The following is a 144,179-nucleotide window of genomic DNA, read 5'->3' as shown; positions in this document are numbered from 1 at the left end:
TCAACAGAGATGTAGTTTCATGCCAAAAATGTATCCCTATATATCCATTATCTTTTCAAATCCAGTATTTCAATTGGTTGGTTGTAGTGAGTCATTTAGCCATTAAATTAGTCAAAGAAATAACTATTTTTGCTGATTGCCTGGTGCTGATGATAGCTGATGTCTGAGTTCCCCCCATTTTTAATATGTTTTCAAGGCTTATTGCTTCTTTCTAAACAACCTCTTGGATTCAGCAGTACAGTGTGAGCTCACCTCTCCCTTAACACAATGGTTCACACAATCATCACTTTTTAAATGTAATCACACAGCAGACTCCTGTGTGGTCCACTTCTAGACTGTTTTCCCACCTCCTACTGCCACCCCATTCACATGATTAATATTTTCACAATAATTCTCAGTATAGGAAATTTATGTTCTTTAGATTCAGAAGCTGAAGTTTGACTATGTGCTCTTTTATTGTGTGGCAATAGCCATATATTTTTCCTCACAATTATTTGATATATTTTAAATACCTTAAATAAAAATGCTGTGAAGCAGAAGTAAAAGAGAAAGTAAAGGTAAATAGAAGCACACATAAAAAGATTACAAAAATAAGAAAAAGGCTAATATACTTTCCACTTAACCATGAATTCATATTCTTTTATTACACATAGGTCAAGAATACAGCTCTACCCTATATGAGAGGTAAGCATGTTTTATTTATATAACTCACAGTGTCTACAAATGAGAAGCCAGTCAATTCTTCAGAGAAGCAATATTACTTCTAATATAAAGAACAGAGATATCTTCTGAGAACTTTTAGAGAAAGGGCTCCAAGTAATGAAATCAATCACATTCTTATAAAATATATAGTTCCATGGGAATCTTCAGTCCATTATTACAGTATAGAGCAGTAGAACACCCTAAATTTCCTTTCAATAAAAGCTAAGCATTCTGTGGGAAGTCAATATAATGCTAATCTCCTTAAGTCTGGTTTAGTCAATATTCTAGAGCATTCAGAGTAATGAATGGGCTTGAGGCAATCAGATTTGGGTATATATACACAATGGAATATTATTCATCTATAAGAAAAAAATGAAATACTGCCATTTTTGATAGCAAGGATGAAGGGCTTCAGGATAAGTGAAATAAACCAGACAGAGAAGCACGGATACTGTGTGATGTCACTTATATGTGGAATCTGGGGAAAAACAAGACTAACATAGAAACAGAGAATAGAATGGTTCTTGCCAGGGGCTGGGCTGGGGGTGGGGTCATGAGGAGATGCTAGTTCAAGGATACTAACCTTTAGTTATACAATGAATATGTTTGGAGGTCTAATATACAGCATGATGGCTACAGTTAATAACACAGTATTGTATACTTGAAATTGGCTAAGAGAATAGTTCTTAAATGTTCTTACCACAAAAAAGTAACTGTGTGAGATGATAATTAACTTGATTGTCATATGTGTATCTACATCAAATCATCATGTTGTACACACTAAATATATAGATTTTATTTTTTCCATTATGCCTCAATAAAGCTGAAAAAGAAAAGAAAAGAAGAAAGTCAGAGGAATTAGCACATGTAAATAAACAGAACTTAAAAAAGGCTCACTGGAAACTAACAGAGAGGCATGGACTTTAGGTGGAGGAAATGGCAAAAGGTGAGACTGCAGAAGATAAAAAATCCAAATCATTTTAAGGAGTTTAATATTCTAAGAACAAGGGGAAGCCATAGGAGTTTTAAAAAGGTAGCAACAAAGTCTAAATTTTATTTAAAACAATATTCATACATGTATTGTTTTTGTTATGGAGTTTGTAATAGTTTTGGATGGTGATTGTTGGCGGGGGGTTGTCACTGGATTCAGCAGCCACTCTATATTACCCATTTATGGACACTTTAACCCTCAGCCTCCTTAACCAAAGAAAACCCAACCCCGTCAGCTGTCTGAAGGAAAGGCAAAGTCAACTCCAATTAGAAACAAACCATGGGCAAAGCCAAAGGGGAGAAGGATTGAGGGTGGGAGGTGAGAGGTGGGGAGGGGAAAATGGTGGCGGGAAAATGAAGACAACTCTACATAAACAATAAAAAAAGAAACAAACCAAAGAATACATTTCCATGGGCAAAGAAGTCTCTTGTGAAATAAATCTGATTCCACATTGTGCAAAATATTAATAGTTAAATGGGAATTCAAGTAATTGATAGTGGCCAAAATTAAAATGCATACAATATTAAAATAGGCATAGGGTAATCTCCACTGAATCATTTAAAAAGAGTTACATGATTTCCAGTTGAATGAATTGTTATATACATGGTAGTGGTTGAATTGTGGACTTCCATTTTTTAAATAGTTGATTTGTATCCTGTATGACAGTGCTGGATAGCAGGGACAGCTATCTGTTAAGGTACCACTCCTAGATCATGCTAACAGAAACATAACATGTGAATGTAAAATAGTAATTGGTTTGCTACTGTTATTTAAGTTTGGGAGAGGGCACTGGGTGGGGAGTGTAGCTCAGATTTTTAGGATGTGAATCATAACTATAGAGGCTAGGGCACCAGAGTATGTTCCTGTTTTAGTCTAGCAAAAATCATTAACTACTTCACCAGAAAACTATTTTTACCAGCCTAGGTTAACACAACATTAAACTCTAAGTTCTATAATCTTATGTATGAACACGATGTGTTCATGTAAAAGTCATGCAAGTTACCTATAATGGTTTCTTTTCCCCACAATTGTCAGAGAAAGATGGATGCCTTCCTAAGGGGACCAAGTATACCAAAGGTAAGATTAGGAAATTTCCATAACTCAAACATATCTACCCTTTCTTTAAAAATACTGGTCAAGGGTGACAGTGACTAGAGGGGAGAGGGGAGGGAATTTCAGGGGAAAAGTAGAAGGGTTTGCAGGAACAAGTATAAAGGACACATGGACGAAAACAAGGGGGGATGGAAACAGGAGGGAGGTGGGGAGGGCTGGAGGGGTGGGCTGGGATGAGGGTAAAAGGCAGAAAACTGTACTTGAATAACAATTAAAATAAATAAAAAAAATACTGGTCAAAGAAAACTCAACTTCCAGTACCTCAAACAACCACTGGTATGCATTTGGCTATTGTTTTCAATAGTCTTGCAATGTGGGATGTAAAAACATAGCTCTTGAAAATGGAATTATTTGTTCTCTGGGTCCAACTAGAAGGAAACATACCTACAGATAGGCAAATTTGTTTGCCTTTACATAAAGGCAAACATGTAGACAGTGGGACTGGATTTGCCAAATTCAAGGAATTGACCTACCTGTTAGAACAGTGGTAAAAGAGCCTCTTAGGTCCAGTGTCCAGAATTCTTGATGGTACCCACAGGCAGATCTAGCAGCCTTCCCACAGAAATGAATTTTATTAGTTTAGGTATATTTTTAACCAATAAGAATTATAATAAAGTTTCAATTTGTGTACAGTCCCAAATAATAAAAATGTAACAACCACACACAGATCTGGATGAAGATAAATAAAAGCAGGGGTCAGGGCAAGTGCCAACACTGAGATGAGAACCAAATGAGGTTGTAGCTAAGAAACAACATCATCAGAAGTATGATTACTCTAGAAAAAGCAGTCTGTCGCAGTGTGGGAAATGCACTGAGGGAGACAAAAGTGGAAATAAGATGATTCTTTTAAGGCAATTACAGTAACTTAGGTAAGAGATTATGGTAGCTGGACAATAAAGACAGAGAGGGGAATGGATTCGTTAGATATTTCAGGGAAAGCAGCAACACAATTTCATAAAAACAACAAAACATTCATATACATGGTGAGGTGACTGTTGCTGAGCTTCTACTGTTCTAGGAACACTAGAAGAGCTTCTTTGATGGGGTAGTGATGTTGTTTACGACATAATACTCTTGAAGTTAAAGTGAATATTTAGGTGTCCCTTCACTCCCCGACAAGAACATTCTCATGCACACCTTCAAAGGAACTAATGTGCAGGATTTTGTTCTACTCCTGTCTTCACAGAGACAGGCCCAACTCACTTTCTTGCCTTCCAGTTTTTATACTCATATCCACATATACCTCACAAAAAATCCATTGTAGAGTTTATGAATGCAGATCCTGGGGCCCCACTCTGAAAACTGGTATTAGAATATCTTGAAGTGGACCATTTAATAATTTTAACAGTTGCACTATGAGTCCACCACTGACTTAACCATTTTCACATGCACTATCTTACTTAATTTGTCACTCCTTATAAAGCCTTCAGAGGTAGGAACTATATTATCACCTTTTTATAGAAAACTTGTCCAAAGTCTTTTTATCTGGTAAGTGAGAGCATCAGCTGGAAACCGAGACGACATGATGGGCACACATACACAGGACTATACACTCACAGGCACATCAGCTCACATGCAAAAGCAAAACCAAAAGCGCACCCCGAGGCACTGTTAACTCATAGGTATGGGCAAGGTTAATACAAGCTTCTTTACACTCTTCCCTTGAGGAAAAGAAGAGAGGGCATCAGGGTCCCTCAGGCCCTCACTATCTACCTCTTCACCACATTGGGCAATGACCAGAAAAAAATAAATGAGGAGGGAATCAGCCTGTTCACCAGTCCCTTTCTCTCTTCTCCACTTATTCTTTGGTGTGTCTGCCCCTCTTGCAGATTCTCTGTGTTCGTTAGCACAGTCTTTCTCTATTTGGCTCTATCCCAGGGTTAGGTAAGTTCTGGTTGTTTGAAGGGATGTGGTTGGGACTCAGATTTGGAGAAAAAGGAGAAGGGAATGACAAGCTCTGGGCTCCATTTCCTAGGCAACTTGAACTAAGCACTATAACATTTTTTTCCTGAGCAACTCCTAACTATAAGTCAAGGTCATGGTCTCCAATATTTGCACATACGCTCCATCAAATGGACTTCTAAAGGTTAGAATAAATGGACAGTTATAAAATTGGGTTAAAATCAGCCATTAGAAGTGTTCAGGCAATTTCTGTATTAGTACCTGTACTGATAAGTACCTGTACTGACAAGTACCTGTACTGACAAGTACCTGTAGCCCTCACCTAAAAAATGGAATTAAGTGTGTGGGTTTGTGTGTGCCCAGGGGTGCTCTTATTAGTTTTTTTACACATCTGTTTCTTTTGGTTCTCTTCTTTACTCTGTGATCTGACTACTAGTAAAAATACTGATGCTATAAAATTTAACCTCATAAAAAGAAGTAAAAATTTTTACATGCTTATTTTGGGCCAGGTACTACTCTAAAGAGTGGTTTTGGGAGTGCCTTATTTTATCTTAATAATAACTACAAAAATTAGAGATATTAGGCCCTTTTCATAATTGAGGAGCTGAAGGACAATATAATTCAAGTAAGTTTGCCCAAGTTCACACAGCTAGTAAATTATGAAGCTGGGATTAAAGTGCCTACTTTTCTGGCTCCAGAGAACATAATCTGTGCCAATACTTCATTAAGACACTGTGGGTACCTATATGTGTGTGTAACTAATATAATACTAAACCAAAATAATAAAAGTAATACTAATCATATCATGTAATTACTAATACTTCATTTTGAATTTCTTTAACTACACATTATTTATTTTTATACTTGGGTTTGTTTAATCAGAATGAACTCAAGAATTGCATTTGGCTGCTCATTCTCTTATAATTATTTTGATGTATGAAAGGCCTTTTCCTCATTTAAGCCCCCTCTCTTTTTTTAATGTCACTGATTTTTGCAGAGACCAGAGACCATCTTGTAGACTGCCCCATACTGTAAATTTGTTGTAGAATGACAAGCCTCAGAGTTAACTTTATTTGTGCCCATGTATGTTTGTAAATACTTTTGAATGACTGTATAAACATCTGTTATATCTGAATGAATGAAAATATGAAAGATAAAGAAGACCTCTCCTCATATGTTCATACATATAATAGATGACCTCGGACAAGCTAGAAGGGCTGTGACTCAAAATATATGGTTTTGGGGGCTGATTCCATGAATAGCACAGAAGAGAGGTTTCAACACAATGGCTGAACAGCTCAATCAGATCTCTCTGTTGGCAAGAGATGAACTTTAGGTCTCCAGTGAACAAGGGAAACAAGATGAAGCTGCTTAAATTGGAGAACACTCAGCAGATGGGGGCTGGACTACCTGGCCCACTGCCTGAACTCTGGGCTGTGCTCCTAGAACCTAGACCATATGAATTGTGAAGACACAATTCCTATAAATAGAAAAACTATAAGAAATGTGTTTCTATGTGTAGATAAATGAAGGTCAGAAAGAAAAGAACATCCTGTTTCTCATTTGCCAAAAGCAGAAGAATGGAGGAAACAAGTACTGGTCTGGGAGATAGAAGGTATGGTGAGATGGGCCTAAGATTAAGACAAAAAGTTGGGGTAGTGATAAGGTTGAAAGTGAGTTATATCCTTATCAAGTTTGGAATCTGAGGTGTATGGCCATCACAATCTTCCTCTTAGTTCTGATCTTGGGAGTCCCTGGCCTTGCTGTGGGGTTAGTTATTTGTATATTATATATAGTATTCCATGTGAACACATTGCTGGAGAAGGAAGAAGGTATTGTATAACCTAATTTTTAAAAGAGAAATTCTCTGAGTAAAGGTTTTGGGATGTTACAAACTAAATGGAAGTGCCAAAATCCAAAATCCAATCATAGAATATTTTGTTTGCATTCTCACTGATATGTGTGCAGTGCATGTGGGTGTGTGGTATGTGTGTGTGAGTGTGGGAAGGAGGTGGGGAGTTTATGTTTGTGTAAGATAATGTGAGGGTAAACATATGATGGTAAAATGTACTTGAGAATGTACATATCAAACAAAACATGTTTGAGGTTGTAAGTATTAAATATGTGTGCATATCTGAGAAAGTATGTACGCTAGGGGTCTATTGTCTATCTAATAGAATATGTATTGACAAGGAAACGATTTTTCTTTTGGGCAGAAATCTTAACTAATAGTGTCATTTAGTCCAAAAGATTAGGTTATTATGCAGCTACATAGTTCATACAGTTCTGGAAAACAACTTTTTTTCAGAAACAGAGCCCATGAACCTCCACTGTAGGAAACTTTTCTAATTAGAATTAAATTATTCAATATAGTGTAGAAAGTCAGCTCATAGTGTAGAAACTTAGCTCACGTAAGCTGACTTAAGTTTTTGAATGACAATAAAGGGTTGTTGACTTCACAACTCTAAGAACCAGTCACCAGGTAGGTAGGTATAAGTAATTGCCCTGAGGCAGAGATTTATATTCCACAATGACAGAACACGCAGATCTTAACCAAAAATGTCCAAAAACTCATGTAAACTATAATCTACCAACCCAAGGAAAAGAATATTTAGTAGTTTGTTAACTTGTATTAAGAGTATACTATAAGCCCTGGCTGGCGTAGCTCAGTGGATTGAGCGTGGGCTGCGAACCAAAGTGTCGCAGGTTTCGATTCCCAGACAGGCCACAGCCCCCAGCAACCACACATTAATGTTTCTCTCTCTCTCTCTTTCTCCCTCCCTTCCCTCTCTAAAAATAAATAAATAAAATCTTTTTTTTAAAAAAAAGAGTATACTATATAATGAAAGGAGTGGCTGTAGTCAATCTGGAAGGCTCCCTGAGAAAATTTGTTTAAATCAGTACAAAAAAAAGAAGAAGAAGAAAAGAAGAAGAAGAAGAAAGTATTCTCTATATGTAGAATGACTGTATATTTTAACTTTATCTAAGATAATCCTGATTTATAATGTTACTTGCCATTGTTATAATACCAACTTTCATTCTCTTAAAAAATTCCTATTTTGGATGATAAATTATATGATCACCTTATCCTTAGGAATCAATAATGATAAGTTGTTGGAAGTGAGAGTGCTATCCTTTACCTAACTATCCTTTACCACCCTCTGTCCTCAGGACCCGGGCCATCTTGGTCTGCCATGGTCATTTTCAACCTAAGCAGTTACAACCCAGGATCCTTCATCCTGGTGGGGATTCCAGGACTGGAGCAATACCATGTGTGGATCGGGATTCCCTTCTGTATCATCTATATCGTGGCTGTGGTGGGAAACTGCATTCTTCTCTACCTCATTGCGGTGGAGCGTAGCCTTCACGAACCCATGTTCTTCTTTCTCTCCATGCTGGCCATGACTGACCTCATCTTGTCCATAGCTGGTGTTCCGAAAACACTCAGTATCTTTTGGCTTGGGGCTCGAGAAATTACATTCCCAGGGTGCCTTACACAAATGTTCTTCCTCCACTATAGCTTTGTCTTGGATTCAGCCATCCTGATGACCATGGCATTTGATCGCTATGTGGCCATTTGTTCTCCCTTGAGATACAACACTATCTTGACCCCCAAGACCATCATCAAAATTGCTGTGGGCATCTCTTTTCGAAGCTTCTGCATCATCTTGCCAGATGTATTTTTGCTCACACGCCTGCCTTTCTGTAGGACACGCATCATACCCCACACATACTGTGAACATATAGGTGTTGCTCGGCTCGCCTGTGCTGACATTTCCATCAACATCTGGTATGGTTTTTGTGTTCCCATCATGACAGTCATCTCAGATGTCATTCTCATTGCTATTTCTTACACCCTCATTCTCTGTGCTGTTTTTCGCCTCCCTTCCCGAGATGCCCGCCAGAAGGCACTTGGCACTTGTGGTTCCCATGTGTGTGTCATCCTCATGTTTTATACACCTGCCTTTTTCTCCATCCTTGCCCATCGCTTTGGACATAATGTTTCTCGTACTTTCCATATCATGTTTGCTAACCTCTATATAGTTATTCCACCTGCACTCAACCCCATTGTCTATGGAGTGAAGACCAAGCAGATCAGAGATAAGGTTATCCTTTTGCTTTCTATCAAAGGTAGAAAATGATGTTCCACTGCACAATGGAAAAGCTTGTGTATATTAATGTAGCAATAATTTTTAAAAAGCAAATGCTTGAAAGTAAAAAATGCCTGCAGGTACTTTTGCGTACCAGGAAAATATCTCTATGAAAGAGATGGGTCTGTGTGTAAAAAGTTCCTTGATGATTTCTTTGTCTGTGGCTATTCTACAGTTAATGACCAGGAAAAAGGAGATGAAAATAGAGAGCTGAGTTAGTCTAAATGGGAAAAAAATAACAATAAAAATTTGGAATTTGAGATTTACACTTATGGAGAAAGGAAAATGTGTTGAGACAAAGACATTAAAAAAGAGAGACAAAGTGAAAATATCAATTAGAAATTTATTTTTCTTTTGTCTATAGAACATGGTTTATTTCAAGTCCAAAACACAAAAATTACTCATTTTTATGAACATACTGCATAATTTTTACTGCATGAATATTTAGTGTTTCTGTATTCACAAGTGTATGTTTATTTCTGAACTTTAGGCTCAAATAATTCATATATATATGAATCATTTATCATATATATATATCACATATATATATCAGTTTAATACAGAGGACCTGTACTTTAACAAATTTGTTCAGAAAATATTTTACAGAAAAGCACACAAAGCGTTCACTAACACTCTTGTCTTTACAACCATTCTTCAGCTAAGATTCGGCTGAAATTCATCACTTTCTACAAAACATTCTAAGACTGAATATAAGAGAATGTAGTACAGCAAGTTCTCACTTAATGTCATTGATAGGTTTTGCAACTTTAAATGACATATAATCAAACAAATTTTACCACAGGGTAACTGAAATAAACAAGAATTAATTCCTATGGCATCTTCTCAATCTTATAGTGAAATGATATATATTAAATGAAATTATGTTATTTAAGGATCTGCTGTATTTTACATACTTCAGCTTATAATTACAGTCAAAAGTTCCTGTTTCTTTGATGGCTACTGCATGTATTACACTCAGAAAGCAGGAGACTTCACTTTAATTGATGATTTATAAATAAAATGTCTTTTTTGGTATAACTTGTCTCCAACTAAGAACCAAATAGTCATGTTGAAATCGGATAACTGATGTATAAAGGCTGTTTTCAACCAACAGTGGAAGAATTTAATACCTGTTGGTACAATATCCTTTATTGTTTTGTGTCCTATGATTACCCCTTGGAGTGCTGTTACTTCAGTATAATCAGTTGGCATCAAAATATAAAGTAAAAATATGTACATTTTATATATCAATTTTTACCTGAATAAACTCAGATCTCTTAGTGTGTCCTACAAAATGGAATTTCTTCCTAAAGTTACAGTGAATGTGGTACCATGTGTACAACTTGGTTAACCAGTTCCTGCTTTTTCATTTCTAGGACTCTTCCTTCCTTATCTGGAATCAAGTGCACAATCCTGACTACCATATCATAATGCACTGGCTTACCATTTGTGTATAAAGTTTAACTCGAGCTTATTTTGGTTCATTATACATGCTTTATTAAAATGGCACTGGTGTGTAGAGTATCTGCAGAGTCCCTTCCAAGGTGCTCTTGCACATTCACACGCACTCACACAACATTCACACTATGGCTGTATGTACCCACACTAGTGAGCTGTGAGGGTCAGATTCCTAAAATTAGGAAGCTGTTGGGGGATAAAGCTGTTCATGTGGTTTTCAATTTTTTGAAAAGAGAAAAGCATGGAAAAATGTGTTTGGCCATCACAATGCTAATTAAGTTTGTGTGTATTAACATATGTGGCAGTAACACTGAATATTCCTTTTACATTCTATATACACAGAATGACATCAAGGTTTTGCAGTCAACAGAATATTTCAACTTCAGTCTCAATGCTGCTTGTACTGACTTCTGAATTCATACAGGGGCTTTCCTAAAAATAACTCAAGTCTGTGTAAGTGAAATAAGGCACAATAAATATTGACTTGATCTAGTGGAAGGGACAGGATGAAAACTATTTCAAATGATCTTACTGTTGGGGTTACTTAAATACACTTGAAATCCCATCTCCTAATATCCAAAGATTTCTTAGAAATAAAGGTTCTTTCCCCCTTTTTCCTGACAGAACTGAACAAGAAAAGTTTTGGGATTCACATTTTAATGTTTTGGTAGCCTAAACTATTCAAATTGTCATGCGCCCTGCCTCTCCTTCCCAGATTTCCCCCTTCCCTCAATGCTAAAACAAAAGCACAGCACAGGAAATGGGAATCCCTTGCTGTTTCTGAGATTTGTGCACTTAAGTAGCAAATACATCTCTGATTGTCTTTGATTTTTTTTTTCCTAAAAGAAAAAGTAACCTTGTAACTTCCTTGCTCTTTAAAATTTTTAAAAAAATTCTTGTCTCCTTTTCAGGATGATGAAACCCCAGACACCACAAACAACTGCAACAAATGAGTTTGGCAGCATAAATAATGTCTAGTATTCAAATTTTCTTAGACTCATTTAGCTTGTACACAATCTGTTGAATGTTTTTTTGCAGTCAGTGAACCAAATCCAAAGACGCTGAACATTCTGTGAAAAGAAGTAAGAATTGCAGTCCTGAAGGCCCCTGATTTGGTTATTTACAAAGCTCAGTCCTGTTTATTGTGATCCTTGGTATCTTCTTTCTCTCTCTCTCTGTCATGCTCTGTCTCTCTCTTGGTTCATGCATAGTTTATTTTATTTTATTTTTAAACATTTTTTTACTGTTGTTCTAGTACAGTTTTTTGCCTTTTCCCCCACCCCTCCCCACCATCCCAACCCTTCTCACCTCCCTCCCCTGTTTCCACCCCCCCTTGTTATTGTCCATGTGTCCTTTACAATTGTTTCTACAAACCCTTCACCCTTTTCCCCTATAATCCCTTCTTCATCTGTATATTATGACTGTTCTGGTTTTAGCAGTCTGTTTACATAAACATATTTTTCTTTAAATTGCATTTCACATTCTCAATCATTCTCCATTTGTAAGGCATTCAAATCTGAGAGATCATTGCATTCAGCTTTAAGTGCATTTTTACCTAGGCAAAGCGTCGCCAGTCCTCTGGAGGCATCCCTACCAGCAAATATTCCATATGGACCCAAAGGGCAGTAGAATTTTCTGCCTTTGGTCAAGTCGAAGGCCAATGGGTCTTGATTGCAAGACCCTTGACTGCAAGCAGGATGTGCGGGGTGCAGGACCCGTAGTATTGGTGCAGCTGCTCCAAGCTGAAGTCGCTCTTCACATGTAGCAGAGTGGCGGCAGGGTGCTCCTTGGCCGACTCTGCCCCGGCGCCTGGAACCCGTGCCCCGCCCCCCACCCCCCCTGCGCACCCACAGCTGGTAGGCCCCCAAGTAGCACCAGGGCCACCAGCGCCACATTCAGCAACAGTTCCCCACCCTCTGGTCGGAAGTGCCGACACCCAGCTGCCCCTTTCTGCTGTTGCTCCCTCGCTGTCCCGGCTGCTGCCTTCGCTGCTGCTCACTGCCACTCCCCAGGTGTCTAGCTTCAAGTCCCCATCACCCACCCATCACTGGCTGCCAGCGTCTTCCTCCTAGAAATTTTTTTATTTAGGGTATTAGTGGATGTACTTAGGACATTTATAATAAATAATGTTTGATTCTAATTATTGTCCATGTTATGCTTCACTGTAATTCTCTTTAAATATCCCATTCCCCCCTGCACACAAAACATTTTCAGTTAAAGTCTTCTATAAGCAGTGAATTCTATCAGCAGTGCTGTAATGGAAACTAGAAATGTAGCATATTTATCAGTGCCAAGGGTGTCCCCACTGGTGCTGGGAGGGAAGAGTAGCTCCCAGGTTCTAAACACCTTGAGGAAGTGTGCTCCCCCATAGGACCTGATCCCTGAAAATAGAGATCTAGAAAAATGACTGGATTTCTCATTGAGGGGAGCTAAAAAACCCTTTGATCCCTCCTTCATCATCATACACAGGTGAGACCTCAAACTAGTTCATCTGAACACTAAAGTTAAAAGTGCACACCATTGTCCAGAGGACTAGTGGAGCTCTTATCTACGAATGTACTTTCTTGGTCACTAGAGAGTCAATTAGGTGACACACTTCTGCAGTGAGGAAGGGGATGAGGAGGGCAACATTACATTAAAGGAACAGTCACAGTAAGATGCATCCAAATGTCATAAGCGTTAGAATTGAGCAAATACTATATGCTGTGATTGAAGAAAGATATAGAGTCCTTCCAGTAAATTTAAAAAGAAATGATCTATTCACTTGGGAATTATTTACTGAGTAAGTAATATATGCCATACATTATTCTAAGCATTTAGAATATGAGGTTAATAATAAGGAAAGAGGATCTGCCTTGCTTCTATGGAGCTTATATTCTAGGAGGAGTAACAAATAATAAGCAAAAACACAAATACATTAATTGCTTTCAAACAGTAATATAACCAATAAAAAAATAAAGCTGAGTAAAGTGATGGAGTGATGGGGACCACCCTGCCTGGTCTCAGGAAGCTGTAACTCCCCATGACTTAGGCTGAGTGAGAGACCTCTGGACCAGGAGCCACTAAAGAGACAAAACTTATTTCCCTGGCATGAACGCTGCCTGTTCTGTGCCTAAACCTCCTATGCTTGATCAGTTAGCCAATGACAGGTAAGATTTCCCACGGAGGGAATTGCCTAAGACAGGCATGATCACGAGGAGGCCTCTAGGAAGAGACTCGGGGCTGTGGAGACTCGGGGCTGTGGAAATGAAGGGGTGATGGACATCAACCCCTGCCCCCTCGGCTTTGTCAAAGCCTGAGTCCTTGTTCTTAGAAGTGAGAAATCCAAGTCTTCTGGTTGCCTTTGTCTCCTCTGTTGACTCAGGCCTGTAGAAATAGCAGGGGTGGTGCAGCCCAGACCAGAAATGGCGGATCCCTGGGGTACTCAGGCCTGGGACATAGAATATGCAAGATCCTGTGAGATCTGTTTGCTGGAGGATGTTATTAGAATTTGAAGGCCCAGACAGGAAACCAAAACTAGCCTTTTGAGTCATGTAGTCTTTTCATATGTTAAAACTCCAAGCTCTGCCCAGAATCACAATGGGGGTTCTTTCTGCACCTTTCTAAATTACCTACTTCTTTTGATCTTTTCTGCCAGACTGTGAATCCACAAACTAAGTCTGTATTCTCAATAAAAATCTGCTTGGGAATGGAGACAGGAAGCTCTCCACTAGAGAGAGTGGCCGTTCTGTCCCTATTTCCCCACAGGACCTGGTTGTCTTTGTGTACGTTTTTCTCCTGTTTCGATGAGCATCCACAGCAGGGATGGATACTGTTGGCCAGTACTCACCACAGAGTACAACTGGCTGGGGAAGAAAACAGTAGAGAAGACAAGGAATGCAAAGATCCTGGGCTGGAAATGGCATGGTATGGATTAAGGACAGAAAAAATGTTGGTGAGTCTGAAGCAGAGTGAGGTGGGGATATGAAGTGGAGCAGGGCTAGATTCTACGGGACTGGAATCATCCAAATCTCATTCCTAGAAGAGGAAACTGAAGCCCACAGAGTAAAACAGACTTTTCGTAGACATTCTATAAGGAAGTCATAAATGTGGAGTTAGAATAGAATCTCTAACCCTTGCAGTTCAGTGATATTCCTTTCCATTGAATGTAGCCTCACTCTTGTGAAAACAGATTCCACAGGAAGGAAAAAATATCAGAGCCTGTTTTTATTGTTTTTGTGAACTCTAGTTACCTTAAATTAAGCCACAATGACTGAGGCTTCTGCTTTCTGTGCCAACTTGCTAAAAATACAAATATCAGAAGAGATTATCTCTTATTCCCTTCTGGTTATTTCCATCTTGCTGAGAATGTGAGTTGGCCAACAGCTGATATTTTTAAAGTTTGCTGAAAGAATAATAAATAAATAGAGTCTGAGCCGAGATAATTGAAAAGTACATACATCTTTCACCCTGCTAGGAACCCAAACCCATGATTATTCCCCTACATGCACCAATGGCTCCCATGAAAGCTTAACGACCTGGGAAAGGAACAAAGGAAGGGATTGTTTCAGGCACTGTCTTCATTTCCTCCTCCTATGTTTTGTCTTTGGCCCAGTTATCTGTGATTATTTTTATACCCCTTCCACTAGAGTTAATTTATTTTTATGGCTTTATGGACACTTTGCTGGTAACTCTAGCTCTCTATTTTTATATGTGAGCTTCCTTATAAATTTCAGTGTCTGCTTTCCTACTCAGGGGATTGGAACTAGGATTAAACAAATTGTAGATGAATATGCTTTGAAGATTTTAAAACACTAGTCCAATGTTAGCTATGATGTTAGTATTTTTACTAATTACTACTGCCATTCTCATCTAGGATCCATCATGCTTAAACCTGAGCTCACTACTATTATTTAGAATTCACCCAACCCACAGCATAGGAAATACAGTCAATATTGTAATAACTATGTATGGTACCCAGTAGACTTATAGAGATGGCCACTGTAAGTTATATAAATCTAATCACTATGTTGTACACTGAAATTAATATAATACTGTAAGTGAAATCTAACTAAAAAAACTAATAAAATAAAATACTCCCTTTCCTTTACAGTTCATGGGAAAACAGATTAGGTCCAGCTTTGCTCTTCCTTCAAGTTCAAATTTACTGCCCCACCTGCCAATGACTCTGATGAGACTGGTTGCAAATATTCTGTCCTATTGTCAGACCATGAGTAAAATGACATGTTTTGGCTTGGATTAAAAAAGAATAATTATACAAAATCAGCAAGTTATTTTCTCACACATAAATTGTCTCTTCCTGTATCTTCTTCTTTTTGTGAATTCCATATCTATTATATCAGATATGAGCTATTAAGATCCTACCAATAAGGGACTTATCTTTTCATCCTGAGAATTTAGAATTCTAGTCTATAAAAGTAGGAATCAACAAATATGCCCCTCATACTCTCTCTTCCAGACTTTCTATATCTTACCATCCTCTAGGTATTTGTGATTTGATTTCTGTTGCCTCTTAGATTTTAGCCATACTCACTCAGCCATCTCATTTGCCCCCATCTTGGCCAGGTACTTGATCTTTGTGCCTGGGCCAGATATTGCATATATGCTTGATGTCATATGCCAGTCTCAATTAGGTATTGTTACTGTGTTCAGGAAGATAATGTAGGGGTTATTTAAAATGAGTAGTGAAACAGATTTACAATGTCTGCCTTAGAAGAAAAGAGACAGCTGGAGGTTTTTAATGCCTGTATCTGCTATTTTTGAACCTATTTATGTCATAATTTTAGTCCAAGAACATTCACAAAGCATCTGCTATATGAAAGAAAATGCAAAGAAACTGGGAATAGAGAAGCAAAGCAAGTGCACATTCTGCATACAATCAAGAGACTTATAGTTTAGCCCAGGGCGGATATCACATGTGTAGATACTTTATTCAGATTATCTTACATTTTGTAATGATGACGGTAGGGTGTTAGGAAAGCACAATGGAAGCCTCCTGCTCAACCCTTTCTTGGAGTCAAGGAAAGCTTCCTGGAGAATTCATTTCTATGATTGTAGAGTAACACAGAAACATTGAGCCCCAGGAATAAGAGGAACAGAACCTGCCACCAGAGAGGATTGCTTGAGACTAGGTGTGAAACCATATGGTTCAAAGATCTGCAAGTCTAGGTTGATGGGGAAATCTTCTCTATTGATGATAACATTGCTCAGGGGGTTGCAGGCAATGCGTAGAGAGAAATGTGGGAGCTCATAAACCAATATTCAGTGGATGTAGGGAACTGAAGGGAATATCAATAGATGAGGCTTATAAACTATCTCATAGCTTGATGCTATTGTTGGCATTTGAAAACTAATAATTAATCTCACATTCTGTACTTCTTCTGGCAAACTAGTTGTGAGGTAGGCATAAGAGTCAGACAGATAGATATAAAAACATAAGCTTTGTTTCTAATAGTGTTTAATTCAAGAATGTGAAATGACTATATATGCAGATTGGCTTCCTACTATTTTATTTCCAAGTCTAAACTTTGGAAGACACACTGAAGAATGAGTGGAGATCCATAGAACCATCACATTAGCTTATTTGTCTATAGAAGGCAACTATCAGATTACAAATGTGGATACACACATATATGAAAATATGTAGACAAAAATTCGAGATAAGCTCTTCTTAAACTGTTAATGAGGAAAGACCACTGTTTTTTTAAAAGATTTTATTTATTTATTTTTAGAGAGGGAACGGAGGGAGATAGAGAGAGAGAGAAACATCAATGTGCGGTTGCTGGGGGTTATGGCCTGCAACCCAGGCATGTACCCTGGCTGGGAATCGAACCTGCAACACTTTGGTTTGCAGCCTGCAACCACTGTTTTTTTAACTTCTAAAACCTACAGATTAATGCTTTCATAAAATAAATAATTAGAAAAATAAAATTAAAAAATAACTGTAGAATATACCACTCGTATTTCTATTATTATATTCAAAAGACACAAAATATATTATAATAAATATAACCAGAATAAACAGAAAAAATAAAGACAGAAATTGTACATAGTGTTTATTGAAAGTATACATGTTGGTGATTAATGTGGAGAACTTACATCATAACATTTTGTTTTTCTGTAATTATAAACAAAACTTATAAGTGGATAGTAAAAACCTTATATGTAAATGTATATACATTTCCTTTTTGAAGCAATACTACATATATCAATTTTTAACATTTTAATGTACCAAATGAATTTGCATCTATTTTTAAATATATTTTATTGATTATGCTATTACAGTTGTCCTATTTTCCTCCCTTTATTCTCCTCCACTCTGCATACCCCCTCCCACCTGTATCCCCTTCCACCACTCAGTTCATGTCTATGGGTCACACATATAAGTTCTCCAGTTTCTACATTTCTTATACTATTTTTAACCTCCCCCTGTCTATTTTATGCCAACCATTTATGCTTCTTATTCCCTGTACCTTTTCTCCCATACCTCCTACCCCTTCCCTGCTGATATCCCTTCATGTGATCTCTATTTCTGTGATTCTGTTTTTGTTTTTGTTTTTCTTAGGTTCAGTTGTTGATACTTGTGAGTGTGTTGCCATTTTATTGTTCATAGTTTTGATCTTCTTTTTCTTAGATAAGTCCCTTTAACATTTCCTATAATAAGGGCTTGGTGATGATGAACTCCTTTAACTTGGCCTTATCTAGGAAGCACTTTATCTGCCCTTCCATTCTAAATGATAACTTGGCTGGATAGAGTCATCCTGGATGTAGGTCACCTTTCATGACTTGGAGTACTTCTTTCCAGCCCTTTCTTTCCTGTAAGATTTCTTTTGAGAAATCAGCTGACAGTCTTATGGGAACTCCTTTGTAGGTGACTGTCTCTTTTTCTCTCGCTGCTTTTAAGATTCTCTCCTTATCTTTAATCTTGGCTAATGTAATTATGATGTGCCTTCGTGTGTTCCTCCTTGAGTCCAGCTTCTTTGGGACTCTCTGAGCTTCCTGGACTTACATGTGTAGTTCCTGTGCCAGACTGTGAAAGTTTTCCTTCATTATTTTTTCAAATAAGTTTTCAATTTCTTGCTCTTCCTCTTCTCCTTCTGGCACCCCTATGATTCAGATATTGGAAAGTTTTAAGTTGTCCTGGAAGTTCCTAAGCCTCTCCTCATTTTTTTTTGAATTCTTGATTCTTCATTCTGTTCTGGCTGAATGTTTATTTCTTCCTTTTGTTTCAAATCATTGATTTTAGTCTTCATTTCCTTCCCATCAATGTTAGTTCTGTGTACATTTTCCTTTATATCACTTTTCACAGCCTTCACTTTTTCCTCTATTTTGTAACCATACTCAACCATTTCTGTGAGCATCCTGATTACCAGTGGTTTGAACTCTGCATCTGAGAGGCTGACTATCTCTTCATTGCTCAGTTATATTTTTTCTGGAGCTTTGATCTGTTATACATATATAACAGATAAGTCCCCTATATATATATATATATATATATATATATATATATATATATATATATATATATATATATAAATATATGGGTCTGGGCACACCTGTTATGTAGTAAGGGGAGGTATTTGCCAGGGCAGGGCCACCCACATCACTGTGTTGTGGGAGAGGGAACAATGACACTTGTTCAGCTCTCTGCTGGCTTTCAGTCACTTCTAACACTACCTACAAACTGGGCCCTTTGGTGCTGATTCCTGGGTGGGTTATTTTTTGTACATTCTAAGACCTTGTATGTCTCTCCAACAAACTCCTGCGAGGCTGGGAATTTCTTCTGCTGCCTCAACTCCTACAAGTTTTTCCAGTCAAAGGTTTTGAGGCTTTATTTCCCCTCACTGGAGCCCTGGTGGTTTGTCTGCCTCCCCAGTTGTTTCTCCTGGTTTATCCACATGCCAATGTGGGACCACCTGGTCCACCAGTCACTGCCTTGCTTGGTCCTCCAGCCACCACCTTGCTGCAAGCCATCTCCACCCAGCTGACCATCTCCACCCCTGCTACCAGTCTGGAGGAATGTTTCTTTTTTAATCCGTGGTTGTTGGACTTCCATACAGTTAGATTTTCTGGCAGTTCTGGTTGTTTTTTGTTTATAAATTTGTTGTGCTTCTTTTGGTTGTGCAAGGAGGCACAGTGTATCTACCTATGCTTCCATCTTGGCTGGAAGTCTAACTTGCATCTTTCTTATTAATTTATCTAATAGGTTGAATCAATGAGAATGCTACTTGTACTCAATAATTTATAATTAAATTATCTTTGTACATTTTGTTTGGTTAGGTTTTGCTTTTTCAGTGTGAGTAGTAAAGAAATCTACTCACTAAAAGCTCTATTAATAGAAAAGTAAGAAATCATTTTAAAGTAATTTCATTATTTTAAGAACATTTATTTTATTTTTAATTTAAAATTAGATAAACAGTGCTATATTTTATCATTTATGTTCAGTGATTCACTAGTAGACAGTTCCAACAATTTTTAATAGATGAAATTATCTTTCTAAAAAAGAAATAGAGTCTAAATCTTTGAATTTCTATTTGTGAATTTTGTTTTGATGGAAAATAAAATTCAAAACATTCTATTAAATTTGTAAGGTGTTCAGTGATAACTTTTTGTAGATGCATAATATATAGCTCATCACTTATTTCACTAAAATTTATGTTATTTATGAAATGTAATATTCTGTAGAAAGCCTGATCTTCCAAACTTATAACTTCTATATTTGCCTCTAAAACTTTTCTGATTAAAAACTATTGCATGGAGGTATTAAGAATAAAAATAATACCAAATATAGTCAAATAAGAAAGTCTCACTGTCCAATTTACACCTTAAGAAGTGGAATCAAAAACGTTATTTTCCAGAAGCACTGAAAGTTCATCCCATAGTTTAAACATCTCAACAAATCGTTTCCCCACAATAATCATCATTCTTCATTAGGCAGTTGCTTGTTTTTGATCAGCTCTCATTCTATCACATAATAAAGAGAATAATCTCGAATTTAACTCGTAAATTGTTATAACTCCCCATTCATACTGTAGCACTAAACACGTTATTTAATTTAGCTGACTTGTGTTTTTCACTGCAAATCTTTTGCTTAACATTTTGATGTAAGCTCCTTCATCTTGGTAGCTACTGCGGTGTTTAGCTGTACCTATCACAATTTCATCAGAACACACTTTTATACCAAACTTAAATCCTGAACTACATTTGTTGATATTGCATGCTTCTTGGTTTTATATACAGTTCAGAGATAATTGGGTTTGTCTGCAAATGTGTTGAAAGAATAATTCTTCCTTCACATCATTGTCATGCTGAAATTGCACATACAATAATATAATTATCATGCTAGGAATATCTGTGCATTCATCAAGTTGCAATGAAAAATATTTAGAAACAGTCTTATTTAGAAACAGTCTTGTACTCAACCTACTTTTCTTGGGTCTATTGGCAAAGGAAGTTCTTTTCCAGCTTTATTTATTTATTTGTTCTGTGAATTGGACTTCCATATCATTAACATGTTTCTAAATGTGCGTAGTTATATGTGCATAGTTATATTATTGCAAAATGGGCAGCTTGTTTAGGGCAGGTACCCCACAGAAAGTAGGGCAGGTTGACTTCCTTACTCAAAACCATTAGGAATAAAGCATCACATTTGCACAGTGAACTTGTTGCTTGTGGTCTCTGGGCCATATCTCAATAACTGCTTTTGCCCTCTTTAGGTTATACTGTATACAAATACACACATGCACACACACACACACACACTCCATAAGGAAAAGACCCAATGTGAGAGGGGTTATTGGACTATTCTAGAATATTAAATACACATGATTACAGTAGCATAATAACTTTTCTGTAAATTGTTAATTCACTTTGTGATAGTGTAACCCCCCAATTTTATTAAAATTAGGTCTCAAAACAAATATGAACTGTGGGCAACATTCTGTGAAACATGCCATTATCACATTCTATTATGTACCTCTAAGTGCAAAAGAGCACCTTTTTTTTGAGAAAAGGATGATGTTGTGAAACTTATATCTACCACTGGAGCCCAATATCTACCCTACATGGGTCCAGCAAGTATCTCAGATAGCCAGGGTTTGTCTTGAAGCTGACTCTTTCCAAGCTGTACTACCTAAAATAAGGTTGCGTTAATTCTCCTGGGCTCAAGGCACCTGCTAGGTGCTTTATGTATGTTACTGTGATCTTCACAACCTTTTCGGGAAGATACAGTAATCCTCATCATATAAAAAAAAAGTTAGAAGAGTTAAGATACTTGCTCAAGGATATGTAGTAGAAGAGCCTTATTCAAACCCAGTTCTACCTAACTCAAAAACCTAGGCTCTTTCCATCGAGTTAGTTGCTTTGTTTCTTTGTAAAGCTAAGAGGGAAGAAGCAATACTAAGTAATGATGACTGTCCATTTCTAGATGGCAACTAGCTTTACCCTTACAGTGAAGCACATCTCCATCTGAATGTGCTGTTGTCACATCAGTGGTTCTGCAGAGACCTCTCCATTTCAGTCTCTACCTTTCCCCAGGTCCTGAGTGTGCCAGGCATATAAACCTGGGGATCAGGAGAATCATCAGGGGTGACCACAGAATCTGCTAATTCCTCATTAACAGTTCACACCTGCCACTAGCAGGTCCTCAATTCCTCCAGGGACTTAGGGTCATGCCCTCCTGAGAGACTCAGTGAAGAGAGACCTATAAATCTTTATCACCCATACCCAATCTCTCCAGCTTAACACAGGAGCACCTTTGAATCCCTTAGGTCTCAAGTGCAGTGACTGCTGAATGGACAAGTAGGAGTGGCAGAGACTGAAGCAGCAGAGGGTAGATAGATAGACCCTCTACCTACTTAGCAAGGATAGGTAGAAACTGGATGCCCATTCCTCATCTTTAATCCCATCTCCACAGTAGCGAGGTGAGAGACTCCTGTCCCATCAGCAGGAATTCATCAGCCAAGATCAGTCACACTCTAGACAAACTTTGGAACTCCTGAAAATGTCTCTTCCCCATTTCATACATGAATTTATTTCATATTGAGCCAAACACTGAAAGTCTTTCTAAAAATGCCCATTCTCAAGGATATGCTCTAGGAAGCCTTTGGTCCTGATGGAAATGAGTTGTTTGGACTTATTGTTAGAAAACAACTTTGGGGTGCTAAAAAGACCAGTGTGGTTGTTAACTTTGAGAACTGGGGCTAAGATGTCTCCACTTCCTTTCCATCTCCATCGTTCCATCAAAACAATATGGAATTTTGTGTATTGGGAACGGGGAAGAGAAGACAGTGCTACAAAATTCCTCATCTTATTTAGAAACAGTCTTGTACTCAACCTACTTTTCTTGGGTCTATTGGCAAAGGAAGTTCTTTCTTTGATTTTATCAGGTCAAATCTGAACCTTTCAGCCTGCCTTTTAGCCATTATTTTTTGAAACCCAAGACCATTCTGCTTTCAAATTACTTTAGCACAGTCCCCAACTCATCTTAATTTTTAAGATATAATAAAGGTTTTTTTAATCAGATTATAAAATTGAGAACTAAGAATTTAGTGGCAAATGATGGCGTTCCAGGAGTAATAAAAGTGCTAAGGATAGTAATAACAATACTGTTTAATGTGTTAGGCATTTACTGTGTTTCAGGTACTGTTGTACCCTACCTAATTGCTTTACATCATTTATTTATTTATCTTTTCAATATTCCTGTGAAGTAGGCATGTTTATTATTATCCTGATTTCAGTGATGAGGAAATTGAGGCATAGAGAAACTGAGTAGCTTGTCCAAAATCACACAGTTTGTATGTAGCAGAAGTAGGATTCAACCTTGATAATCTGGCTTCGGAGCCCACTCTGGATCTTACCCACTGTGCTTAAGTGGGAGTAAACAGCAGCAAGAAAAATGTAACCTGAACCACATTTCCCTCTCAGGCCTACCTCCAAAATCAATGTGGGGATCACATGTTCTGTTTGAAGCAAGGTTCAAAGTCACCCCAAGTAATATAACAAACCAAGACAGCTGTCTGAGTTCAATTAGTGATCTCTTTTCACTATACCTTCTTTTTCCCATAATGCATCCAGATGCATTTAATATGTTCTTTGATGTTCTACTTCATAGAGGACAAGAAATACCTTGTCCCTTAGCTTCCGTAGGCGGGACACAGTATGTGAGCCACTCAGAGTAGAATAGCTCTGAGGAGGCAGAAGCCCTCTGAGAAAGATCAACAGAAAAAGAAGGGGGAGGGGATGAGCTTTGACTTGGAATCCTGTGGAGAGGAGGTAGAAGATGGTGGGAGACAAGTCACAGTCTGGCTGGTTCATGCAGGTCTGTGTACCACCAGCAGCCCCACAGTCTCATTCCAGAAGGAAGAGTTGTGAATGGAGTCAGAATGAGGACTCTTTCAGAGTGGGAGTGGAAACCCAGAGCTGCCAAATCTGTGTGAATGGTAAAGGCGGCTTCTGCCAAGGAGAAAATTATTGTCAATTGAGGAACAAGGCAAAAATTCCAGGAGAGGAAACAGTCCTGGAATGGGATCCAGGAGATCCTGTTCCTGGTCCCAGCTCTGTGTGACCCAGTCTGTTTTATACATCAGGTTCCTGATCATAGCTAGGGGCACATGAGAGTGTCACAACTTTCAAGTGCATCACCACCAAGGGGAAGCCCCAGGACTCCAAGAAACAGGTCAGAGACAGTCCTGTGCCTGGGACCTCAGAGACAGTAGAGAACCTATTTCACTCCTCCCTCAAATTATCCTTTGCAAAACTTCTGACCTACAGAGGAAGCTGAGTGGTGTTGGGCCTGGAGATGAGGTGAAGAACGAGACAGGCAAAGAGCAGAACAGTCAGGTGGACAATGAGAAGGGTGCAGCTGCACCTACAGACAACCAAACACAGAACAGGCTGAGGCTGGGCAGTGAGTCCCGGCTTCTTTCCCCTCCCTGTCATTTAGCCTAGGGGAAGAAATGAAGGAGCAGAAGTGTGGGCTATGTACACAGGGGAAACAGAGAAGTTGTCTCTGGAATTTTGTCAAGAGGAAGTATGCTAGTAAGCCCCACACCCTGAGTGCAGGACTTTCTTACTGGGCCCCTGCCTGGGTACAGTTGTTCTTACTCTGTGGTTTGGGGAGAGATGTTCTCAGGACTTGATGGATTTGATATATCCTCTTTCTTTTGTAAAGGCTAGGTCTTCCTTGTTGGTCCTGGCAAAATGTTCCCAGGGTTTAGAGGAGCCCACAGTGTTCCCATTGTGAGAGCGGTCCCATGACTCAGTGAAACCTCATACATCAGAAGGAGGCTCTGGTTTCTAAACCAACAAGACTTCCATGTAGAAAAGTTTAGCCTGGTTTATTACCTGACCCTACTTGCAAGAGTCAAGGTGTGGGGGTGTGAGAGAAGTCCCAGGAGGCAATGCTGACAGGGCCCTAGAGCACACACACAAGTTTGAGAGCTTTACCCAGGGCCAGAGACCCTTTTCTCTGCTCACCTTCCCCAGGTTCCTCAGTCCCCAGAACTAGGTTAAATGTCAGATGCTATACTTTATAAAGTTCAAGGACATAACTGTGGTATTTAGGTGGAACCTGGAAAGCTTTCTTCTAGGTTGTTTTTAAATTACTTAAACACAGGTAAGTAAAGTCCTCCACCATTTTAACCTGACCACCAACTGCACTATTACTGTGGCATCTGACCCCAGTCGCTTCTACTGCAGCCTGACCTGGAGGCTCTGCTGTACCCTCAGTGGGATCAGAACTTTCCCTAGCTGAGTTCTGTATAACCCAAGGGCTTCCCCATGAACAAAGGACAGAAGAAAAAGTACCACAAAACTGAGTCAGGACATGAATGTCTATACTGGTCAATGGAGGAATTAAGGTTTGTGACCCAGGTACATAGAGCTACAGTGTATTAAAGCTGAAGGAAAGGATGTCAGAGGACATGGGCAGCTGAGAAAAAATAGTGGACAGTCTGGGAGGACTGTAATGTTTCCAAGAGTGGATCTGAGTTAATAAAGTGACTTTTGGAAAAGGATCTTAGGAGAGGAGATTTGTCTGAACAGTTGTTCTGTTAGTAAGTGGAGTAAAAAATAGCCATTTCACACTTCCTTCTTCTGCCTTACCTCTCCCCTAGTATGGTGGGAGCACAAAGGCTATATGGCAGTTGGAGGGATTAGGCTTAGATAACACAACGGGTGTCATCTGGGACAGGGCATCAGGAAAAGCACACTTCAATTTCCCATGAGCCTGAGCTGAGGAGGAGACATCCAGAGAAGACTGTCAGAAGAGCATGGTCTTTATCCAAATAGTGTTGATACAAGTCCTTGTTCTATTTCTCAGATGTGTGATCTGGAGTATGTCTGTTAATCTCTCAGAAATGAAATTCCTTGATCTACCCTATGAGAATATTAGCAAACCCACAGACTGTTAGGAAATCTGTGGGCCAGGCCCTGACCAGGTAGCTCATTTGGTTGGTGTGTTGTCCTGATATACCAAGGTTGTGGATTCATTCTCTAGTCAGGACACTTACAAGAATCAACCAACAAATGCATAAGTAAGTGGAACAACAAATTAATGTTTCTCTCTTTCTCTGTTTTCCTTCTCTCCCTTTCTCTCTTCCTCTCTCTCTTAGTCTCTCTCTCCTTCTCTTTCTCTTTGTCTTAAAAGAAGAGAGAAAATCTATAGGTCAGCATATGCCAAATTCTTAAAACAGTGTGTAGCACAAGGATGGCTCTTGGTAAATGCTGTAGTGTCCTAAGCCCTGATCCCCATCTCCATCTACCTAAAATCTTTGTAGAACTGTCTATTGCCTCTCACAGGTTCCATGTACACCCTGCAAGGACAGAGCCAGGTGGAACCAGGAGATGGAGCTGGATCCCACATTTCCAGCTTTCAACTAGACTATGCTCATCTCTGGGCCTGGGCCCTTTGTCTTGCGGAGAATACCAGGACAGCAGGCCTTGAATGCCTGGCTTTCTGTGCCTGTGTGCCTGCTATACATGGCAGCTATGGCAGGGAATTCCCTTCTATGGGGGCTGGTGGCAGTTGATAAGACACTCCAGGTACCCATGCACTAGCTGCTGGGGCTTCTGGCAGCCACGGACTAGGTTCTGGCCACATCCATAGTGCCCAAAACCCTGGCTGTGCTCTGGAGCCTGTCAGATGAAATCTCCTTTGGGATCTGTCTAGCTCAGCTCTTTGTTGTCCAAGTGAGTACTCATTGCTCTTCACTGTGGCTATGGACTGCTATGTGGCCTCAGTGCTGCTCACCATGGCTGTGGACTGCCATGTGGCTATCTGCCAGCTTTTATGCTATGTTTATTGCTGACCCAGTGTGTGGTAAGCTTAGTGGCTATAGCTGCTGTGACCTGTGGTGCCTGCAAGATAGTACCCCTTATAGTCCTGCTCCAGAGACTGCCCCATTTTGGACAGCAGGCACTACTCCACACCTATTGTGAGCACATGGGTGTGGGTTGGCTGGTCTGTGGTGACATCTCAACACCTGGTATAGACTCATCACATGTTGCTCTCTCCAGCACTGGACCTAGGGTTCATAGATGCTTGCTCATTCTCCGTGTTGTTTGTTGCCTGCCATCCCATGGTGTCCCCCCAAAGGCCCTGGGTACCAGCAGGGCCCATGCCAGTGTCAGCACTCTTTTTATACACCTGCCCTCTGCCCCTTCCTGGCTTACCATTTTGGCTGCCACACCGTGCCCTGCCACGTCCACATCTACTGGCTAACCTCTATGTGGTGGTGCCACCTGCCTTTAATGTCTGAATTTGGGGGTACAGTGAGAAGTAATAAAGGATACATACAAAGGAGCTACAAATTCCTCATTGAAAAAATGGGGGGGTGGAGAAACTCATGCTTCACAGAAAATCTGATATCCACCTTGGCACTTGGGTGAGTGTGAGACTCACCGCTGCCTGAGAAGTACTCAAGCGGTGTAGCAGCACCAGGGACACAAAACTATGATTCTTTGTCCAGGACTCAGGACCCAATCTCTTCCTTTTATGTAAGGAGTCCAGTTGAGAGCCCAGAGGACTGGAGGCTCAATAGACTCCTGTGACTGGTTAGAAGATATTGGGAGGGAACTTTCCTGAAGGACAGACAATGGAGGCTGTTGATATCAGGAGCTTGAACTGAGGGTTACATTTGAATAGTGGGGAGGGATAGAAATGTTTAGAAAGCCTATAACAGTGGAGGAGACTAATTTCTAGGGGTAAGGCAGAGCACATAACAGAGTAGACCAGTACGGTGTTGCTGAAGCAAACCCCCTAGATATACATCTTGGCCCTCATCCAAAGGCACATGGTTAAGTTAATGGCTCTGTCCTTGGGAAGAAGCAGGTAAAGTTGCATTTCCTTCTAGAATATTTCTGGCCTCAAAGCTGAGGGATACACCATAATCCCTCCTGAAAAGGACCCATCTAAAGGCCCCCACAAAATGTATCAGGTTTGCCTTAATCTGTTTGGACAGGGGGGCCCAGCAGAATGAGGGCAGATCTCAGCTTGGGGATGAGAAAGACCCTGTTTGTAGTGAGAAACTCATTTCCACCCCATATCTGCAGGCACCAGAGTGTCGCAACCCTTCCCTCCCACCTCTTTTCCCCATACCTTCTTCACAGCCTCTCTCACTCTCAGTTCATTCAGATGTCGAAATCTGTGCCCCTCCTGGTGAGACTATTCACTTGGACCAGAGATAAAAGCCTGGGGGAACTCAGAGGTCTTAGTTCATCCTGCAGCTGATGCGAGATGCAACCCATCCCTGCCCTTTTGACTATTCTGCTGCTGCTGTCCCTGGTGCTTCCAGGACAGCCTCAGGTACAGGTGGGGGGATCACAAGCAGGGAGGGAGATGATTCTATGCTTTGTATTGGCTTCCCCCACTGCTTAGATCCTTCAAGAACCCCCAGGTTCTGGGAGAGTGAAGGTGGAGATAGATGGATGGAGGAGGAGAGAGTACCCTGCCTGCTCTGATGATCCCTGGGCTTAGGTGGGTACAAGGTGAGGGAGGAAAACAAGGATAAATGTGAGTGGGAAGAATTCTGGACTGTCCACCTGCTCCTGATGAACCTTCATTTTAAGCAGAAGTTCACTACCCTTTACCTGTGCTAAGGGTGTAGGAACTGATGGAGGTCAGCCCGAGCTGTTGTATGTGTGTAACCTCTGCTCCATTATCCCCCAAAGCTATACACTATTGAGCTGGAGTTGCAGCAGGCTTAAGACAAAGCCATATTAACTACTAGGGCCATAGAAGCTATGTGTGGGACTATTCAGAGAAGGATCGAGGACATATCTTAATTCTTGAAGATTCTGTAGAGAAACCTCAGCTGGTGCCACAAGCCTAGTCAACAACTTGGGAAGAAGTCTCCAATCTAAGGCTGGTTTTTCCAGCTTCAAAATGGGAGTGGACAGATGGACATAGAGGATAATAACTAACAGGCTAATAAGAGTCTTAATAACTAAAAGTCTATAATAACTAATAATAACCATAGATTATTAAGAGCCTTTGTAAATTAATCTCTACATGTAGTTTTGCTTCTTAAAGTAAAACATAAGTATCCTCACTTACACAAAAGGACACTGGAACACAGAGAGAGTAATTCACCCATCATTGCAGAGCCAGAAGTAGAACTGAGGCAGTCTGGCTCTGGAATCAGTAGGTTATAAGTTAAGATTATAGGTAAAGGGAATAAGACCTCCAAGTTATGCATCTCTCTTTTCTAGAAACTTTCCTCCTCACTCTATTTAGCTGAGGTAAAGCAGCTGCCTGCCACCCTCACCCTGCTGGCCTGCATCACACCCTAACACAGCTGGAGCTCTGCAACTCCCTTAGGAGCACAGGCACAGGATTTAGAACAAAGCTGGCAGCCTGGTCACTTATTAATCATGTGACTCCACAAAATATTACTTTTAAATAGTCAGAACCTCTAGTTTTTTAAATTATAAAATGTAGATTACAAATCCTACCTTGTCATGTTCTTGTGAATGCTGAATACCAGTCCAGACTCTGGTGCCTGATGGTGCTGTTAATATTAATTTTCTTTCTTTGAAAATTTGGAACTCTCCATGCCTACTGTCTTCAAGACAACAAAATGTTCTGGGGATCCACTGAATCTCTACAGTGGGGGTACTGCAAGGAACTGCAGCCCCCAAACCAGTCCCCTGACAAGTCTCTTTGGAGCATCCAGGAAAATCTGCTTCTAGTTATAGGAATTGCAGTCAGATCCAGCCAGTATACAAGGTAGGATGAAGGTGGCCCTATGAACAGGAGCTAGGAGGGGACCATGGCTTCAGTTCTGAGAAGTTAAGGAAAGGGTCCCTCACATTCATGGCTGAAGGGTGCCCATAGTCAAGAACAGCCTCCTGTGCAGAGAGAGAAGGGTCAACCTCTTCTTTTGCTTCATTGCCAAAAAGCACACTGTGCCCCAACATATAAGCTTAATGTGCCTGTGACTTTGCAGTTGGTAAGAGATGTGCCAGGTTCTGTCGATAAGAATGGCATATGCCATTGTGTGGTTTACCTGCCCAGCAACCTCGTCCCCCTGAAGCAGTTGGAACAGCTACTGAGTACAGCCCAGGAGCTCGTGGGCAAGTATGAACAGGAGCTCTCCAGGGTGAGTGCTGGGGCTGGGGCTGGAGTTGGGGCTAGGTCTGGGACAGGAAGTAGCATAAGGATGAGCTCTAGTGGTAAAGAAGGAGCTGATGGAAGCACAACCCTCATCTTTGAGGTGAATCCTTAGTATGAAGAGAAAACTAGGTATTGCTTTGGGGATCCTCAGGGGTACTAGCAGAGAGGCTTATGTAATGGGTATTTCCTACATTAATGGGTGAATTAGTGAGTTTGGATTCACTGGGAGCTAGGAAGAGCAAAAAAACAAGAAAAGGCTTGGAAATGAGATGACTAGTGCACAGGAGGCAGAAGAGGATTTGAATAGAAGAGTTAAAATAGGGACAATCGGTGGAGAGATATGTGGGCCAGGCTGGTGAACTTAGAATTGGTGCTGTAAGTAAGGATGGGTAAATAGAAATGTTGCATTAATAGATGCATCAATAGAAGTGTGATGTGGGCAAGTTGTTTTATGTAATGGTCACTAGTGGAGCTCCTTGGGAAGGTCAGTGGGATAGAACCAGACTGGAAGCTGGAAATCAGTTCATTTATTCCCTTACTAAAACACTCCTGAGAGTGTGTGGCCCTGAAAAGGAAAAAGAGAGTCTGGGCAGTTTAAGGGAAAGACTTATCATATTTTGCCATGAATATACACTCTCTTTTTTTGCCCAAATTTTTGAGGGAAAATAAGGATGAGCATTCATTATACATGGGTAGTACTAATTCTGTATCTATATACTGTAAAATGAAAGATTTTTCTCCTGACAGTTTGGTCCAAAAATGTGAGTGCACATTATGCATGGGAGCACATTATATTTCTCCTGCAGGGGAAAGGATGCTAGTATTCTCAGCTGTGAAATAGGGATAATGTTAATGGTCACCTCAAGAGCTTTTAATAGAAGCAAATAAGGTGACAGATATGAGAGAGTTGTGTAGGCTATGTGGCACTGGTGGGGGACCTATAAATCGATGGGAAAAACCATGGCTACTGAGGTTTGGGGGAACTGATTATCCATCCTCCCATTCCCAGGTCAGTGAGTATGCACATGCCACTGAAGATCAGGATAACCAGGTCCTAGAAATGAACCATGCCCTGAAGTTCAGGAATCCTACTGCCCTTGCTGCCTCCTATGAGTCCCCAGCCTTCAACCTGCTGCGCCTGGAACTGGAGGGAGCACAGGAGTTAGCAGCCCAGCTTAAGGCTAAGGGAAGAGTTAGTGCAGCTGGGGACCTTCTCTACCAACTCCAGAGCCAGGTATGTGGATGGATTTAAGAATCTCTCTCCCTTGCCCTGGCTGGTGTGGCTCAGTGGATTGAGTGACAACCTGTGAACCAAAGGGTTGCTGGTTCAATTCCCAGTCAGGAGATATGCCTGGGTTGTGGGCCAGCTTCCCAGTTGGGGGTACAACCACACATTGATGTTTCTCCCCCTCTCTTTCTCCTTCCATTCCCCTCTCTCTAAAAATAAAATAAATAAGATGTTAAAAAAAGAACCTCTCCCTCTTTCTAGCCCCTGTCCCATCTAATTGAAAATTTGAATTTCCAAAATTACTTCTTTCTGGAGAATAAGACCCTGAGCTAAGAAATGTGGGATCCTGAGTTCAACTCTTTAAGAACACTCAGTGACCCACATTCCTGGCATCTCATTTCCATAGGTGGCTAATGCTAGCCTCACACTCAAGCTTCTGGCTGACTCTGACCAGCGCAGCTTCCGTGCTCTCCGCCAGGAGGTGGACGTCCTTGAGAGCCGGCTAAGCGAGTGTGAGAGGGAGAAGGAGAAAGAAGAGGCCTCCAGAAACTCCAGCCCATTCCTACCCCCAGGTGAGGTCTTATATTAAATTTTCCAAGATATCATCTCCCCAAGGACAAGGTTGGGCATGTAGGGTTGGCTATGGTGTACTGAGGGGTGGGCAGTAAAGATCTTGATGTAGAGTAAGTCTTTTATTCCCTTGTTTGGTGTATCACTAAGGGATGCAGACCTAAAATAGTACACTCTCACACATTGGCATGCCCACATACATAGACAAGTAAATACACCCACAATCAGACATATGCACTAGTTGCTATTCATACACAATCACACATGCTTATACATACATTTTTATAGGCACTCAGGTGCATGGACATACACTCAAATGCACATATACTTTCATACTCTGCTCTCTGTGAGTCATATGCATCACATCAGGCTCATACCTGCCTGCTCTCTTCTCTAGGCTCTTGTGCCCATGGAGGCCTCCAGAAAGTCAGCAGACCCCTTGTGGTACAGCTCAATTGGAGAGGCTTCTCTTACAAGGCAGGGGCCTGGGGTCGAGACTCAGCCACCAACTCATCCTCTTCCCTCTACTGGGTGGCCCCTCTGCGTATAGATGGAAGGTGAGTCCAGAATGTTTTTTCTTCTGCAGTCAGGTTCATTCCAAATATTCCCTAACCTACCCTGACAGGTTTCCTGTTAGCCCCATCTCAACTTCCTCTATTTCTATGCCCTTGGGAAAACTTAGTCTAGGCCTGACAGGTTACCTCTTAGTGCTCCTCTCATGGGTTAAGGATGGTTCAGATGGCCCTAAGCTTCCTTTACAAATCCACTGTCTGAAATTTCCAATTCCATCTAATCTAGAGCTGGCTCTATTCAAGCCTGATCTCATCTCCAAAACAAACTCTTCTATACCTGGGCCTCAGAATCTTACCTTCTGCTCAGAAAAAATTCAGAGGATAAACTTGGCCATGCTTGGAGACTTGGAGTCAAACAAATCTGAGATTGATTCTCAATGCTGCCACTTAAGCTAAGTGACCTTGTGAATTAACATCTCAGACCCATCTTAGCCAGCTGTAAAATGAGAATATCATATAAGATTATACAGAAAAGTGTAAATGATACAGCAGGTACAGAAAAGAGTATTTTTTAAAGAATGGCTAAAGGAATCAATGAGTAGACAAATGCACTCTTCAATAAGTCTGGCTAGGAAGGCAGATGCAACTCCCAGACCAGGCATTTGAAGTGAGAACAGACACAATGTGATATAGACTCAGTTGAGTAGGAGGTCATGGGAGGAGGGGATGAATGTGAGTTGAACTAGTCATTGAAGAACCCCAGTTGAAACTTACCTAAGAACGATGAGCTCTCTGCTAATAATAATGCTCCCAAATTTCTACAGATATTTTGTAGCATGCAAAACACATTTGCAAGCTTTTTGTTTTTAAGCCCTCTCAGAATCTCTGTGGGCAAGGCAAGACTTACTGCCCAATATTAAGAGATGGCAATACTTACAAGTTAGGAATAATTTAAGAGACTTTTCAAAGTTACCTTCTGAATCCAGCTTCAAAACTCTGTCCTACTATAGGGTATCTGTGCCTCAGTGACAGATGGATGGCAATGAAGTCTAAGAAAAGATTATCCATAAATAAGAAAAAAATAATAGCTATCACTTGTTCATTACTTACTTTGAAATGAATGCTCTAGTAATTATTTTATTTGCATATCTTAGTCCTGACAAGCACTCCCTCTGACAAGGAGGTAATTTTTTTTTTACAAATTTTACTTATGAGCTGAGTAACCTGGAGCCAATTATTTATTCTTTATTCGAGCCATTCTCCCAGCCTGTGGGGAGAAAACCTATCTAAAAGTTATTTTATTATAATTAAATGAGATAATGTAGAAAAAATGAAATATATGTATATAAAAGAACAAATGAAAATAAAAAAGATAAAAAAAGAAAAACAAAAAAGAGATAATGCACATATAGTGCTTATTAGGTATCATTGTTGTTGATGTTATTAGTATTACTGATACTGTTTTTTTTACAATTATTTATTCTCTTGTGGTATATTGTAAGTAAAAAAGAAAGATTAAAAATCAATTCTGTTTGATTCCAAAGGCCCCACTATTACTGAGAACGTTAGCCTGCTCATTTTTTAATAGCACTCTGTTTCCTTGCTTTCTGCTGTCACCTGCTGATTCTTGTGTGGGGTTTGGCTTAGGTACTTTGACTACTACCGACTGCACAAGTCCTATGATGACCTGGTACTGCTGAAGAACTATGAGCAGTGGAAGATGGGCTATGGTGATGGCAGTGGTAATACAGTGTACAAGAACTTCATGTACTTTAACTACTATGGCACAGGTGAAATGGCCAAGGTGGACCTTTCTTCCAACAGCCTGGTTCTGCAGCGCCCATTGCCAGGTGCCACCTACAACAACCGCTTCTCCTATGCTGGTGTGTCCTGGAAAGATTTAGATTTTGCTGGTGATGAGAAGGGGCTATGGGTGCTCTATGCTACAGAGGAGAGCAAGGGCAACCTGGTTGTGAGTCTCCTCAATCCCAACACCCTAGAAGTGGAGGAAACCTGGCACACCAGCCAGTACAAGCCAGCTCTGTCAGGGGCTTTCATGGCCTGCGGGGTGCTCTATGCTTTACGTTCTCTGAGCACCCGCCAAGAGGAGATCTTCTATGCTTTTGATACCACCACTGGGCAAGAGCACCATCTCAGCATCCTGCTGGATAAGATGCTAGAAACACTGCAGAGCATCAACTACTGCCCCTCAGATCACAAGCTGTATGTCTACAATGATGGCTACCTGGTCAATTATGACCTCAGCTTCCAGACACTGAAGAGCAGGCTACCAAAGCCACTAGTCAAAAGGTCATCTGGAGCTAAGGCTCCACCCAATGCTGTCAAACTCAACAAGTCCCGCAGGCCTTGAGACCCAATAGTAATAGCATTGGTAGAAATATGTCCTCTTCTTCACTCCCCAAAATAGCCATTACCTTTAATGACTGGTCACATTGATTATATCTAGTAAATTCTTTACATTTAATATCTCAATCAGTACATTAAAGTTCTCTTTAATAATGGTCTAGGTGGATTTTATTGAGGTTTGATTGGGAAATAAAATATGGGCTGGAAAACATTACTGTCTCTTTACCAGAATCCTAGAATTACAGGAACTGGAATTTTAAAAAATTCATATTTTGTATTTTGAAAACTGTGAATCCAGTTCCTATAATTGTAGGATTATGTGAGCTAGGTTTAGAATCATCTCAGGTCTAGAACCTCTGGTTCCAGCGCCACAGATCCAGGGGAGCTGATCATTAGATTGAGATGTGTGAATTCCCTTCTTATCTGCAACCACCTGTGGAGTACCTGGGAGAATAAAGGGCAGTGTCTTGGTGTGAAAATCAATGTTTCACTGTCCTGAATATATCTCACTTTCAAGTATAATTGGGAGAGGGCTTGGATTTGAGTCATGCTCTAAGAAGTAAACAACTGATAGCTGAGCATGAAGCAAGCCTGACATGGATTGAGGTGGAGGTCCAGACATTCTAATAAAGAATCCTTTAGTGTGATAGCAGGAAGTCTCCTAGACAACTATCTGTAGTTTCTTTGTTCAGCTTCAACGCACTGAGAACATATGGGCCTGGACTCTCCTTGACACCTATCTTCATGATGAACTTATCCTCTAGGCAGGAAAATAAAATGTTCAAGGTTTCAGACCTTGAAGTCTTCACAGTCATACAGATACCAGAATAACCAACACACTGCTTCATTCTTATACTTTCACACATATTCATGCACAAATATATATCCAATTAGACATGTGCATTCTCATTGTTGCATATATAGTATTTCCATCCACACCCAAACATCAACATAGACATAAATATGCATTTTAACCTATTTACTAACAAAAAACTCATCTGCTGCCAAAATAAAAATTAACCACCATCCTCCAAATTTATATGGAACTGAGAACTTGGCTTTTTAGTTGCCTAAACCTGCCATTAGGAATTTCACTGTTAACAGCCTTTACTTTCACCTCTTGGTTTACAGACATTTCTTCCTCTTAATGCTTCAACAAAAAGGCATTTAAGATGAGACTTCAAAGGGCCAAAATAATTTTAGGACTGTATAAATGTAACTACTGCTTAACTGTTAAGGAGCTGAAATTACATTCAGCCCTTTGAAGGCAACCACGAGGATGATGTGGCCCCTGGTGAAAATGAGTTTGACACCCCTGCCCTAGAGGAAGCTTCCATGGTTAGTTAGTCCTGTTCCTGCTTCTAGCACACAGCGAATTCCACCCACCGCACCCCACCAGTCCCCTGGGAACACTCTCAGTTAAGTCTAGAATCCCAAAATTTAGACACAAAGGAAAACATGACCTCTTCTTTCACTTAAGAACTTTGTTCTTGCTCTATTTCCCTTTCTAATTCCCAACTCTTTCCAGATCACTAAAAAAAAACTATGAGCTTTTTCCTATAAGAGATTCTGTTCTTATCCACATTTATGTACTTTTATCTATGGCTTCAGTAGACCCTGCTTTTCTTACTACATGCCTAATATTCGTACAAGAAACTCATACATAGCACCACATATCCCACATAACCAATCTGGTTTTTAATTTATTTTTTAATAGTTCCATCCTGAGAACTTTGTGCCCAATTTCCTGCATAATTGTCTTATTTTATTTCATTATATAGACCTGGACTCACTAAATATGTCCTCTTTTCCAAGTTAGTCCTGGCAGAGACTGTGAGGCCAGAGTTAACATCACAATATCTATTTCCTGAAGAGGTTATGATCCTGGTGGGTGGGGCAAGGGAGGAGCAGCCCTGGGAGGAGTCATCTCTACTTAGCCCACCTTGCACCAAGTATGAATCAATAGCCAAGACAGATCTCAGTTGGGCCACCTTTGGAGAACTGGAGTGAGGGTAGAACTTCACAAAATACCTGGGTCAAGCCTGGTCATTCATCCTTTTTGGGGCAACAAGCCTGTGACCTGAAAACACAACACCTGAGACACAGGCCAGTGGTCTCCCCTCACTCCATCTACCCCAGCTTCCACCTGTTCTCCATTTGCCTTTCTTTCAAGGTCCATGCTGCATGTCATCTCTCGAACATCCAGGATGGCCCAAATTGGGCATCTTTCAGGTCAGCCTGCCAATAAGAACATTTCTTCAAGTATCATTCGAGTGACATTAAAGACACCAGGCAAGCAGGAAGACTTTATAATAGCTGCTGATACCTCAGTCAGGCAGTTCAAGGAGAAGCTATCAGCTCATTTTAAATGCCAAATGGACCAGCTAGTGCTGGTCTTCATGGGCTGCCTTCTCAAAGACCATGACACACTGAGCCAGAGGGGCATCCTGGATGGTCACACCATCCATTTGGTCATCAAGTCTAAACAAGGCTCCAGATCCCTGACCCATTCCTCCCAGAACATGCCAACCAACAAGTTCTGCTACCGGGACAGAAACCTCAAAAGAAACATTAGTGAGGTATTCCAACCTGCTGTTATGAATCACACGTCAGTGGAATCAGCCCTCTTTGTGGAGCCTGATGCACCCCAGGGGCTTACCCAGGACCTGGAAGTAGGTAGACATGAGTGCATAACACAGATGCTAGAAAATTCAAGTGCCCAGTTGCTTCTGTCTACCACCGACCTCATGAGACAGTTCATCTCAGAACACCCAGAAATGCAACAATTGATGCAGCAGAATTCAGAAGTCTCACACATCCTTGACAATTCTGAGATCCTATGGCAGACCCTGGAACTGGCTACAAACCTTGCCTTGATTCAAGAGATCATGCAGATCCATCAACCTGCACAGACTCTTGAGCGTCCTCTGAGCTCACCTTCACAACTGGGTCTAGAGACAACCCCAGGTGGGAACAAGGCCTTGGACCAAAGCTATGCTGATTCCAAAGATCAAATACTGAACAGCTCACAAGATCCCTTTAGGGGTAACCCTTTCACAGTTCCTATAGAAGGACAAGTGCAAGAACAAGTCCACTTCTCACCCTCATATCCACCATCATCCCAGGAAAGGCTGGACCAGCTCCCTGTAACCCAAGTCATCTATACTAGTTCTTGTGATTTATCTTCAATCACCTCACCCAGTGCTACCCCCAACAAGGTGAGCCATACTTCTAGGGGTAATACTGCTACTAATTCCACCAAGGGCCAGAATCATATCTGTGACATTCAGCAGCCAGCTGGGGTACAAGCCTTACCTAACAGAGAGCTCACACAGCAACTCCAGGCAGAAGACAAAGATGACACCATCTCTCTAGATAGCTCTGGTCAGAGGCTGGAGGATGACCTCCAACTTTCAGAAGAACAGACTGCTTCCTCCCAGATCATAGGAAGCATGATAAAATTGCTTTTGAACAACTCCTACCTGGCCGTTCAGATGATGATGTTCATGAGCATGTCCCAGTTGAATGAACAGTGGAGGCAGCAGCTTCTCACCTTCCTGCAGCAGACACAGCTTTCTGACATTCTTATAGCCCTAGCCAACCCTAAGGCATCTCAAGCAATGTTGCAGATTGAGCATGGTCTACAGCTGCTGACTACTGAGGCTCCTGTTCTTCTGCCCTGGATTGCACCTTATCTCTGGGGCTTGGGTTGTCTTCCTGCCCCCAGTTGCAGCTACCCTGACACAGTGCCCAGGGCCTGGGATGTGCCAAATATGGCTGAGTCTGAAGGGCCTGAGTGCTGCCATAAATCTGGAGCAAGCCTGTAGAGGCTACAGTCCATAGCTAAAGATCCTTCCCCTCTTCTACAAGCCCCTGAGATTCGTTTCAGCAAGCAAATGGAATCACTTCAGGCCATGGGATTTGAGAACTACCACACCATCTGCAGGTGCTCTTTGTTACTGAGGGGAACACCAATGCTGCTATTTGCAAGCTCAGGAGATTCCAAGGATTCTAACTCCCATGTCTGTTTCCTTGTTACCTGCCTACTGACCCATTTGATCACCTCAATTACCAGCCAGAGAAACCCTGGAGTAGGAGAAAGCAACCAATACTTTCTCCACCAAGTAATTGACCATTGGCCATTACTGGAAGATCTGTCAATAAAATGGCTACACTCCACTCACCCCCATCTGAGGTTTGGCTTTCTTTCTTTCACAAAAAAGGCAACTATCTGTGTGCGATATCCTAGTCTCACCTACTTACATCCATGAACACACATATACACATCACATGTCTATATTAATATGGAGAATCACAGGTACACATATAGAACCACATGCACAGATATAATACCATGATTACATACCCAAGAACATGCATATATAGTGTCAGACAGATGTGAACACATGCACAGGTTCACATATCTCAGGTCCATATATATAGACACAAATTCAACACACAGGTATGAACAGCCATATGCTCACATAGATACACACTTCCTAGAGACACATAACAGATCCACATGAAAGGAAGGCAAAACATACACAAGGGGAAAATATTCCAGATGGATTTAGATATTTGGTCATAAAGACTTGATATCTCAAATCCAAATTGTTCAAATCTGAAAGTGGAAAAAGAAAGGCCTGGTCAGCATGGGAAAAAGTCCATTTTAGCCAGGTCTTAATGACTATTCACCCTCTTAGAAGTCTCTTACTAATTGCCATTTTTACAACCATAGGGCTTTTCTGGCTGTTCCTATTCTCTATCACAGACAGTTGCTGGCAGCCTCACTCACATTCCATCTACAAAATGTGCAGGCATCTGTGGGGCATGATACTTTTCAGTAATATTATTCTTCAGCATATCTAGTGTTTGTAGCTCTTATTATCTATAGTTAGCCAAAATCTCATCACCTTTTTTCCTTTCTCTCCAAGAGTATCTCAGCCAATTGGTATGAAAACAATTATAGTTCAACTACTCAGTTATTAAATCATTTAAGAAGCTCTTGCCATAACTTAATAAGTATTGTTTCAGACATTGAAGAAATAGCAGTGATAAAGACTCATTATTTATGGAATTTACTTTCTTTTGTGGTGCTACAGTATTCACCTTATGGACATGTTAGGTGGTGATACATGATATGAAAGAAAATGAAGCAGATTAAGCTGTTCTAAATAAGGAATAATCAGGACAGACCTCTCTGAAAAGGTGACAGCTGAGCAGAAACCAAAAGGAATTTGAGATTTAAACATGCCTCCCAGGACATTTCCTGGGAGAAGTATGTTCCAGGCAGAGAAGGCTGCATAATAAAAGTAAAGCCATCAGGTAGGAGTATTATTTCTTTGAAGAATAACAAAGAGATGATGTAGCTGGAGTGAACGAGAAATGGGAATAAAAAGAGATCAGAGAAATCATGAAGAGATTTGTAGGTCTGATGAGGAATTTGTATTTTACTATGAAAATCCCTGTTGACTTTGAGAAAAAGATTAAAGTTTTTAAAAATTTATCACCTGGCTGTTGAGTATGGAATAGACTGTGGTAAAGGAAAAGTTGGGAGCAGTAAAACTAGTAGATGCTTTTGTAACATAACAGGTAGAAGACGGTAGTGTCTGTGACTAGGGCGGGATCAGTGGAGGGAGTGAGGAGTATTCTGATTCTGGACTGCAAAGGAGATCCACAGAGATGTCGGTGCTCCTTGTAGACCTCCAGTTCTCCAGGCTTGACGTCTTCATCAGCAAGAGTGAAGGACAGGTCCACAAAGATCCAGGTGTGTCTAGCAAACCTGCTGCCAAAGACACCCAATCTACCATTGCCACTTACCAAAAAGGTATGTCTCAAGAAAGGAATTATAGCTAAAAATGATGCTATATCTCCCCAATAAAACATTGCTACTAATCTAATTAACCCTTTACCTTAGTTTCCTCAGTTTACAAAAAAAAAAAAGCCTAAGCTCTCCAGGTCATCTTTCTAATTATCATCCCAATATGCTTGAGCATCTCTCAACTGATTCAATATTCCACTCATCAGTTCTCCAAATCTTTCCATCCTACCAGTTACAACCCTTATGCCTACAACTTTCCAAATGTTCCCTCAGCCTTCTTTGTTGTAAGTTAATTCTGGTTGTCCACTCAGGACATTGCTTCTCCAGCAGTGCCTGTTGCTTATTGCATTCCCTGTGGTCTTAGAAGAAGGGGTTGGTGTCCTCCCTGTACCTTCTTTTGCAATTTGACCACAATTATATTCCTCCAATGTTACTCCATATCTATCAATATAATCATTCTAGCATAGTGCTCACCTAGCAAACTCATAATGGTCTATCTAACTCTGCCTGCTCTCTCTGTAGACAGAAAAAAGCAGACAATGTTGCTGACTAATCTCATCTAAATTTATTACCAAAAAGCATTATTGGTATGTTAATGATTTTCCTACATTTTCCTATTCCAATATTTCTCAACAGAATCTGCATTAAAATAACCTGAAGAGTGTGTGAAACATGAATTTCTGAGCTCCATTCCAAGAGGGTCTGATTCAGTAGGTTTAGAGTAGAGCCCCAGGTGTTGCTGATGCTGCTGGTCTGGGGAACCACATTTGGAGATCCAATGCCTGAGTCAATTCACTATCTTATTTTTTTTTAGATAATCATGTTATATATTTTTAGCTCTTCTTAAACTTTCACCATCCTCATTTCTATTTTTAATTACAGCTGATGTTTTGATTATTCCAACAAGAAGACAAAAGTGATCACAAGTGACTCATCCCTGTGTCCACTACTAAATCAGCATCTGTACTCATACACTCTGCCCTCCAATGTGTTGTATTGAATAACCTGTCCAGGCTCCTAAAACAAACTCTCTACTAATATATCTTCACAAACATTTATTTCACAAACATTGACATTGTTTTTTCTTTCTTCTGCATCATTTTTTCTCATTGGATTGTTCCCATCAGAATAAAACTATGATGTAATATTCTCATCTTAAGAAAAAACAAAAACAAAAGAAGCCTTTATCCTTTGAAAAAGCATTCCCATACAGTCACCATCCTTTCTTCTCATTTAAAGTACTCTTATTAGATCCACTATTTTTCCAATCCATTTGCTTTTAAATTCACTCCATCAGGTTTTCTGCTCCCACAACTTTCCTAAAACTTGTTTCATCATGGTTCTAATTCTCTCTTGTCAACTCCAGTATCAATTCTCAGTTCTCATCCTACTGACCTACCAGCATTATCTGACACATTTGGTTACTTTCTCCTCTTGAAAACTCTTCATCTTCTCTCTTTCTGTTTGCTTTTTTGACTTAATGTTTTATTTTTTCTAAATATTCTTTGCTGAATTAATCTAATCTTCCAGACTTCTAAATATTGTAGGGCCCTATAACTCAGTCTTTTTAACTCTATTCTTTTCCTATATTCACTAGGCTCATGATATTGAATTACCTTCCTACATTTCCATTTTGACATAAAATAGACATTTCAAGTATAAGTGCAACTGACCTGGTTGGTTTTTTTTTTTGGTATAACCACATTCCCTCTTTTACTCTAATGTCAATAAATAACCAATCCATTCTTTGAGTTCTTCTGAATAATAATAATAACAATAATAATAATTTATCTTTATTTAGAGAGAGGAGAAGGGAGGGAGAAAGAGAAACATCACGTGAGATAAAAACATCAATTGGTTGCCTTTGGTACTTTCCCTGACCAGGGACTCAACCTGCAACTCACGCATATGTTTTTACTGGGAATTGACCTGATGACCTTTTGGTTTGTGGGACAATGACCAACCAAGTGAGCCACACCAGCCAGGACAGTAATATATATATTTAAGTTAAAAAATTATGTCATCCTCTACCTCTCTCTCATAGTCTAGCTTCTTCCCATCAGAAAGTCAACAGTTTGAAAATATGTAAAGGATTTATGACTAATGCTGAATCAGAGAAAAGACAAGAACATAAGATACCAAGAAGAAGAGGGTTCACTGAGGAGTACCTGAATTTGATTCTTAATGGGGACACAAAACATTAAGGGTCTTTCTTAGTTCTTAAATCTAAGTGATTCTCCACATACCCCATAACAGGGCTCATGGAAGCAGGACTCTTGGACTCAGAAGGAGGGTCAGCTAAGGCCCCTTACTATGAAAAAGGCAAATGAGATAAAGAAAGTGGAAAAGTTAAAGGTTGTTGGAGATGGAGTTCCCAGGGATCCAGAGTACCTTAGAGAAACCTCAAGAATCCATTGTATGAGGCTGTGATGTCATTGGTGAGGTCACAGAGGTGACCTGACAGAGTGGGTTCCAGCCCAGAAAGCTTCAGGGGTGTCTGTTCAGCAAGATGAGGGTGATTTGGAGCCCTGTATAAGAGAAAGGACAGGGTCACAGCTGTTTGGTATGTATTCCCCAAACTGTGTCATTCTTCTTTCTATAACATCTTTACTCATCAACTGTAGACCTCTTCCCCAGGGCCTCAGGTGTTCCTTCCCTGACCACAACATCTGTCAGACCCATAATCCTCTCATAGCATCCTATCCCAGGGACCTCATTGCCCCTTTTTGGGATCCATCTGTTTCCCCACCTTGAGATCCCAGGTCCTCTTTCTGCTCACCTTTCCTACTTTCACCATTGCCCAAAAGGATGATCTTTGTCTCCCATTCACATCCCTCAGCTGTGTCCCCACATATCTGGGCCTCCTACTGCCTACCATGGCTAAAAGCGGAGAGGCCCTGCCGCGGGGCAGCCCAGCACCAGTCCAGGATCCTCACCTCATCAAGGTGACAGTGAAGACACCCAAGGACAAAGAGGATTTCTCAGTTACAGACACTTGCACCATCCAGCAGCTAAAGAAAGAGATATCTCAGCGCTTTAAGGCTCACCCTGATCAACTGGTCCTAATCTTTGCTGGCAAAATCCTCAAGGACCCTGACTCACTGGCACAGTGTGGAGTTCGAGATGGACTCACTGTCCACCTGGTCATCAAGATGCAACACCGTACCCTGGGCACCAAGTCCTCAGCTGCCTCAGTCCCTACCCCAACCCCTGGAGCATTCCCTCAGCCAAGCTCCATTTACCCAGCAGGTGGGCCATCCACTTTTAGCTTAGGTGTCCTCACAGGCTTCAGTGGGCTGGGCCTGACTTCTGGAAGTTTCCCTGACCAGCCAAGCTCACTGATGTGGCAGCATGTATCTGTGCCTGAGTTTGTGGCTCAGATCATTGATGAGCCTTTCGTCCAGAGTCTGCTGTCCAACACAAGTCTGGTGCGCCAGCTGGTTCTTGACAACCCCCATATGCAGCAGCTGATCCAGCACAATCCTGAAATTGGGCATATTCTCAACAACCCTGAAATCATGCGGCAGACACTGGAGTTTCTACGCAACCCTGCCATGATGCAAGAGATGATGCGTAGCCAGGACCGGGCACTCAGTAACCTGGAAAGCATTCCTGGTGGCTACAATGTGCTTCGGGCCATGTACACAGATATTATGGACCCGATGCTCAATGCAGTACAGGAGCAGTTTGGTGGCAACCCTTTTGCTGCTACCACTACTGCTAATGCTACTACTAACAGCAGCCAACCTTCCAGGATGGAGAACTGTGACCCTCTTCCCAATCCCTGGGTTTCCACACATGTTGGCTCAAGTGGCAGGCAAAGCAGGTGGCCTGGGGACCAGGATATATCTGAAAGTAGAAATAGGGTTCCCAACATTCTGGGTAGTATTGGGTTCTATGACTATCTCCAGCAATTACACGAGACTACCCAGTCCCTAGGAACCTACCTGCTAGGGACAGCCTCCACCCTCAGCCCAAGCCAAGAAGCAGCACCACCAGGAAGCCAAGTTCCCCCAACTATGCCTGCAACCCAGAAACCTGAGTCAGACCAGTCACTCCCCAAGGAGTCAGTGGCAATCAAAGGCAATCCCTCTTGCCCAGCGTTCCTGAGATACTCCTTAGAAAGTAATCCTAGACAAAATAGAAGCCAAGATCGTACAGGGAACGGCTCCACTGGTCACAGCAGCAGCATGCCTGATCTTATCTCAGGGCTAGGAGGTGCTGCCAATAGGGCCCCATTTGTTCCTTCAACACCTTTTTCCATATTGGCTACCCCTGGAATCCCTGAACATGCCTGGCCACCACCATCAACATATCCTAGATCTATGTGGCCAGCCAGCATGAATCAGGTCCCACAGTTGCAGGATGAGATGCGTCGGCAGCTGCCCCTTTTACTGCACCTTCAGGCATCCATGGCAAATCCTCGTGCCATGCATGCCCTGCTGCAGATTGAGCAAGGTTTGCAGGTCCTGGCAATTGAAGCACCTCACCTCCTACTCTGGTTCATGCCTTGCCTAGCAGGACTGGGAAACATGGCAGGAGGGGCAGAGCCTAGAGAGGGGACCCTTATGCCTGAGGCTCCCCCTGCAGCCCCAGCTCCTGAGGTTCCTCCAGCACAGGACTCTGTGGAACTAGGCCTCCATTCCACTCCTTTCCTCCAGATACTGCAAGCCCTAGCTAGTGCCAATTCCCAGCAGCTGCAGCCTGAGAATCATTTCCGCGTGCAGCTAGAACAACTGAGAGCCATGGGGTTTCTGAATCCCGAAGCCAACCTCCAGGCCCTCATTGCCACAGGGGGTGATGTGGATGCTGCAGTGGAGAAGCTGAAGCAGTCGTAAGAGCCTAAGTTATTCAGACTGTATCTTTCCCTCTGTGCCCTTTCCCCCATATCCCACTGCACAGCTCTACCATTCTTGGATGCAGCTGTACTATGAACCAAATTTACTATGATGCCCTTCACTGTGGAGACAATGTCATTCCAGAGTCAGTGAGAAAGAATGAAGGCCAGAAACAGGGTGGGGTGCTATGAGTTACCCAACCACCCCTGCCATTGTACCATCGTGGAGCCCTAGTCTGAGCTCTGCATGTGTTTGTCTTGAGATGCAATTACATCCAATCTCTAGTGTCACCTGCTGCCTGAGTCTGATTCTTTGTGGGCTCTGAGGGAAGAGGAACACATGGGAGAAGAGGTGGTATGAAAGGAACTATATGTGCTTGGATGGGAGGGCTTGAGGGAAAACTGGAAGATTTAAGGGTAGAAGATTCAGAGGCATGGAGACCAGAGTGGGGCAAGCTGAGGCAGTTTTCTTGGTGTCTTTTCAAATGTCCCCCAGATTGTGTGTCCTTTAGGAGTTGCGTCTATCTACTCCACTCTTTCGTACTCCTACCACCAGCCTTACTGAAGAGTGAAAGTGGGCAGTTTCTCATTTTTATTGTCCCTGAAGACTATCCCACAAGTGGCTCTCTTTTTCTGGTTTCGATGCTGATCCCTGAGTGGATAGAGATAGAACAGGATTCTAAGATTTTCTCATCTAACCAGGTTTACAAAGTTTCTCTAACCGTCAGATTCAGAGAGTTGTTATTGACACAGACTCTCTGTGCCCTGTATTTCTTGCAACTGTTAGGTCTGAAATTGTCTGCCCTGGGCTCAGCATTCACCATTAGGAATTCAATGTGAGTTAAAGAGATGTGACCCTAGCCTCATCTGGTAGCAAGAACTGTTTGTATTGTATTTGAAGAGTCTCATTTGTAATTACAAACTATGAAAAATGATGTGAAGACAAAAGAGAGGAGTGTGAAATAGCTTAACAGGTTTGATGTAGTCTGAGGAGACAAGGAAGAGTGCTGTGAGTATGTACTTTAAGATAATATCTGCAAAGTAAGAATGAGGTAGGTAAAGACTTGAGAGGGGCGGGAAGAATATTCCAGCAGAAGGGCCATTACATACAAAGGCACTGAGGTGAGGCATGTGTCACAAATGGGTAGTGCCCTCGGAATATTGGACTAAATTTTACTTTGCATTCAGGAATGCTTCCTGTTGCCTGTGTACTTCTAGAGTGAATGTGTTACAATCCACAAACCAAGGGAGTGAACTATGCCTTCCAGTCCCCCCCTACATGAAAATGTGCCCATTGGCTCACACTGGTAAGCATACTATAGAAAAATGTACCAACATAGTGGATATTCACAGGTAAATACTTCCACATCTGCACGATTTATGTCCACATGTATAAGCACAAACACACAACACAAGCTGTTAGAGTTTTACCACAGAAGTGGATTATAAACATTTTTTAAAAGTATGCTACATTCCTGTGAAAGAAAGAAAAGTACCTGGTAGAGGAAACCACTATGGTACAAGTGGCCATGGAGTATGTTTAAATGTCACTCACTCAGTGTTGGAGTTCCTTTCAGGGACTGGAAGAAACAGACCCTCTTCCTGGAAGCCAGAATACTTGGACCAAAATATATATTTTAACTGCTCGTAGGTAGTTTATAGATACAAAGAGCTTTTGGGGACAACTTTTGCCTACTGTTCTAGGGTTCAATCTCTAGGCCGAGCACCAGATTGGAAAGCCTGCTTTACCTTCCATTTCACTCCCCATATCAGTGGGGGACTTCTTGTTCAGATCAAGGGAACTGTAATTATTGATGCTGTTAGGGAAAATAAAGATAAAAGTCTCACCTCTCTGTTTTCTGAAACTAACAAAGCAAGTGCTTTGGGCTGTCTCTGACTGGAAGACGTATGTATACAATCTCTAATTTCTATCCTGGGAAGACTAGGTAGGTATAAGAAAAAAAACAAACAAGAAAAAAAAAAAAACAAGGAAAGCAATGTCACTGCTTTCCTTTGTCATATATGGGAAAGGGAAGCGTGAAGGCTCATGTGAAGGACAGCCAGCTTACCAGGGCAGACAGCAGGTGGGAGTCTGCATCTGAAAGTCCTGGGTAAGGAGAAGAGTCTTCAGTTAATGGACTCATTTCTGGCTATATCCTTTTGAGAACACTCTACAGCTGATGGGGTATCTACAATCCTTGCTATAGGCTCATCTGTGTCTAAACTCATCAGCTACATGCCCTGCTCCATAGTAAGGAGGTGAACTTCCAGGAGAAGGAAGTCCTGGGGCAGGCTCAGTCATGGTTCTCCATGATCAGCTAACATTGGGCCTGGTGCATGGAAAGCACTTAGTAAATGATTGATTGAGCCAACATTGTATGAGGAATGAGGAAATGAGAATTTGGTTGAGGAGACTAAGTAGATATGAATCAAATAGAGGATATTGCAGGACTGGGGATTATGCTTGGGGAAATAAGGACTCCTGGGGTTTGGGAAAGAGAGATTCTTGTGGGCTGATGTTACTAAAAGGGCAAGTCTCCAGAGATGTCCCATGTGCAATCCCAGCTCTGATTCTCACACTATCAGTAGTGCTCCAAGTCAAATATCTGGGCCTTGGAAGGACCCCCCACTATGGGATGCTGTGGGTAGAGAATAGAAGTAGGGTCAGAGTTCTGGTTATACTATTACCCCTATGAGTATTCCCTAAGAATATGGGCCTTGAGGACACATTGGGCAGTTAAGGCTTATATGCTATTCTGAACTAAGGAGAAGGAGACAGGGGTCTGGGATTCAAAGGGAAAGAGGCAACTCACAGATAAGAAAGAGCAAACAGTCAACAAAGTCTTGCTCGGCCACCCAAATATAGGGAGGCAGAGGGAGCCCAACTGACTGTGCAGTTTTGTCTCCCCACATAGTTCATGTTAGGTTAAGGTGATAAATTCCTTCCCTCAAGCATATTTTTCTATCTGTAATCCTTCAGACAGTTAAAGGTTCTTTTGGAGTCTTGTGTTTCTTAAAATTAAGCAGCTTAAAATAATTTATATACTAAAAACAAATTTTGGGGTGAAAAACTCTGTTTCCCCTCAATGTCCAGAGTGCAGAGAATAGGAGGAATAGTGTGTCAAGCTGAGGTGGGAAAGACAGGTGAGTGCAAGATAGCACAGGGCTTTGTTGCCCATGTAGGAAGTGTTGATTTCATTCACAATTTATGTGGAGCATGAATGAGAGAGTGGTAAGGGTGGAAGCCAGGTCCTGTCGAGAGACCTCTGTAGTCATTCTAGCCAGAGATGGTGTTGTCCTTAGAGTGGGGTTTTCCATGAGAGCGTATAGCAAGAAGTGGACAATTGAAAATATATTTTGGAGATAGAATTTATAAAACTTTCTGATAAGTTTGGATGTGCAAAGTTAAGAAAATTGAGGATTTATTTATTTATTTATTCAGGTAATATTAATTGAACACCCTTTCTACACCAGGGCCTGTGCTAGGTGCTGGAGAAAGGAAGTGTTCCAGACACAAAGCCCTGTCTTCACAGAACCAGCAGAGAGGGAACGGGCACCAAACAATCAATACAATTTGAAATGAAGTGAGAAGCTAAGAAGAAAGTAAGGAGGGTAAGGAGATACAGATCCACAGGTGAACTCTTTTTGGGTGATAATCAAAAAGAACATCATTTCAGCAGAGATGTGATTAATAAAGAGATTTACCCAAGTGAAGGCAGGTCAGGAGCAAGTGTTCCCAGGCAAAGGGACATCAGTTTAAAAAGCAGTCACTAGCTTGGTGTGTTCTGGGTACACAAGCAATTTGTTATGACCGGAGCAGACACTTGGGAGATGGGGTCAGGGAGGCTGGCATGGGCCAAATTATTAGGGCATTTTAGTCTTGGTAAGGCATTTAGATTTAATTAAAGCACAATACAAAAACTTTTGATGGTTTGGGGTACAGAGGTGAGATTAATTGAGCTATATGTTTAAAAGATCATTTTTACTTTTTATAGAGTTAAGACCTGACAGTGCTTTTTCTTTATTTGTAATGCAAGTGCCCGACTTCAGCTTTGGTATCCCAGACATCCACTTCAAAGACTGCTATCTCCAAAAAACACAGCCAGCCACAGACCTAGATAAGGAGAAAGGGCCTCTCACCCCTCTGATAGTTCCCGTGTTTTTTTTTTCTCTTGCTGTGGTTTAAATTCTTGCTCCTGAGTTTTAAATCCACCAATAAAGAATAAATCTACACACTAAGCCCCTACTTTTGACCTCAATAAAAGCAGAACCCAAGGTCTGTACTCTCTTCCTTGTTTGCCTCTCTCTCTCTCCTCCCCCACCTCAAATCCTGTTACGTGGTCCCAAATGTGCCATGTGCCATGTTGTGGGGGGCTCCACCCGCAGAGCCCCCCCAATCCATCTGCCACAGATGAAAATAAATCTACCAAGATGTGATCTGTTTGGGGAAGAAAGTTGGCCTTTCTCTCAAAGGAGAAGGACCAGGAGCTGGTTCCTCAATGGGCTTTTATTGGGTTTAATTTGCCTAAGAATATAGGGCCTATACCTAAAGCTCATCAATCGTTGTCAGTTAGTAATGATTAAAGAATAAATACCATTCAAAGAACTATGAGGGCTTATTCTGAATCAGGGTCAGATAGCTAAAGGGGCATAAAACTTTGGGGAAACAAACTCATTCTATGCCTGGACCCTTATCATTTAAATTGAGGGTATTCTTAGCAAAGCAGATTTCACAGGATTTTACGCATTCTTTCTTAGGCGTGATTGCCCCAGGGAACCGCCTTTTCCAGCACAGGACTGCACCTACCTCTGGCATTGTTTTAGGCTTAAATCAGGCAACGGAAGTAAGGCAGATGAGAGATTAGGACTCAAACTATACCAAAGCCCAGGGGCAAGGGTCCATCACCCCATTTTTCTGTAGCCCCCCAAGTCCCTTCCCTGAGGGGCCCTGTCGTAGAGCATTGGTCCCCTTGAGGAATTTGACCCATCATTGATAAGCAGTCATTCGCTTGGGGCCAAGCAGGGTGAAGTAAAAGGGGGCAGAGGTGGCACCCCTGCCAGGAAGATAAGCTTTGTCTCCTTAATGGCTTATGGTCTCAAGATCTTTTTACTGAACCTTAGCCAGGAGCTGGTACAGTTTCTGAAACCACGCAGGGTGGCTCCTAACACCATGTAACTTCCAGGACATGTAAATATTGGGTTGGCCAAAAAGTCTGTTTAGTAAAATAAAAGACACGTTTTTCATTTTCAGTAAAATAAAATACATGTTTTTCATTTTCACTGATAACTTTACTGATTTGGATATTTTGAGAATGTCAGCTATCTCCCACATGGTATAACATTGATTGTTCTCAATTAATGTCTTGGTTTGATTGCTGTCAACCTCAGTTGGTCTACCTGACCATGAAGCATCATGCAGCCATGAAGTTTTGCAAATGCTTTTGACATGCTTGATCAGTCACAGCACCTTCTCATACACTGCACAGATCTTTTTTTATTTTTTTTTGCATTTCATTTGCATTTTTTTATTCTTGAAATAATAAAGCATAGTATGCAAAAATGTATATTTTCTTCCATCTTCAATATTAAAATAGCTACACAAAAATTTATCAGTTTTGATAAGTTTGTTTTATTTATTTTTTGAAATTTTTAAAAGATTTTATTTATTTATTTTTAGAGAGGGAAGGGAGGGAGAAAGAGAGAGAGAGAGAGAGGAACATCAATGTGTGGTTGCTGGGGGCTAGGGCCTACAACCCAGGCATGTGCCCTGACTGGGAATCGAATCTGCGATGCTTTGGTTCGCAGCCTGAGCTCAATCCACTGAGCTACACCAGCCAGGGCTGCATTTTTAAGGAAGCATTTATTTGTATCTACTGAGAATATAAGTTGTGATCTTTCTATTTTAATCTTTTTTCATTTTTTATTGTTGTACAATTACAGTTGTCTCCATTTTCTCCCCATTACTCTCCCCTGCCCTACCCACCCCCACCTCCCACATTCAATGTTCCCCCCACCCTGTTGTCTTTGTGCATGGATCCTTTATACATGTTCCTTGATAAGTTTTTTCTTTTAAATTTACACCCATAGGACAGCTGTCACAATACAATCTAACAAAATTGTTTAGAATGAAGTTAAAGACAACTAAGCACTGCTAGAGCCATCTTACAGAAAAACAAACAAACTTTTTTGCCCAACCTAGTAATAAGTCTGTCTCTTCCAAGGTTTCCTGATGGCTATTGCTGAGGGCATCTTGCAATAATAATAACCACAAGGCCAGTCCATCCACAATAATGGTTATTGATAGGTTGAGACCAGCACAAAACTGTGAGAAGTAGAGACTCTGATGAGCCAATAAAGGAAGCAGGGGCACCACCTAACAGGCTACTGAAGTATTGAAAGTATTGAGGTGATCAGATTGAGGATATATTTCAAAGAAAAAGCTCATAATGCTTGCCAATAAATTGGATTTGTAAAGAAAGGAATCAAGGATAATTTCTGTGTTTCGGGCTTGAACAACTGGTCAATAATCTTATTAGAAGAGGGAAGGAGACTGGAGGGAAAGGCAAATTTGAGATCCTGTTCTGATATTAGCTGTCTTGGCTGTAAACTTAGCTGAGATACAGAAGTCTATGGGAGAAACAGGTTTGTGAAGAGAGAGTCAAGAGTTCATTCATGGTTATATATTATTGTACTTATCATGGCAGCAGAGAGGAAGGGGAATAAATATATAAGTAGAAGGAAGAAATTTCTATTGGTGTTAATAAGCCAAGGAAGGAATTTCTATAGGTGCTACTCAGCTGTTATTCTTTAGCTATAGCCAGTGGTGCTAATTTCAAAGAATGCCTTTCATTTTTAGTACTGTCTTTAGGGTGTCTGCTTTCCTGTTAGCTTTGCACAGTTGTTTGGAACTCACTGGGGTTTTTTTGGTCTAGTCTGAAGGTTATTGAGCCTCGTTCAAACATTTCCAAGGTTTGAGAAGTAAGGTATACCAGTTAATTCTTCTGGGATGGTAGCTCTGACTTTTTTTTTTTTAATGGCAAAAACTTAAAACAGCCTGATGTACTCATTTTTACAGTAAAAAATTATAATTGCTATAGGGATTATAGACTTTACTCTCGGGCCCCACTGAAGCCGGAAAAGACACCAGCGTCCTTGTTGCCTGTCACATACTGAACCCAATATGCAGAGACAGGGACTGAATCTTTATGGGCACTTTATTCAGATGGCCGGTGATCTGAAAAGATGGTGGGTTCACACCCTAACAGACCATCTTACATTTTCTTTCCAGGCCAGCCTTTTTATAACAGAGAACAAAGTGCAGTGAAGGGTTTTGAAATTCAGGGAAAATTAGATTAAAAAAACAACAACTGTAGTATTACGCCCTGGGCAATTAGCTGTTCCCAGTGGTGGGCTGTCTTCTGTCTCTCCCTGGAACACAATGGCTTGGATGTCTCTACTTGTTCCCTAGGCCATAGTCTTTAGCAGTGCCCCAGGAGGTCTGCTGTTTCTCCCAGGAGCCAGGATGGGCCTTATCTGTAGTTTCTGAAACAATACCTTTCACATATGCATTATCTACTAGCTTACAACTATTTACCTTAAACTAAAATTTTCCAACTCTTAAGTCCCCTAACACTACCTGCCTGGAGTTGTCAAAACAGTGCCTGAGAGAATTTCTGTTTTTTTGTCTTCACAGTCAAAAATATGACTCCTCCCAAGGGACAAATCTGCTTTTCAAATATACCTAAAATCTAATTGTTTAGTTCTAAAAACCTAAAATCAAACTGTTACTTTCTCACAATTTCTTTTGTTCAGCTCTGTTTCTGTGAGAATTGAAGTCATAGTTTATCTCTTTGGGAACAACTTTGTTTACAAGTTCTTGGGGAACATGATACGATGCTGTCTTAGAACCAGGTAGACGGGTTGTTCAGCCTGTGGTTTTCACATGTAAGCTGCCTATAAGACCCCAAGTGAAGCTGGATAGTCTAATTACAAATTTCTTCATTCTGTTCATATAGAAAGGGGAACCTGTGGTCTTAATTAGGCCATGGCCATTACATAGTAACTTAGCAAATGGTAGGTGACTAGAGCCAGTATTTTGTAAACTGGTTCTATGGCTGTCTTTTCAACTCAGCTATATTCATCAATTGAACTCATTTGGGGTGGTTTTCAACAGCAACATAGGCTGGTGCAGAACACGTTCTAAAAAGAAACTTTTTTTTCAATTACTATTTAACTCAAATAACAAAGAGAGCCAACCTAAGGCAGATGGTAGAGACCTCTGCCCTTCCCCCATTCAGGTCTCAACTGTGACCTCATCGCTGACATCACATCTGCTAAGGCAGCCCCTGGAGAAGGGCAGCTGCCGTGCCTGTGGGAGGTAGGTGGCTGCAGGAGTAAGTTGGGAGGTGGTATCTGTAGAACGTGGGTGAGAGGACATCACTGGACACCCACCGGCCCCTGCCCCAGGTGTGCTCAGTGTTACAGCTAGTTTTCTACTGGTCCTTAGGTGGCCCTGTACCTGCTCTCAAGAAAATATGGCACGGGCTAGGGAAGAAGCAGGGGACAGCTGCCTGGTGTCTGGTCGAGAGCCATCACATATCATCAGAGTGTCTGTCAAGACCCCACACGACTGCCAGGAGTTTATGCTGGCAGAAAATAGCAGTGTCTGCCACTTTAAGAAACAGATCTCCAAACGCTTTCACTGTGACATTGACCGACTGGTGCTCATCTTCACTGGAAAGATCCTCCGGGATCAAGATATTCTGAGCCAGCGTGGCATTCTTAATGGAACTACGGTCCACTTGGTGGTCAGAAACCGTCTGTCCAGTCCTCGACCTCTGCCACATCCCACAGGCCACTCCACCCATCGTTCTGAAGCCTCCACCTCAGACCGTGCTGGGATGGTAGCCAGGCTGGGCTGGCTAGCCCGAAGCTCACCTGACCTGGCTGACTTCTTCAGCCAGCTGGCTCAACTACTAATGGCTGCGCCTGAGCCTGTGGTGCAGTTCTTGGAAGATCCCCTAGTTCAAGGCCTAGCAAGTGAGAAACCAGCCAATACCAGCCATGTTCCTGAAACCTCAAGGCCAGTACAGAAACCTGAGTCAGCTTTTAGGACTCTGGAAACCTTGCAGAAAGCAGCTCAGCAGCAAGAGGTCCAACAGGCAGACAAGCGGGGGCTGGAGGCATTGAAGGCAGTGCCAGGTGGTGATAATGCTATGCGTCCGGTTTCCTCTGATATCCAGAAACTCATGCTCTTCACTCTTGCCCCACTGGTTGCTTCCAGAGGCCAGAACCCAGGTTCAGAGCTTTGCAGAGGGGAGGCCAATGCTCACAGCAGTACTGACACCACCACTGCCATCCCCACTGCTTCTGTTCCCTCCAGGTCAATGGCACAGGAGGTCAGTGCAGGAGTAGTTGCTCAGGCCAGAGGCATGGCCTCAATCCAGGCCAATTCAGGGTGCAGGACCAGTATGCCAGACTCATACTCAAGCCAAGATCTTTCCTCTCAGGATGGCCAGCAGCTCATAGGGAAAGCTACTCTAACTAGTCAGCTGAGACCCTCACCCTCTGCCTTGCGTAGAGCCTTGCATGTCCTCCAGCAAAATCCAGCTCTGCTACACCAGCTGGCCACTGACAGCCCCCTGAGACATCATATACCACTGCTTCCCATCCTCACCAACCCACGAGCACTGCAGGCATTAGTACAGATAGAAAAGGGCCTGCAGATACTGTCCAGGGAGGTACCTGATTTGGGACCATTTTTATGGAACCCAGGTAAACCGCATGGGGCTACAGGAGCCCCTGAAACTAGGGATGCAGGACGGGGTCACAGAACAACCCCTGTGCAACCTGCTGTGGCCGTTTTCCAGCTACTCCATGAATTGGCCAATGCCTGTTCTCAGTCTAACCAATCCTCACTATCCTCATCCCTCCTCGCTGAAAGCAGGTACCAGCAAGGACTGGAGCATCTGAAGGCCATGGGCTTTGCTAATCGTGATGCCAACCTGCAGGCTTTGATGGCCACAAGCGGAGACATCTGTGCTGCCATTGGGAAGCTGCTGGGGGAACCAGAGGCCTAGGGCCTCCCAGCTGATGCTCACAATGCACCACCTCATGGAGAGGGAGGAAAAAAAAGGGAAAGGGGATGGGAGGGGAAGTAGCTTATTTTGAGAATTCCTCCTATTCAGATCATGTGCACACTGGTACAGCCCAAGCCTGTTCTACATTAAAAAGATTGCTTGCATCTCATGTGTGATGTTGATTTGGGGATAGATAGGCAAAGAGAATGTTGTTTGGGGGAGGACAGGATCATGTTAAATGGTCTTGGGTTTGCACTTCACCCTCTCATAGCCATAATCTCAGGGTATTTTCCAAATTTGAACATGAAGTGGGGAAATCCTAATTTTTTCAATATTTTTTCTCCTGTTCAGTTGGCAACACAGTTCCTCACCAACATTACCATCATCACCATGAGCCACCTCTAATCCTACTCAAGTGACTGAAGGCATCCTGAAGGCATATCCCTCAGTCCCTCCCCTGCCCCCAGAGCCATGGCTTTCTTTGTGGCCTCTGGAAGCCATCTACTCTTTGACCATTTTTTTTTTTCTCTTCAGATCCAGTCTCTGGGTATTGCAGAAAAGATGTTTAACTTCTCCCTCAGCTAGGGCTCTTCCTTTGCTATTTTCTTCCTGTGCCAGGATCCTGCTTTTATGGGATCAACCCCCACTATTTCAGAAGTTCCATCTTCTCCTCCTACGAAGACTTTCTCCTTTTACACTGCAAAATGCTTGACTCTGCTGCCTTATGAGTTACTGAACTTTATCTCTCCCTCTATCTTTGAATTTCTTAAAAGTGTCTGCCCTTCCAGGGATCATGTTTTACTACCTTCTGCAGTCTCTGACTTATCCTCAGTATGGGGCAGAAACTTTCTCAAAACTGTCTCATTCTTGATCTTCCCACATTTTTCTATGGAACTTTATATACTGACCTTTCTTTCTTCAAGCTTCTTCATTTGATCTATTTTTTTTTATCCATTGTCTTATAGAATGGTACTTCATGGGAGTATGTTACACCAATTATTTTATTCATCCTTCAGAGGGTTTGGCCATTTCCTTGGTTTTTGCACATATTTCTAACAACGTGGTTCCCACAGCTGAATTTATTTGTACTTTCCACAGCTTACTAGCCTTTTCTTTGAGTGTCCCAGAGGAATCTCTCGCTCAACATGTCCAAATATAGCTCAGCTGCTTTTCCCTGACTCCCATTCCTACTTTAAATTCTGTAGTTCCAATGCCTTAGTGAAAGTCATCAATACTTTTCCAATCCACCCATTATTTTCTGTACAACTCTGCTCTATCAGTGAGGTGGCTCATGGCAGATAGAGCATGTGCCTTATTTAGTTTGTAATTCTCCTCAGACCACACAGTTGGTGATTGACAGAGATAAGTAGACCCAGGGTCTTTGGTTCCAGAGTTTGTCCTGTTAGCTTTACACTGCATCCCACCTCCCCAGCCAGGATCAATTTGTTCTCATGGAGTCAGTGAGCAAAAAGTGTGTCCCATGTGGCCCAGGCACAGAGGAAGGTACAACTTAGGTTTCTCTCATTTAGAAAAGAAAAGTTCAGAGAATAATCCAAATCATGATAAAGAAATTCCTGTGCCTACCTATAACAGGCACAAATAAAATCAAAATAAAATAATGCAGCAGTCAAGTAGAGGCAGAAGGAGGTAGTAGGGAGAGTTTCCCCAGGGCTCAGAGAAAAGGATTTTTCTTTTTTAATTGTACATTATGAGAATGTGAATGAATGTGTGTGTATGTGTGTGTGCGTGTGTGTTTTCTAAGAGAGGCATATGGGTTGATTTGAAAGTGGTGGGTGAATTCTAGTCCTGAGGATCAGCTATGGCATTGGGGAGAACTCAGCAGGGTGGCTGTTCAGAGCTGAATCACTCAAAGTCCAGTTCAAAGTATCTCCTTCACATTGAAAGAACTAGACTCAGGGCTAAAAGAAACAAGAATATCCAATACAGCAGGGCTCTATAGTTATGCTTTTTTGTAAACTCTTCTCTGCAATTTGGTAATTACACTGATTCCTATGTAAGTGTATGACTTGCAAAGTGATCTAGCAGAAAGGTTGCTTAGGTCTCTAGCAGGGCCATGTTCACAGAGCAGGCTGACTAATTTGCACATTGCTGATGATTGGTGACTTGTCTATCTTCAGAAGTCAAATTCCCTTCATGTGTGTTCTTAAGAATGGATGATACTGAACGCTGGGCTGTGGTAATCAGGAAAATGTCATGTGGGAAAACATTGCTTTCTTCTATTAACCACTAACCTCACTTTACTTCAGCCTTGAATTAAAACTGATTGAAGATTCTTAACACCCACAGACACAGACACAAGGAAACTTTCAGAGGTGAGGGATAGTTTAATACATTGACTATGGTGACAGCATGATAGGAGTATGCATGTATCCAAACACATCAGGTATATACTATACATGTACAGTGTTTGTATATCAATTTTACCTCAATAAAGGCATTAAAAAACTTATTGAGATTGATCCATCACTGCTTCAATAAATTTATAAAACTTGTAAGGGCTGCACATTTTTTTCTGGTCTTGGCCTGGCTTTGCAGGCCCCTAGGCATCTAATCTCATCCTGCTTCCTTGGGCTCTTCCAGCAATGCTCTTTGTTGGCTGTTCCTGCACAGTTGTCCTGTCCCTCTTTCTCTTCCAATTCCTGCTCTACCCCTTTGTTCTTTCTCCCTGAGTTCCTCTGAGGCCACAGACATGACAGGTCCCTCAAGGTGAACTTGCCTCTACAGCTAGACTTGAACTTTTCTATGGCCAGAACTGACATTTCTCCTTTTGTCTCAGCAAATTGCAATTCTGAGTAAAAAACTTTTCCCTCTCTCCTGATCCTCGTGAATGTGACTTCATCTGATCATCCCAGTATAATATAAAATAAACAAAATCTAATTGTTTGAACATCTCCTGTGTGTCTGCCATGCTTGACATACATTGTCATTACTCATCACAATAGTGGGATGAAGACATCATGCTCTAATACATCAAAAAATAGGTTGTATACTAGTATGGTCCATAATATTTTTCCATAACATTTATTGAGAGAATATTAGCATTATGTTAGAAATAGATAAGATGCCTACTTTGATGAAGTTTTAGAATGCTAATATATGAATCAAGAAGTAAATAGATGAACAATATAGATTATTTTACGTCATGCAAATATAATAAAACATGGCATACATCTATACATTTAAAAATCTTTATACATTTAAAGATTTTTTAACCAAATACCATCAACTATCACCAACTTTTATGGAGTGCTTGATTTATGTCAGGTTCTAAGGCTGGAGTTGTTAAAATAGCATAGACTAGATTATGCAGCTGATAGCAGATAAGGAAGTCAAGCTTTTTGCTTAAGTATATCTGGATCTACATATTACATTCCTTTCCATTATAAAACACTGGATAACATATGAGATATTGTCCTTACAAATGCATAACCTTAATACTATTAGCCTCTCTGAATCACAGGCTCTTAACTTAAAATGCAGATAATGACAACCATATTTTTGAGACACTGGAAGGAGTATCTGTGGACCTGTTTGTGTATTTTGGAACTGAGGTTATTAATGCAATAAAGAATTATTTAAAAAGGCATTTGGACTCTGAGGCATCTCCCTTGAATCCTTAAGAAATTACTTTATGACTAAGAAGAAAGGGATCTCAAAATGGAAGACCAGATAGGTGGAGAAAATGCAGTTTTAATGAGCACTATTCATAATATAAACACTGTCTAAATATTTTGAGTTGTTATATAGTTATCACAATAACCCTGTGAAGTGATATAATATAAAACAGCCCTAAATAAATTATAACTTGGTTAAAAATATTTAGGGAGGTTACATAAGTTTCTCATCTTATTTTATTGAGCATGTTACATGTTAGGCAATGTCTTAAGCTTTTTATATCTGTTAATTTATCTATTCTTCACCACAACATTCAGAGTTAGATACTGTCATTACCCACTATTTGACAGTTTGTCAAGCTGAAGCATAAAAAGATTTAACAAGATGCTCAAAGTCACAAAACTTGGAAGTAAGGGAACCAAGGTTCAAATCCAGGCACTCTCTGACTTTAGATCTTGTGTGCTTAAGCACTCAAAATATTGAAATTCAAATTCAATTTACTTCAAATGTTATTTTTTTTTCTATTTGAACTTACAGTAGAACATCCCCACTATGAAACACAGAATCCTTTCAGAACAGCAACTGCCTTACTCTTTACAAAATTGTAGATACTTCTGAGACAATATTAAAAATGTTATCACCTTTCTGACTATGCAGGGCTGCTTAAAGAGCCTTAGAAAAAAGATATTTCAATGTGATTATTGATATCTCCAATTGATTAGGCCTTTTTGCTCTTTCCAGAATTTACTTGCACATAATGCATTCCTCTCATACCATAGGTCTCCACCCATGTAAATGCATCTAAATTGCTATTATGCAAATTTAATATTCTGATTTCTAACCTCTGCTCAGAATTCATGTTGAAATCTTTATGCGAAGTAGTCTTAGAAGTCGACTCTGAATCTCCTTGGTCCGAGCCCCATAGATGACTGGGTTGAGCACAGGAGGTACCAGCACATAAAGATTAGCCAGAAAGATGTGCACATGCTTGGGGACTCGGTGTTGGCCAAAACGGTGGGTGAGGAAGGAGAAAAAGGCAGGAATGTAGAAGACCAGAATGACCCCAAGGTGGGAGCCACAGGTACTCAGAGCCTTGTGCTGGGCATCACGTGAAGGAAGACGAAAGACAGCACGAAGGATAAAACCGTAGGAGATAGTAATGAGAATAGAATCCAGACCCATGGCCAGCAGCGCCACAGTCAGCCCATAGATGATATTGACAGTGATGTTGGCACAGGCCAGTCGAGCAATGCCCATGTGCTCACAGTATGTGTGTGCCATGACATGGTGCTGACAGTAGGGCAGTCTCCTCAATAAAAAGATGAAGGGGGAAACAATGGCCACACTACGGAATATCCCAACAAGGCCAATTTTGCCTATGACTGTATGGTTGAGGATGACTGTGTATCTCAGTGGGTTGCAGATGGCCACATATCGATCAAAGGCCATGGCAAGAAGGATTGATGACTCCAAAGCATAGATAGAGTGGACACAAAACATCTGCGCCAGGCAGCCACCAAAGGAAATTTCACCAGCCTGGAGCCACAGGATGGCCAGCATTTTGGGCACAGTGGTGGAGCTGAGAGCCAGATCAGAGAGTGAGAGAAGGCAAAGGAAAAGGTACATGGGTGCATGAAGTACATTGTCCATGGCAATAACCAAGATGAGGACAGCATTCCCAGCCAGTGCTACCAAATACATGACACAAAAGGGGATGGCAATCCAGATGTGGGCCCACTCCAGCCCTGGGATCCCAGTCAAGAAGAGAGTGGTTGGGAGACTGTCATCACTAATGTTGGAAGTTGACATTCTGCCTGGCACATAAAAGACTATCCAATAGGTGCTAGTACACTTGTCCTGTAACATTAGGTGTTTGATTCACTCACGTAAAATGATGATCTTTTCTGTGAATAATGTATTTTAGATTGAGAAAAATGTTTTTTATTAAAATGTTCCAGAGTCTTAAAAGATACTATTTCATATAATCCATTTTTGTCATCTGCCATGTTCTAAGCACCAAGCTAAGAATTTAAGCATTTTCCCTGTGTAATTCTTCCAGACTTATCTCCTACTACATCCTGCACATTTTTCACTTTATTTTGCACAGATACATCTAGAAAAATCTATTGCTTCTTCTTTCAGTTTATGCTATTCCAGTTGCCCAAAAAGTACTTTTTCTTTTCTTTTTTGTTACCCTCTCTAATTTGTAAATATCAGGTAGCACCTCTGTCTCCCAGAAGCCTTCCTTCTCTAATTGAGTCCTTAGTCATCTTCACTTTCTTTTATTCATCCATTACTTTTCAAAAGTCTGTTGAGCTGGGAACTATGTCTTTACACAGTTGCAAAATCCATACAACTTAGCTGTACCTAGAAATTTTGTTCCTTATTCATGAAAAGACTCAGTTCTGATAACTCTTAGTAACATACCTTTGACGTCTTGCCTTAATGTCAAAATGTTTTACTGACTTAATCTCTTTTTGTATCATAGCTGCCCAGATAAACACAAAATGGCTTATTTCTATATCTTACCTACAGTCTCTAGCAAGAGGCTAGGCAACCTGAGTACACTCAAATACATGCTTAAATAACTACAGTGTTTTGAACATCCATGAGGGTGACATGTGACAAAGTAAGACATGCATCAGACATGCTAGCTGGGAAAACATTACTGCTAATTATGGTAAAGCCAGTTCAATGTACTTTATTCCCAGCAGTGGAATGGTTGGATTAATGGCTTGACCAGAATGTCAACTGATAATAAAGGCAGATTGAAGGACTGAGTGGAGTGTCCTAGAGTTCACCAATAGTAGATATCCTGAAAGAGTGAATTACTTTTTGCTGTAGAAAGCTACTATTATGTATATTCTGCCCCTCCCCAGTAACATTTTATGAGGCAGACACCGTCCTGCAGTGTCTGCGTCATTATGGATGAAATGAGACATTCACATGGACTACCAAGTCCAGTGGAGGAAAAGGGACAGTATGGCTTTTCTCTCAAGGGGAGCAAAAGCCTCAGCCTCTACCATGACAGGCATTTATTGTGTTTCTCTGCCCATTATAAGATGGTCCTCATTTACTTTGCACAGATTTACTTTAGGCTCCTTTTACAGAAAACAAAGGAGTTAATGCTGCTAATCACATCACAGAAGAGGGATATTTGCAAATGAAAAGACAAAATTAGTTGGACTGGTTACACTCATCCTTGGAAGGTTTAGCATGGTTTTTAGGAAGTCGCTTTGTAGTAAATGTCCTCAATTCAGTGAGGGAGCAAAAAGCAAGACTCATAGTGGCCTAGGTATATTGCAAGCCTGATTCCCCACAAGAGAATCTATCCATGGGTGTGGGTCCTGTGCATCTCCAAGTGGGAGCTGGTCCCATGCTACACAGGATGGTCTACTACAATTACATACGGAAAGAATCCTTTGTACGGTGCCTGGAATGCTGAACATTAGCCCTGATTCTATTACAAGAGTGTTATATAACCTGGGACAATTCTTCCCCGTTTTCAGAAGTTTCAATTTATAAAAAGGAACAGATTGGTAACTATAGCATAATCACAGAGATGTAAAGTCCAACACAGGGAATATAGTCAATAATATCATAATAACTATGTTTAGGGCCAGGAAGATACTTGAAATATGAGGAACCACTCTAGAATTTATGATTGTCTAAACACTAGCTGTACCTCTGAAATTAATGTAGAACAATATTGAATGTAAACTATAATGTAAAAAGAAAGAAAATTAAAGACAAACAATTCTGGCATTCTAGTCTTGCTTTTTTATCATTCACTATTTAACATTGGTAAGTATCATTACCTTTTTGAGACTCAATTTTCTCATTTCCACATTGGGGATGACAACACCTGGCTTATTTATCTCACACAGTTTTTGTGGTTGAGTAAGAGCAAAGAATATGGCATTAAAAAGTTTGGACACCGAACACAATGTCCTTCTCATTTTTACAAGCTCTTTGCCTCATAGCTACTTAGAAGAGTAACACAGAATATAATAATCATACTCACCTCTTTCTTGTCAAGATGAAGTCCATATTCAGATAAGTAAGCTGATATAATCCAGATCACAAAGTCTGTTGCTGTCAGAGCTAAAATTATGGTTCAATTCCTCTGATTTAACAATTGTTTTCATCACACTATTTACATGGTCAAACACTTAATTACTACTTTTTTAGGCAAAGGCAGTCTAATATCAGCATCTAATGATACACTCGTGTTATTCCTCTGGATTCCAAAGAGAAGGATAAAAGTGGGGAACCCCTCTGATTTGCCTGGAGACTTTCACTAATGGCTCCAACCACTAGAAGAAAGAAGCTTGGGTAGTGGAGAGAGGAGGGTGGAAGTCACTATCATCTGTTCTTATTCTTTTTTCCTAGCTTAATCTTACCTGCAACAGAAGATTCCAAATCATTATTATAGGGAAGTTGTAACTTTGTGAGCATCTGTAGTTGTGAGAACCAGAAAGATTAGGTACAAGCAAGGTGTTTTTGAGGGAAATGAATGAGGAAAAGACTGAGCTGAAGTATCACTCTGGGTGGAATAGAGCATCCTCCCAAATTTGTCTCACTCAGCCATGTCTCTGGGTCACTATAGTTTCTCACTGCTCCTTCTGAGACCTAGACTTCAGTAAATTAACTCTAAGTTCTTTCTTTCAACACAGATTTTTGAGCAATCTGATTTCAAGTGAGTGATGTGTGTTTATAAGCTGAGGTTGGAGCTCTGTGACCCCTGTCATATGTGAGTGTGAGGCTATGTGGGAAAGTATGTAATGTAGTAAGAGCTCGTACTGGTGGTGCGGTATAACTGAATATAATGGCTTGTTTAAGGATGTGAAAGCTGTGGTTTTGTGTAAGTTGTGTGGGTGTGATTCAGAAGATAATGGTATCTGAGTGTTGATATGTCTGAATTTAAACGGAGTGTGGGTTGAAATATATAATTTGTCCTTAGTTTTGTGAGCCCAGCGAGTACCTTCAGTTTAGCCCTGGGTTCCAGTCTCCTCTGGTCAGGAGCTTAGTAAGTGAGGTTATTTATTGACTCCTTGTGACATTCAGGTGTGAAAACCCAGAGGGCCTGCTCTAGGAGTTTGAGCCATGGTGCTCATTTGTGGGGAGAGAATAAGGAGAGGCTGAACAGGGGAAAAAGAAATGAGGAAGGGAAGCTTCCCCTAGAGAATTTTCAAGAAACATGGGAATATAATCTAGTAATTTCTTCCCCTGCTCTTCTCTTCTCTTTTCTTCTCTTTTCTCCTTAATACTGTACATTTCACTGGAATTTTGTACAACATTAGTTCATGGTATTCTGTGTGCATAGGGTATTCTCTGTGCATAATGCTATATGCAAAGAGGGTGGGAAGAAATGACAGTGGACATTTTTATGCTCCGTTGTTTTAGTAGATGTCATTTCACAAAACTTAAGTTCAAAATTAATTATTAAAAATTCCAAAAGTATGGAAGCAGAACATTGAAGGAAACACAGGACCATTCCAGGCATGGGCCTTATGCTACTGCATAGGTTTCATGCCCACAAAGCTAGTTCTGGGGGTGAACAACATTAGCCTTCTGGTGAGATCTCTTTGTATTTTATATTAGACATACATCAAGCATTTGTATCAAGGATTTCTTCCATCAAAGACTTCAAAGTACTATATTCTTTTTCCTTGTGCATACAGTAGTCCCCTCCTAGAAATTTATTCATGGGAGATATGTTCCAAGACCCTCTGTAGATGCCTGAAACCATGGATAGTACCAAACCCTATGCGTAGTATATCTTCCCCTACAGATGCATACCTGTACTAAAGCTTAAACTACTCTTGAGCTTTGGAGCCATTGTGAAGTAACATAAGGGTTACTTGAACACAAACAATGTGATAAGTTTCTGAGTGACCAATGGGCAGGTAGTGTACACAGTGGGGATATGCTGGACAAAGGGATAATTCAGGTTCCCAATGGTGTGAGGCAATGTTTTGTCACACTACTCACAATGGTGTGCAATTTTAAACTTATAAATTATTTATGATGGAATTTTCTATTTAACAATTTCAGGCTGCAGTTGAGCAGAGGTAACCGAAACCATGGAAAGCAAAACCACAGATAAAGGGGGATAAATGTCCCTATCTTCTCTCATATTAATTCAAACCCATGGTCTTCAAAATTTTTGCCTAGGTACTTTGTAATTTTGAAGTAGTACATGTTCCTTCAAATCAATGACATTTAAATATTTGTCATTTAGCACTGGCTCAGTTGTTTAGAGCATCTTCCCACTACACAGAGGTCCTGTGTTTGATTCCCAGTGTCAGGACACATACAAAAATCAACCAATGAATGCATAAATAAATGGAACATACTGTTGCAGTATACTGCAGTGCTCTCAACATCTTCTTAACCAGGGCAAATATGTTCTGTAATTTGACTTACAATTATACTATGTGTGTGGTCAGCCAGTGTACCAGTGCTTCTTATCATGCCTGGGGTCAATTTTGTGGATTTTTGAGGTGTGAATTTCACATGTTTTAATAAATTCAGATGTTGACATTAATTTATATATGGCTTAAGCACTCTTTATAGATTCTTTTGGATACTTATTATAGTTGTATAGTAAAAAAAAAAGCCACAGGCTAAGTTAGAAGACCTAGGTTTAAATATTCTGCCATTGATAAGCTGTATAAATTTTTGACATGTCCCTTTTTCTTTCTAGGCTCTAATGATCTGTTCTCTAAAGTGAAGGACTACATAGAATATTCTTGGGAGGCCTGTTCCAATCTATTCTACCCCTGTATATGAATGTTGAAATGCTGACTCAGAGATGTGTGGAGCACTGTGGATTCTCCATATTCCCGGTAGTCCATTAGCTCCTGAGCTGCTATAAACTCAAGGGATTTCCTGGAGGCAGACTTATATTGCTCAGGCCAGGCAGTTGGCAGAGCTAACTGGTGGCTATGAGCAGGGCATGCAGGATCCCCACTACTGCTCTCCCTTTTTCTGCACTTCCCATGCATAGAGCTGTCACAAAAAGGTAAATTGGGGTGTCAGGTGCTCTAGACTCAGGGCTAAGACAGTTTGCTTTACTTTAAAAATCCTGATTATTAGAACATACCAGTATGAAGGAGGAAGTGCTGTTCCTAATCAGAGTCAGGTTTTTTCTTTTTAATGCTTGCTTTCCTTTTTATCACCTTCCTAGTTTTGTATTTTCTGTCTGTTGTTTCTTTGCTGAAATCCTGCTGTGCTTTTTGCTTCAAGTCAACACTTTGACTGCAGAGACACGGTTTTAGGCTACACTTTGGATATAGATGCCTTAGTGTAAATAAGTACCTCCTCACTTTTCTCAGAATAATCTGGTATAAGAGGGTGTATAAAACATCACTGGATGCTTTGTAAGCCACATGGTAGGATCTTACATAGTGCTACAAGACTTCGTATAGAAGGTGTCAGCATATTTCACACAGAAGCAAACAAAAATTTTTAGGAAGTGTTTTCAGGTGGGAAAAGCAAAGGGGCCCTACAAATGTGGAATGAACAAAAAAGTTGCATAGAAAAAGGGCAAAGATGAAGGAACAAAGAAAGGTATGGTGCAGGCTTTAGAACTCAGAGTTGCACAGTCTTTGTATGTAAGAGTTTCCATACCTGTCCACCGTTGGATCTACACAACACCTATAACTAAGTTTCTTAGCATCTCCAATTCACAACAAAGACAGCCAAAAGGGATCTGTGACGTACTTAGTACACCTCCTGTTGGAGACACTGCACTAACCACGGCTGGGACTTAAACAAAAAGCAGAGTCAGGGTTGAGTTCTTGCACCTGGTGAGTTTGTAGAAAAGTTAGGACTCACACAGCTATAATGCAGGGCAGGGAAAGAAACACGTACAGAAGGAGATGCAGACCTATAGTTGTCTATAGGTCTATAGACCTATAGAATTTCCTTCCCTAATGATGGGAGGGAAGTTACCTCTGCTGGCAATGACAAACCAAGTGTTCGTGAAAGAGGACATCATTGATTCTGGACCTGGGAGATGGTTTGAAATGGTATGCACATTCTGGGAAACTTCTGCACTTAGAATCTGGGTGAGATGAGGGACTGTGGTTCATGTTTGGATAACAGCACATACAGCTACCTGGGTACCTTGAGTTTCAAGAAAAAGTTTTTAGACTTCAGGCCAGAAATATTGATTTAGTACTGACCACAGAAGGCCTTGAATTCTAGGCTTATGAGTTTGGATTTGATCCCTTGGCAATGAGGGGAGACATGCAAGGTTTCTAATCAGAACAATGCCTATTTTAGATTTGTCTTTAAAAAATACTAGTTTTATTCTGGAATAGAGAATGAAATAGAGAGAGGCATGAGATTTATTAGGATACTGTTATTGTGGTATAAAATGTAATTTCTTGGATCTGAAGTATGTGGTGTGGGTCAAAGCAAATAAAGAAAAGTTCTGACAGAGGCACTTTGGGGTCAGTGTTTGTATGCATTATTATCGAGTTTAATGTAGAATGTAAAGGGAAGAAAGAGTCAATGATGATTGGATTATGAATCTCAACCTCAGATACAATGGTGTTGTTATTTAAAGACATGAAGAACACAGAAGTTCTCGGGAAAAGAATTTTAATTAGTTATTAAGTCATTATTAATTACAAAATACTATATTATTCCATATTATTAATTATTTTTTCAGTTGTAAAATAAATTATTTAAAGTGATTTTCAACAAATTAAGTTATTCAGGGAGGAAAGTAATGCCATAAGATAAATAGATAGAGGAATGAAAAGATGAGTGGAAATACAGGAGCCAAATGCATCTGAGGAACATCTGGAAGATTATCTCTATGTATGGATAGCTTTCTCTCCATCCATCTTCTGTCTGGACAAATAGCTGGAACAACTGAGAGACTGCAAAGCAATAGAAAAGCTAGAGATTCATAATAAGGTAGTAAATATTTGGTAGCATATAGGAGAGTGGAAAGAAGAAAGCTTTATGGTTCAATGAATAAGTGGAATGCCCAGGGAGAGGGCAGAATGGTTTTGGCACAGATCTTGAACAAAGTGATGCCTCTAGATTGATAAAGAGTTCATAGCTTTAATTGTGAGAAAGAGCAAAGTGGCAATAGGTGCAGGTGTAAAGAAAGGCAACATAATCTCTTTAGCCAGATGGATAAACTGAGAAAACTTGGACAATTTCAGAAATGTTAGTGACAATGAGAAACAAGAATGAGTGATTTGGTGAACAAAATTGACAAATGCCATAAAGTGAGAGGCTGGCTGGTATTTATGGGTCTTAAAATATTAGTCCTAGGCCACAGATAAAACTGTGTGTTTGTTTTCTTTACAGGATAGTGGTCAGAGAATCTAAGAAATAGTTCCAGCATGGGAGGTAACCCCGGCAACAGTTCAGAGTTGCCTCCTTTCACCCTGACTGGTCTCCCAGGACTGGAGACCTCCCAACACTGGATATTTCTGCTCCTTGGAACTCTCTACATTGTCTCCATTGTGGGCAATGCCTTTATCCTTTTTATTATCAAGGAGAAGCAGAGCTTGCATCAGCCTATGTACTACTTCCTGTCCCTGTTATCAATTAATGACTTAGGTGTGTCATTTTCCACACTGCCCACTGTGCTGGCCACATTTTGCTTTCATTTAAGGAAGATCACCTTTGATTCTTGCATGGCTCAGATGTTCTTTATCCACTTCTTCTCCTTCACAGAGTCTGGAATCCTGCTGGTTATGAGTTTTGACCGCTATGTGGCCATCTGTAATCCACTACGCTATGCCACAGTGCTCACTGATGCTCGTGTGGCACGCATGGGCATGTCTGTTATCATTCGCAGTTTCTGCATGGTTTTCCCACTGCCTTTCCTTCTGAAGAGGTTGCCTTTCTGCAAGGACAATGTACTCTCCCATGCCTACTGTCTGCATCCAGATCTGATCCGCCTGCCCTGTGGTGACATCACCATCAATAATATTTTTGGTCTATTCATTGTCATCTCTACCTTTGGTGTGGACTCTGCACTCATTCTTCTCTCCTATGTGCTCATACTACGCTCAGTACTTGCCATTGCTTCTTGGGAGGAGCGGTTAAAGACACTCAACACATGTGTGTCACATATGTGTGCTGTGCTTATCTTCTATGTGCCCATGGTTGGTGTGTCCATGGCAGCTCGCTACGGAAGACATGCTCCACAGTATGTGCACACACTCATGTCCCTCATTTATCTGTTTGTTCCTCCAATGCTCAACCCTGTTATCTACTCCATCAAAACTAAAGAGATTCGTCAAAGGCTTTTCAAAATACTACTGGGGACCAAGTTTTAAGTGGGAATCATGGTGAAAGGTCAAGTTGCACAGAATATTTACAGTTATTTAACAAATTTGAGTTTTCCAAACCTATTTTGATAAGCGTTTTAAAATTCCCTTTGGGCACTAACCTACTTTTAGGACTTCTGCCACCTGATGTCTAGTGATGTCTTGGCATTTGTTAACATTCTAGTCAACATGCTTTGGCAAGGTAAACTGGGTCATAATTCAGCAAAAAACATTTGCTCAACTCTTCTGTTTATTTTAATTCAAAATATACATTCTCATGATCAGCCGCCAAGTTGTCAATATGTGTTTTTATTATCATTGTTTAAGGTGAATCATCACAAAGAAAACTACTTATTACATGGAAATAGTGCCATAATGGGTGAAGGATTCTTTCCCCTTGTATTTGGCAGAGGCACTGTTTCACATTCCCACCAGCAGTGTGTAGTGTCCAGATCCCTCCACATCCCTGCCAACATGTATTGCCTTTTGTTTTCTGGAGAAATAATCATCTTGACCAGTGTGAACAAGTATTTTCTGTGGTTTCAATATGCATTTTTTGATAATTAGAAACATTCAATATTTTTCATATGTTGTTGGTCATTTGTGCGTCTTCTTTGGTAAAATGGCTATTCAACTCCTTAACCCATTTTAAAATCAGGTTATTTGTTCTTTTTCTATTGAATTGTAAACAGCTTCTTATATATTTCCCAAATTACCCCCTTATCAGATGTATGGTTTACAAATATTTTCTTCCATTTCATAGGTTGCCTTTATTCTATGTTGATTGTTTTCTTTGTTGTGCATAAACATTTCAGGTTGATAAGTCCCACTTGTTAAATTTTATTTTTGTTTCCTCTGCTTTTGGTGTCATAACCATATAATGCATTAATATCACTTTTGGGTATATATTGAAAATAAATGAAATAAGATCTCAAAAAACCACCACCACTTCCATAGTCATTACAGCACTCACTGCAAAATTCAAAATGTGGAAAAACCTAATTGATTATCAACCAGTAAACAAGCCAATAAAATATGGTATACACATACAGTGGAATACTAGTCTAGTCTAGAAGAAAATTCTGGAATATGCAACACCATGGATGACCTTGACAATATCATGCTAAGTGAAATAAGCCAGACACAGAAAGATAATCCTATATGATTTCACTTATATGAACTAGAAACATAAGCAAATTAGTGGAATTAAAGAGTGAAATGATGATTATCAGTGTCTGGGGAAAGGGGAAATGAGGGCTTACTCACCAATGGGCATGAAGTTTTAGTGAAGCAAAGTGGATAAGTGGTACGTAGAGATTTGCTATGGAACATTGTACCTATACCCAATGATAAAGTATTGTGCACTTAAAATTTTGTTAAGAGGGTAACTCTCATGTTAAGTGTTCTTATCAGAATAATATAAAATAAATATGTCAAAAGAATATTGGTTAAAATAAAATATCTATGGCACAGTAGCTCTAGCTGTGCATGTCAGTATTTATTTCAATTACACACACTGTCCACCCAATTTTTAGGATGAGGTAAATGTAATTGCATGTGAATTGAATGAAATATTCTAACTTTCAGTAAAAATAACATTTGGTAAATTTGGGTAGTAGTTTTATGAAAAACAAAAGAGTGGAAGTTAAGAAATTAAGCATTCAATTTATAATATTATAAAAGAATACAAAACTGTAATATAATTGTAAAAGTTAAAATGCAGTGAATGAATGTGAATGGGAAAGAGTAGAAGTAATAGAATAATTGGCTTTTTAATAAGCTAACAGAATGAACCAACCTGTAGAAAATAAAATCAAAAGGAAAATAAAACAATTATTATATATAATACCAGATTAGATTTATGTTTTAAATGGCAGTAGAACATTCTATAAGGAATTTGAGGTCTTTTTTTTAAATTATATTTTATTGATTATGCTATTACAGTTGTCCCAATTTTCCCTCTTACACTCAGCATCCCCAGCTCCCTCAGGCAACTTGCACACTTTTGTTTATGTTCATGGGTCATACATGTAAGTTCTTTGGCTACTCCATTTCTTACACTGTACTTTACATCCCCATGGCTATTCTGTAACTACCTATTTGTACTTCTTAATCCCCTCATCTCTTCATGCATTCTCCCACACCTCCCTCTCATCTGACAACAATCAAAATGCTCTTCTTATCCTTGACTCAGTCTCTGTTCTTCTTGTTTGCTTTGTTGTCTTTTTTAGATTCAATTGTTGGTAGATATGCATTTTTTCCACTTTATTGTTCATAGTTTTGATCTTCACTTTCTTAAAAAAGAAGTCCATTTAACATTTAATATAACAATGGTTTGGTAATAATGATCTCCTTCAGTATTTTTCTTGTTTGGGAAGTTCTTTATCTGCCCTTCAATTCTAAATGATAACTTTGGTGGGTGGAGCAATCTTGGCTGAGGGTCCCTGCTTCTTATGACTTTGAATATTTCTTGCCAATCCTTTCTTGTCTGCAAACTTTGTCTGGAGAAATCAGCTGAGGGTCTTATAGGCACACCCCTGTAGGTAACTAACTGCTTTTCTCTTGCTGCTTTTAAGATTCTCTCGTTATAGTTAACTTTTGACATTTTAATTATGAGGTGTCTTGCAGCTGGCCTCATTGTATCTACCTTATTTGGGACTCTCTGTGATTCCTGGACTTGTGTGTCTATTTCCTTCACCAAATAAGGGAGTTTTCTGTCACTATTTTTTTTCAAATAGATTTCTAATTTCTTGTTCTTTCTGTTCTCCTTCTGGCACCCCTATGATGTGAATGTTGCAATACTTGAAGCTGTCCCAGACGTTGCTTACATCATCCTCATTTTTTTGAATTTTTTTCTTATTCTGATTGTTTTTTGCTTCCTAATGTTTCATATCATTGATTTGATTCTCAGCTTCATGCATTCTACTGCTTTTTCTCTGTAAGTTGTTCTTTATTTCAATCAGTGTATCCTTCATTTCTGATTATATCTTTTCTATGCTGTTTAGGTCCTCATTAAGTTTCTTGTGCATCCCTATAACCAGTGTTTTGAACTCTGCATCTGATAGATTGCTTATATCCATTTTGTTTAGTTCTTTTTCTGGAGCTTTGATCTGTTCTTTCATTTGGGCCATGGTTCTTTGTCTCCTTGTTTTGGTAGCCTCCCTGTGTTTCATTTTATGTATTAGGTAGACTCCTATGTATGGTTTCCTGTCTTGGGACTGTGGCCTAATATAGGAGGTACCCTATAGGGTCCAGTGGCACAGCCTCCACTATCACTCAGTCTGGGTACTTGAGGCACACCCTTCATGTGGGCTGAGTAGACCCTCCTCTTCTACTTGAACCTTGATTGTGTTGGCAGGTCAATGGGATGGATCACCCAGGCCATTCTGTTGCAAGGACTGGCTGTGACCACTCATACCATCCTCCATGCTCTGTGGAGAATCAGTTGTTCAAGGGCAGGGTGCTGCTACTCTGATGTGATCTATTATCTGTACAATGGGTCCACAGTCTCTGGGGTTTCCTGGGTGGTGTAGGCCAAGGACACCTCCCCCAAATGTATTCTACCTGGTGCCAGCTTGCATAAGCTATAAAGCAATCTGAGATGACTGCTACTTGTGTTGGCTTGGAGATTCCCAGGCATAGCCAAGATGTGAACCTAGACAGGCTGCTGCTTGTGCCAGGCCTGGAATTACTTAGCAAGAATTACTGAGCCAACGGTTCACTGAGGCTGTCTGTTGCTTGTTTGAGAGGACTGATGAAGTTGTGATGCAAGAACCTAAGTCAGCCCTTCATATGAAAAAGTTATTGCTAACAATTTGGGGGGACCCATGGGTTGGGTGTATGGAGTTTCAGGGGATCTCCAGGGCAGGGAAAATAGTGTTAGCCAGGTTGATGAAGTCTCAGATATGGCCTGCTGGCTCTTTGTGGGGAGGTTTCAGAAAGGGAACAATAACCACTGCCTTCCTTCCTTTCTGGGAGAAAGCTGTCTCCAAGAGCATACATTTCATTTCCTCCTTGTATGCCACTGGTGCCTTTCAAGCTGCTACCCCAGTGCTGGGGCTCAGAGGGAGTAACCCTAAGTAAGTGCATTGGTTCTTTAAGAGGAACTCCTTGGGACCCCAGAAGTTCCTTCTAGCAACTCAATCTCCACTGGTTTTTGCAGCCAGAAGTTATGGGGACTTACCTTTCTGGCACTGGATTCCTGGGCTTGGGGGCCTGGTTGGGGGCTGGGACTGCTCATTCCTGTGATATCCCTTCTGAATTTTTATCTACCACATGTGGTGGAATATTAAACAAATATTAAATGTATCATTTTTTCCAACTTATGTTTACTTTATTGTGAATACTTTTTCATAAAAAAACATAATTTTAAAGTAATGTAGTATTATTGCACAGTTGAGATTACCCTCTGTCAAATGTTCTAAAAAGTTAAGAAATTGTAAAAGAATATAAGTGATCCCCCAAATGCTAAAACATAAAAAATAATTTAAAAATTATACTAATTGAAATAGAAGATATGACTACCACAACAGATTTCTAGTATATCATAGCTTAAAAGAATATATAAACCTTTGTAAAGTAGTATTTCAAATAAAATAATTTTCAGATAGCATTTCTAGCATGCTTACAATTTTCTTTGGTAAAAACACAAACATAAATATTAGTTTTAAATATTCATATATTTGCATATAAGAGTATTTGGAAACATTGACAGGAATTTCATTAGTAGTCTGTTTAGTGAGAAAAGATTTATTTTTTTATTTATCTGTACTGACTTATTTTTTACAAAACATATACATTATGGTTTAAATAAAATGTGTGTATGTGATACAGAGAGGGAGATGTGTAGAGAGAGAAACAAAGAGATTGAGAAATAAAAGCAATTGAGAATATTCTGAGCAGTCCTAGGAGTGAGCTTCATGGGGGAGAGGTCTGAATGCTCTAGCTGGCTCCACTTGGAGGTGTTTTCCAACTCAAGTAATAAATAGTTCCTTTTCATAGGGAAGACATATTTCCTCCAGGTGTGGCTATGGCCTGTAGAGGACAAATATTTCTATCTATGAGGGCCCGGTTGTGGGTACCAGAAGACTCATCCTACCTGGTGCATATCAGGAACACATTGAATATTTACTTGCCACATCCCACTTCATCAGAAGCCTGCGCCAGCCAGAATGTTTATGCTATGGTCAAAAAATAATATCAGATAAATTAGTTTAAAACAAAATGACAGAATATGTATGGCAGGCTTGATGTCAAGACTAGTCTCATTTAATCTCTTAGTTCAACTGAGCTAATTAGATTAGTCATTTAAAATCTCTAATGTTCATTTTACTAGCTGTGAAGTAATGCTAAAGATAGCATTTCTTGGTGGCTTAATATGTGCTAGTCGCAGTTCAAAGTTTATTATTAAAAGTTATTAGCTCCTATCAGCAGGCTATGATGCAGGCAAAATTATTATATTTGTTTCATAGTTAAAGATACAGAAGCACAGATAGTAAATAAAGGTGCAGGAGCTGAACCCAGGCAGCTTTTTCCCCAAGTCCAAGACTAGTGTGACTTTTAGTGGTGACACAGCTTTCAAAACTTTTACAGTTCTTGGCCTTTCTCTTATTACCTTCTAAAGCTAACATTGTATTTAACAATGATGGTCTTAGTTTGGGCTGGAGAAATGCAAGATACCAGACACAAAGAAGGCTCATTGATTTTAAATAAATTAGTGGAGCAACCCAACACACAAAATGCTCAGTAAGTATATACGAACAGAAAGAGTTACAATCCAGTGAGATAAGATGCCATGAGTACTGTCTGTGGTAGCCCAGAGAAGGGGCCTCTAACACAGCTTGTAGGGTCAAAGATTTTTCTAGTACACATTGGCTTGGATTAATTAAGGTGGAAAAGTGAATCATATATCTTATAAAGATTCTATCTAGAAATGAAAAAATGTTTTAGATTTAGATTGGACAAAAATATGTAAAATTTTTTTAAGTAAGTACCAAACTGTGGGTCATTTTACCCTGTGGGGCTGATAGGTATCCAGACACACTGACCAGAAAAACCATAGGTTGAATAGGTGTGTTCATGTTGTATGTTCCTTAATATGTGATTCCCCAAGAACAGGGCAACCCATTTTGAAGACTTATGGAAAGAAGGCTGATGCTGTTTTTCTGATGGTGTTAATTATGGCAGAAGTATTAGTTGCATGCCTACTATTTGCTGAACATCATGCTGAGTGCCTTGAGTATATTGAAGAATAAGAAAGACATAGAGTCACTTTTCATGGAATTTACATATTAATATAGGAGAGAGGCATGCAATAAATAACACTGTTTACATTAAATCACATAATCCCAGTGCTGCAAGTTTCTAGAAAAGAGCAATAGAGAATGTTATCTAAACATTTATTAGGCTAAGAGGTTAGGGGACTCTTCCGTTTAGCGTAAATCTTCCAGTTTAAGCTAAGAGCTGACGGATAAGAAGCTATCAAGAAGGAAAGATGAATGGGGAAAAGCTTCCCAGACATGGGAAGCAGCATTTGTGAAGACCACGAAGATGAAGTAAGCCTTACATAGTCAGGGAACTGAAAGATAATTATGGTTGTAATAGAAATGACAAAGGGGAAATGGCTCAAGATAAAGTTTGATAAGAGGGCAATGACATAGCACAGGCCCATATGAAAATTTGGACTTTACTGGTAATGGAAATAATATGATGTAATTGTACTTAAAAATATTTTTGTAATATGGGAAGTAAATTGGAAGGGCTGTGATATGACAACTGCCTTTCTTTCAAACTTGCTTGAGAGTCAAGGGGTCTGGGATTTAGGCCAGCTCTGTTTTTCACTTACTAAATGAATTATTTCTGGGCATCAGATCCTCCTCTAAAAAATAAATGAAAATTGAGTTCTAACTCTTAGTTTCTTTGAAATCTCACAGCTTCAAAGAAATGCCATATCACAGAGGAGCCATCCACACAATATTTTTTGCATTTCCTGCTGCCCCAGCCACCTCTGCACGGTGGGACATACTGGGCCCAAGGGACTCTTAATAGGCAGTTTTACAGCTCAGGGCTCAGAGAGGGTGGAAGCTGGCAGGGAGGTTGTGTGCAGAGTGAGCAGAGTTCTCAGTGTTTCTTCCCTCGTAAACAGTTCATCTACCTCTTTCCTCCCATCTACTGGAGTTGCTGCAGAGGTAAGTTGGGATTTCAGCTCTTCCCATAACAAGACCTATAGAAATCTCATTCATAGCTCCGAAATCTTGAGGTCACTAGGGTACAAATATTTGAAGAAGTTCATAAAACCTTTTTCTTAAGATAGTTTACTTAATCAATATTTATTGATTAGACATAGAACTGGCAATCCCTGAGTCCTAATCCAAGTCTCTATGCCCAGTGACCAGTAAGCATTAAGGATAGAAAGAGAACAAACACAGATAATTATGGGAATTTCCAAGTTATCAGGGGAGAAAGATACTAATTAAATAACCAAATGTAACAATTCATTATAATTCTAAAGTGTGATAAAAGTCAAAGAAAAATATATATGAAGATATACAAGAGGGACATATACCCATGAGCAGAGAAGTAATGAATGCTTAGAATAGCTGGAAGACAAGTTCCCAGGTAGTACTAATATTGCTGTATACCATGGAAAGGATGCTTGAATTCTATTTAAATTTTATTTTGAAAAAGGAAGGAAGCCATTGAAAGTTATTTAGTAGGAGTGCAACATTATTTTGTTTATCTTCTAAACAAATAATTTGGCTGCTTAGTGGAGAATGGATTAGAGTGGGGCATGACACTAAGCTGGTCAATCAGCAAGGAAGGTCTTGCAGAAGCCAGGAGATTAAGGATGTGGAGGGATGATTGCAGTTGGAAGTGACATAGAGAAGGCAGCCAGTGTTAAGTATATTTAGGAAAGGTGGTAATAGATTAATTAGACTTGGGAATGAGAGAAAGTGAAAGGTGCCTCTGACCTGGTAAAGAGAGAATGATAAATTTTTACAAAATGTTACATATTTGAGAAGATCAAATATGATGATTGCTAAAAAGTTCAGTTTAGCATTGGTTATGTTTGAGATGCTGATGAGCTATTTCAATTTATAGGTAGTCGAATGCTTGAGTCCAGAGCTAGAAGAATTCTGAGCTAGAGACATACATTTGTGATCATTGCCATACAGAAGAGAGATTATAAGGACATTATGTGTGGAAAGTAATTCTGAAAATATTAGTTATAAAGAGAGCAGAGAAATAAGTGATTATTAGAAAAATATGTGAAGGGAATAAAGAGAGTTTTTGTTGTTCTTTGTTTCCTATGACAGTAAATCCCGAAAGAAGTTTTTGTGAGGTAGGACATATATGAAGCTCATAGAAATGACCAAAACCTCTAATTTTCAAACTTGCCTGCTTATTGGAATCCCTTGGGAAATTTTAAAAAATACTGATTCTTGAGTTTCACTACTAGAACTTTTGATTTAACTAATATGAGCAAGGCTCAAGCAAAAAAGAGAAAGTCTTAAAATTCCCCAAATGATTCCAATGTGCAGCACAGTTTAAGAATCTTTCATCTAAACAGAGAAAATACATGTACACATGCCAGAGAGAAAAACCAGGAGCAATCAGTAGTGAAGAAGCATGAGCTTCTATACCCTTGGTGAATAAGTGAGGAGCTCAAGCAATGAAGAGAGGATGAGGAGCTGGGGTGATGCTTCAATGCAGGCAAGAAAAAAGACACAACTCAGAATACAGACAAAAAAAGTCATCACTTGTACAATGGGGAATGCATTAGTAAGTGGAGAGCATTAAGGGAGAACTTCATTAAGGACATACTGTATCTCTCTTCTTAAAGAAGGTGGTGGATAGCATTTAGTAGAGAAAAAGGGCAAAACTATTTTCCTCTACTGAAGAAAAATTTGAATCTTTCTGTAAAAAGAGCAGAAACAGAAAGAACAGGACACAATGTCAAAAAAAAAGTCGAAGGATTTTTGTGTGGAAGGACTTGAAGCCCATTGACCCATTTGTGGGTATAGTCAGACTGCAGAAGGCCTGAGATATAGACAGTGACCCTGAACTACTCCTTCCTTACTCTTTCATGATATTTGGATGAAATATAAATGTTATTGTCACTTCTATCTTGAAGACAGTGACCACTCTTTGTCTTTATATTTTCCACTATCTGACCTCACTTCACTCTGGTTGTATTTCCCTAAAAGCCACTCAGAGACCCTCATGAAAAGTTTTGGGACCAACATCTCAAGCACTACCAGCTTCACACTAACAGCTTTCCCAGAGATGGAGGGCCTGGAGCACTGGTTAACTGCCCTCCTTTTGCTTCTTTATTTTATCTCCATCCTGGGCAACATTCTAATTCTCTTCATCATAAAGGAGGAGCACAGCTTGCACCAGCCAATGTATTACTTCCTGTCTTTGTTGTCTGTCAATGACCTGGGTGTGTCTTTTTCTACATTGCCCTCTGTACTGGCCACCTTGTGCTTTCAGGCCCCAGAGATTGCCTTTGGTGCCTGCCTGACCCAGATGTTCTTCATCCACTTTTTCTCCTGGACAGAGTCTGGAATCCTGTTGGTTATGAGTTTCGACCGCTATGTGGCCATCTGCAATCCCTTGCATTATTCTACTGTGCTCACTGATATCCGTGTGGTTCACATGGGCATATCCATCATCATCCGCAGCTTCTTCATGGTATTCCCACTGCCTTTCCTTTTGAAGAGGCTGCCCTTTTGTAAGACCAACGTGCTGACCCATTCCTACTGCTTGCACCCAGACCTCATCCGCTTGCCCTGTGGAGATACCACCATTAACAGCATGTATGGCCTGTTCATCGTCATCTCTGCCTTTGGTGTAGACTCAGTGCTCATCCTCCTTTCCTATGTTCTCATACTGCGCTCTGTGTTGGCCATTGCCTCCAAGGAGGAAAGGCTTAAGACCCTCAACACATGTGTGTCACACATCTGTGCTGTGCTCATTTTTTATGTGCCCATGGTTAGTGTATCCATGGTCCACCGATTTGGAAAACATGCTCCTGAGTATGTGCACAAGTTCATATCTTTGATTTATCTCTTTGTGCCTCCAATGCTCAACCCAATTATTTATTCTATTAAGACTAAGGAGATTCGTAAAAGGCTACACAAGATGTTATTAGGATCTAGGCTGTGACCAGGGAGAAAGCTTCTTGAAAGCCAGGTAACCTATGAGTTTTTTTTGTTATTGCTGATTTTTGTGTGTACTAACTTAGTCCTTTGGGAGATTTCAATTTCCTTCTATACATGGACCTTCAACTTGATATCTGCAATCAGTTGTATGGTATAGTCTGGCTATAACCCATAACTCAAAATATCAGGCTGTCTTACATTGCAATTAAATGTGTCAACAGTTTGCCAAAAATAACTTTTCTCAGACCTAAAAAGTAAGTGGATCTTTAATTACACCCTTTTATTAGTCCCAATATACTAATAACATCTATGTTTTCAAATAAATTTCAAAAACTATTGCATATATATGATATAGTGTGGTTAGGTATTATGTTACTTGAGGTCATAGGTATCACCCAATACTAAAGGTATACAATAGCTGTAACTTTACCTTTTGAAATAAGTAAGAACATTCCTAACTCCTATAAAAAGAAACATATATGCTTGCCATATTTACTATGAACTATAAACCATGTAACACCTGAAATTTATAAATTTAAAATCAGAAAAAAGTTTTGTGAAAAATAATATGTTGCCATCCCTCATGCATGATGGGGGAGAGAAGTAACTTTCTTCTAGGGAGCTACAGACACTCTAAATGGAAAGCTAATAGATACTATTATTGATGGTGATGCATGTATGCTCTAGAGGCTCTGGGAGTCTGACCCACAATTTGCTGAAATATGGACTTACATGGCCTGTAGTGAGCACGCAAGCCCAGCATCTTCAGTGTATGCTAGAGAAGACAGGTGGATAAAGGGTATTAGAAAATTCACAAAGCATAATCCTCAGACAGTAATAGCCATGAAGAAAGAAGAATCCTTTGTAAATATATACAAATCACACACAACACAGACCATGCAGGCTTGAAGGCACTTGGCAGAGATAAGTACAAGGTGTGGGGACTTTCATGGTGGGTAATTCAATTTTATTGGATGGTTGGGGAAGGAAGATACTGGGCAAAAAGTTGAGACGGATACTGGCCAGCAGTATCCATCACTGCAGATGCTTGTCAAAACATGAGAAAAACGTACACATGAACAACCAAGTCCTGTGGGGAAATAGGGACGAAATGGCTACTCTCTCTAGTGGAGAGCACCCTGTTTTCCCACCCAAGCAGGCTTTTATTAAGCATACAGATACAGTTTGTGGATTACAGTCTGGCAGGGAAGATAAAACAAGTAGGTAGTTTTCAAAGGTGCTGGCAGATCTCCTGTTGGGATTTTGGGCTGAGATTTTGGGGTTTTATCACTTAAAAAGACTACAGGGTCTAAAAAGCTAGTTTCATTTCCTGCCCGTGCCTTCATCCTCCAGCAAGCAGATCTCACAGGATCTTGCATATTCTATGTCCCAGGACTGATTACCTTGGGGGTCTGCCAAATCTAGTCTGGACTACACCACCCCTGTTATTTCCGCAGGCCTGAGTTGGGCAGAGGAGACAAAGGTAGCCCGGAGACTTGAATTTCTCACAACTAAGAACAAGGACTCAGGCTTTGATGAAGCCGAGGGGGCAGGGTCGATGTTGATCACCCCTTCATTTCCACAGCCCCCTAAGTCCTTCCCTGAGGCCTCTACATGATCATGCCTGTCTTAGATGATTCCCCCCTTGGGAAATCTTACCCGTTATTGGCTAACTGATTGAGCACTGGGGGCTGGCACAGAACAGGCAGCATTCATGCTAAGGAAATAAGTTTTGTCTCCTTAGTGTCTCCTGGTTCGGAGGCCTCTTACTCAGCCTTAGCCATGGGTGGTTACAGTTTCCTGAGACCAGGCAGGGCGGTCCCCAACACAAAGTTATCATTTTTAAAGTAAACATTCGTTCCCATGCTTTTCTTTCAGAGGATCATAACGTAACTTTTCTAAAATAAAGCCAAAGGGACACGTACTGCCCTAAACATAGCAGAAATATAGATATGAATCTCCTCTAAACACTCTGAGTGCCAAATTAGCCAGGCCCCCCCAAAAGAATAGAATCCTAGAGATAACATCTTCAACAATAGTAAATGATAGGGAAACCTCCAGTATTCTAACACAAGGTAGGTGTAGCCAAGATTAGAAATTATATGTTAGGAAGCAGTGTAGAAGAGGTAATAACAAAAAAATTTAGAATAAAACAATGAACCACGACAGTGACCCCTGATAGGAGAGGAGTATTGCCTGAACAAACACCTGGCAGGTGGCTTTGAGATGGACTGGTAAAACTGAGAGCAATCTTGACCAGTTCCAAGTCCTCTTGCACTTGAGAAAATCAAGCAATGTAGCTCTGGTCCCAAGCACCTGATATTCTCAGAAATGTTCAGCACAGAAACCTTTCTGAAGGAAAATAACCTCAGCCTGAAGGAAACAACATGAAACCTAAAGATCACTCAAATAAGAGAGAAGGAAAGCATTTCTGACAGCTGAAAAGACTATAAGGGAAGCAGATGCAAGAAAATGCTGCTGCAGGCACAGAAAATTCTCAAGCTACTTGTATTGCTTGGGAGAAAGGCAGGCAGAGCTCTAGGGCTGGAACAGAAGGAGGGCACCAGACATCTAGAAACAGACTTAGTTCTGAGATACAGAAGTGGCCTCTAAGAGGGGGGCTACTTTGAATATTCCTACAATAGCAGGGGGAGCCCTAAAGCCATGAACCTGGAAAAGCTACTCTGCCATCCCCTCCCAGTCCAGAGGATCCTTTTCCCAGTCACTGTGGAAAACCTTCCTTCCCTTATATATTGGGATGAAAATGGATATATTGTAAACTAACTCTATACACAGTTATGAGCAAACATAAAAGGGAAAAAAATCAAGGACCAATATTCACCCACAGTCCTTAGAGTCATGCTTAAAATGGGAATCTTAGTTTAAAAAATTTTTTTAATACCTTCATGCTTCAATATTTTTTTAGGCTTATTTTTTAAAAAATACAACTCTTAATCTCAATTACAGAATTGAGAAGTCACAGAACAAGGGATGAGGATGGAAAGAGTGCGTGCCACTGTGACATAGAAAGTACTTCTATCAGTGCTTTGTGCAGTGATCCCTTATTGGTTCACTTAGCAAGCATACCTGGGATGACTGGCATGGGTTGAGCTCTGTGTTGAGCCCTGAGAATGTGGAGATGGGTGGAGCCTGGCTCTTGCTAACGAAGGGCATGTGACATTGGAAGATGTTTCCCTGTGTGTCTTATCAGTTGAATACATGTGTGCTGAGCTCAGCTCTGAATAAATAAGAAATAACTTCACTAAACGGTGATAGAAATTTTTTTCAGTGTTGCAGAAGGACTCACCCTCCAGTTGGTAGTTGGATAAAGACTACTGGGGTTCACATGCAAGTCTGCTCATACACACAGTACATATAACCTGTTTATGCTATATATACATTATAGAGAAACATGTTGAAGAGACAGAAAATTAAAAGCTCTTATTTTCTAATATGAAAAAATAATACATTATATATATATAATGCATTATATATATATTATATATAATATTGCTGCCTAATATATATTGACCAGTTCCCTAATTACCTGACTTGGAAAAAGCTTTTTCTCTCTGAGGTAAGTTATATTTGTTCAAAGTGGTCACATAGTATTCAAGCTGTGTACTGATATCTAAGGAAATGAAAAATTATAACCTTGTGTATAATATATGTGAACTGAAGACACAGGGGTTTCTTTAAGACATGACATTGAATATAAAAAAGGATTGATTTTAAAATAATGCCCAATTGTTTAATTTATACCTTAGTTGTATAAGTGCTTTTTTCTTAATCAACCTAAACTTGTTTTTCTACTTTATTTGTAAAATGTTCTTATAGATATTTGGATTCTAAGTGTGGCATGATAGTTCCTGTTGAAAGAAACCATCAATCTCCATAACTAAGCTGAGTAATTGACATGGGAAATATTTCAAATCTAGTGTCTTTAACACAGTTACATAAGGTTTTAAATTTGTTTAGCAGGAATTTCTTTTGTTTGGATTTCAGATTTATTTTACTTGCTTCTTCGAAACTTATTTGAGAATTTGGTTATTAAATTGCTGACTGTCAGATTTTTTGTATTAATATTACACAAAACAATTTTTTTTCATAATATCATGTCAAATATAGAAAATGCCACTTAGCACTCTTTCAGTTCTAAACTGTTTAAGATTTACAGAAGAATTCGACTCTCACTGGTGAGACTAAAAATTAAAGTTGATTCTGATCCACCGTCGTTTATAGTCTGTCTTTTATTTCAACAATGAGGATTGCCATGCAGGAGGCTTATTTCCCCCAGCCCGTTGATATGGGATGTTTACCTTAAACACAAAAGCTTTGCACAGTTCGAATGAACAGTGACTACATTCCAACCAGTTACACTTCTCCACATCCCCCATCACAGTGTACCCACTCGAAACACGGTGTAGTTTTGCAGGGGATCCTGAAAGGAAGCATGTATTTATTAAACACATCTCAGGAGACTTGGGCATACTCCTTCCACCTCTTTTCAGGTAGGGTTCTCTCACAAAACCCAGTGATTAAATTCCATAATCACTGAGCTCTCGGGCCTAATACTGTGCTGGCTGCATTTTAGATTTCAATAAATATTGTTGAATAAATAAATAAGTCAGCTGTTGTGTATCTTATAAGCAAACAAAATAAAAAAAAGCTTGTGAAAAAAATAGTTTTCCACCAGAATTATATAGTTTCCCTCCAGAATTCTCCACAGTTTTTAGATCTGGGGTTGAGTAGAAGACAGTATCTACAATACATGCCAGAGGGCAGGAGGAATGAAGGCTGAAAAACAGTTTGGGGAGAAATTTTCTGAGGAAACATGACTGGCAGTAAATGATACAAGATCAAGATTATTCAATAACTAATTCTGCTTTACGCATTTCTATTAGTTGAGGTCTCTGTCATCTAAACTTTTAATATAGCCTGTCACATACCAGTGTTTTAGGTAAGTGGAGTCATAACTCCACAAATTTAAAGAAAGTTTTGGCAGGGGATTATATTTTCTCTTGAAGAGTATTGGAGGTTTACATAAATTTCAGTAAAATATGAAATGCTTAGGTGGTATCAGCTGACCTCTGAGTTACACATGTACAAAACAAACTAATAAAATGATTGCTTAATGGATAATTTGTCTCCTGTATTTATTTTATGTAGCTGATAAATAAGTTTTCCATGGATAATAGAAGAAAAGAAAAATAAAAAGAAATTTATAAATATGAACACAAACTACACCCACCTACTCCTAGTTGGACACATCTATGATAACCTTAACTCCAAAGGTAGTTGAAGGTCGGGGGTGGGTAGGGCAGGGGAGAGTAATGGGGGAAAACTGTAATTGAACAATAATAAAAAAAATTATCTATTAAAAAAAAAGAAGATAGACTCTTTGTGCCCTGTTCCTATTAATTCTTTTAAAAATAGTTTCTGGGTAAAGTGCACTTCTTGTCCACCTGAATTGTAACTGCAGGAGTGTAGTAGTCTTGCCCCAGCAGAGCTGATCAGGTCTGGAGATGGTTTTGTGAAGTGAGGCTGGACCTCTCTGTGGTACTCAGACAGCAAGACTGATGGTCTGCCATGCCCAGGGCCCGGTGTGTTACCCTCTTCTACCATGTTCCAGTTTCTGAAGGTTTTTCCACTTCCTGAGCTGACATAAATTAATTTCATACAAGTCCACATAATATGGATTTGTGTGTTTGTTTCAATTCTTTATCAGACTTTGTTTATATTAACTTTTCTATGAGTCTTAACTATGAGGCACAGAGATCAAGAATTCTTTCTTAATCTCCTGTTGTAGGTTCTTTTCTCTCGCTCTTTCTTCATCAACCCACCCAGCATGGGCCCTGAGCATGAGATAAGCTCCCATGACAAGGCAAGACAAAATAATGACCTTTTTTATTCAGAATTTTTTTCTCATTAACTTCAAAATAGTCCTCTCACTAGCTTAGCCTGTGTGTTCAGTGTCATTTTCTTATGTTAGAGGTAGGCCTACTGGGCTCAAAATAAAAGTATAGCCTTGGCTGGTGTGGCTCAGTGGACTGAGTACCGGCCTGCAAACTGAAAATTCACCAGTTCAATTCCCACCCAAGGCACGTGCCTGGGTTTGCAGGCTAGGTTCCCCAGTAGGGGGCTCATGAGAGGCAACCACACATTGATATTTCCCTCCCTCCCTACACTCTCTCTAAAATAAATAAATAAAATCTTTAAAATAAAGAAGTATGAAATTTCTTTTCTTCTTTTTACTGGACCAAAGTCTAAGTATTTTATCACCAAGAGGGAAAAAATGTGAGTTGTAAAAACAATCCTGTTAAACAAAGAGTTAACAAAGAATTTCTACTTAAGGCCCAAAATAGGACTGTATGTGAGTCCTTCTTAAAACATAAATTGCAAGAGTGGCCTTAAAATTTTCTTATGGCTCCTGTCTCAAAAGAAAAGACAAAACCTAAAAATGTTTTTCCCTTATCCTCTGTAAATAAGCAGCATTTCTAATTTATGATGGAGCAAAAAGAAAGGAAATAAAGTGGAGAGTAGCCAGAAGATCTTTTAACAGGCTCATACTCCCTTGCCCTTCATCTTTTCTCCTGTTATACCATTGGGTTTCAAAGTTCAGCCTGTGGTCAAAAGGATGTCTTCCCATCTCTCCCTGGGTTGGGACTCAGTGTTTCCCTCATTTTCATACAGTAGCTTTCCCAAGCCTTGCCTTTGCCTCTATATATTCATTTAAACTAAACTCTCAAGGCATTATAAATTATTATTATTATTTGATGTTGCAATAGTTCCTTGTATGAATTAGAAAGCTCATTATTTAAATTGACTAAGACAATATTCTGAGTCTAGATCTCTAATACCTCAATTATTTTTCATATAAAATTATGCTGAGGTATATTCAATCATTTCCTCAAAATGGTTTATTTAGTGGACAATGACACATACATTGTGAATCTCTTATTAAACTTAGCAATGTGTTTCTGGAAACACTGGATCCCAAATATTTACATGATCTACATTCAGAAATAGTTTCCTCCATCTGGCACTTGGTACTTCTCCTTGATATTTTCTCAGTAGAACATAGTACAAAGATAAAAACTCTAGATAACTATGTGCTCTGTTGGTATGAGGTCTCTGACCCAGTTTCACTGGTGAGTTAGGTTAGACTCTGTAGGGCATCACCTTAATTTTAGTCTAGAAGTAAGCATGAGTTTAGTCTGAGACCACTAAAATTAGGCCAAAAGACTTCTTATTGAATTCTATTTCTCTGATATCAAGGAAAGAGTATGCAACATCAATCTAAGAGAAGGTCTGAAAAAATTATTTTCTGATGTCCAAATCATAAATGCTCTACTTTGACTATCCCAGCCCTTTTTGTAACTGGAAATTCTAGTAGGACACAATTTCTAATGTCTCTTATTATGTTATTGTGTGGAAGCAAATTAAAAACCCAAAAGGGAAAAGAAGGAGGTCATGTGTCTAGTATAATGTCAAAAATTTTATGGTTCAGCTATTGAACATTGCTTTTCTTGGGGGAGGATTAAGTGGTGGGCAGATAAAGGAAACAGAGGAATCTAGAAGTTTGTTTTTGTTTTTTTTTTTTTTAAATAGATGTCTACTCTATCTCCTGGGTCATGTTTGTTCATATATCTTATAGCAAGTTCTGACAGTGCATCTAGTTTCTCATTGTGAGGTCAAAACAGCTCATGAATTTTGGGGAGTGAAAGTGGTATGAAAGCAAGGAAGGAATGGTGGTATTAATAGTGATGCCATTAGACAGAGAGGCTGGTACAAATTATGGAGCCAGACTAGTACTGAATCTCATCTAAATGACATATTATCTGCGTTACCCTGAACAATTTACTTAATTCTCTGCACCTCTTAGGGCTGTTATGAAGAATAAGTGAATTAATGCACATAAATAATTTAGAACAGAACAGAACCTGCCACTTTAAAGAGTCAATGTTTAGTTATCATTACATTAGTCATATTATTGTATTGTAGAAAATGATTCCTAGCTTGGGCTAACTTTCCTCTGTAAAGTTTTGTCTAATAACTCAATTTCCTCTGATATTTATCTTTCTAATAATGCCACTGATGTTTGCTGAAGCTACTACTGTTTGTTTTGTTACAAGTTTTATCATTCTATTTTCCCCAGTACACATATCTATCTTATTCTTGATGATGAAATGATGATGATGACAATAATCATGATAATACCAATGGGTGGCAGCCTATGGCTACAATAAACATCAGATTTTAAAGCCAAAAGCAAAGGTCACATTTTGATGTGGCGAAACATGCGGACAATGGCTTGGCGGATCTCCTTTGTCTTGGCGCTATAAATGAGAGGGTTGAGCACAGGGGGCACAAAAAGGTAGATGTTGGACATGAGGACATGTATGTAACGTGGGACATGCTTCCCAAAGCGGTGCACTATGGAGACCCCAATCATTGGCACGTAAAATGCAAGTACAGCCAGGATATGTGACACACATGTGTTGAGAGCTTTGAGGCGTTCCTCATGGGAAGCAATGGCCATGACTGAACGCAGAATGAGCACATAGGAGAGGAAGATAAAAAACAGATCCATGCCAAAGGTGGATATAAGAACAAAGAGTCCATAGATGCTGTTGATAGTGATATCAGCACAGGCCAGTTTCATCATGTCTGGATGTAGGCAGTAGGAGTGGGAAAGAATATTGGATCTGCAGATAGGCAGCCTCATGATAAGGAATGGAAGAGGAAAGAGGGTAATGAAGCTCCGAGCAGTCACAGCTATACCCATTCCAGCAATGACTCCATCGGTGAGCACAGTGGCATAGTGCAAGGGATTGCAAATGGCCACATAGCGGTCTAAGCTCATGGACAGGAGAATACCTGATTCCATCATGGAGAAGGAATGAATGAGAAACATCTGAATTAGGCAGGCATCAAAAGCAATGTTGCGGGCATTGAGGCAGAAGGTTCTGAGTACAGTAGGCAGTGTAGCCATGGACATGGCCACATCACTGAAGGACAGCAAAGACAGGAGGTAGTACATGGGCTGGTGGAGGCTGGGCTCCATTCGCACAGCCTGCAAAATCACTGCATTGCCCCCAAAGGCCACAGCATACATTACACAGAGGGGCCCTGCTAGCCAAGAGTGAGAGCTCACCAGACCAGGGATACCAGTCAGGAGGAAGGAAGCAGGATGAGTGACATTGAACAATGCCATAGCAGGAGGAAGCCAGGACACTCTTCAGGGTGAGACCTTCGGACTTGGAGATTTCTGAGAGGTGCACTTACTGGAGGAGAAGAAACCAAGGAGTGAGAGGCACAACAGATGATGTCTACACAGATGATATCCTTTCTTTATATTTTATGATCATCTGGCCACACAGGCTGGGTTACTATTTTCCTCTGTTTAATGGAAGAAGAAAGACATTGACAAATCCTTCAAAAATATAAATTACTTACAAGGAAAAGATTTAAATTATATTTTCACAATTTTAATGTGTTTTAGAAGGGTAATTGAATGGAAATGTATAAAAGGACACTAGGAATCTGAATTATCAATAGCACTCGGAAGTATTCATTTAAATATACCTTTGAATATGTTTAATTTAGATCTGTCACTGACTAATGAGACATTCCCCAGAGCTAGTCTAAGTTATGAGTATTTGGTCAGGGAGAGGGAGGGGCTGCAGGATGTGGAGGAAATGACTGCCTCCAGACCTCAGCTTTCCATTGTCAGAGTTGCTGCAAAAAAGCAACAAAGAAACCATGTTTCTGCAACAGCACAAAGCTATGTTAAAAACTTATGAATTCTTCCCTTAATGTTCAATAGGTGCACTATCATGCAGCCTGAGGGGGGGCCTTATTCCAAAGGCAGACTTTCACAGTCATATGTACCCTCAAAATGTCTGTTACATAAACACATTCATGACCCTTCACACCAGCCTTATGTTAGATCCCACTCATATTCTATGAAACCACTCACCCACAGCTCTGTCTCTCACCATTTATTCTTAGTGTATAAATGTATTTGCATACTACCTCTTGACTTGTATACTCTTGAACATGCACATGCCTTATTGTGCTCAGTCCACATTGACATGTATGTAGCATTTATATATGCATGACATGCAGGTTATGCAGAGGTTTATATACTCTCACAACTCTTCCACCTATATATTTGTAGAGTTCTACTTTTCCCCCACTTCCCCATTATTAACTCACCCACATTTAGGCACTGCTTTCCCCATCATGCATTGAATTTACTATTTTTCTTACACATATTACATCCTCAATTCCTAGAGCCTAACTCACAACTGTTTCTCTGTGAGAGTGAGTATATAGTTTGGTTTGCTATCATTCTAATGTTTTGAAACCATTTCATATTCATTTTCTCATTGTGAATAAAGATAGGTTAGGCTTTTCATCTGAAAGACAAGTTTCAGGCTTAGAAGGTACCCTCTTTTGGAAGAGGAATTTCAGAAATATACACTACTATTTCCCCCTTCTCCTTCCTCTCCAATATCTAGCAAAGCAAGACCACAGCATAATCAGATTCCTCTTGATGGAAATGGAGGTGGAGGGGGACCTGGGAGCCACAGAGATGCTATGTGATGCAACATCACCAGCCCAGGACACCTCCTGGATTTTCTCTGGCAGTATAAAACTCAGATCTTGGTGTGGTTTCCACAGAGTCAGTGGCTACTTCTCTGTGTGATCAGTTGCATCTCTTCTGGTCCAGGAGCTCAGTCTGTGCATGCCTGTCTCTTGTCTGGGACTGTGATTCTTCAGGATCCAGGACTGATTGACCTTGTTTGCTTCTTGTCTCTCCCACTTGACTACAGTTCCCATTTTTTATACAGAGTCTCATAGAGGTGATCAGAGAAAACAAGAGAACTGAGCTAATGTAAAGGAAACAGAAAGAGAAAGGAGAGGAAAATAGGCTTTAATAAAAGCAGGAATCTGTGAAGCCAGGGCCAGAACCAATTTGGGCATAAAAACCTAAGTTTTAGTATTTATGGCAAAAAGTCTACCTGAACAGTCCCAGGTTCACATTCTTTGTCATATCCAATGTCCACAGACCTTCTGGGTTGTCTGGATGAGTATGAAGGAAAGAATATAGTAAGGAAAAACTACTCTTGTTGAGTACGTGCATTTCCTAGGTACTCTGCAAGGGTTTTTGTAGCCCATTACTCATTCTATTCTTCACAGATGTGGACACTGAAGCCCATGAGGTGAGCTTGCCTTGTTGTACATGCAAGTAGGGGATAAAATCTCCATTAAAAAATCTGTTAACACTCTCTAATATCTTATTTAGATCTTTAAGTCATCATTAAAGTATTGGAGAATTTGAAAAGGAAAATACAGGTACACATTTCTGAACGGAGATATCTCAGGTGCCTTTGAACAAAGGGAATGCTAAAGTCAAATTTATGTGGAGAAAATGATGTGGAAAGTAATTGTCTCCCATGCTGGCTGTATTTTATTTGGAATCCAGAACCTTTTCTTTAACTGAAATCATGCAGGAGCCAGGGTGGTTTAGAGAGAAAGGACCTGGGCTGGGGGTCAGGAGGCCTGGGATTTAACCCTGGCTCTGACATGCCCCGGCTGTATGAGCTTGGGAAAAATGATTCTTTTTTCAGTGAACTCTTCTTTATCATTTTAAAAGAACATATTCTAAGATACTTTATGATTCTGTTGTTCTTTTAGTTTACTTTGTAATTTTTGGTCACACAAAGAATGCCCAAGAAGATTTGCTAAGGAGGCTGGAAAAAAAGGCAAAATATGGTAGACATGGGGTTGGAGGGATGTATAGAAAGGCTCCTTTAAAGACCATCAGTTTCAATCTACATCATGCATAGTGAAAGAAATGCTGAGGTGTTCATAGTTCATCTCAAGTTTACAGCTGATTTCTCCTACTCTATGAATCTGCTGGGGAACTTTTACATATTTTATTGCAGAATCCATAATACAAGAGCAGTTTGACCCCATTTCCTGGCTCAGCTTTTGGTTTGAGTCATGGAATGATAGTTTGTGACCACTGTGCTCCCGGATTTCTTTATCTTTCCTATACGCTGAGTCTTGCTTTCCTCCCTGACCTTTCAACAATGTTAATAAGACAGACAATCCTTCGTCCCAAGGAGTTGACTCTGGAAAGTGAGCTGGCCAGATAAATACAGTTAAAAAATCATTTAGTGGAAATTCCAAAACAAGACCCCCAAGTCAAGGGAACTTTCCAGCTTCTCTGATCACTCTAAGATGCTGTTATCAGATAACCTCCACCCAAGTCTCTGCCTCTCCCTACCCCTGTCCCATTGTAACCCTTTCTTGGAGCAGGCTTCAGGAGCATCATCTAGCATACCCTTTCAGAGTTTCAGAACTCACCAGAAGAGTCAGGTGAGAGATTCCACAGAACAACAGCACATGCTTCTCTCTGTCCTTTAAAGTGAATCTGTGCCTGCTGCTTTATCTCATTCAAAGCCCCTGGAGAGAGGAGTGGTGCTGACTGTGTCTGAAATTCATTAGGAAGGTTTTAGTCTCTTGAGGCTCTTAATGACTTATGAGAATAAAGCATGTGCTCTTTTAGTTGAAAAAGAACTCAGCAATTTGCAACACAATTTCCACACCCAATGGAAGACACCATCTGGCAATGAATGGCACTATAATGAGAAGAGCTCATAGCCTTCTAAGAGAGATCTCAGAGTTATGTAATATTTTGATCGAGCCCACAAATAAAGTATAATAAAAATAACTACTTTTATGTTTCTTTTCCCTTTTATTTTTAAAGATTTTATTTATTTATTTTTAGAGAGAGGGGAAGGGAAGGAGAAAGAGAGGGAGAGAAACATCAGTGTGTGGTTGCTCTCACACCTGTCTGTTGCCTGCAATCCATGCATGTGCCTTCCTGACTGGAAATCAAACCAGCAACCCTTTGGTTCACAGGCCCACACTCAATATACTGAGCTACACCAGCCAGGGCTCTTTTCACTTTAGATGTATTGAATAGGGCTAATTATTGTGTTTTTTTTTGTTTGTTTTTACCACTGAGACTTCTATTCATATTCAGATAATAAAACATCCTCGGGTAAATAATTAGAATATCCAGCCTCAGGTTATAAATGAAGCTTCCCCGTGTCTAGAGTATAGCCTTTTCCCTCCTCCCATTCCTCGCTTGTTATCTGTAATTTCTGACTTCTCCAAGGAGAGAGAAGGAGAAGTGGAAGCTTCATAATTCTTTACTGCTTCAGTTAGCTGCTATGGTGTTTACTTAGGTTTGTTAAATGTTTAAAGCTGATTTCTTTCTTTGGGTGCTTTCAGAAATCATTCCAAGAAACTTTTCCCCTTCTCTCTATCTTTTACTTTATCGCCACTTAATGTAAATTTTTAAAAAATATATTGTATTGATTATGCTATTACAGTTGTCCCATATTTTCCCTTTACTCCCCTCCACCCTGCACACCCTCTCCCACCCACATTCCCCCTTTAGTTCATGTCTATGTGTCATAGTTATAAGTTCTTTAGCTTCTACATTTCCCATACTATTCTTACCCTCCCCCCGTCTATTTTCTACCTACATTCTATGCTACTTATTTTCTGTACCTTTTCAAACCCTTCTCTCCTCCTCCCACTCCCCTGTTGCTAACCCTCCATGTGATCTCCATTTCTGTGGTTCTGTTCATATTCTAGTGGTTTGCTTAGTTTGTTTTTGGTTTTGTTTTAGGTATGGTTATTAATTATTGTGACTTTGCTGTCATTTTAATGTACATGTTTTTATCTTCTTTTTCTTAGATAAGTCCTTTTAACATTTCCTATAATAAGGGCTTGGTGATGATGAACCCCTTTAACTTGACCTTATCTGAGAAGCACTTTCTCTGCCCTTCCACTCTAAATGAAAGCTTTGCTGGATAGAGCAATCTTACATGTCCTTGCCTTTCATGACTTGGAATACTTCTTTCCAGCTTCTTGCCTGCAAGGTCTCTTTTGAGAAATCAGCTGACAGTCTGATGGGAACTCCTTTGTAGGTAACTGCCTCCTTATCTCTTGCTGCTTTTAGGATTCTGTCCTTCATTTTAATCTTGGCTAATGTAATGATGATGTGCCTTGGTGTGTTCCTCCTTGGGTCCAACTTCTTTGGGACTCTCTGAGCTTCCTGGACTTCCTGGAAGTCTATTTCCTTTGCCAGATTAGGGAAGTTCTCCTTCATTATTTGTTCAAATAACTTTTCCACTTGTTGCTCTTACTCTTTTCCTCCTGGTACCCCTATAATTTGGATGTTGGAACATTTAAAGATGTGCTGGAGGTTCCTAAACCTCTCCTCATTTTTTTTTGAATTCATATTTCTTGATTCTTTTCTGATTGGATTTCTTTCTTCCTTGTGGTCCACACCATTGATCTGAGTCCCAGTTTCCTTCCCATCACTATTGGTTCCTTGTATATTTTCCTTTATTTCACTTAGTGTAGTCTTCATTTTTTCATCTAATTTGTGACCAAATTCAACCAATTCTGTGAGCATCCTGATTATCAGTGTTTTGAACTGTGCATCTGATAGGTTGGCTATCTCTTCATTGCTTAGTTATATTATTTCTGGACCTTTGATCAGTTCTTTCATTTGGGCCATTTTTTTTTATCTTGACATGCCTGTTACATAGTGAGGGGCAGAGCCTTAGGTGTTCACCAGGGTGGGGCAACCCAGTGGCTGGGTTGTGATGCTGTTTGTGGGGCAGGGGTCTGAGAGAGAACAATGGTGCTTGCTCTGCTGTCTGCCATATTTCAGCCACTTCCCTTGCTTCCCACAAGCATATTGGGCCCTTCTGGTGCTGATTCCCATTTGTATATGTTCTAGGATCTTGTGGGTCTCTCCAACGAATTCTCCTGCAAGGTTGGGATTTTCTCCCAGCACCTCAACCCCCACAGGTGTTTTCTATTGGTGTTTTGAGACTTTATTTCACTGCACTGGGACCCTGGGTTGCATGGCCTGTCTCATTCCCCAGTTTTGCCTGGTTTATCGGCACATGAATATGGGACCACCGGGTCCGCCAGCTGACTTGTGCGCTGAGCCCCTCCAAAATCTGCCACCTCACTGGGCCACCGCTTTGCCATGACCCTTCTCCTCCTGGCCACTGGATTCTGCCCCTCTTACCAGTCTGGATGAATGTGTCTACTTTAACTGCTTGGTTGTCAGACTTCTATACAGTTCAATTTTTTTTCAGTATTAATTGTTTTTTGTTTCTATATTGTTGTTGTCCTTATTCTGGTTGTGTGAGGAGGCACAGTGTATCTACCTATGCCTCCATCTTTGCTGGAAATCCCTCTGATGTAAACTTTTAAAAAATATTCTCTGTATGATTGCTTATGACTCTATCCACCACTCAGAACCCCCTTATAGAGCCATACATTTTTTAGGACAGGTTCTAAGACAATACCATGCCATCTCTTTTTAGCATGTAACCCATCAAGAAAATGGTCAGCCTTCTGCTATTACAAAAAATACCCTACCCAGAACAGTGATGTATTTCCCATCCAATCCTGCTATCAGAACAACAAGGCAACTTTTATCTCTCCATTTAGATTCCCAGGCTTGAGTAAGGAAAGTCTGTTGTGTCTCTCTCTCCCCACATTTCAGGGACATGTATTGCCTGAGTAGAATCCTTGAGGTTTCCCTTTTTTGACTCAAGGTAAAGTGAAGTGTGCCACCCATCCCCTTCTCTTGAATGTGTGGAGTGGGTTGGGAGACTCAGCTCTTTCCAAAAGATCTCCTTAGAAATCTTTATTTAAATTCTTTAATTCACAACTCAGTTGTATATTAATGAAGACAGACTTTGTCCATCCCAACACTATAAACATTATGGGCTAATTTTTTGTCATAATGTGATGTCACGTGCATCGTAGGATATTTAACAACAACCCTGGTCCTTACCCAGTAGATGCTCCACCCCAGTTATGACAACCAGAAAGGCCCATGGACTTTGCTGAATGTCCCCTGAGGGACAAAAGCACTCCTGGTTGAGAACCACTAAATTTGGAGAAGGAGTTTAAAAGTCAGGTAACCAATTCTCTGAAAACTGATTCAAAATTTCCTAATGTTGTCCATTAAGGTTATAGTATCCATTATCTTCATGTATTACCCATATCGAGACATGAAAAGTCCAATTTTAAATTGTGTTCCATGTAGAAGTACACCTCAAACTCCTAGCTCATTGGAATTTCTTCTCTCAAAAGCCCATCCCGCTTTTTCCCCTGAACTGCAGCTGTGCAATTTGGGATTTGTCTGTTCTCTGTTCTCAGAAAGATCATTCCCTCTGAAAGATTTGCAGCAGCTGAACATGTATGAGACCCTTTCTGACTTTTTCCCCAGTGACCTCTCTTTAGTCACAATATGTGTTTGTGTCTTCCTCAACTTCTTGCAGGCTCTCAAACAAATACTCTACTTTATGACTTTGTGCTTCTGGGACTTCCTTCACATCATTTCCCCTGTGGGAATTCTCCCATTTGAAACTCTTTGTTGTGATTTCACTTGTATGTAGACTCTAGTAAATGGAAATCAACAAAGAAACAAAACAGAAACAGTCTCATAGAGACAGAGAACAGAGTGATGGTTGCCAGAGGGGAAAGTGTTTGGCAGATGGGGTGAAAAAGATGAAGGGATTAAGAAGTTCAAAAGGAAAGTTACAAAATAGTTATTAGGAAGGGAAAGGATGTGAGATACAGCATAGGGAATATAATCATTAGTATTGTAATAATTACATATGGTGCCAGATGTGTGCTTCAAATAATAAGAACATTTTATAAAGTATGATTGTCTAGCCCTGGCTGGCGTAGCTCAGTGGATTGAGCATGGGCTGCGAACCAAAGTGTCGCAGGTTCGATTCCCAGTCAGGGCACATGCCTGGGTTGCAGGCCATGGTCCCCAGCAACCGCACACTAATGTTTCTCTCTCTCTCTTTCTCCTTCCCTTTCCTCTCTAAAAATAAATAATAAAAAAAATATTTTTTAAAAGTATGATTGTCTAACCACTAAGTTGTAGATCTGAAAGTAATACAAAAATAATATTGCATGTAAACTATAATTGAAAAAATAAATTAAGAAAAGTAGTCTTCTTGGTAAATCCTACAGCTATAAGATTCACTATGAACTTTTCTTGCTATGTGATTCTTTCCTAAACTCTTGAGATTTTTAATGACACCCTGAGTTTTTGATATTTCCCCATTACAGAGTTTATACAATACAAGAGACCCTGAATGCCTGAGACTTACACCTGACCTCTGAAATGGGAGAAGTTGAGGACTTCTCTGATTTGTCCTAAGGTCTTTAGGAGGTCATGGTAAGACTGTTTTCAGAAGTGTTAAAAAGTTGCACTATGAAACCCATTAATGCCACTGGATTAACCCCTGGTGCTTAGGTAAAGAAATTGTACTGGGGAAACATTCACAGCAACATAAAGCAAGTCTTCCCATGTCAGCTTCCTAGAGATTCATTCCCACATCTCACCTCCATCTGCAGATCTTGGGAGCTCCTTAGCAAAAGAGAAATACAGTTTGCAGAGGTGTAGTCCCAGCCTCACAAATAATAATATAAAAGATGGGATTGAGACTGTGAAAATAATATAATAACCAATACAATCAGTGGACTTAATCTTTGGAATTGTTTACACAGGTTTCAAAAGAGCTGATAAACTGACCAGCAGATGCTAATGTAACCTAGACATTTGCAACAACAGAAAGCCATGACCATCTCTTAGCTGGAGAGTTAATGGTGGTATTGTTGGAGTTGGAGCCAAGGGGATCCCAACCAGCACAAGCTGGAGTCTTGGATGAGACACAAACCATGCCAGGGACTGCTTTAGGTGAGAGTGTGGACAGAGGGACATACTCCTGTTAGCTAATTCTTCCCAGCAGCTGAACGTATTTGGAAGTCCACTAGAGTGGAGCTTGGGGTATTCATCAAGTAATATTTTGACTCCTGTAATATGCTGAAGAGCTGCAGAAGAGTATGAATGGATCTTAATCAAACCTATCCTTGGTATAGAAGTGTAATTCATTCACTCACCTCAGTCTTCATGTATCACTAGCATAGTAAGATATGTAACTTCCCATGGACTTTGACTGTGATAGTCAGCACCATGTAAAGTGTATCTCACTATGGTTTGTGAAAGATGAGAGTGATTGAACTTGAGTTGTGAGAAGTAGAAATCTTGTTGTATGAAATTGTCTTTCTCACAACCAAATAGGCACATTTTTCTGGAAACTACTTCAAGACTGGCACACAATCAAAACTTACTTTTATTCTAATACTTTACCCACTCAGGTAGAATCGATGACATCCTTTAAACAACACTGTTCATTTCTGCCATGAAAACATTGAACACTCTCTATTATAGCTGGCTCTGCCTGATTCTGTAGACTCCAGTGGATAGAGAACAGCCTGGAGGAAGAACCAGATGGCCCTATGATGGGACACCGGTATAGAAATGAGTGTCTTTCTTAATCATAAGCAGTTAACTTTGGGATAAAACAAGATACAGCTGAGAAATTTGATTCTTGTTTTAACCATATGAAGAGTTATCAATTATGAAAAACATGTAAAATTCATCCTATAACATGTATTAATACAGAGTTTACAGAAAAGGTGCTCAGGGTTGGTTTAAACTTGGTCTTGAGATCATTTGCATTTGGTAGAATTTCACTGCAGTTTTGAACATGGTTTTTGCTTTCAGAAGAATGGTCTATGTCTTGCTCCATCTGTTTTTGTTTTCTTTTTAATTCATGAAATTTAACTAGACTTACTGTGGCAATCACAATATAAAGTATATAAATGCTGAATTATTATGTTGTATACCTGAAACTAATGTAACATTGCATGCTAGCTAAACTTTAATAATAAATTAAAAAATCATCCCAATATTTTATTATGAAAAAAATTAAATACACAGAAAACTTGAGAGAATTTTACAGTAAACACCAGTATACCCACTACTTACATATAAATTTTTATTTTGCCATCTTTAGCATATAATTATCCATGTGTCTATCCTTCTAGTCATCCATCATTCCATTTATCTTATTATTGTACTTCAGAGTTAAGTTGCCCTTTCTTCACATTCTTTGATGGAAATGCAAACTGGTGCAGACACTGTAAAAATCAGTATGGATTTACCTCAAAAAATTAAAAATGTAACTGCCTTATGACCCAGTGATTCCAATTCAAGGAAATCATCCAAAGAAACCCAAAACACTAATTCAAAATAATATAAGAACCTCTATGTTCATTATAGCATTATTTACAATAGCCAAGATTTGGAAGCAGCCCAAGTGTCCATCAGTAGATGAGTGGGTAAAACAACTATGGGACCTTTACACAATGGAATACTACTTGGTTGTGAAAAAGAAGGAAATTTTACCCTTTGGAACAGCATGGATGGACCTGAAGAAGATTATGCTAGGTGAAATAAGCCATTTGGAGAAAGACTAATACCATATGATTTTACTCATATGTGGAATATAATGAACAAACTAAACAAGCAAATAGAGACAGACTCATAGATAGAGAGCAGGCTGACAGCTTGGTCTGGGGATTAAGGGGTGGAAGGATCAAGCAAAAAAGAAAAAGAATTCATGCACATGGACAACAGTGTGGTGATTGCAGGGGGAGGCAAGTAAGTGGAGGTAAAAGAGGGTATAAGGGAAATAAGTGGTAATAAAATACAATAAAATACGTTTAAAAACTAAAGTTGCAACATCAAAACATTTCCCTTTAAATATTTCAGTATTCATATAATTAATTAAGGTTTAATCATTTATATAGTTATTTCATTTCTTTCAAACATATAATGCACAGGCCTTACATGCACATTATTAGATAGGTTCTGACAAAAGCATTGGTTTTGTTGTGAGATAAGTTTATGCCATATTTCTAGGTAGCATCTGGAGTCGTATTTGCCTCTAGAGGACATCTGGATTGTTGAGTGGATCATGTTTTAAAATATTTATCTTCTTTGCAAGAATAGGTGCTGGGTTTTTATTCCTGTCTGTACCATCAGTGCTGAGAGGAATGCCTGAAGCAAAATCATGCTCAAAAATGTGTTTTTCTTCTATTTTTTGTCTGGTCTTTGTGGAATTGAACTAAGTTTGTAATTTTTAGGTCCTGTTCAGTGGTGGAGCAGAAGGAATGCTTGCAGAAAAAGCATGTTATATGGGTGGTAATACGCATTTTTACAAAAAAAGCCATAATTTTAAATTCTATATATGAATCTGTGAGGAGATGGGGGGGTATTAATTGTGGGCATTTTGTAGATCTGTCAATGAGAATATGGGCATGTGTTTGAAAATGTATACTTTTGGATATGTGAGCATGGAGTATGTTTGGAACATATCTAATTGTTTCTTCAAGTATGTGGATAAATCTCCACTTAACTATCTATTTCTAAAACTATGTCTGCAACCTACACTGGTCTCTGTCATCAGTGTAAGTATACAGGGATTATAGTGTGTGTTTGACCTGTCAAAATATGTGATTAGTGACAAGGCGACTGGGCAGTTGTATGAGCATATTTATATTTATCTGTTTGTATGTGTATGGATCTGAAAGAGTCGATGTGAATGTTAGCTTATTTGCTAACTTATTTGCAGCTGAATATGTTGAAAGGTGTATCTGTGGGGTTGTCAGAATGTTGATGACTAGGTATGTTTGTATTCATGCAACTGTTTACACTTCCTGATCAAGGGAAGCTTAACTTAGTAATGGATACAAACGATGACATTAGGGGTTAATGAGGCCAGGAAAGGGATTCTCCTAGGAACAATTCTCCGATGGCCCAGCACTACGCATTGATTCCACCCTCCCCATTTCCTTTCCACTCTCCTCCTGCAACCACAAATAAACATTGCCTAGGGACTCTGGGGTGTTCATAAATTTATTAGACGTAGGTGAGTGAGCTGATGCCACTCTGCCAGCTGGATCCACAGACCAGTACGTCCAGCTACAGAGAAAAGAACTTCTGCCACTTAGTGAGTGCCCTTCCCTCAAACTGCCCACCTGGGCCTCTTACCTAAAACTTTCATGAACTTTAAAACTCTTATTGCAATCCTAGACTGCCTCTGACCCTCCTATTTCCCCTCCAAGCATGAGCAAACCTGTTCCCTTCCAAGCCCATGAGCACAGACCTAGATGCTAGATACCCATCTGGATCAAAATTCTAATACCAAATCACAATCACATAACCTTAGGTGAAGGGGCTGATTCATTAAGTCTAGATTTTATATTTAAGGTGTTTCATACTTTTTCTCCCTGAAATTTGAATTATTGTCTCCTATATTTAAATCTTGGGTGTGCAGCTGGAGAAAAAATCACAGAAGCAAATGAACTGAAGTCATTCAACAACGTGATCTTCAATCTTAGCTGGATTTTCAGTGCAGAGTAGATCATGGGAATGTATTTGGTGGACTATTACTGTTGGTCTGTTAATGCAGGTGTATTTTTGGCTGTGTGTTTATAAGTATGTGTCCAACTGGTATAAACATGGGAGGGTATCTGAAACATAGTGCATAACCACAATGAGTAAGTATGAGTCTTCTTAAATTCTGTGGCTGTGCTAGTGGTACGTGTGACTAAGGGAGTGTGCAATAGTTTCTGTCTGCTTGATGTGAGAGTACCTATGAGTAGCTGAGTGTGTATAAAAGTGTGAAATATATGTTTGCTAGTACCTTTGTGTGACTGTGTATGTGCATGCTCATGTGCATGGTGTGCAAAAGAAAGGCACTGTTTGTACCTATCTCCATTGTCTTAACATTTCTTCCTTGATTAGTCATATCTAAGAAGCCTTAACTGACACTTCCACAGTCAAAACAAAGGAAAAATGGCTGTTTGGGGGTGGCAAAATATGTTCTATTTGGGAGAGAAATCTTCAAAGTTCCTTTCCACGCTGAGGAAAATCTGGAGCATGAAATATGACCTTCTGGGATACCTAATTTTGCACATCAGGAGTTAAGGATTGTGGGGTCAATTTATCTTGTAGAAGAGTCAGTAGTATCTGTTGACACTTCAACTGTCTTTCCATTTCTTCAGAATTTAAAGATAATTTTAGAATGAAGAAGATAAAAAAAGTAGATGCAGATAGGCTGGATGTAAGATTTCTTGGAACATTGACTTAAAACCTGCATCGGGGGCAGGGAAAGAAACTTAGAGGAAGGATATGGAAAAGAAATTGATTAACAAGTGTTGTTAATTCTCAGTTGGAACTTTTGTTAATTCTCAGTTAAAACTTGTTACTTTACTGATTAACAACTTTTTTTTAATTCTCAGTTGCAAAGGAAAGAACCCAAAAAGAATAGACAAATTCCTTCTAATTCTCCATATACTTTCAGGGTTATGATAGCTATCTGGGCATTTTCTAAGCTCTTTTAACCATCTACTTTCACTGTATTTACTAAGATAGCTAAGAAGAGAATGAAAACTCCAGAAAAAGTCAAAGGAATAAGAGAACTACCATGCCTAAATTCTAAAGCAGAGGTCTGGTATGAGATACCTAGTATCATGGGAATACAATGAGAGAATTTTAGGTAAGGCTGAGAAAATGTCCTTTATGATATGGTTTCTCAATTTGCACTGTTCTGATTGCTTACTTTTTCTGAGGTTAATCTGATGCTGTTTAAGAACAATGACAGAGAAATTGGATTCAGTAAAGAAGGTAGAGAAGACGTCAAAGTAGGAGCAAAACATGGAGAAATGGTGCTTCTGAAGGAAGGAGGTGGTTCTAAAAAAATGAGTTATCAACAGAATTAACGCAGGTAGAGAGACCAAATGGATGAGTATTGAAAATGTTTATAACTAGATTTAGCAACAAAGAGATCAGTGGTAACCTTAGAGAAATTATTTTCAGTTGGCAAGGTGGGATGTGGAAGCCACACTAGACTAAATTGAGCAGTGGTAGGAGGTAAGGCAAAGAAGGTTGAATTCTTGACTTTAAGGATCTCAGAATAGAATTGGAGAAATGGAAACATAAACAAGGTTCCCTTCTTTTGCATCTGGAGAGACAATGTTTCAAGAAGCTTGGCTAATAATTGGGGGAAGGTAATAGAGTGGCAGCTAAAGAGGGAAGGTTATGTTTTTCTAATAAGATGGTTTGCACATGCTTATTACTCAGAGGGAAAGAGATAGAAAGGGAGAGGCTGAAGATGCAGTACAACTAACTGATGGAAAAGGGTAAGGTAAGAAATGGAATCCTGAAGGTGGAGGGCCTGGCCTTAGAGAAGGAGAGACATCTCTTTCTTAGGGACCAGGAAATAAGAATGCATAAAGATGTATTGGGTTGGCCAAAAAGTTTGCTTTTTTTTCTTTCTTTTTTATTTTTTGGTAAGATGGTTCCAGTAGTGCTTAGTTGTTTTTAACTTCATTTGAAATAATTTTGTTAGACTGCATTGTGACAGCAGTCATATCAACATGCACTTTAAAAACACATCAAAATTGGTGGATTTTTGTGTAGCTATTTTAATACTGAAGATGGAAGAAAATAAGTGACTTTTCAGCAATAATAACTATGCATTATTATTTCAATAAAGGTCAAAATGCAATTGAAATGCAAAAAAGATTTGTTTAATAGGTGGAGAAGGTGTTGTGACTGATCAAGCATGTCAATAGTAGTTTAAGTTTTGTGCTGAAGATTTTTCCCTGGATAATGTGCCACAGTCAGGTAGAGCAGTTGAAGTTGATAGCAACTAAATTGTGACATTAATTGGGAACAGTCAATGTTATACCACATGAGAGATAGCCAGTTTACTCAAAATATCCAAATCAATAAATTTATTGGTGAAAATGAAAAATGTATCTTTTATTTTATGGAAACAGATCACATGAACTTTTTGGCCAACCCAATAAATAAATTTAAAATTTAGGCAGTGGTAAATAATCAATATTTTCCCCCCCAAAACATTTGCTTCTTTGGTTTTATCCAGGCACACACCCAGTTTGGTTATAGAATTTGTCAAAGTTGGGGTTTGCTGTGTGAATGTGAGAATCAAGGAGGAGATGAAGATACCAGCTGTAGTGGGGAAGTAGGTCAGGACACAAGTTGGGGAGAAAATGCTACAGGACAAATAGACCAGAAAAAATGGAAGAATTATTGAGACTCTGAGAGCAAGTGCCTGAGCACTAGAAGGTAAGAAAGCTGGAAATTAGAAGGGTGTGGTCAGAATGTTAGCAAAAATAGAATTTAAGATTTTACAGAGGTGGAACAGTTTTTGGCTGAGGTAAAATCTGAGTAAAGGTTGTTAAAACTGTAATTCTACAGTTGTAGAAGTTTTATTTACCAGGAGTGTCTAATCTTTTGGTGTCTCTGGGATGCAATGGAAGAAGAGTTGTCTTGGGCCACACATTAAATACACAAACACTAACAGAAACTGATGAGAAAAAAAAGATTTTAAATAAATTTATAATTCTGTGTTGGGCTGCATTCATACCCATCCTGGGCCACAAGTGACCCGTGGGCTGTGGGTTGGACACCCCTGATTCTTCCAAAGGGTCTCCAAAGGTTTGAGCAGCATTTCCTTTTCCCTGTCTATGTTAACCTTTATTTCTCCCCAAACTCCCCAAATGTGGCTTCTGGGGTGAGATGGAGAAGTGAATGGGTACTACCATTTAAGGTGAGAATTAGGGGACTTGTTGCTTTGCTGTGAGTTGGGCATTTACTTGATCATTTCACCTTGACAGAGTTTCTATGATGATCTAGACAGGGTACTGGGGACTGGTGGTACAGACATGAGTAGAAACCAGTTGCTGTCCTTAAAGAGCTCAGTCTAATAGAGGAAGCAGGAACACAGACAAATACTTTTAATCTCTGACCTTTTTGTGCTGGAGACAGGATGTCTGAAAGAAAGTGAAGAATTCACCCAAACATCCTCTTGGGCTCATTCCTCATCTGTATTTTCCCACCTGCCTGCCATGTTGAGCCTCAATGGCACTCCCTTCCAGCCAGACACACTCCAGCTGACAGACATCCCTGGGATGCAGACAGGCCAAGCCTGGGTTGCCCTAGTTTTCTGCATCCTTTACCTGATCTCCATCATAGGCAACCTCAGCATCCTTGTTCTGGTGGTTCAGGAAACTGCTCTGCACCAGCCCATGTACTACTTCCTCTCTATGCTTTCCCTAAATGACCTGGGAGTGTCCTTCTCAACACTCCCAACTGTGATTGCTACCTTCTGCTTCAACTACCACCATGTTGGCTTTGATGCTTGTTTGGTTCAGATGTTCCTCATCCATACTTTCTCTTTCATGGAATCAGGCATACTCCTGGCCATGAGCTTTGATCGTTTTGTGGCTATTTGTGACCCACTGCATTATGCCACTGTGCTCACCAATAGCTGCATTTTGGCTATTGGTCTGGGCATCCTTGCCAAGAGCTTCACTACTCTCTTACCTTTCCCCTTTCTGGTGAAACGACTTCCCTTCTGCAAGGGCAATGTTTTGCATCACTCATACTGCCTCCATCCAGATCTCATGAAGGTGGCATGTGGAGACACCCATATTAACAACATCTATGGGCTCTTTGTGGTCATTTTCACCTATGGCATAGACTCCACTTTCATCCTGCTGTCCTATGCATTGATTCTGAGAACCGTGCTGGCCATTGCATCCTGGGAACAGCGGCTCAAGGCACTCAACACTTGCATATCACACATTTGTGCAGTGCTGGCTTTCTATGTGCCCATAATTGCTGTCTCCATGATCCACCGCTTCTGGAAAAGTGCCCCACCTGTTGTTCATGTCATGATGTCCAACGTCTACCTGTTTGTACCTCCCATGCTAAACCCCATCATCTACAGTGTGAAGACAAAGGAGATACGCAGAGGGATCCTCAAAGCCTTTTATAAATCCCAGAGCTGAAGAAGGCTGCAGACCCTGAGAAAAGTCCTTTGTAGAAAGAACTGGGACTTGTTTGTCAACTTAAGAAATGCTTAAAGCAAGGAGGAGAAGAATCTTGATAGTTGTGAGTCTTGATAGTTGTGAATATTATATCAATAAAGGAATATTTAATTCAGTAAAATGACATAAATATATATTAAACACTTACTGTGTGAAAAACCTTGTGCTAGTTGCTAAGAATTTTACAATGGTAAGCAGGACATATTGTTAAGTAAGATATAGACATATTAAGGGAAAAACACTAAAAAGGAGTAAAGATGCCCTGAAAAATGTTTGACATATGAAAATAATAAAAGTTCCACAGGTCAAATAAGTTTGAACACAAATAATCCTACTTTCACCCAGATGAGGGAAGTGGTAAACATTGGAGACAGACAAAATTCTGTGGAGGCCTGATGCTTCATGTGACAGGGCCCATTTAGTTTGTAGAGAGCAGGATAAAATTTTTTATCACCTGAAGCAGCTTGTAAAGGATGAGAGAGGTTAGAGTACTTGGTGCAGAGTGCCAAGAAGAAAGTAAGGTAATAATTTTGACATAAGTATGAGGAAATATATTTAGGCAAGAAAGTTTAGAACTTTGCTATTCCAACTGTAATCCAATAAACAATAGTATTAGTATCTCCAGTAGCCTGTTAGAGAAACAGAATCTTAGACCCTACACAAGACCTATTGAATTTGAATTGCATTGAATAAGACCATTGGTGATTAAAAGTTGAGAAGCACAGTGCTTCTCTTTTCTAACACTGCTAAGGTCATGCTGATCTGATATGTTACAGCAATAAAAAGATTCATGAGTAACAAAAGTCTGGAAAACTGGTTCTCAAAATGTGATTCCCAGGCTGGCATTATATGTACCACTTGGGAAACTGTTAGGCATGCAAATTCTCAGGCTCCTCCTCAGATACCCTAAACTAGAAATTCTAGGGAGCAAAGCCCAGCAATCTGTGTCTTAATAAATTCTCCAAGTAATTTTGATATATGTTAAAGATTGAGAACCTTTAACCTACAATGTTGATCTAGAATATTTAGGACAATTACAAGTGGCTTCATGTAGACAGAGGGGAGGTTTCACATGGAAAATCTTGGGACATGAGATCTTGAGAGATTCTCTAAGTCAGACTGTGAGTGGTTTTTAAAGTGGGGAGAAACTGACAACTAGGTATATGGTGTTGGTGGTGAAGAAAAATGCAAACTCATAGCTTATCTCTATGAGTTGGTGCAGCTATAGCACAGAAATAGCTAACATGCAAGATTTGAGAAGCAATCTCCAGCCACTCCATAGTCACTCTACAATAATGGAAAGTAGAAAGGGTTTGTAACCGGAAAAGACACTGGGCTGCCTGTCACTACCAAATCCAATAAGCAATGACAGCAATTGAATCTTTCATGGGTGCTTTATTCAGATGGCCGGCGATCTGAGAAGATGGCAGGTTCATACCCGAACAAATCATCTTGTCTTCCTTTCCTGGCCAGATCTTTTATAAGGGGGTTAAGGGAGGGCAAACAAGGGTCGGCGAGAGCTTTGAAATTTAGCAGCTGCAGCATTTCTATCCTGGGCAATTAGCTGTCTCCAAGGGGGAGGGGTAGTCACCTGCTTCTTCCCAATACAGATGTCTCCAGGTGGTAATCTCTAGCCAACACCTCAGGAGGTCAGCTGCTTTTTCTCAGGTGCCAGGATGGGCCTTATCTGTAGTTTCTGAAACAAAAGCTTAACATACACATTACTTGCTAGATTTATGGCTATTTGCCTTAAGCTAAAATTTTCCAAGTCTTAAGTCCCCTATCAGGTTCTCAAAGTACCACTTTGAAATACTTCAAAGTCCCATAAAAGGAAGGTAAAATTTTCTTCATGCCCATCTTCTGTTTGTTTCTCTGGATACATCCCACCACTTGATATGAAAGTGGGAGAGCTCTCCTGCCATTCCGTCCCTGAACACACCTGCACTGTATTTGAAGCTGAAGTAAGGAAGAAGTAAAATGAAATACTTAATGGGAAGACTAGGTACTTGAGAAAGAAGTTATTTGGGTGATCTGAAATTGGAGCCTCCAGGAGAACTTATGTATGGTAAAATCACATTAAAAATATAGCTTCCTTCTTTTTTCATTTGAATCTCTACCGTTTGTAGGTAAGTACTAGCCTCTTAATATGTCAGCTTTCAAGTTGAAGAAATGCTGATCTCCTAGAATCATAAAACTGGTAGATGGCAAACCTGGAACTCAAATCTACATCTGTATGACTTTGAACCCCATGGGATGTCTCTCCTGGAGGACAACTCAGTCTTGTGCCATTTGGTGGAGGGTTGATTGGGAATTGAGTAGGAAACAGCATTGATAAGTGGGTAAAGGCAGCCATGGCTATTTCCTCCATTGGCTAAATCCTGGGCCTGGCTCTGGGATTTAAGCACTGTCCTAAAATCTGCCCATCAAGTCCTAAGCTTGTGGTTCTTCCTGGGATATGTCTTTTAAGAAAAGAATTCAGAAAACAAAACTCTGGAGTCTGTGCTCAGAGTTCCAATTTTGAGACTAATTACTTGGATTTGGGGTGGGGATATTGCTATGAAACTTGGAGGAATTTGTCTCCATCTTACTTTTCATCACATGGAAGAAGTTGAAATTTTATTTTCTCTGTGGAGAGAAGGCAGTATCTCCAGGGGACATGCTTTTAGTTTTCTTTCTGTTCCCAAGGTGAGATCTAGTTCTCCTTCTTTTCCTGTTACCAGCACAGGATCACACTCAGGCAAAACAGGACCCCAGAGACCCTAGCCTCTGGGAGCTCTCATTCAGAAACATAAAGTTCGCCTCCACTCTTGGCTAGTGCCTGCCTGAGGCCCATTCTGAAGCCATTGTGAGCTCATGCCTTCTATCTTTCAATACAACTGTCATTTCTCAAAGCTTTCTCAGGTGAATTTGAATGTGTTTGTGTCTTCTAGGTATATACACAAATAGTCTGTTTCTGTCTACAATTCTTTTTGTGCCTCTGTGTGTTTTTTGTCACTCTCATGTCTCTATCTTTAAGTGAGTCTCCTTAAGTGTATATGTGTGTTTGTGTATTAGCCATAATTTGTTTTCTTTATGACGGAGAGGTTTAAGACAGAAAAATCCCCAAATTTTATTTTCATGCAGATTTTCCACCAAAAGATACTATCATTTCAATGCCCATGTATCCTTCTAAGACATTTTTAGATAGGGCTGCCAGGGATTGCTTTAGCAGTGAAAGACACATGGTGATCTCATGACAGGGACTGAAAATTTGTTTTTGTTTTGGCCACACAAATCTACTGCCATGATATTCTCAGTGTCACACAATAGGAGAAAATTTGACAACCTGGAATACCAGGCCAGAGGGCAGAACTGTTGAAAGGGTTTTTAATCCCCTTTAAACAAATGCTGGAATTTTTCCTCAGCATTGTCATCAAGGATTTTTCTTTTCTTTTCTTTTTTGATTTAATCTTTATTCTATTTTTTCCACTTCCATTTAGTCCCCTTATAACCCTCTTCCCCCAGCAATCACCTCCTGTTGTCCATGTCCATCAAGAGTTTCAGCCTTTGAACATCTCTACTGATCAGAAGCATATTATCTCCATGTGCAGATTAGACTCTTAGAAAAACCTTCCTTACCTGAGCCCCATATTGTCTCCCTGTGATCACTTATCACTCACTACCTCTTGTACCCATCCTGTCCCCATCTCTTCTACAGTCTCCTTTTCTCAAAACAAAACATCATTGGTTCCTTAGGTGCTGCTTATTTTAATCCCATAGGAAGCTGTAAATTTATTGATAGGAACTGTATAATTTCAAACTAAGCTGCAGTTACTCCTTTGAAACACCAAAAAGGTCCTCAATTTTAGATGGTCACACCATCAATTCCATAATAGTATTTACAATATTATTACTATTCTTGGTGCTCAGACTGATTTTACTCTCAACACATTTTCTTGTGACATGATCAGTTTTACATTCTTAACTTCCACGCTTGTTTCATCAACCTCTTCCTCTTCACTCTCTTCTTGTACAGTTGGAGTCTGTGTGTTTTCTTGAATGTTTTAGACAGTTAGCTTTACTTTGAACTTTGAATTTCTTAGCAGCTACTAGTTGTGCTTGCTGAGATAAGTACTCAGTCTTGGCTTTACCAAAAACTATGTAGATATCTGAAGCTGGGCTCTTGTAGACATCTGGTTTTGTGACCACAAAGAAAATATTATTAGATTCTTGGATAGTGACTCTAGTGACCCCTATAACCTGTTGAAGATACAGTTTGGATATAACCATTTGTGCCTTTATTCCACTCCAGCTCTGTTTTACTTTACTGACTGGTTTTTCATCCAGTTCAGCTGCTGCCGCCTGCTGGGCTCATTGTGTGGTTGCCTATGTGGAATGTTGTTCCTCGAGCTCTGGCACTGATTCATCACTGTCAGATTCTGCTCCAGACCTTGTCTCAGCCTGGGCTGTGGCTACTCCTGCTCTGTAGCAGGATGGTTTCTGTGGCTTCATGGGCAATTATTGCGGTAACACAGAACCAAGATGGCATGGCAGCAGAAAGAGCCTTAAGTGCCTTTTAACTGATTCAATCCCCTTTGCCTTCGAGTATCTCTCAGTTGATTTAACTCTGAACTGGAATATGGAACCCAGTAGTGAATGTTCTGTTATGGTTCTGAACAGTATGTTCATGCTTTTTTAAATTCTTCATCTCTTCAGCATGTCTTTGTGTTAGAATCATGAAATGCTATGAAGACAAGGATGAACTAGGCACAGTCTAACTCTAATCAAGCCCAAACTATGACAGGGAGAGCAAAAGTATAAATGTAATTCTAACAAAATAGGAAGTCTGTATAAAATAGTATGGAGGCAGAGATGAGAAGCTTATTATTTCTGTTTAAATGCTGGAGGTAAAATAATAATTTGAGTATGAATAACAGTAAGAGTTTTAAAAAAACTAAGAAGAAAGTGAAAGACAATGTTAGCAGAGAAAAAGAAAGCTTACATTCTGACAGAAGGACTTGTGGTGAGAAAACTAATAATCAGAGACTTTGAGTAACTGAAGGAATTTAGGATAGATAATCTGAAGAAGGGAAGATTTCAGGGTATTGTGATTGGAATTTTCAGATACTATTTATCTATTCAGTTATTTGTTAATCCAATTAAATGTTTACTAAACATCTGCTATATGCTTGGCCCTGTGCTAGCATTGAATATTTAGTGATCAAAACATTTTTAAAAAGCAGTCAGTATCAACCTTACTTTGATGGAGCTTACAGTCTGCTAGGGAATACAGGCATTAAACAAATAACTACAAAAGTACATTCATGTTTACAAATTAAGATGTGTTTTACAAGAAAATGCAGATGCTGTGAAGAAAAATATTTACGTGAAACCTAAAAAAAATGATCACGTCTCTGTGTCTACAGCATTATGCATGATGTGGAAGAAGTAGGTTCAAGCTCAATATAAGAAAGAACTTCATAAAGCAGTGTGATCTCACCAGGATAATGGCTTTAGGAGCAATGAGCTACCCAGCACTGGGAGTGTTTATGCTGAGTGTGGGTGACAATTGATATGGATGTGGCAGAGATGGTTCTCTCAATGGGTGTAAGATTGGACTCTGGTTTGAGGTCCTAGAAAGCCTGTCAAGTTGACAGCTGGATAAGTGGACTTCTGAAAGGAGGCCACTTTAGAAGATCACTTAACTCCCAGTCTCTTCTATCTGATACCCAGGTGGCATACAAAGCAGGAAAAAATTCTGTCTGCCATTTTGTCCTCTTCTCTATGAAAAGAAAAATGATCAACTTCTCCAGTATCTGCTCATTCTTCCTACTTAGGTAGCATTAGCTTCAGACAGCTGGCTGCTGGACTTCATAGAAAAGACCACTGGACCTACAGTTGGAAGAACTAGATTCTAGTCCCAGCTTAGCCACTTACTGGTTTGAAGCAAGTCACGTAACATGGTTGTTATGGGATTGATATGAGGGAACTTGGTAGTGAGGCAGTTGCCTCTCTGATTATCATTTTTACCACCCAAAGAGTAGATCAATTTCCTGTAGCTATGCTCTCTTACCCTTCCCATTCCCCATCTTGCATGTTTCTCACCGTGACATGGGTCATGGCTAGTGTTTCCAAGCCTTTACTGTTCCTTCTTGCCCAAGATGAGGTTTTACCAGTGGCAGGAAATCTCAGATGAGGTAGTCCTATACTGCACTTTGGTGAGATAATTAGGTAAAACCTCAAAATCCTCCTACAAAACCCTTTTCTGACTTTTGGTGGACCTCCAAGGAAGTGACATGCAAGGCTAGGCCCCAAACCTGTTACCTTTGTGGGGACCACCTTAGGGTATTGTGAGCAAACCAGTTTATTTAAAAGAGCTCCAGGATGCTGAGAAATCTAGCACTTGGTAAAATACAGAGGAATGTTTAAGCCACAGGTCAGGAGTAAAGTAGGTAGGTTATCTGAAAAACAAGAAAAAAAGGAAGACTTGGGAGTACTTACAATTTACTTTTTTATTTAAAACACTGTCACTATAAAGTCACTGAAATGTCACCAAATAAGTCTGGAGTGGTTCTCAGCTTTGGATTCACCTTGGGAGCTTTAAAAAATATTGATAATTAGATACCACATCCAGAGAGCCTACTTATTTATGTGGAGTGTTACCTGGGCAGTGGGATTTTAACTCAGCAGGTGGTTACTGTGTGTAGCCAAGGTTGAGAACCACTGATTTACAAGGCAGAAGCAAGGGGTATTAATGGACAAAAGGCACAAGCAAGTGTATTTCACCTTTCAGGAGGTTGTTAATCTTGAGGGAAGCAGAGATAGAATGTGTGGAGTTTCTGTAGGGAAGTTGAAGAAAGGTGCATGAAGAAAGGGCTTGAAAGTGAAGAGTAAAAGAGAATCCAGGTCCTGGGGCCATCGTCACTATTATGTTGTACATGTGTGTCTCCATAGTCATAGATCTTTGTATTTCTGTAGCTGTTTGTTTTCCTGTTTATCCATTCTAGGAGAGCATTTCCATTAAACTCTTTAGTTTTATGGACCATTTCGCATCAACACTGGATAACTGCAGGATAAAGAACTGGTAATGAATCTGTGAATTCTACATCCAAGTAAGTTAAGTGAGTGAATAAACTGATGATTTGAGGTAATTCAGCTTCTGTAGCAATTGCAACTTCACATCCTACTTCATATTTTTAAAATTTATTTTACAAATTTGACTTATTATATTTCATTATATAATGTTATGTTATATTATATTACTTTTTACTGTATTGTATTATATTATATATGATTTTCACATTCTAGTTGGGGTTTAACTAGTTTATTCTAATTTCTTAGCCACTAATGAAGTCTCTTATCCTTATGTCTTTGACCTGAACTCTCTTTTTAAACTTAGAGGTCCCTTGTGTATTAGTATAATTGTCATGGAACATCCATATTCTTTACCACCCTTATTCATAGTTTTCTATTTTTCAATTTTCTAAAACCAGTGTTTCACATTTATTTTAAACATCCCCCCATTGGAGTGAAGTAGGACACACAGAGATTATCACTTTTCCAGGGGTTCCTGTTTTCTAAGCCCCACATTGGCAGAGCTACAACTCAATTCTTTCTTATGATTCCTCTAGATAAGCTTTGGTTTTACTCCCATCTCCACTGTGAAGTAGAAACATCATTATAGGAAGTGTCAGGGGGTCTAAACTATAATCTAGGCTCTGCAGAAACTGAGTTTTACGTTTTTGGTCCATTACTCACTCTTCCTCTCTTGGTCTTAGTATCTCCCTAAGAATTAAATAGTTTATATTCAGTATTTCATATGCCATGCAATATCTTGTTTACATTTACAACAACCATAAGGCAGATGTATTTTTATCCTTAGTTTACAAATGGACACACAGAGGCTTGGGAAAATTAACTGTTCAAGGTCCCACAGCAAGTAAACTCCAAATTGGGATTCAAACTAATGTCCACCACAATCCATCGTGGAGTTCTAAAACATTGAATATAGGATGTTAATTTTTTCATTTGATTCTTATGTCTAAATAAGAGAATAATGTTATTTTGATCTCCACTTTACTAATTTAACAAACAAACAAACTTTGGATCAGAGTATTAGTTAGTCCAGATGGCATATTTAATAACTGGCTGAATATTGATTTTGATCTAGTTCCTATTTATTCCTGAGTTTCTGCTCTTAATTTTTAAGTTATGCCTTAAAGATTATAGAGTCTCCAATATCTTCATTACATGTACAATTTTCAGATTCTTGCTACTCTTTCAGAAAAAAAGAGTAGAACCTAATCAACAAAACAAACAAGGAAGCAAAATATAACCAGAAACTTTGAAATTAAGAACAATCTGACAGTAACCAGAGGAGAGGTGGGAGGGGGTAATGGGGGTAAAAGAGGGAAGGGTTTTCAGGAACAACTATAAAGACTCATGAACAAAACCAAGGTGGGGGTGGGATCAGGGGAGGGAGGTGGGGATGGCTGGGGTAGGGAGGAGAATGGTGAAGGGTAAATGCAGACAACTGTACTTGAACAACAATAAAAAAAAGAAAAGAGGTGATAAGAAAGTATCTGTTATATTTTTACTCAGAATAATCTAGATGACTAACTTTCCCTTCCTCCTTGTCTCTCCCTCCTTCAGTCTTTGAGGTGGGCTGCTGAGGCAGAAGACCCTATAGATGGGAACTAACTTTGTTTTGGTTTTCAAATGGCAGGTGAAGACTGACCTCTACTGTTGGTGATATGGGAGCCAAGAACAATGAAAGTCTTGATTTCCTATCTGTCTTTCTGACTGGACTCCCAGGATTAGAAGCCCAACATGGCTGGTTTTCCATTCTCTTCTTCACTATGTATATTGTGGCAATTGTGGGCAACAGCCTAATCATGGCAGCAGTGCAGACAAACCCTGCCCTACAGGAGCCCATGTACCTGTTTCTGTCTATGTTGGCTGTGACTGAGGTGGGTGTCTCTGTGTCTACTCTGCCCACTGTCATGGGCATTCTTTGGTTTAATGCCTTCCAGGTTGACTTTGATGGCTGCCTGTCTCAGATGTTTTTCATTCACACTTTCTCTTGCATGGAATCAGGGGTCCTCTTGGCCATGAGTTATGATCGCTTTGTAGCTATCTACAACCCACTGCGCTATACAGCCATATTAACTCTGCCCCGCATCATCTGCATGGGTCTGGGCATTACACTGAAGAGTGTGACGCTCATGGCCTCCCTTCCAGTCCTTTTGAGGCGACTGCCCTACTGCCACACTAATATCCTCTCTCACTCCTACTGCCTCCACTCAGACCTGATCCAGCTGCCATGTGCTGACACTAAGCTCAATAGCATCCTGGGCTTGGCTATTGTCCTGGCCACTTTTGGGCTAGACTCACTGCTTATTGTGATCTCTTATATACTGATTCTTTACACAGTATTGGGCATTGCTTCTGGGGAGGGACGGCGGAAGGCTCTCAACACATGTGTGTCACACATCTGTGCAGTGCTTGTGTATTATGTGCCTATGATTGGTGTGTCTGTGATGCACCGTGCTGCCAAGCATGCCTCACCCCTGATCCACACCCTCATGTCCAACATCTACCTCTTTGTGCCTCCTGTGCTCAACCCCATCATCTACAGTGTCAAGACCAAGCCAATTCGACAGGGAATTGCTGGCTTATTTTCCTGCAAGAGAGAATTGTTCTGAGTACTCCAAGGGGGCAGGGACTTTGAATCAGTCCATAAACTCTGATGGTGTTTCTGCTGTAGACAAAGCTCTACACCAGCATTGTGAGGAAGAATAGAAACAAGATATTCAAACTGTTAACACAGGCTTAAATCTGAATCACAAAAGGTATCCCCAGCTGTTCCTATCTCACATTTTATCAATGTCAATGCACACGTGGACACCTTCTCTAATAGATTTGATTAGCCTGAAAGAAGAGATCATAAATTTCTTTTCTTTTCTTCTTAAAACTCTTAGAATAAGAGCCTAGCAAATAGCTGACAGTAAAGATAGGAGGCTTAATGATATTTGAAATGAAATAAAACAAATTTCTGTTTTGGTGGGTTAGGCTGGGACTAAGCATCTTCCCCAATAAAAGAGGATCATCCTAAAGACCTACCTTTGATTAAGATGAGCACACTTTTTGGTTTTCCCCAGATAGTCATGATTTACACTTATTTTCCTCAACATCATTATTAATAGCACTCCCCCTCTCGAATTTCTCTTGTTTAAATGATAAATTATATGGGAAACTTACTTATAAGGCAACCTCCCTTCTTTTATGAAAGGAGCCAACTGTCCTTATGACTCACCATAAAATGGTCTCTACCCCGAGAATTTTTGTATCAGGAGACTCTGAGAATGAGGAACGTGTGACTAAATGGCCTCAACTTAGGCACAAAGCAAAATATAGACAACCTCACAGGCCCAGGTTTCAGATCCTAAGAATCTCAGCTAAAGCACCAAATTGTTACTGTGTCTCATTATTCCTGTTCCCCTTCCCCCTGTCCCTTCAGACTTCAATAATCTTTCCGTTTTTATCTTTTCCTTCAATCCACTCCTCCTCAAGCTTGTCCACAAAGGTGTAGTTGACACTGCTTGTTTCTGCTTTCAGCTGTCTATGATTTTCTTTATTTCTTCCTTTTTTTCTTGTTGTTCAAGCACAGTTGTCTCCGCTCTCTGTGGTTTTCTGAAGACCTTTTGTTAAATGGAAAAGATTTTCACATCTAAGCAACATAGGTTTATGTAGAGTGGATTGATAAGACTGTGCTGGTTGGTCAGAAACTGGACTCATATTTTCAGCCTCTGTCACCTCAGGCCCTCCAATGACAATGTAAATATTTTTCTCACTATATTATATTTTCCCAACTTCATCAGACTCATTAAGGTCCCATTTACACAGTGGCTCTTTTTTGAACTCAGTGTGTGTAGAACAGTGATTGCCACATTTGTATGTAATCTCAAAAATAACTAATGGAAAAATAACTGTATCTTCTCATGCATTTTCAGGCTGACATCTAACATTTTCACTGTAAATTTACATAGTGGTTGAGCATGCATTTTGGGACATACTGTAAAATAGTCCATTTAAAATAAATCAATATATCATATTTTAAAATATCTGATGAAATATGAATACATTGTTTTGATATCTGACAAAATTTTTAAATGCACAAGCACATTCTTTTTTAACATATATAATCTTTATTATATTTTTCCATTACCATTTAGTGCCCCCAGCAAGCACCATACTGTTGTCCATATCCATGAGTCCTTTTGCTTTTTTACTCAATCCCTCCAAGTAACTCACTGCTCCAAGTAACTCTCATATGTTCTCCATCTCCATCTCTGAATCATTTCTGTTTCACAAGCACATTCTTTAACATTCACATATTTTATAGTTGTTCCTTTTTTCTTGAACTTAAATTTTTATTTTACTTCCATCAAAGAGTTTTGACCATATAATGTATTTTTATGTTGAAACTATTTTAATCATCTCTTTATCATAATTTTTGCAACAAAATATGTATATATACTTAAATTTGATGTTTAAAAATTGGTGGTTCATAAAGCATTATTTAAAATATATAGTCTGTATTGAGTTAATTTCTCAATATTGATTAGTATATAACAAATATAGTATAAGTGTAATATAATTTTTGATATAATAAAAGTAACATTTAATTGGAAACCCATCTCTTAATGAGATGCATGGGCTTTTTTTAATCCAAACGTGAATATTGTTTATTAAACAAATGAGAAACAGTTCAGCAACAATTCAATTCCTATTTCTTTTCTTTCTTTTATGTAAATTTTAATGCTGATAGGTTTATCATGTTTATGTTATTTATAACATAAAATGTTATAGAAATCATTTTATCATTGTTCAGTGCCATTTTAAAATACTTTTGGAAGACAAGAACCAGGTAATGTACTCTCATCAAATATTATTTGAAAAACCTAATAAATGATAATTCCATTGGATCCTTTTCACTTTTGTTGAAAGCAATGGAATTGATACCATTCATCCTAACCAGAGTACATTACCCAGTCATAGCTGTCATTCACCTTATCAAAATCTATGCCAATATTTTCAGAAGTTTCTTTGGTTTCTCAGAAAGTTTTACACATTGTGGTATATCATGAAATGATTCCAATTACATTAAAAGCTATGCATAGTCTTTTCCCCCCTTTTCTAAATTTTAAGTTTTATTTTTTGGTAAAGTGAGTGAATAAGATTGTTTAAAAGATGAAAAAATGGTATAACAGAGACACAGTTAAACAAGGTGCACACTTGAAAAAGCTATTTAAGCAACCAAAATTTGTGGTCACTTTATATCTTAAAAATTTATTCTCCTGACTGGTGTGGCTTAGTGGGCTGGGGGATATCTCCCAAACTGAAAGGTCAATGGTTTGATTCCCAGTCAGGGCATATGCCTGGGTTGCAGGCCAGGTCCCCATTTGGGGGCATGTGAGAGGCTGCTGATCAACGTTTCTCTTCCTCTCTTTCTCCTTCCCTTCCCCGTGCTCTAAAAATAAACAAAGTATTAAAAAAACCTATTTGTGCTCAAGTGCTTCAAGGAATGTTCTCATTGCTCTAAGGGAACATATAATAAGTTTGAAAACCACTAGATTAGATGCCCACTAGTGACAGCCTCTATAAAACCAAGATGACTGTTTTGGAAAAATTTTGACCAAATCTCATCTTCAAATATCAGAAAAAAACAATTTCTTCTGGAGTGGAATCTAAATATGGATGTCATTTACTAAAGAGTGGATAATTACTTTCTTCATTTATTCAAGTAGTATTTTTGAGCACCTATTACAACTAAAGTGTAGGTATATAATAACATTTTATTTTTAAATGCAACATAGAAAATAAATCTAAAAACTTAAGAATTGTTATTACTGTAATTTCTTGAGCCTGATCTAATATTCCCTTCTTGGTTTTAAATTTCATCAGCAGATGGATATGCCATGTAATCCACAAGTCAAAAGCATGAACATGAATAAATAAACTTTGAATGTATAATAAAATCTCATTTTAAATAAGATTACTTTTACAGTCACTTATTCTGGGGACATGTTTGCCTAGTAGCAATACTCTAGAGCCCAGATAACTTTTAATAGATTTATTTCACAGTTGTTCAAGAATTCAAGACTTGGAAAAATAAAAAAAATGATGGTTGCATGATTATAACAAGTGTTAGAACATTATCCAGTAAATCATTTTAGCTGTCTTTTGACATTCTCAAAGACTGTGACTTTGAGTAAAAATTTCAAAATGACAAAAGTATAGATGTTTGCAGCTCTTTAAGCTTAAGTATAAAACTACACTGTCTATGTGTATACATGGTCTATATGGTGGCCACCAGCTACACATGGCTATTGAGCCCTCAAAATGTGGTTAGTTTGAATTGACATGTATTGTAATGATATGTGACCAGGTTTTGAATCCTTAACATAAAAAATTAATGCATAATATCTTATTTTTTCTAATAGGTCATATGTCGAAATAATAACACTTTAGATATATTGGGTTAAACAACATATACTTTGAAAATTATTTTCACCTATTTCTTTTTACATTTTATTTTATTTTTAAAGATTTTATTTATTTATTTTTAGAGAGGGAAGGGAGAGAGAAAGAGAGAGAGAGAAACATCAATGTGCGGTTACTGAGGGCCATGGCCTGCAATCCAGGCATGTGCCCTGACTGGGAATTGAACCTGCAACACTTTGGTTCACAGCCTGCGCTCAATCCAGTCAGCTACGCCAGCCAGGTCTTTCTACATTTTAATGTTACTACTAGAAAATTGTAGCTAATGTTAACTAACTATCAAAAGTTTGATCTCCAAAATATATAAAGCACTCACATGAATCCACTCCAGGAAGACAAACAACCCAATTAAAAAATGGGCAAAGGACCTGAACAGATACCTCTCCAAGGAGGACATACAGAAGGCCCAGAGATATATGAAAGAATGCTCACCATGGCTAGCTATCAGAGAGATGCAATTTAAAGCCACAATGAGATACCACTTCACACTGGTCAGAATGGCCATCATAACCAAATCAACAAACAACAAGTGCTGGCAACGTTGTGGAGGAAAGGGAACTCTAGTACACTGTTGGTGGCAATGCAGACTAGTGCAGTCACTGTGGAAAACAGTATGAAATTTCCTCAGAAAACTATGGAACTGCCTTTTGACCCAGCAATGGAATTGCTGGTACTATATCCTAAGAATCCTGAAACACAAATTCAAAAGAACTTGCACACCCCAATGTTCATAGCAGCACAAATTACAACAGCCAAGTGCTGGAAGCAACATAAGTGCCCATCAATATGAGTGGATCAAAAAACGGTGGTACATTTACACAATGGAATACTACACAGCACAAGGGAAAAGGAGCTCCTATCCTCCAAGACAGCATGGATGGATCTGGAGAGCATTATGCTAAGTGAAATAATCCAGGTGATGAAATAGAAATACCATATGATCTCACTTATATGGAATCTAATCAGCAAAACAAACAAGTGAGCAAAATACAACCAGAGACATTGAAATAAAGGAAAAAAAAACTGACAGTAACCAGAGGGGCAGGGGGAGGGAACAAAAGGGGAAGAATTATCAAGGAACATGTATAAAGGACACATGGACAGAGCTAAAGTGGGGTAGGATCAGGAGTGGAAAGTGGGGATGGGTGGGGCAAGGGGAAGTGGTAGGGGGAAAATGGAGGTGATTTTACTTGAACAGCAATTGAAAAAAGAAAATGAAAATATATATCTTTTATTTTAAGGAAGAAAAACTAAATGGGCTTTTGGCCAACCCAATATTGGCATCTTCATTAAGTTAAACATGACTTCATACTGATGTTTCCAACCTTAGCTCATAAATAATTCAAACCTTCTACCCTTACTTTTCTGTAACTTCTCACTATAACAGTGAGACATCTGGTTCCCACTATCTGTCATCAATTTACTTAATTGTTTAATTCTAGTACACATGTATAATATTTAGAGAACTTTTAACCTGTACCCCCATGAAGAATTACTTTATCAACTAGAGTACAGCACTTATACTTCCTTTACCTAACAGACTCCACCCATTTCCAAAGTTACTTAGGTCAGCAACATTTCTTTTCATCTCTTTCAGTGTGGTTTTTATATGCTTGTAATAGAATTACATTCTTTTGTCACATTCTGCCTTCCATTCTGGGATCTGCTAATGCCCTGAATGATTTTGTAAACACATACGTTTTTCAGTTTGTGCTGTTGTGATGTTCCAAGGGTTTTGACACGTATAGTGTCATTATGCACTATTACAGTATTACTGAATGATTTCACCACCCTAAAAAATTCTCTGTGCTTCACCAATTCAACATTCCATTCTCCTAAATCCTTGGTTACCACTCCTTGTAGAATTTTGCCATTTCCAGAATATCATAAGAGTGAAGTCATACATTGTTTAGACTTTTAAAGTTGGCTTCTTTCTCTTATTACTCAACAAATATATATTTAGGATTCACTCATATATTTATGTATCTTGATAACTCATCTCTTTTTAATTTATGAATAGTGTTTCATTGTATGAGTACACCACTCTTTGTTTATCCATTTGCATACTGAAAGATATCTTGGTTGCTTCAAATTTTCTTTCTCTTTTCTTTTTATGGTTATTATTTGCCAAAAGGTTAAGAAAGTACCTCAGTGGAACTGGGTTCCTTTTCCTGTTGCAGCAGCCTGGACTATCTTACACTTGAACTAGTGTAGTACACTTAGCATCTCTAAAAAAATTTATATTCAATTCTATGTTCTCCTATATACCTTATTTGAAGTAATTTACAAAGGGTCAGTAAGACAATCCTCTAAAGTTTATGAAATAGAAAGTATTTCTGTAATCAAATGTGATTAGTATAGTTATGTACATTCTAGATACAAAATAACTTATGCAGAAACGTTTACCAATAAAAATGTTTCCAAAAATAAAATATATTTTGAAATCTACACATAACATGACACTTCTTAAACTATGGAGCCTATACAAACACACACATATACATGTGAACAAACACATACACACAAAGAAAATAAACAGTTTTGTCTAGGAATAGAAAACCATAAAAGATAGAGAAACAAAGAATAGGGCACATTTCTGAATTCAATCTTTATTTAATTTCCATTTAAATTTTGGCCATTGTAGTTCATGATCTGTAAAAATAAAATTCAATTGATAGATAGCTTTCACCAAGAGGTTATTAATGATACCATGTGTTCCTCCTTAACAACACACATAATCCCAATATTTTCTCCCCCTGAGGATGTTTTGGAAGATTCTTAAGCCTGTACCATCCACTGAAAGAAAAGTCTTCTTTGATATACATGCCTATTTCCTTGACTTTTTAAACATTAGATTTTTTGGTCCTAATTTCCCATGCTCTTGACATTGCATATCTTCTGATTCTACAACTTATATTTCTATACCTGCTAATCCATGGTTTTCTAGAGAAATATGCTAACTTCGGGGCTCTGGTAAAGACATGGGAAAAAAAGGGAAGAAAGAGATATTGGAGGAGAAAGACATTGTTTCTTCACTTGCCCTCTGCCTTTCAACTTTTAATCCTCCCTCACACTATGCTTCCACAGAAGCCTTGCCTATTTTGATTCAAATCTAAGATGGTCCTAGTATTAGCCACCAGCACCATAAATTCAGTATTGAGGAGCTATGACCAATACTATGGCTGCCTTTCAAACTGATATTTCTTAGAGAGCCTGCTTGGTTTCCACAGAACAATCTTTATAGTCATTAAGGCCAAATCCCTTTACCAGAGATGTTTCTAGTACAAAATGCATGATGCTAAAGGGAAAATGTACTTAGGAGTTGAAGTCAAGTTAAGGACATGGGAATTTAAAAAAAACAACAACAGTCTGTTCTGGTTAAAAAATAAGGTTTCTCTCCTAACAGATATAATCTATAGACTTACTTAAAATTTTAATTCTAAATGTTAAAGGCTTCTAGCAAGGCAAGAACCTTGCTCTAGCACTAGAGGATCTAAACACCCTATTCCAGTAGTTAGACTCTGCATGTGTTCATTAGATCTGTTGAAATCATGCTGGGTGTTGATTGGGCAAAACTGAACAGCTGAAAAAATTCTTGTATCATCTTCCCTCAGAGATTTGCCATTCTTTTGCAGGAAAAGTCAGAGTACACTTTTTGAGTAGGGGAAGTGAGTTAGAGCTAGAGTTAACCTGACAGATCACCTAAGTGGAAGTAAGAGAACAGGTGGTGGGAGCCATATCTGTTTTCCTCTAACTCATTTAACCATCCCTATGGGAAAGAAGAATATCCAGAAAGAAATAAAGAACTTAAGTAGACCTTACTTATCTAATGAAGCTCATCCCACTGCCATGGTTGGTAAAATGTGCTAGAATTTAACCAACCTCACATCTGCATCTCTTTTGGATAGAATACTTGCTGCTAGCTTCTCTAAGCCAAAAATCTGCTAAAAGCCAAGATTATATCGTGCTGCCTTGAAAATATGATGGGCTTTTGCATCGTCTCTATTTCCCAATTTAGTATTGTCTCCCTATAAGCCTATGGCTCTAACTTCTGAGTAATTTAACAAAACATTCTTTTATCTTTAATGAGTGTTTCTTTGAGAAAGAAGGCAAGCAATTCCCTATCTATCTATCTATCTATCCAGAGAGAGAGAGAGAGAGAGAGAGAGAGAGAGAGAGAGAGACTGTGTGTGTGTGTGTGTGTGTGTGTGTGTGTGTGTGTAAGTACTTCTGCAAAATTTAAATTCTAATAGTGTACTTTCTTCTGGAAGAGTAAATGGAAGATCCCTTGGCGGATCTGCTTAGTCTTGACACTGTAAATGATGGGGTTCATCACAGGAGGTGCCAACAGGTAGATATTGGCCATGGTAACATGTACTAGTGGAGAGGCATTCTTGGCAAAGCGATGGGTCATAGATAAGCCAACCATGGGAACATAGAGAACCAGAACAGCCAGAATGTGAGAGAGACAGTTGTTGAGGGCCCGGAGCCGCTCAGTCCAGGAGGCTGTGCTCAGGATACTTTTCAGGATGAGTGAGTAGGACAGCACAATGAGCAGAGGGTCCAGCACAATGATAAGCAAAACCAGAACAAATCCATACCAGCTGTTGAACCGGATGTCACCACAGACCAGGCGAATCATATCCTGGTGGAGGCAGTAGGAGTGAGAGAGAAGGTGGGAGTAGCAGAAGGGCAGGCGCTTGAGCAGGAAAAGGGAGGGGAGAACAGCCAGAACAGAGCGGCAAATGATAGCTATCCCAATCCTGCCAATGACTTCATTGGTGAGGATGGTGGCATAATGGAGGGGGCGGCATATGGCGACATAGCGATCAAAGGACATGGCCAACAACACAGAAGATTCCATAAAAGAGAATCCATGGAGAAAGAAAAACTGGGCAAAACAGGCCTCAAAGCTGATCCTACGAACATTGAGCCAGAGGAGTGGCATCAGGGTGGGCAGGGTGGTAAAGGTTAGACCCAGGTCAGTCAGGGCCAGCATAGAGAGAAATAGGTACATGGGCTGGTGGAGAGATGGCTGTTTGCTGATGACAGTGAGAATGGTGGTGTTGCCCATGACAGAGATGGTGTAGAGACAACTGAAGGGGATGGAGATCCAGATGTGGGAGTCCTCATATCCAGGGATGCCAGTGAGGATGAAGTAGAAGAGATATTTTGTGGTGTTAGTCCCTTCAGACATGGTGAATGAATGCAAAACTAGAATCTGTGTGTTCTGTAATAAAAATTCAATCAGTAGGATTCTACCATAAAGTCATTATCTGTTTAATCCCAGACCCAGTTATGTGTATAGGACTGCTTTAGTAATATCACTGAGCACCACAGCACTAACAAACAGAACTGTGGATTCTTTTACCATACATTTCTGTTTAATATTTCCTCATTTTTCAACTTTTATACCCACCACTGTGCACTAAAATTTAGCTTTATGCTTCCTGAAAACCTTGTAATTCATTTCCAACCAGTCCTTGTAATAGGTATGTTTACATATACAAATTCATTTACTAACTGAATTTTTCTCACCAATATATCAATAATATTTTTATAATCAAATTGAGACTTTATTTATATTTTACATGACACAGAAAAAATAAGATTCTGTGCACTACTTTATGCTATTAAGTTGAATGAAAATGATATTGAAAGAGGTAAGTTTCATTGCAATGCCCAGGGGTCTTCTTCAAGCAGCTACATGGAAAACATAGCACTTACCTTTATATGGAGCATTAGAGTAGAAACAAACTTTGGGGGGAAACATCACAAGTTCAGTTTTTACATGCTGAATTTGTTGTTTATAGCAACTATCTAAAAGAAATGACAATTAAGCAACTGGATATGAGATCCAGGAGGACAGAATAGAAGCCTGCTGGAGATGGGGATTCCGCGACATAGTGATGGTAGCTGAGAGCCTAGGAGTTGAAATGCTAACCCAGGCAAGAACTTAGGGTGAAACAGAGAGAGACTGAGCTAAGCTCTATAAATAAATGTAAAATTTAGCAGATTGTTTGTTTTGGAAGAAGAAGCAAAGTAAACTAAAAAACTGCTTAGAGAAGTGGGTGAAAAAGATAAAAAAAATAGGAGTCTTGGAAGCCAAAAAGATAAAAGATGTCATCACAGTTCAGCTAAGATACTCAGTAAAACAAATTCTGAAAAGTGTATTCAATTTAAGGATGAAGATGTCAGTAGTAACCTTTTGGAAAGACATTTCAGTAGAATGATAGGAGAAGATGGTAAATTAAAATGGTCTAAAGGATTGGAGACAATTTCTGTAAATCATGTATTGTAAAAGAGGTGTCTATACTCCCCCCATAGGGGATAAGTGCAGGCTTTTATTCTTTAAATAAAGGAATGAATATAACTTTTGTAAATAAAAGGTTATTAATTTTTAGAGTGCTCTGAGAATAAAAGCTTGGATCTCTCAGAAAATGCACAATGCAGTTAATGGGTTACTATTTATTGAATCTAAGCATATATGTCCCAAAATGTCCATAAATGCCAAACTGATAATTCCTAGAAAAACATTAAACTCTGGACACAATGCAAGGTAGAGTTAGGGAAAAGAAAAAGGAAGATCAAATAAAAATGGATTTTTTTGGATTAGAAAAATAAAAAGCAATAAAAACATTTAAAAAATTATTCCTGATAGAATCAGTGTAATTTGAACACCTCTAGCAAATTTGGTCAGGAAAAAGAAACATAGGCAGACATTTAGAAATGAAACATAATGAGATGGCCAAAACTGTAGAGAAATTGCAGAGGCTGTTGAGTGGTTATCAGCAAAATAGTAAACAATAGGCATTTGGATGTCTTTTAGAACTTAAAGCACAAATCAAAAGACAAAAGACCAGAGCAAAGGTTTTTAAAATTTTTTCAGCACAAAGCCCTAATAGACTTGATTCTGATGTCTGAAGTATTAAACACTTCAAAAATATTTTAAACAAAGAACGTGATAATAACAGAGATGTTTGGCCATTTGTAGAAGCTTAAAAGAAAGAAAAGCCTGGAAACAAATGGTGGTGGCATCCATCCAAGCACTGTGCAAGAGTGGGTCTTAGTCATATCTCCAGGAAATGGCATCTACCACATGTGATGGCTACCAGAGGCCATTTGGCTTGGCACTATTTAATATTTAATCACTGATTGCATTCTTGCTCTGACCCAGAAACCATTTACTATATTTTGGATCCCTAAATTATTTTTGTTTGTTTGAATAATGGCACTTTTTTTTCATGCATTTGGTACAGTAGATACCCCTTATTACTGGGGGTTACTTTTTAAGACCCTCAGTGGATGTCTGAAACCAAAGATAGTATTAAACCTTATTATACTATTTTCCTAAATGTACACACCTATAATAAAGATTAATTTATAAATTAAGCACAGTAAGAGATTAACAACAACAATGAATAATAAAATAGAACAATTACAACAATATATTGCAATGGAACTTATGTGAATATCACCTGTTTCTCTGGTAACTGATCTGATAACTGAGAAGGCTACTCAGGGACCACAGCACAGGTGGTGTATCTGTATATAACATGGACGTGCAGGACAAAGGGATGATTCAGGTCCAGGATGGGATGGAGCAGGGAAAAGTGAGATTTCATCATGTTATTCAGAATGACATGCAATTTAAAACCCATAAATTATTTATTTCTTGAGTTTTCTATTTACTTTTCTGACTGCAGTGGATTGCAGGTAACTAAAGTTGTGAAAAGATATGGCAGTTAATGGGGGACTACTGTATGTCCAAAGTTTATGAAATTTTTTACTAAGCATGAAATAATGCCAGATTTTAAGGAATTTTGAGATTCAGGCTCTAAGATTTTCCTTGTGATTTCCAAATATTTTCTTTCTAGGTTTAGTATTTCAAATTTCAGTATGTCCTTCAGAAGTAAAATGTTTTGTGCTATGGTTGAATATAACAGAGAATCCACAAGATCTGCAGTAGCAATGGATTGCAGAGAGTAGGGGATAGCAACAGTGGCAGCAGCAGTAGTGTTTGCAGAGAAATTACTGGGTGTTAGATACTCTTCTTAGATATTTACTTATTTTAACACAATAATTACACAACTGATATCTATTATTTTAAAGAATAAGGGACATGTGTATTGATAAAGAATTATTTTTTTCCTCTGAAATCCAAGGAAGTCTTAGTTGAGGTAGTGGTCTATCAACAGTATTTTGAGAAGAAAGTCACAAAAAATGGGGAGGAATTAGGATGGGAGACAAGTATTTCAAACAACGCAAATGGTTATAGTGCATTACAAGAAATTGTGGTCTGTAGTCTTCTATAGCCATCTGGTGTGGGCTTGATTACAGGAGTGGTGGGAACTGTGGCAGAAAAGAGGGTGAGAACAGAGTAAGGGCTTTAGAGGATGGTTATGGGACTATCACATGGTATTAAGTCAGGGAGTGACATCATCACATTTTTAGTTGAGAGATAGGATATGAGTCAGCACAAAACAAGATAGAATTAGTGGAAAATAACCCTTTCTGAAGAGAAACAGATGCTATATATGAGTATATGTTTATCTGTGAGTATGTGTATGTGCTTACCACCACTTGCTTGTGTGGGGGAATAGGACAAGAAAGAGAACATGACAGGAGACATGATATATCATTATGAAGTATATTAAAGAGTGCAGAATTTAAGGACTTATATTAGAATTTTTTGACCTAGGATGGGTCAAAAGCCAATGGGTATGTGTTAGGAAAAAAAAAGTCAAGTCTTAATTAATATCAGTAAAAACCTGATAATTTTTCTCTGCTATAAAGCACTCATTTTTAGTTTCTAAAGTAACTCCAGGTAGGTAAAATTCTTAGAAACTCCATACCAGGTGCAGATGGTGAAGACTATGCATTAGGTGTAGGGTAGTTTATTGAGATCTTTAGGTTTCTTCTAGCCCTGCTTCTTTGCTTCTGTGACTTATCCTCTGTATTAAGGTCTAGACTCAGTAACTGGTAAATATTGATGAAATGATTTCTTTACCTTCATATTTGCTCCTCATCTCTCAAGTTCTTACTTAAAGGTAATATAATTCATTAGCCCTGGATGGTTCATGCTGGTTTCTGTTCATTCCTCATGAGATGCGTTCATTGAACTTACCTCTTTCTGAGATTTGGTGAACAATTTGCAGGGCAGACAGGAAGATGAGTAAAAATGGAAACACAGGGAATACCACCCAGAAAATGCCAATTTTCAGGGTGGGATTTGTTGGTAGGTGATCTGCTGATCTTACCAACACAGACTGAAAAGTTTTCAGCTTTGATGACCACAAGTTTGGTGTAAAAGAGAATAATGGCATCAGGGCTATGTTTTGAATTCATGTGGAGGACAGTGGTAAATCTCTTGATGAACTATTTCATTTCATGTTTCCTACCTGTCACATCCCCATCCGACCTTTTGTCAAAACATCTCTGACATGAGTTGGCTGCATTCTCTCTTTGCCTCTATGGAGTATCTCCTGTTCTCACTTCCTAGGTGTCCCCCTCCTCTTATTACTGACTATCCATGGAGCAGTCCAGCTTTACCTTTGTGCTTTCTTGTTCCTTCAATGCTCTCTCTGGCTTCTATTCTCTTATCTGTGGTTGAATGTTGCATACAGTCCTGAAGATCCTGAGCTGGAATGCAGAAGGCGGGGGGAAACCTCTGGATCTTATAGGAATCTTACAGGAATATTGAGATTGTGCTCTGAGACCTGAGTCCTCAAGGGACAGAACCAGGAAAGATAACAGTACCTCTAACATTTTCTGAGTGTTAAACATTACCAGTAATTGAACTAGCAGTCTTAAGGGGATATGAAGATTTTTCTAGATGACATGGAAAAGACATAGTCTGTATTGTGGTAGTTTTTTTTCTCAGTGATTATTAATTTCCTTCTGCTTCCTATAGTAGCTTATATAGTTTTGAAAAAGTCTATTATGTTGAAAATTACCCTTTTATTCTGTCCTATTGAATATGACCAAACTCAGGTTTAATATAGCTTGAAGATTTAGGGGAAGCTATCCCAGATCTCCTTATATATTTAAATGTCAGGAAGTCAAAATGACATTTTCTCTTACAGGAAAGATGGGATTTCCTCTTCTAGTGTCTCACATTATTAACATTGACCTACATTGTCCTTTACTTCTTCTCTAGAAGGCTGGATCTCTACTCAGGCAAGAAAGGTCTGTGATGAATGCCATCAAGAGACAAATGGACATGGACAACAGTGTGGTGATTGTGGCGGGGAGGGGGGTATAAAGGGATATATGGTAATGGAAAATGCAATAAAAAAAAACTTAAAAAAGAGAGACAAATAACCTAGGATTTTATGTGGGACTTTATTTAGATTACAGTTCTCTCCAGACAGTGGAATCAGCAGCTATTCTGGTGTTCATTGTGAGTGTTTCTTTCGTTTTCTACCAATGAAGGCGCAGCGTTTCTGAAAGCATGGCTTGTCTTCATCCTGTATGTGGCTTACTTGGCATTTAAGATCTAGTCTGCTCCAAGAAGTAGCCACCTCTTTATAGTCCACACTGCTTCAGTAGGGAGATTATGGTTATGAAGTTGTAAACCCTGAAAATGTAGAAATTAAGTAAAGAACACAATCTGATTGGGAATGTAGTATGACACTACATTTGGGGTGTAGTTTTAATATATGATTAGTCCATGTTCAGTAGTTAGGGCTTAAAAGAAATAATTTAAAATGGAAAAATAAAGCATTAAATTAAACACTGTATTTACCAGTATAAGGTAAATATCAAAGTTGATAAAATATTGATAATACTGATAACTCTTGAAGTTAAAGGTGAAAAAAAGAGTATATGAACATTCTTTATAATATTCCCTATTTTATTCATATTTGAACATTTTCCAAATAAAATGTTTTAAAAATAAGGTAGTAGGTAGAAGATAGTGGCAGACTGTGAAGTCCATTAACTTCATTGTTTTCATTATTGCTTATAGTAAAAGAGTAGACACTGTCTAAATAAAACAGAACATTAAATGCTTGTGTTTTTGTATGGCTTGTAAGAGAAATATTGTTTTCACATTTTTCAAAATCAATTTTTATTGTTATTCTATTACAGTTGTCTCAATGTTTTCCCCTTTGCTGCCTTCTGCCCATCCCACCCCCTGCTCCCATAGTCAGTTCCCACACTGGGACATTGTCCATGGGTCATTCATACATGTTACTTGTCTAGTCCCTCCACTTTCTTTCTCTGATTGTCTCCCTTTCTTCCCCCTCCCCTCTGGTCGCTTTCAGTCTTCTCCCTGTTTCCATGCCTATAGTTCTATTTTGTTGGCTAGTTTATTTTATTCATTAGATTCCACTTATGGGTTAGATCATATGGTATTTGTCTTTTGCCAACTGGCTTATTTCACATAGCATAATATTCTCCACTAGCAAGACAAATAATCCAATTAAAAATGGGTGAAAGATCTGAATAGACACTTCTCTAAGCAGGACATACTGATGGCCCATAGACATATATAAAGCTGCTCACCATCACTAGCCATCAGAGAGATGCAAATTAAAACCACATTGAGATATCATCTCACACCTGTCAGAATGGTCATCATTAATAAATCAACAAACAACAAGTGCTGACAAGGATGTGGAGAAAAGGGACCCCTGGTACACTGTTGGTGGGAATACAGATTGGTGCAGCCACTGTGGAAAACCTTGTGGAATTTCCTTAAAAATCTAAAAATACAACTGCCTTTTGACCCAGAATTTCCACTGCTGGAAATATACCTTAACAATCCCGAGTTACCAATTCAAAAGAATGCACCCTTATGTTCATAGTGGTATTATTGACAATAGATAAGTGCTAGAAACAGCCTAAGTGCCTAGTAAATGAGGGGATCATTTACACAATGTACAAAATTGGTACATTTACACAATGGAATGCTAGGCAGCAGAAAGAAAAAAGGAGCTCCTACTTTTTGTGACAGCATAGATGGAACTGGATAATATAATGCTTTTACATTTTAACTGATTGAAAAATAAATAAAATGCAGTTTTATGACACATGATAATTATATTAATTTCAAAATTCAGTGTCCATATATAAAGTATTTTTTATTTTCATATTTAGTCTTTATTTTTTTCATTGTTCTTCAACTGCAGTTTTCCCTCTACCCATCCCCACCTTCCACACTCAGTCCTACCCTCTTGGGCTTTGTCCATGGGTCCTTTATACATGTTCCTTGATGATGGTTCCCCTTCTGTGCTCCATTACCCTCCCCTCTGGTTACTGTCAGTTTGTTCTTTATTTCAGTGTCTGTGATTATATTTTGCTTATTTGTTTGTTTTGTTGATTAGGTTCCACTTATAGGTGAGATCATATGGTATTTGTCTTTCACCACCTGGCTTATGCTAAGTGAAATAATCCATATGTAAACTTCTATTGGAATATAATCATGCTCATGTATTGTTGCATTGTCTGTGGCTGCCTTCACACTACAGTGGCACAACTGAGTAGTTTTGAAAGAAGCTGTATGACCCACAAAACCTAAAATATTTAGTCTCTGGCCCTTTGCAGAAAAGAATTGCTGACCTCTGACATAATAGTGAATGTACAAAGAGTTAAGCAAAATTTCAAAGAAATGGAGATACAAATATTCTCATTCTTATGAAATGCTTTTCACTCTCACTTAAAGTATAATGTAATTGAAATCAAATTGAGATAATTTTTTATTAATAATATTACCAAAATTTTAAATAATGTTAAAACAGAGTGGTTGGCAAGGGAATGATGAAAGAAGCACTTTCACAATTCCTGATGGGATAGTTAGTAGGTATGACCTATATGAAGGGAAATTACAATACTCTTGCTATAAAAATTATAAATACACAAAATTATTTATTCAGCAATTCCACTTAAAAATTAGTTTACAAATGCATTTATATGTGTTAAAATTTATATGTGTATACAAGATTATTTACTATATTATTCATGAAAGCATCAAAAATGGAAGCAAACTAGATTTCCCTCAGCTGGGAACTGAAATAAATTCTGGTAACATACAATATACTCAAATAAACAAAATATTATGTAGTTGTAAAAATAAATGATAATGCTCTTCATGCACTGGTTATGAATTACCTCAAAGATATATGTTTATAATAAAATCAAGTAGAGGACAGTGCATAATTTTTACCTGGACAAGTATGAATGAACATACTGTATTTTGCTGTGTATAATATGTACTTTTTTGCCCAAGTTTTTGAGGGAAAAATAGGGATGCACATTACACATGGGTAGTTCTAATTTTGTATCTATATAAATGTTTTTAATCTTTTAATTCATGCTTAAGTGTAACTCTAAAAAGCAATAATGATATCCATGTGCAAAATAATACCCTGTAATACAATAATCCATTTAGTTTCTATAAATAAATAAATAAATAATTGAATTAAAAATTGAAAGATTTTTTTTCCTGAAAGTTTGGGCCCAAAATGTGGGTGTGCACAATACAAGGTGAAATATGGTAATTTCTTGTTTATGTGTAAATACTTTCCTAAAAAGAAATATAATAATAAAAAAATAATTGTTGACTTTAGACAATTATCAGAATTATTAAAATATAGTGACTTATGTTTATATTTTCAATATATGCATTCAAATGGGAAATTCAACTCGGTGGATGTCTAAATTGTCAATATTTATAAACAAATGTAAATTTAATACAATTGAAACTGCATGTAGTGTCTTGTGCTTCTTGAATATTTGGCTTATACTTTATATCAGTTTTGGAAAATATTTAGGTTATTATATTCAAATATCACTTTTCCCCAGGATATTCTCTTTCTGGGGCTCCAATTAGATATGTATTTAACCTTTCCAGCAAATACCATGCCCTTTAAGGATTTTTCTTTTTTATTAAACTTATTATGATTTAATTTCTTCTACATTCTCAAATATGCTGAGCCAATCCAGATTCATACACTTCAATTTTACAGAGAAACAGAAAGGAATGAAACAACCAAAAAATTGATTACATGTTATATTTTTTTCACATCTCATGATAATGCAGATTTTACCGTGGGTAAAATTCACAAAAAATCTATACTCTAATGTTGTGTTATCTTGTTCTGAATAACAGGAGATTATCCAAAGATTTTCAACTTGTTACATAATAAAAGAATTCCTATTTTTCAACCAGATAACCTCCTGTAAATGCGCGATCCATGACACTCATAAACTTAGGTTTCAGAGCTAACTAATTCTCTAATTAAAAGTAACAAATTTAAAGTAGAAAAAAAGAAAAGAAAAAATTCCAATTTACCTGTATTGTACAGGAGCACAGATGTGATGCACTGCATTCCAAGGATCCCCACCTTGGCTCCTCACTAGTTAGAAGACTGGCTGCTTTCTTTCACCACAAAGTGAAAGCTGTACTTCAGACAATGCTAGGGATGGGAGGAGTTTTGGGACATGCCCTGGACAGCAAACTGGCCAAGGCTGTAGTAGGGGTGCCCTGGTTGTAGCTCTGATTCAGGTTGTGTCTTTTTTATCTCTCAAAATCTCCTCATAAGGAAATGGGAAGGTACTGGGCATAGTGTCATGAACCTTAGTCAAAAGCTCACTGATTATATATGTACATATAAGAAATCACCCCATGTCATTCTACAAAGACAATACTCATTCTTTTTTCACAGCTACCCAATACAGTGTGGATACCTATGATGGTTTTTATTATTATTATTTCATATTTTTTTGTTATTCTATTACAGTTGTCCCAATTTATTTTTTCATGGACTTTATCTTTTCACATCTATATAGTCTGGATTATTTTCCAAGTTATTTTTCAAAACTTTGATTCTTTCTTCATTTGTGTCTAATATGATTAAACCTACCCATTCAGCTTTTAATTTCAGTTATTTTTAGTTCTATAATTTCCATTTTATTTTTAATTAGTTTTACTTTGTTGCTCAAAATCTACATCTTGCAATTTAAGTTCTAGGAAAAATTACTCAAACTTATTTTAAATGTTTGGGTATATTAACTCCAATAACAGGATATTTAATTGATCTGCACCTTTTGCCCTTTTTTTCCCCTCTTGGTTTCTTCACTTCTTGTATTTTACAATTCTGATTATACTTTAATGAAGGTCATAAAATTTATAAGGATAATTTAAGAAGCTGATCAATATCTTTCTGATGAAAGTATTCAATTTTACTTCTGATTAAAGTGACCAACCTCCTCAGTTTGTGGCTAAGGAGTTTTCCAGGATGTGGTACTTTCTGAGATAAAGTGAGAAAAGTCCTGGAAAAAAAATGAGATTGTTAGTCACCTTAATGCTTAATGCTTACAGACAGAGTAGTAAAATTTGGTAGTGAGTTCATTAAACTAACTATATTAGGATAAGACTATTTCTACTTTTCTCTCACTTCAAGGTGTAAATTTTCTGGAATCCAAGTAAATACCTAGGAATTTACTGGTCCCCCTGGTGCAGGAGGGTCTTAGTGTTTCATTTTTGTTTCTCTGCACTCCAGCCCTTTCACACTGCGTGAGCTCTTCTCATTTTATCAGCTATTGCCTTTAAATCAACAAATTCCTAAAGTGGGAAAATAGCACAAAATAAAACATTCACTTTTCTGTTTCTCTTGTCTTTGGAACCTTTATATTCTCATTGCACTGGATGTTCTGCATTTACAAAATACTTCTCTAACTTTTCTAATTGTTCTTGGTAGGTGGGTTAGTCTGAAATAAACTAACATTCCAGTGCATGTGGAAATGCCTGTAACATTTCATGATTTTTTCTCATGTTCTAATTTATAACTTAGCTTCATAACTATCTGAATTAAATTATTTATAAATTTACCCTGTTGAAGAAATAAAGGATCAAGGCAGTTTCAAAATGTCTAAACTTTAAGTTAGGATAGTAAATATAATGGCAGGAAAAGATGGAATCAAGCTTGATATTTTTCTATTGAGTCATATTGGGTTCTGCTCATTATTGAACTTTATAGATAACCAGAGACTTCTAGAAACCTCATTGTGTGATTTTCTAGGATTTTGTCAGATCCTGAGATGTCTTTGAAACTGGACTTCAGGAAAATAAAGTGATAAAGATTAAAAAAATGGAGCTGGAAAAATTATTTCTTAACTTCATGAGGAAAGAAAGGCACCTGGTCTCTTTGGTCACCATTTTATCTCTAGGGCCTAGATGTGTACCTGACACACTCAGCATTCTCAATTAATGCTACTTGACTAACTAGTAAAAAGGATCCTGAAAGCTGCAGTTCTTGCTCAATTGACAGCACAGTTTAGAGGTTAATAACTTAGACTCTGGAGTTTGACTCAACTAGATTCCAAAGCAAGCTCTTAGATGTATAGATTTGAGCAAGTTGATTACTATTTCTAAACAACTGCTTTTCATCTGAAAAACAATAATAATAATTGCATTAATCCTACTTCATAGGATTGTTGTGAGCAGTGGCTGAAATGAAGTGCCTAGTGTACCTTTGCATCTCAAAAGTCTTAGGTCTTTTCCCTGAAAGTACAGATGTAAATTTTTAAATATTATTTCGAATGTCTGCAAAGAAATATCTAATTAGACAGAAAATGTTAATGTCCACAAAGGGATTCTTGCTCTTTTGAAAGATTCTGCATCCTGGATGGGAGACTTTCAAAATATTGCATAATGAGCAAAATTTATAATCTTTGGGACTCTCAGTTTAGGACCTTGGTAAAGATGGGTGAATATCATATTGGAGCCAGTATTGGAAGCCTTCTTTGAGTGATCTAGTGTGCTCTACTGCCATTGAGTTTATACCAACAACTCAAGAGAAGGTAATCCATTTCAATTTCTTTTCTCTAACATAGGGATCAACAGAGTCCCAGAACACCTTCAAGCTCCTGAGTACATTTTCTTTACGGGAAGTTCTGTATTTTCATAACCAATCTTTCTTTCATTCCTGCTCCAGCTATGCAAGGTAATAGAAAACTTCTTGTCAAACATGTTTTAAAATACCACCAATTCTTTATATTGTTCTGTTCTGTTAAACATAACCCAACCTCATTTTCACTCCCACTCTGGAGTGAAACTGGTTCCTGGCTAGATTATGGAGAGCCTCCTGTCAGATACTGTATTTTAAGGTAACACCATTTTCATAATGTGCTATCTAGAACCACTTGTGATTATAGAAAAAAAGTCCCTTCCTACTTTGCACTTCATCTAAACTCTGGATCTCTTCTCTGACAGCATTTGGACAATGCCACGACGAATTTCCTTGGTCTTAATACTATACACAATGGGGTTGACAAGGGGTGGGAAGAATAGGTAAGCATTGGCCATCAGAGAATGCAGCAAAGGGGACACATGGTGTCCAAAACGGTGCACCATTGATAAGCCAATCATAGGTACATAATAAGCCAGCACAGCACAGATATGTGAGCCACATGTGTTGAGTGCCTTCTTACGCTCCTCCCCAGTGGCAATATTCAGTACTGTGTGAAGTATAAGTCCATAGGAGACCACAATGAGCAGTGAATCCAGCCCAAAAGTGCTGATAACAATGAAAAGCCCATAGATATTATTGATAGAAGTGTCCCCACAAGGTAGATGGATGAGGTTGGGGTGAAGGCAATAAGAATGGGAGAGGACATTATGGCCACAGAAGGGCAGGCGCTGTAAGAGCATGGGCAATGGGGCCATGAACATAATGCTTTTCAGCCCAATGACGACTCCTGTGCCAAAGATTCGGGGCAGGGTTAGGATGGCTGTATAGCGCAGTGGGCTGTAGATAGCCACAAATCGATCGACAGACATGGCCAGCAACACAGCTGACTCCATAATGGAGAAAGAATGAATGCAGAACATCTGGAGAAGACATTCATCAAAGCTAATCTCAGTGGTGCCAAAAAGGAAGATGCCTAGCACTGTAGGCAGAGTGGATGCAGAGACACCAATCTCAGCCAGTGCCAACATGGCAAGAAAGAGGTACATGGGCTGGTGTAGAGCAGAGTTCATTCTGATGACATGAAGAATGGTGCCATTCCCAAGGAAGATGATAATGTACATCAGGCCAAAGGGGATGGACATCCAGATGTGCTCTGCCTCCAGCCCTGGGATACCAACCAGAATGAATGTTGTAGGTAAGAACTCCAGAGAGCTATTGGAGTTCTTCATGTTGAAATCTCATTCCGTGGGGTCAGTGCTACCTTGAAAATTAGAAACAAACTAGTGAGATAACATTACAATGGAGAAAGACACCAGGACACCGAGGAAAGGGAAGAAGAAAACAAACCTCATGGATACAGGTAGCCAAATGTCTCATACCTGAAAACTGACAGGTGACCACTATCATGAAATTCCCACTACTAACGGGGGTTGCAGTCTCCATCAGAGAGAAGTTCATGACTGGTAGAAAATTATCCCTTTAAGTCATAGTTCTCCTTAGATCTGCTAAGGGTGAAATGACTGCCTTGTCTTGGTGTGAATATGCCTGACTCTAGAAGGCCGCTGGGGAGACTGTCATATAGAGGCAATTTCAGCGTAAGATATGGACTAATATCAGGAATAGGTGAACAGAGATATTACTGATAAATATATAGATATAAATCAAAAGCATAGTATATAAAAGCCAGCTAACTACTTGATAAATAAATACAGATATCCTTGAAGTCTAAAGCAAAACTGAGAAGTGGTGGTGCCCAGAGCCTGGAGTAAGTGACTGGAAAATTAAAGTAGAAGAGAATGGAGATTGGATTCACATGGATTTCAGCTGTTCTGGGTCTTGAAAATGACTAGGAAGTGACTGGAAAGATTACATGTAAAGGATAGAATCAGGAGGAGATAGGAATCAAGTTTGGTGGATTTGTACATAGACTTTAAGGCTCATGAAAGTTCTCTGTCATGATGATATCCAAATATCTTCACTCACAGTTCTCAAAGACAACCTTCCTTACCTGTTGGGATTTTTTTCTGGCTTAGACATACCTCTTAATACACTGAAACAATAATACTGGGAATGGACTTTCAAGAAACATTCTCCTGGGCAGAAGAAGGAAAGAGAGGGGAGAAAAAACCACCTCCCAAAATTGGGTGTGTTGTAAACTGAGTACTTTCTGGGCCTGCACAAGAATAACAGTAGAATCCTGAACCCACAGAGTAAAAAGGATCTCTGAAGGTATTTTTCATCTCACTCATCCTACCCCATATGCATATCTGCTCACATATTTGCACATGTACATTTTTTGGCTCACATATCTGCACATGCATTTTTCCATATTTGCTGAAATCCTGTCTGCATCTTCCCTGATGTGAACTCTGCATTCAGCTGCAGCTGGACTTATAGGGACCTTACTATCATATGTTGATTATTAAGTTATTTGCTCTGCACATCTGTAACCAGTCAGCACTCCTTTATGCCATGTGCCATACAGGATCTTGACAACACAGAATACTGGTCCTACTCAGAAAATCTTCTTTTAAACTTTTAACTCAAGTCAAAGAACACATATTCCACAAATATTCAAATACAGTCATCACATACCCTGAAGTCTTTCTAAGCTTGTTATAATTAAGTGCTACAAGAGAGAAGTTCAGAATACAATAGGTAGTTCCTAGAGGGGAAAACCTAGTTAATTTTTAAAATTCATGAAAAGCTTTCTTCAGAAAGTAATATTTCAGCCAACATTCAATTAATTAGTAGAATTTTTCTAGGCAAAGTGGAGAAGATGGTTGTAATATGATGCAGAAAAATTACCGTGTCAGTATGTGTATAAGAACCCATGGTGACAAGAAATAAAAGACAACATGGAGAAAATAAAATGGTTGATTTGCCAGGACTTTAAAATTATAGATTTTTCATAACTTTAACTTTCATGAAAATATGAGAGAAAAAATTTTTTTAAAAGTTAATTACCTGCACCTCTCATGACCTGATGCAATTTATCTCAGCAAATACTAGCTTAGAGAAAATTGTGTTATGGGCTGTGCTCAGACTTAGGGTATGAAAATTCAGGGACAAATTTTGACCTCTAGAAATAATCACATGTCAGAACTTCTCATGGCTGAGGGATTTGAGGGACACCTCTCTTCCCTGAGTGTTATGTCTTTCCTGTGTTCTCTATCCAAAAGCCCAGCATCTCTCTCTTAACTCTTTAAATAGACCATGAATTGGTTTGCTTGGAGTTGAACAGCTGTTATTTCTGCATGTGGCTTCACTGCCAGCTTGACCCTGTGCACCCTATTTCTTGCCTATACCATCTATATAACCTGAAAGTAGAAGGGACACATCTTGATGGATGCTTGAACCTGAGGTCTTCCCTCCTTTGTTATCAGCTGTCTTCTCTGCCTCTACATACTTTTTGGTTTTCTTTTTTATTTTCCTATCTTTTTTGCTTTATTGTATCCTTCCACTTCTATAACTTCAGAGTCTTCACAGTCAAACAGGGATAAGGTCTTCTTCAAAAAGATCTTAGAAGGCAATAATCCCTCTTGAATTTAGTATTTGTATAACAAGAGCATTTCAGATTGGGAGGAGTTAAAATAAATCATTTAGTCTACAGCCCACTGTACTAGGACATACAATAAATATTCAGTAAGAAGAGAGTGTGGTGAGATGCATACTACAATCCTTGGTACAGGGATGTAAAAGGAATTGAAGGTGAATGTTCTGTACAGTATAACTTTACCTACTTAAGCTTTCATGAAGCTCTGTTTCTTGATTTTTAAAGACAGAGATGCTATTACCTACCTCAGAGAGTAGGTCTGACTATTTCATGTGAGCTGTGAGGAACAAGTGAATATTAGTATCCCCACTTCTTCTGTCCCTTCTCTCAGGCATTCTCAGAAGAGATTGATTAAAGACAGATTATCCTAAAATTTCTGTTAATGTGATCTTTCCTTATCATTGCCTCACTGATACTCAAACCACATTTCTGAGGGAAACAAGGATACAAAGATGATGTCTTCCTTGTTTAACTCACCTAAAATATTACAATGGCAAAACTATTTCTGGAAACCATGACATTGTTTGATATTGCCCTTTCATTCTTCACTTGCTGTCAAGTTTTTAAACTTCCCATGACTTCTTCTCATTCTATCACACAGTTTCAAGAAACTAGGGAGCTGGCTACTGAAGAGGGAAAAGCCTAGAAGGCTGATTATGGGGTAGAGTTAGGACTCCTTCTGAAAGCTGCTTCAGAAGTCAGGGCTGGGAAATTATGGCCCTAGACACTCACCACAAGCAGAGCTGAACTCTCAATGTCAAGTGGGAAAAGAGAAGCTCACTTCAGCAAGTCTCTGCCCATTGACATTAACATCTCCCTAGTCTTGGGGCTGGAATCCTTCTTCCTTCTTTGTAAGCTGATTAGCTATGGAGAGTTCAGGAATGGAAAGGCACTTGGGTCCCCTGAGGAGCAATTATCGAGGCAACTACATCATCTTTTCTTGATGCCCAGGGACCCTAAGGGAAATAAGCAAGGGTATAGAGTCAGTACTTCTGTGAAATGAGTATAATAATAGTATTCACCTACTAGGAAAATAAAATAATTGACAAATGTAAATTGTTTGGCTCATAAAAAGTCCACCATAAGTGTAGCTAATACTATAACTATTGTTTACTGGAGAAATAATATATTAATCTATTATAGTCATCGACCTTCACTTTTATCACTTTTATAAACATGCATTTAACAAGTAATGAGCAGAGCACAAAGTTGTTGGTATCAAGAGCACATGAATGGTGTTTAATATCAGAAGGTGATAGAATCCAAGGGTTAAACAATTGTAAATAAAATTTCCATCTTGGTTGCGGTCCGGTGATGGGAGATGGTTCAGAAAGGTTTAATAAATAGGGATTCCTAGCATAAGGTGACTACACAGAGTTAGCAAAAATTGAACACATGCAGAACCCAATATTACAGAGATTTTTAATTGCTGAACTAATGAAATTGGGTTATTTGTAGATTTTTTTGCTAGTTTTCTGACTGACAAGAGAAAGATAAATTTGGCTCAAAAATTTATTATGACATGTTTATAAGACTTTAAAAATTGTTCTGAAAATATACTTTTACTGCTTCTGTGGGGAGATGCTTTAAATGATAGGTTATATGGATAGATTGGAACTAGATATACATGGTGGGGAAAAAGTGGGTTTATAGTTCTTTTGATGGAAGATAATATAATAATCAATAAATAATAATACAAAAATAAACTCTGTGTTTCATGTACTCACAACTGTAAACCTACTTTTGCACCATCTTACAGATAAAGTCAGGAGTAGCTGAGAGATCTGGAGAAATGGAGGGATTTAGTGAGACACAGCTATAATAAAGTGGAACAAATCTAGTGTGAATCAGAAAATCAGGGAATTGAGGAGATAAATATCTGTAATCAGAAAATGGTCTATTAGACATTAATAACAGAAAACACTTTGGCTGATAATTAAGTCCAAGGTATGGTCATAGGATGAGAGAGGCAAAGTAAAATTGAATTAAACTTCATGGAAACTAAAGATCAGAAGCTGTGATGTAAAACCCTCAAATGAACAATACATTCATTTGAATGTTGCCATATTTTCCCCCCAGATGTCAGTGATATAAACATAAAGGAGACAACCATTTTCCATTATTCTCTGGGATTGTGTTGTGGGATATCTTTTGCCAAATTTTCCTTTATAAATTTTTAGCATCCTTAACACTCATTATACATTTAATGATTACCTCTCTATTGACTAATATATAAAACTTACAGTTTTGGTTTATTATAATTTATTTATATGTGTTGCAATTGTATTTATTATAATTTCATTTATTATAATTGTATTTATCAACTATTGTTCTCAAGTAAGCCACATTATGGATACCTCACATTTTTCTCAGAAAGACACATTTCATGTCATTGAAACTAATGGAACAGGAAATATTTGTAATGTTTCCATGAGAAATATTTGCAACAAAATTCTTTAGCTGTACAACAAATTTTATACAAGGAGTGGTTCCAATACTGCTGCAAAGTCTCTAGACTCTCCATCAACTTACTCCCAGACCTGGATTGGACTTGCAGATAAACTTCAGAGTATGCATCTTGAAAAATCAGTTTTCAGGTCAGCTGATCTGAACATTTATAAACAGAAGCACAGAGGAAGATGGGGAGAAATAAGGACAGGCACCCATACAAAAATTTAAACATTGTGGTCTGGTTTGAGTCAAGCAGCTCAAGGGTGGAGCTATTCAATGAATGGGACAACAGCAATCAAGAACCAATTACAACAGGAAAGGCCACATAACTCACACAAGGGTCATTCCTAGAGGACCTAGCTCAGATGACAAAAGAGACTGTATCACTGGGTCCCACAGGACATCTACTAGAGAAGCCCATGCCACCAAATCTGGGAGTCATAGCAGTTCTATTTAATACATGGAAAGAAAAACAAAGAGATAGCCAAAATGGAAAAACAAAGAATTAGGCCCCAAATAAAATGGCTGAAGGAATCTCCAGAAAAAAGAGTGAAATTAAATAGTGGCAAGCAATTTATCAGATACACAGTTCAAAGTAATAGTTATGAGGGTGCTCAACAGCATGAAAAATGGCATAGAAACCATATAAAGGACCAGTCAGAAATGAAGAGTACAATATCTGAAATGAAAAATACATTAGAAGAAATAATCTGTAAGTTGGGTAAAGCAGAGGATTGACTCATCAAATTAAAGGACAAGGTAGAATAAAACATTCAATCAAAGCAGAAAAAGGGAAATAGAATTAAAAACCAGGAAGATGGTTTAAGGAATATTTTGGACAACATGAAAGGTGACAACATCCACATCATAGGGGTATAAGGAAGATAAGAAAGCAAGTGAGAGTTAGACAACCTATTTGAAAAAGTAATGTCAGAAAACTTTGCTAACCCAGTCAAGGAAAAAGTTACACAAGTTCGGGAAGCACAAAGAGTCCTAATCAAGATGAACCCAAAGAGACCCACACCAAGACACATCATAATTAAAATGACAAAGGGTAAAGACAGAGAGAGAATCTTAAAGGCAGCAAGAGAGACAGTTATTTACCTGTAAGGGAGCTCCCATATAACTGTCAGCTGATTTCTCAGTGGAAACACTTCAGGCCAGAAGGGATTGGAATGAAGTATTCAAAGTGATAAAAAATAAAGACAGGCTATCAAGTATACTCTACTCAGCAATGCTATTATTTAAAATTGAGGGCTAAATAGCTTTCCAGACCAAAAAAAAAAAATTAAAGGAAAATCCAAAGGAGTTCATTGCCATTAAACCAGTATTGCAAAAAAATGATAAATTGTTTAAGAACAAGAAATAGAGAGGAAGAGCAACATAAATATAATGAAAATGGCAATAAATACATATCTATCTATAATAACCTTAAATGTAAATGGATTAAATGCTCCAATCATAGCTGAACATAGGGTAGCTGAATGGATAAGAAAACATGGCCCTTATATTTTCTGTATAAAAGAGATCCACCTCAGAACAAAAGATATATGCAGGCTGAAAGTGAAATGATGGCAGAAAATATTTCATACAAACAGAAACAAAAACAAAGCTGGGATAGCAATACTTATATCTGACAAAACAGATTTCAAAAGAAAGGCCATAGCAACATACAAAGAAGGTCACTACATAACACTAAAGGGATCAACCCAACAAGAGGATATAACCCTCCCAAACATTATATGCACCCAATATAGGAGCACCTAAATATATACAGAAAATCTTGGTGGACTTTAAGGAAAAGATCAACAACAATACAGTCACAGTAGGGGATTTTAACATCCCTCTGTCACCAATGGGTAGATCTTTCAGACAAAAAAAACAAACAAACAAGGAAACAGTGACCTTAAATGGCACACTAGATCAAATTGATTTAATTGATATTACCAGAACATTTTATGCCAAAGCAGCAGAATATACATTCTTCTCAAGTGCACATGGATCATTCTCAATATAGACATGTTAGGACAAAAAGAAGTCTTAACAAATTAAAAAAGATCAGAATCATATCAAGCATTTTCTCAGATCACAACGGCATGAAAGTAGAAATCAACCTCAATACAAAAATTCAAGAACACTCAAATACATGAAGGATAAATAGCATGTTAGTAAATAATGAATAGATTATAAATGAGATCAAGAAATAAATAAAAAAATTACCTGAAAACAAATGAAAATGAATACAAAACAACCCAAAATGTATGAGACACAGTGAAATAAGTCCTGAGAGGCACTATAGGCCTACCTCAACAAGCAAGAAAAATCTCAAATAAACAATCTAACCCCATACCTAA

General features: G+C 39.1%; 13 protein-coding genes and 2 pseudogenes across 13 annotated transcripts; 9 read left to right on the top strand and 6 right to left on the bottom strand.

Annotated features, from left to right (window-relative positions):
* The first annotated feature begins 7,893 nt into the window (after positions 1 to 7,893).
* LOC123819281 (olfactory receptor 52H1) lies at positions 7,894 to 8,850 on the top strand. Its single transcript, XM_045839582.1, has one exon. The coding sequence runs from the start codon at positions 7,903 to 7,905 to the stop codon at positions 8,848 to 8,850; it is 948 nt and encodes a 315-aa protein (XP_045695538.1). The 5' UTR covers positions 7,894 to 7,902.
* A 2,464-nt stretch (positions 8,851 to 11,314) lies between these two features.
* Positions 11,315 to 12,355, bottom strand: LOC123819243 (annotated as a pseudogene).
* A 15,696-nt stretch (positions 12,356 to 28,051) lies between these two features.
* LOC123819242 (olfactomedin-4-like) lies at positions 28,052 to 34,610 on the top strand. The gene is made up of 6 exons (XM_045839556.1): positions 28,052 to 28,120; positions 29,763 to 29,915; positions 30,939 to 31,163; positions 31,564 to 31,729; positions 32,125 to 32,284; positions 33,887 to 34,610. Exons 1-6 carry the CDS (start codon positions 28,052 to 28,054, stop codon positions 34,608 to 34,610), a joined length of 1,497 nt encoding a protein of 498 aa, XP_045695512.1.
* Positions 34,611 to 36,783: 2,173 nt separating this feature from the next.
* Positions 36,784 to 38,621, top strand: UBQLNL (ubiquilin like). Its single transcript, XM_045839484.1, is given in 2 exon segments — positions 36,784 to 38,539; positions 38,542 to 38,621. Coding segments are annotated over 2 exon segments (1,836 nt in total).
* Positions 38,622 to 43,303: 4,682 nt separating this feature from the next.
* Positions 43,304 to 45,265, top strand: LOC123819310 (ubiquilin-3-like). Its single transcript, XM_045839620.1, has one exon. The coding sequence runs from the start codon at positions 43,304 to 43,306 to the stop codon at positions 45,263 to 45,265; it is 1,962 nt and encodes a 653-aa protein (XP_045695576.1).
* Positions 45,266 to 53,798: 8,533 nt separating this feature from the next.
* On the top strand, positions 53,799 to 55,343 carry LOC123819241 (ubiquilin-3-like). The gene has a single exon (XM_045839555.1). It carries the CDS (start codon positions 53,799 to 53,801, stop codon positions 55,341 to 55,343), a length of 1,545 nt encoding a protein of 514 aa, XP_045695511.1.
* A 4,491-nt stretch (positions 55,344 to 59,834) lies between these two features.
* On the bottom strand, positions 59,835 to 60,797 carry LOC123819240 (olfactory receptor 52D1). Its single transcript, XM_045839554.1, has one exon. It carries the CDS (start codon positions 60,786 to 60,788, stop codon positions 59,835 to 59,837), a length of 954 nt encoding a protein of 317 aa, XP_045695510.1. The 5' UTR covers positions 60,789 to 60,797.
* A 7,553-nt stretch (positions 60,798 to 68,350) lies between these two features.
* LOC123819297 (olfactory receptor 51I2-like) lies at positions 68,351 to 69,295 on the top strand. The gene has a single exon (XM_045839599.1). The coding sequence runs from the start codon at positions 68,351 to 68,353 to the stop codon at positions 69,293 to 69,295; it is 945 nt and encodes a 314-aa protein (XP_045695555.1).
* Positions 69,296 to 78,508: 9,213 nt separating this feature from the next.
* LOC123819294 (olfactory receptor 51I2-like) lies at positions 78,509 to 79,453 on the top strand. The gene has a single exon (XM_045839595.1). It carries the CDS (start codon positions 78,509 to 78,511, stop codon positions 79,451 to 79,453), a length of 945 nt encoding a protein of 314 aa, XP_045695551.1.
* An 8,274-nt stretch (positions 79,454 to 87,727) lies between these two features.
* On the bottom strand, positions 87,728 to 88,666 carry LOC123819304 (olfactory receptor 51I2). Its single transcript, XM_045839607.1, has one exon. The coding sequence runs from the start codon at positions 88,664 to 88,666 to the stop codon at positions 87,728 to 87,730; it is 939 nt and encodes a 312-aa protein (XP_045695563.1).
* A 15,710-nt stretch (positions 88,667 to 104,376) lies between these two features.
* On the top strand, positions 104,377 to 105,321 carry LOC123819302 (olfactory receptor 51I1). Its single transcript, XM_045839604.1, has one exon. The coding sequence runs from the start codon at positions 104,377 to 104,379 to the stop codon at positions 105,319 to 105,321; it is 945 nt and encodes a 314-aa protein (XP_045695560.1).
* A 3,891-nt stretch (positions 105,322 to 109,212) lies between these two features.
* On the bottom strand, positions 109,213 to 109,851 carry LOC123819239 (annotated as a pseudogene).
* Positions 109,852 to 114,092: 4,241 nt separating this feature from the next.
* LOC123819238 (olfactory receptor 51I2-like) lies at positions 114,093 to 115,043 on the top strand. The gene has a single exon (XM_045839553.1). The coding sequence runs from the start codon at positions 114,093 to 114,095 to the stop codon at positions 115,041 to 115,043; it is 951 nt and encodes a 316-aa protein (XP_045695509.1).
* An 8,105-nt stretch (positions 115,044 to 123,148) lies between these two features.
* Positions 123,149 to 124,111, bottom strand: LOC123819237 (olfactory receptor 51Q1). The gene has a single exon (XM_045839552.1). The coding sequence runs from the start codon at positions 124,097 to 124,099 to the stop codon at positions 123,149 to 123,151; it is 951 nt and encodes a 316-aa protein (XP_045695508.1). The 5' UTR covers positions 124,100 to 124,111.
* Positions 124,112 to 136,093: 11,982 nt separating this feature from the next.
* Positions 136,094 to 137,047, bottom strand: LOC123819326 (olfactory receptor 51J1). The gene has a single exon (XM_045839633.1). It carries the CDS (start codon positions 137,045 to 137,047, stop codon positions 136,094 to 136,096), a length of 954 nt encoding a protein of 317 aa, XP_045695589.1.
* Positions 137,048 to 144,179: the final 7,132 nt, after the last annotated feature.

Source organism: Phyllostomus hastatus, unplaced genomic scaffold, assembly GCF_019186645.2.
Source record: "Phyllostomus hastatus isolate PE091 unplaced genomic scaffold, TTU_PhHast_1.1 phas_contig_304, whole genome shotgun sequence".
Classification (NCBI taxonomy): Eukaryota; Metazoa; Chordata; class Mammalia; order Chiroptera; family Phyllostomidae; genus Phyllostomus; species Phyllostomus hastatus.
This window is presented reverse-complemented; position numbering and strand designations above follow the sequence as displayed.

What these genes read in the sequence shown, in the direction of transcription:
- LOC123819240 (XM_045839554.1), bottom strand. Translation starts at nt 60,788, where the DNA reads ATGTCAACTTCCAACATTAGTGATGACAGTCTCCCAACCACTCTCTTC.
- LOC123819304 (XM_045839607.1), bottom strand. Translation starts at nt 88,666, where the DNA reads ATGGCATTGTTCAATGTCACTCATCCTGCTTCCTTCCTCCTGACTGGT.
- LOC123819238 (XM_045839553.1), top strand. Translation starts at nt 114,093, where the DNA reads ATGGGAGCCAAGAACAATGAAAGTCTTGATTTCCTATCTGTCTTTCTG.
- LOC123819242 (XM_045839556.1), top strand. Translation starts at nt 28,052, where the DNA reads ATGCAACCCATCCCTGCCCTTTTGACTATTCTGCTGCTGCTGTCCCTG. An exon ending in TGCTTCCAGGACAGCCTCAG is followed by an intron (nt 28,121 to 29,762) that starts GTACAGGTGGGG and finishes GTGACTTTGCAG; the next exon opens with TTGGTAAGAGATGTGCCAGG. An exon ending in ATGAACAGGAGCTCTCCAGG is followed by an intron (nt 29,916 to 30,938) that starts GTGAGTGCTGGG and finishes TCCCATTCCCAG; the next exon opens with GTCAGTGAGTATGCACATGC.
- LOC123819326 (XM_045839633.1), bottom strand. Translation starts at nt 137,047, where the DNA reads ATGAAGAACTCCAATAGCTCTCTGGAGTTCTTACCTACAACATTCATT.
- LOC123819302 (XM_045839604.1), top strand. Translation starts at nt 104,377, where the DNA reads ATGTTGAGCCTCAATGGCACTCCCTTCCAGCCAGACACACTCCAGCTG.
- LOC123819310 (XM_045839620.1), top strand. Translation starts at nt 43,304, where the DNA reads ATGGCTAAAAGCGGAGAGGCCCTGCCGCGGGGCAGCCCAGCACCAGTC.
- LOC123819237 (XM_045839552.1), bottom strand. Translation starts at nt 124,099, where the DNA reads ATGTCTGAAGGGACTAACACCACAAAATATCTCTTCTACTTCATCCTC.
- LOC123819297 (XM_045839599.1), top strand. Translation starts at nt 68,351, where the DNA reads ATGGGAGGTAACCCCGGCAACAGTTCAGAGTTGCCTCCTTTCACCCTG.
- LOC123819281 (XM_045839582.1), top strand. Translation starts at nt 7,903, where the DNA reads ATGGTCATTTTCAACCTAAGCAGTTACAACCCAGGATCCTTCATCCTG.
- LOC123819241 (XM_045839555.1), top strand. Translation starts at nt 53,799, where the DNA reads ATGGCACGGGCTAGGGAAGAAGCAGGGGACAGCTGCCTGGTGTCTGGT.
- LOC123819294 (XM_045839595.1), top strand. Translation starts at nt 78,509, where the DNA reads ATGAAAAGTTTTGGGACCAACATCTCAAGCACTACCAGCTTCACACTA.